This window comes from Episyrphus balteatus, chromosome 3, assembly GCF_945859705.1.
Source record: "Episyrphus balteatus chromosome 3, idEpiBalt1.1, whole genome shotgun sequence".
Lineage (NCBI taxonomy): Eukaryota > Metazoa > Arthropoda > Insecta > Diptera > Syrphidae > Episyrphus > Episyrphus balteatus.
The window spans coordinates 105,540,203-105,684,381 of record NC_079136.1 but is presented as its reverse complement, the minus strand read 5'-3'; the positions used below and the strand labels follow the sequence as shown (position 1 = coordinate 105,684,381).

At 33.3% G+C, this 144,179-nt stretch overlaps 4 protein-coding genes across 5 annotated transcripts; 2 read left to right on the top strand and 2 right to left on the bottom strand.

Annotated features, from left to right (window-relative positions):
• Positions 1 to 14,734: 14,734 nt before the first annotated feature.
• On the top strand, positions 14,735 to 15,384 carry LOC129915177 (putative nuclease HARBI1). Its single transcript, XM_055994649.1, has 3 exons — positions 14,735 to 14,765; positions 14,827 to 14,922; positions 14,981 to 15,384. The coding sequence occupies exons 1-3, from the start codon at positions 14,735 to 14,737 to the stop codon at positions 15,382 to 15,384; spliced, it is 531 nt and encodes a 176-aa protein (XP_055850624.1).
• On the bottom strand, positions 14,801 to 17,289 carry LOC129916482 (uncharacterized). Its single transcript, XM_055996474.1, has 3 exons — positions 16,574 to 17,289; positions 16,333 to 16,516; positions 14,801 to 16,275 (listed from the first exon to the last, which is right to left on the bottom strand). Coding segments are annotated over exons 1-3 (516 nt in total). The 5' UTR covers positions 16,576 to 17,289; the 3' UTR covers positions 14,801 to 15,945.
• An 8,267-nt stretch (positions 17,290 to 25,556) lies between these two features.
• Positions 25,557 to 90,846, bottom strand: LOC129916481 (Krueppel homolog 2). Of its 2 annotated transcripts, XM_055996473.1 has the most exons (6): positions 90,641 to 90,846; positions 62,603 to 62,666; positions 62,301 to 62,493; positions 61,985 to 62,234; positions 28,201 to 28,334; positions 25,557 to 28,139 (listed from the first exon to the last, which is right to left on the bottom strand). In XM_055996473.1, the coding sequence occupies exons 3-6, from the start codon at positions 62,483 to 62,485 to the stop codon at positions 27,911 to 27,913; spliced, it is 798 nt and encodes a 265-aa protein (XP_055852448.1). In that variant the 5' UTR covers positions 62,486 to 62,493; positions 62,603 to 62,666; positions 90,641 to 90,846; the 3' UTR covers positions 25,557 to 27,910. The 2 variants fall into 2 exon arrangements, with proteins under 2 accessions (XP_055852448.1, XP_055852447.1); XM_055996472.1 differs by lacking the exon at positions 62,603 to 62,666.
• A 9,057-nt stretch (positions 90,847 to 99,903) lies between these two features.
• On the top strand, positions 99,904 to 135,083 carry LOC129916478 (MAU2 chromatid cohesion factor homolog). The gene is made up of 3 exons (XM_055996468.1): positions 99,904 to 100,913; positions 113,708 to 114,198; positions 134,324 to 135,083. The coding sequence occupies exons 1-3, from the start codon at positions 100,011 to 100,013 to the stop codon at positions 134,787 to 134,789; spliced, it is 1,860 nt and encodes a 619-aa protein (XP_055852443.1). The 5' UTR covers positions 99,904 to 100,010; the 3' UTR covers positions 134,790 to 135,083.
• Positions 135,084 to 144,179: the final 9,096 nt, after the last annotated feature.

Below are 144,179 nucleotides of genomic sequence, written 5' to 3'. Positions count from 1 at the left end.
AGTCCAATCGCCATTTGAGTCTTTTAGAGAGCTCGGTATGGTTGGATTAGTTGAAAGGATTTTCCTTAGTCTAGAAGCCTCAGAGGAGTCTTCAATTTTACTACAGAAGTTCCTCCAGGAGGATCTTTTACTTTTCCGTAGTTGTTTCTTGTAACTTTTTAGAGAAACTTTATACAGGTCCCAGTCTGATGGGTGCATTGTTTGTTTAGCCCTATTGAGCGGTTCAAGCTCTTTGTTCCACCAGTGCGGTTTTTTCTTTCCTCTTATTGAGGTAAGAGGACAAGAGTTAACCATGGAGTTGTTGAGAGCTTTAGTGAGATCGTTGACTTCTATGTTGAGATCATTAGTATTTGAAGGGAAAATATTGTCCTGATTATTATAGCAGGTATTGAAAGTTTCCCTATATTTCACCCAATCGGGTTTCCTGTAGTTACGAAAACCAGTGGGTTTTGTACATTCATATATGAGGCTGAATTGAATATATACCTATGATCTGAAAATGAGTGATCATTAGATACAGTCCAATTTCTTATCTTGTGGTGAATTGTTTGTGATATAAGGGTAATGTCCAATACCTCTTGTCGGTTCATTACCAATATAACAAATTAGGAGACTAGTACTTAGAATAAAATCAAAAAGTGACTCACCTCTTTCATTTACGTCAATACTCCCCCAAACTGTGTGATGAGCATTAGCATCACTACCAATTAGGAGATCTACTTTTTGGCTCGCTGCTGCTGCGATCATTCGCCCAAGTGTCTCTCCCGGAGTCGGCCCACAATCATGGCCTAGATAAGCGGACGTAATCCAATACATTCCTTTGGTGGTCTGTAGTCTAGCGGTTGTGATATCACGATCGCTGTAATTAGGTAGTAAAAATACTGTTAGTGTTTTCTTTGCTAGTATGCAGGATCTAGGCTCACCTTTATCCTTTATGGATTTTACAATCCAAGGTTCCTGGATCAGGACTATATTTTCTCCGGACTTGCTTAGTCCGAGAAGAAGGGCGGCCGAGGACTTTATTTAGTGTTGGAGATTAATCTGTACTACCTGCAGCATGGCTTCAACCAGTACGATCAACCTCCACCACTGTGACATTAACGTCCTCGGTTTCTGAGGTAGAGTTTAGTAACTCATCCTCATTGAGAGGGGCCTCAAGCGCGTCATTGTCAGTTTCCATATCGGAAAAACTGTCAATCATCACTTCATCTTCCATTTCGGGAGATATTGTTTTTGCGTCCTTTTCGGACACTTTGTTTTTGTTCGCGTCCTCTTCGTACACTGGGGTTTGATTCGTTCCCTTTACGGGATCTTCTACCGAAGATGGCGACTGATCTGGAATGGACAAGCTGCGTGATGCATCAACCTTCATCGCTGAAAGTGCTTTGCATATGCCCAATTCATCCAACTCAGACTCAGACGTATGGCCTGCAAGCCTTGCCATTTCGTCATCTTTCTTATAAATTTTGAGCACTAGGCTGTCAAAACCATACTGGATGACCCCTCCGGTTGCAGCCAGAGGATCCAGTGACTCTTTGTTGATTATTACAAGAGCAGATCGATAACGTCCCACAGGCTCTTTTTCGATGATTGGGACTTTCCAATCGTGAGTGAGCAGAGAAGGATTACTGAATTGAATCAGTCGGAGAACCATCTCTGGTGACGTGTGTAAGGCCGGGACCAGAATGCGAGCTCTCGGTCTGCAGGGGATTTCCTCCCTTGCCACAACCTCCAGCTTGGCACCTGGCAAGATCTCACCCAAACCACCCACAGCAAGCTTATAGAGATGTAACGAATTCTGATCCTCGCAAACGATGAGTTTGACCCTATTTTGGTGCCATTCTCCGGCGCTTACTTTTGGAAGGGGTCCTGGGTTCTCCTCAAGAACAGGGATAAATCTGAACCCGAAGTGATCCCTGACGTCCTTCCAATGATCAGGTGAGATGTTGCCATCTAAATTGCTTCTGTCGATGACCGCAACAGTAACCTTTTCCCTGATCACATCACCAAAGGTTTCCCTAATTCGAAGTGCCGGTGGTACGCCATCCAGCACCCTTGTTTTTGGGGTTGAGGTTTTTCATCCTCGAAGGACCTTTCACGCTTAGAAGTAGAGTCTTCGCTGGTCCTCTCCAACACTTTGTGCGCCCACTTGAGCTTGCTGAGTTCAGAACGACTTCTCTCCCCCGTAGCTTTTTCAGCATCGAGTTCGATGATCTTCTTCGCTCGGCGACGCTCATTAGAGGGCCTGGATCTCGTTTTGCTCCCTTCCTTGGCCGATCTGGAGTTCTTGTTCAGAATTGCAGCTCCACCAAGGGAAGGATCAACTGGATTCGAGGATGACTTATCGTGTTTTTTGTTTTTTAAAGAATTTTTCATTAAGAGTCCCACGAGTAGAAACGGAAAGAAAAGGTCAGCCCCGGCAGAGCCGTGTACCGGGTTAAGGCTAGTCTATTTCGGAGGATTTTTGCCGGGCGAGCAACTTACTAGGTTGTCGTCGAATAACCGTAAATGTGGCCTCCTCATAAGGACGCTGGAATTCTTGAATAATTTTGAGCAATCGATTCTAACCTCTACGATAGTCATTATTTCGTTCATTTCTGCAGTGGACCTCAACCCTACTCAACAGTATAGGTATTCTTCTATTATGGGCAAGAGAAATTATGCCCATAAATCGGACACTTCGATAAAATAAAAATAGTTAAGTGTGACTTTCAGCGTGGCTCATTAATCTTTGACTTTTTTTCATCATCCTCTGCCTTTAAGGAACAGCAAGAAAGGATTCCATTCTTTAAATTGTTTCGTGTTTTGTGATTAGACTCTATCAAATTTCGAAAATGCATTTTTGTTTAATTTGGTTTGAAAATTCAATGCAAATAAATATTAATTTATGTACATGATTCGTGTTTAAATTGGAATGTGTAAATTCTTTTTCGCCAAATTTTATGGATAGCCCTGGAGTAGCGAATAAAAAGAAGGAAGCTTTCTGCCGCTTTCTGATGGCATGACGGCGAGTCTCACATGCCAGGCGTATCTGCATTTTGCAATAGGGTGAAGAAAATATGTACGTGAGGAGTCATGAACTCTTCGATCATGAAATACGTATAATGTAACCTCTAGGGGCTGGACTGGTACCCCAATCGTTGAAATTAACTCTCCGAAATATTTAACTCAAAAAAGATTTCATATTGAAAGTGTAGGTTTTCCTTCAACTACAGCTCACCTTTATTGAATGAATTGTACTTTTTAAGTTTTTAAATACAATCTAATAAAAAAATACATTTTTGTATTAAAATGAATCAAATCCACAGTAGGGTATAATGCCACAAATACCAAAAGCATCCAAGGTGCACTTTTGTGTTCCGATATCTGGTCTCTAGTTCCCTATCCCTTCAACAGTGAGATCGTTAATCCTCTGAATAAGGAAGAAAAAAAGGCTGGAAGTCAAAGTTATAAATATTGTTTATATGGTAGAAATATAGAAATTACAAACCTCAGAACTTCTTTGGGTTAATTCATTTGGACTAGGTATTAAAACGAAGTAAAAATAGAGGCATTTCATACCATAAGTCTTCTTTATTATTTTGAAGAATTTTCATTTTATTTTTAGTGTCAAACAAATTTCTTTACCTTATTTAAAGACGGTTGAAAGACAATCTCAGCCAGAATCCCGCGAAAGAAATAATAAAATATTTATTTTAAAAAATTTATTTATTTTTTTATTGTGTGTCAATTCAAATTTGAGTGTTGACACTTCTTGTCATTCCAAATGAGATAATTTGTAATGAAAACACTTTTTTGGTGATTTGCTAAATTACCTCATTTGGTGTGTAGTGAAAACAGGCAAAAATCGAGACAAACGTTCAGTCGTTTTTTGTTTTGGAAATTTGTTTTTTTCCCTATTCTTTTTTTTGAAAATTATTTTAATAGTTTTATTTTTGGTTTTATACTTTTTTGCTTTAGACCACTTTGTATATTTTCTCTTCTTTTAAATTATAACCTATATATGCATTACCCTACATTGATATTTAATTATAATGATAGTAACTTACTAGTTGATTAATGCATATCTGTATATAGAACTAAAACACACAATTTCTATCAAATATCGAGTCATTAGTCATAGTTCATATATGAAACCAAATAGGTATATAAATTAATATGTACTGATCATGCAAAAATTCGTATGTGCGATAAAAATAACAAACACGAAATACGATACAGAATGTGAACTGTGGCTTTCGCACAATTTCACTCGCTTTTGAAAAACGAAAGATCGCTTTCGTTTCGATTTTTACAGAATGTATTTCATAGTTAAACTTATGCTATATTCGAGGCATTCGTTTTAAATGGATAAGGGAATCTATTTATATCCTTAACCCTTTTTGCAAATTTAAAAATTACTCCTGCGGGCTAAAATTTACTTTTCGAGCCTGTGAATAAAAAATAATGTTTTATAATCAATTGAAAAAAAAAATCCTTTTTTTTTAATTTTTTATTTATTAAAAGATGTTGTCTTCAGCTATCAGAAACAAATATTTTCATGCGCATTTAACATCATTTTTTTGTATTCCTTAATTGTATATGTACGAACAAATATTCTCAATATAATTCGTAGGTATTTTGTATAAATATGTAATTAAATGATTTTTTTATGGAACTTTGATTTGGAATCAAACAGCACATAAATATTGAAATATTTTGTTTACATTGATTAATATTTAAACACTAGTTTCGCTTCAGCTGCGTACTAGCATTGAATAATTACAAATAGAAGTGACACCCCAGATTACTCTGCAACTACAAGAGTACCGGAAGATAGATGAACTACATGTTTGCGCCTCAACTATTATGTATTTTCGAGTTGAGTCTTAACTTATAATTTTTTTAAACCTTCATAAAAAAATTAATAATTATTATTAAACATTATCAAAGAGCTTATATGTATATAAGTTTTCGTATATTGAAAAGTCATATTGGTCTAGAGAACAAGGACGATGCCTTTTACTCCTACTGGCCTAGGTTCGAATACCGGTAAAATTTGAAAATGTTTTTTTTTTGTTTTTGCGGAGATTTTTTTTGAGAAATTTAATTAATTTTTATTTTAGTAAGTTAAAAAAAAAATCACAATTTCCCGTCAGATTCGAACCTGGACAGGTTAACTTAACAGACATTCACCTTTTTTTTTTTTTTTTTTTTTTTTTTCAATTTTAAATTCATTTTTATTTTTCATCATCTTAAAACTATCTTAAAGCTAGACAAAAATTCATAAAAACTAGCCTACTTATCAATTACTTACAACTAACTTACTGGCCCTATACGGGCACTCTAAGTTATTCTTCATTTTTCTTAATACTAATGCCTTTCGGCCTTAAAACTAATTTAATTCAAATAGTATTTCAAGGTTTTATTTTTTCCAAGAAATAATTTCTAAAAAAAACTTGGATTCTGATCATTTTTTTTTTTGTTTATTTTAAAACTTAAAAACTAATTAAAACTACTTAGAAACTAATTAAAACTACTTAAACTACTTAAAACTACTTAAAAACTAGAACAGCCACAGCAAGCAATTTTGTATTTTTTGTATTTTTTTGTTTTTTGTATTTTTTTTTTTTTTTTTTTTGTTTTTTTTTGTTTTTTTTTTGTATATTTTTGTTTTTTTTTTTTTATTTTTTTTTTTTATTTTTTTTTTTTTTGTATTTTTTTTTGTATTTTTTTGTATTTTTTTGTATTTTTTGTATTTTTTGTATTTTTTTTTGTGCCACCCCGACTGTCCCTACTTAAAACTAAACACCTAAAACTATGTAAGTCGGCCAAGGCATAAAAACAAAGACCACTTTAACTATTTACACTATTATGAAGCCACCAAAACTGGTTCTCCTGCCTTACCCTATCTCTTCGGTCCCGATCGGACACAGTCCTACTGAACCGAAGACGCCCTTCTCCACCTAGTGCGAGGATGTCCCCGTCATACAGCAGTCGCCTGTCCACGGTTCTTCGCCCGACGTGGTAGATTAGCGGAACTGCCAATCTATCCTGTACAAGCCCCCGACTATCTAAATAGAGGAATGCCTCAGGCGGAATATAGCCGCTTAAACACACACTCTTGAAGTATTCGTCGTTAGGGTAGTAAGCCCCAAAAATGTAGCTATTTGAAGAGGCCATCGCTCTTGAAACGTGGCCACGAACAAGCTTCAGCATAAAGTTATCAATTCTATTTATGTTGGCCCTATTGTATAAGACCTCATTGGAATAGTAATGCGTGTAATCAGATTCGGGTGTTCTGTGCAGACCAAGGCAACGTCTAAGACACTGCCTCTCAAACACCCGAAACTTTTCCATTTGAGATGGAGCAACGTTGAACCACACAGGGCATCCATAGACAATCATCGGCCGTATGAGGGCCATGTAGCAAATCACCTTAACCCTGGTGTCAAGCCGACTGCTATAAAACAGCCGTTTCGTCAGGGCAAAAGCTCCCCTAGCCCTGGCCAGAGCAGCATCCATATGTCTATTGAAATATAGATATTGATCTAGCCAGATGCCAAGGTACTTTACTACACTTTTACTCGGCAGTGGCTGTCCGTGTGGTCCAGCGATCGCCAGCTTCCGCCAGTTCCTTCGCGTATCCCCTGAGGCCCTAGTCAAGGGAGTCCTAAATAGAATCGTTTCTGATTTCTGAAAGTTAATTTTCAACTTCCAGTCATCACAATATCGCTGAATTTTGTCAAAGTCACGTTGCAAGAGAATTCTGATGACCTCAACTTTTGGAGCTGTTCTGTACGCAATTAGATCGTCGGCATACGCAATTGCCTGAGTTAGACTTCCTATCAGATCGCTGGTGTAAATACTAAAGAGAATCGGTGAGTTCACCGCTCCCTGTTGAAGACCATTTTTAATATTAAAAACTCCAGTAGAAGTTACATTGCCACTTTTGACAACAAACGTTCTACCATTGAGCATGTCATAAAGCATATATAAAAGTGGTTTGTTTATACCAAGTCTTGTTAATTTAAGATAGAGACCTTCTAACCAAACGGTGTCGAAAGCTTTTTCCAAATCAACAAGACAGGCACCCGTGCACTGTTTTTTAGATTTGTTCCACTGAATATCAGATACAAGTTTAGACGCGGCATGAATAGTGTCATGTCCTGCCTTAAACCCAAATTGATTATCCGGTATGATATTGTTGTCCTCAGCCCACTGAGACAGAGCCCTATTGATAACTTTTTCAAATACCTTGCTGATACTTGGAAGGAGACTTATCGACCGGAGGTTTGCCGGATTGGAGTTGTCCTTTCCCTTTTTCGGTAGAGGATGTACCACTGCTGTTTTCCAACGCTTTGGATAATATGCATTATTCAGAGCGTTGTTGAACAGAGTGGCCTCTAGGCTATCTCCACTTTTTGAAATAGGAAAACTTTTATCTATATGTATAATCTGTTTAGGATTTGATTTTGGGTTGCTGGATTTGCTTTTGGATTGTTGGCTTTGCTTTTGGATTATTGGATTTGCTTTTTTAATTCAACGCACAATATTAGCGACAGCAACTTTACAGCGGAAGTTTCCCTGGGTGTCCACTTCTATTTGTAATTATTCAATGGTACTAGGCTTTAATCGGTAGCTGGATCGATGTGACAAAAAAATGATATTCAAAGATAAACCATAGGAAGGATTGACTGAACACTACTGTTGTTTTCTAAGTTTTAAGCACTAGTTAACATGTTGTTTGAGATGTTGTCCAAGTGACTACGATATGATCACTTCTGCACTTTTCTTTGACGTTCATGAGAACGGTCATACCGGTCTGGATCATTCCATTCCATACATCGAATGGTTTCATGAGCTGAAGACGCCAGCTTTAGGGTCAACATTTACTTTAAGATAATCACCGCTCTAAGGCCGTGTGAATTGCGTTAAATAGTTAACCCCATGTAAAATTTTTGACACTATTGGGGTGAATAAAAAAATTGAAAATGTACGAATTGTTTTTTATTTATTATGTTTCTATTTTGTTGGCAGCTGGTGAACTATGAATTAGTGTTCGAAGACTGAATTATAGGTCGTTTCAAATAAAAAGTCCTGACTCTGAGTTTATTTTCTCCCTTCCAATAAGATTGAGTACAAATAAACAAAAAACTCAATTTTATTTGCTCATTGCGACAAATCAACTCAAAAATAACAACAAATCATGCTTGTTTGAATGAAAAAAATAAACAAACGAAAAATCTGAATTTGTTTATATAATAATTTCTTTTTCATCGTGGAAATTTGTCGATACAAATAAAAAAGTGTGAAATTGAGAATTTCTTACATTTTCATACTTGAATATTTAACTTTATATATTTTCAGCTGGGTTTTGTTAAAAATAAATTGCACGACTGGGGTCGCACGTACTTGCTCTCATGCTTAAAGTAACTTTAATGTTAAAGCTTTTTATTCAAGAAATTTAAAATTTGATATTTTGAAGAAATTTCATAAGTAGTATAAAAAAATTAAATCTGTTTTTATAATTAATTAAACTCCGTTTTAAATTATCTTAAAAAAAAAAAATATGCCATTTTATTTCTTGTATAAAAAGGTATTTTTAGAAAAAAAATTTCGAAAATTATAGGAGCCGTTTTTTAAAAAAATAATTTTTTTATATATAAAAATTTTTTAACATTTTTCAAAAAAAAAGTTGGTATGCCATTTTGAAGAAATAATTAATTTACACATAAAAAATAAATTTCAAAATTTTTCATTGATCCGTTTTCAAAAAATTGATTTTTCAAAAAAAAATTTTGAAATATTTTTAAAAAAACCAAAAATGAGTTTTTTGAAAATTTTCTTAAGTTTTAATATTATTTTTACTTACACACTCTTGTATAAAAATTTTCATTCAAATCGGGTTAATGTTGTACGAGATATTCAGAAACGAAAAAAACCGTTCTATGACAGGTACCGTTAATAACGGTACAAAAAATATTTTTTTTATTTCAAAAGTTGGCTCTTATGTGTAGTACTACACACAAAAATTTTAATCAAAATCGTTAGAGCCGTTTTTGAAAAAAATTAACTTTTCTATTTCCGTTATATGGCAGGTACCGTTAGTTTTGGTCATAAAAAAAATTTCAATTTCCCCTCTAGGGAATCACCAAAAACTGCTAACTACCAAGTTTGAAGAAAATCACTTCACTCGTTTAGGCTGCAGCTCCAGATAGAGACAGACACACAGACAGACAGACAGACAGACAGACAGAATTGCCGGACCCACTTTTTTGGCATTCTCCATCATCGTAATGTCATGTAAAATTGTTATCTCGAGTTCGAATTTTTTTACGAATCCTAAACTTGCCCTATAGTACCTATATCGCAAGTAAAAAATAATAATTAAATGAATATAAGAAAAACCATATTTGGGGGTGATTTTGTTTTATCTTGAGGGAATTTCAATCAAAGAAGTGCCAAAAAAAATCCCATTTAACGCATTTTAACCCAATTCGCACAGCAAAAAACTAAATTTGATCCCTTTTTTAACCAAACGTCAAATTGAATCGTGGTAGACAATTTAATCAACATTTTAACTTTTCGGCTCTACAAAAAGGTATAGCACTTTATTATGAATGTAACCGTTTGTTTTTAATACGCTTTTATTAGCTTCACTTGTAACTAACTAACTAACTAACTAACTAACTAACTAACTAATAATGTAATAAAATCTTGGAACTAAATTTTGACCTTCTTCCAACTAACGTACATAAAGTATCAAACTGAAACTTTGTACATATTCATCCCTAACGTAAATCGTCTGTTCTAAAACGACACAAAAACGACTCGCTCTGGACGACAAAATTGAAGCTTGAGAAAAATCATTTTTGTGTCATAGGGAAGAATGGAGAAATTGGTGATAGTACTAGATTAACCAAAACATCTACTCCATGCGAGTTCAGAAGCCAGTACACTACGCACTGCGCTACCTCACTCACATGATTAGCTTCACCCAATTGCAGGTTTTTTTAGTTTATCAACAAGCAAATGAATAGACTTATGTAGCATTTTTACTAGCTCCTTCAAGTATGATTATTGTTATTCGCATAGAGGAAGGAATACCTAGAGACGCGACTTCGGTTGGTTTTTCTCTTCCACCCTACAAGCTGCAATGAGAGAAAAAACTCCACAGTGCTTATATGTGGTAGTTTTCCCGTGCATTTTAAATGGCACCAACACATTCAACTGTGGAGTTGAGCTCAAAACAATTAAAAACAATTTAAGTGCTCAGTAGGAAATAAATTCATAAAAAAATAATATAATAAATTCAAAACACGAACTTTTTTTTTTATTTCTGTACATATTTATTGAAAGGTGGGTGTCTGGAGTGAGCTATTTGAGCTATTCAGATTAAGATTAAGATTAGGGTGAGAGGTGGGAATAATTCGCCTTATCACTGCGGCCTCTGATGGGCCTATTGTGATGTCCTCTTTTTAGAGTTCACGTAGAAATCCTGAGTTTAGAAAACTTAGTACCTATGTTTTTGGGTGAACTAGCGGCAATGTTTTCCGCTTCGAGATAATACCCTCCGAGGTGACGTCGACGTGTATTGATTAAGCAATTACAGTGACACAATATGTGTTCTGCTGTTTCTTCGTCTTCGTTACACATTCTGCAGGTATCGTCTTGTGTAATGCCCATGGCATTGTATATATATTCTTATAGTACTCTCATGAAGTAGAATTTTCTATTTTGCGTCGCCATCGCTGGAATCGCTAGTTTATTTTATGTTTGAACCTTATGCAGAAAATTGAAGTGCAGATCTACCAAAAGATGTTGCTAAAGTATTTTCATGGATTGATAGTACTATAGAAATATATATACAATGCCCATGGTCTTGAGATGTTTTTTTACTGAGCAGTTCATGTACAAACCAAAATCATGTTTAAATTCAAAATTTGTGAGGACATCTACTGGTGAAAGGAAGGTATTAAACGAATTGTACTTTTCACACGTATTCACAGATAGGAAAACAAGAGAAAAATAAGAGAGATTATCTGAAATTAAATTAGCGGGTGTTTTAGGTAAGGGGGGTACGAGTCGGCTCTCTAGGTATTCCTTCCTCTATGAACGTTGCCCTGATTATTTTACATTAAGTGTCAGTTTTTTCGTCACACACGTGTGACGAAAAAAGTTTTTCAAATCAAATGAAAAATTACTAGACTAAGCACCACATACAAAAATGGAATAAAGGAGTCTGATGCTCGGATTGGCATCCGTGAAACAGTACTGTAACTCTAGCCATAAACACTTGGTGGTAGCACCTTCAACATGTTATTGTTGTTCAAAGATTATAATGGAATTGACGGAATAAATAGCAGCCACTGCAAGTATGGAAATATACGGAAAAACCGACACAAAACATCTACTATTGGTAGACTTCCAATGGAAAAGGGCTAACATCTTAGTAGTTCGACTTGGGCTAATACAACCCAACACGCATTGAACATACTTTCAATCATGATAAGACTAAAAATTAAAAATAAAATATATATGTAGTTTAAAAAATTAAAAATACGCTTTTATCATGCACTAAAAACTATAAAATAATTTAATTGACTTATTGGAAATTGTTAGATACAAAATCGTAGAGCGCATTTTTGTGGCGTGTTTTTTTTTATAAAGTTTCAACTAAGCGCTACAAGCTTTTTGATGTAACCATTTCCAATGAGTCATGTCGTTTTCCTTTTAGTACTTATTTTTGCACTTTTGAAGGTTTTGTGTTCCTTCAAGCCACAAAAGTGTAGACAAAAATTACTCCGGAGTAATTTTAGTACTACGGACCCAGCAAACGCAGAACTACAGAAAAAACCGGTGAAATATGTACGTAAAAGAAGTACTTCTTTTCCACTGAAAAAAGATAGGAGCGCGGGAAAAAACTCAGTTATATACTTTCTGTATATAAGAATACGTGAAGCAGCTTTCTCTTTCTTGCAAGCAAGATGAAATAAATTTCCCCTCCATTAATAGTACAGACAAATGTACTTCAAAAGTGCATCAGCGAAGCACTTCTGGAAGTGGTTCTGATGTACATTTTCCAGTACTTTTTTACCAACAGAAAAAGCACTGAAACTTGTACTTTTAAAGTACTTATTTGGAGCACTTTCATGGGTTTTGTATCCGTATTTTAATTTCATATTTTAATTTCATCTGAAAATAAAAAAATTTTCAAGACAAACAATTCTTTTAAACAACTATTATTTAATATTTTATTGGAAAAACACAAAATAGTTTTTTTTTTTAAACAAAATACATAAAAAAAAGATCCTTAGGCACGCGACTGTGCCCTGGCCAGTTGAGAAAAATGAAAAAAAAATTCTCTGCAGTCTGCACTTTGGTGGTAGTTTTTGTATCTTGTTTTGACTTTTTTTTTCTAAATGCTCAAGGCAGTAGCTGCTGTAAACTCAGTCAATGATGTCTGGAATTGAATTGATTGGAATTGTTGTACAAAGTACAATCGAGGTTCAGGTCTTAACCCACTGCTGAACCACGATCAGAAGTTACCCACCGACACCGATATTGGTGGGTTAGCAGTGGTTCAGTCATGGATCAGATGATTTTTAGTGGAACAAATTTTGCTTTCTCACTTTAATCTGAATTTTTTGACAGTTCGGCTAATAGGTGGTGGAAATGAATGTGGTTCTCCCAAATGATTGAGGTGTTTTTTTTATTTGTTTTTCCATGTTTTTGTGATGCTAAATAATAAATAAAATAACAACACAGCTTTTACCAGCTTAATTTATTTTTTTAATACTTTATTAGTTTTTTTTCTTATAAATATTACAATTTTCTGCCAAAAAAAAAAAACAAAAATAAATAAACAATGGGCCCTATCGTGAATCTCCCTGGGAATTTTGTTTCCCACGGAATATTTTTTTCTCAAGGAATTTTTTTTCCTATCGTTGTGAAGGGATCGCACCAGCGATCACTTAATTAATTGCCTTAAACATAAAAACAATTAACAGAACATTCAACCTGCTTCGATATTTAATATCCATATTCCCATCGCATTACATTTCATAATCAGCTATAGCAAAGCCAATGCACAAACAACACAACATTTATATTTCCGTTGACACACTCAGTGCATTGTGCATATAGCTATAACATCATATAGCTCATATAGTTCAACTGGCACCTTCAGTGCACGAGCTATATAATATGACACCAAATTCATATACAACAACACTTTCAATGAATGAAGAAAAAACAAACATAATTAAGGGTCGCTGACTTATGGTAGTAAAATATGCATCATAAGCAAGCTAGCCCAAAACACTTGAAGTGCATGGCTATTATGCTGATGCTGCATTTTATGGGAATTCCTATTGAATATCGAAGTATTGTTGAATAGCAATACAGGCATTTTTATTGATAAAATTTTGTATAAAAGGAGAAGAACAAAATAAAAACTTACACTTCTTATTCTACACTAAACGATTGCGTTTCACTTTAACAAGCAACTCGCTGGAGTTAAACCAATCTTGTATAGTAATATAGACGCCCTAAAGAGCTACACGCTTTTGGGTCAAGGTTTACACGGCTACTCGCCGGACCCGTCTAATTTACTAAGGAGTAATTTCCATCTATACAGTTATCCAGCTACAGACTTTGCATCGTGATCTTCCCTAGGAAAAAAATTACCAACATTAAAAAAAAAAAAAAAAATCGGAAAACAGCTTCGAATTGTGGTCAGTGTTCGGATAGGGGTCTTATTAGAAAAGAAATCAATTTAAGTTGTGCGCAAATTTCACCTGAAAGTTTATTTTTTTCTATTAATGAGATCAATATGCACGGGAAAATGTCAGAATTTAATCTCAGATAAAAGAAACAAAATAAATTAATTCTTTCATGTTACTTACATGATTTCTCCTTTTGCAAATAGGTTTCACATTACAGAGTCATCTATATTTTATTTTATTTAAAGATCCGAACAAGAACAAAATTCCTCCGTCTGACAACACTGTTTTGACAATAATGTTTCTTGTTGTTTTGGAAGAATTTACTTTTGAAATTAATTGTTTTAAATTGAATTTTAAATAATTTATAATTTAAATACTTAAAATGCATAGTTTGGCATTTATTGCACTGGCGGAGGAGGCGGAAGAAATGAAAAAAAAACGAAATAAAATCAATAAGGAGGGGCTTAAGGGATAATTCAAACCCCTTGGAATTACCACAGGAATTGTAAGTAAATTTCAACAACTTACTGTAGTATCAATCTTTTCTACATAAATAATTCTTCTTTTTTCAGATTTATCAAGAATTACGGAATAAATAAACCTTTATTCAAGTATTTACTTGATACTCTTTCAAATTCTTTCCCCACGGCAAAAAAATCATTCGGTGTGCCAAATATCGTCCGATTAAGTGCATGCCTGCGTTTTTTTGCCGAAGGTGGCTACCAGAGAGGAGTCGGCAAAGACCACGACGTAGGTCTTGCCCAATCCACGTTCTCAGAAGTATTATCGAACTTCTTAAATATATTTGAGGAAAATCTCTGTCCAGAGTGGATAAAAAATCAAACAGAAGAAGAACAAAGAAAAACAACTTTGTATTTTTTTGAAAAATATAGGCTTCCTGGAGTGATTGGATGCATAGATGGGACGCATGTAAGAATAGTTGCACCAAAATCATCCAAGCATCTATATTTTAACAGATTCTACAGCCTAAATGTTTTACTGGTGAAGAAGTTTTTTTTAGTAATATGTATTTACTATGTACATATGTAGTTTATAGTATATTCATACTGTGTATGTATATATACTTGCAGATTTGTGATGAAGAAATGAGGAGCAGGAGCATGCCATGACTCATTGATATGGAAAGTATCTGAGTTTCGATCTCACTTGCTCCAAAGATATTTGGGTGGTGAACGAAATTTTTGGCTTTTGGGTAAAAAAATGATTGTGCATTTTGATATCTCGTTTCATCATTATTATTTTGCTTTTAGGTGACGCAGGATACGGATTGGCACCATGGCTACTGACTCCACACAGAACATGCGAGGAAGGAACGCCGGAGAGCAAGTTCAATAAAGCTCATAAAGCCGGTCGCAAAATTATAGAGCAAGTTAATGGGGTTCTAAAAGGTAGATGGAGGTGCATTCTAGGTGCCAGAGAACTTCATTACGAACCCCAAAAAGCGATCCAAATAATTAATACTTGCTGCGCTTTGCATAACATGTGTATACACTTCAAAAGCAATCTTCCAATCGAATACCATGCTGACTCAACGATTCTGAACGATGTTATCGGTGATTCTTTGAATACGGAAAATGACTTACCATCAGCAGATGATGCAGAATACTTGCAGGTTGCGAAGGCAATAAGAAGAGGCATTGGAAATAGTCTTTAATATTTTTTTTTATTTTGTTAAAATTAAATCACATTTGTGTAGGTACGTAATACAGTCATAGGAACTTAATTCAAAAACAAATACTTATGTATTACTTCAAAAAGAAAATAAAAAAAATATTTCACTTCAAAAAATAAATAGGAACTATAAAAAAAAAAAAATTTTACTTAAAATCAAATATGTATTAAAACTACATCTTTTGGAGTTTTTCTTGCTGAATTTTAATGAGATCCTGTTTATATTTTACCTTGATTTCAATTTCTCTAATTCTCCAGTTTTCCATTCTTTTGTTGTGGCGCAACATTTCTTCATGTTTTTCTCGATCTTGTTCTTCCAATTGGATGTTGTGTCGTTTAGTTTCTTGTAAGCAAGCTTTTGCTGATCGTGGAGTCTATCTATGGAGCGGTAATTTTTTTTGATGCATTGGGATGATTCTTGGTGGTGATTTTCCAGAAAATCGACGGCTTTCCCTATTTTACTACAAATGTCTTTCTGAACAGTAAGCTCCTCTTCTAGAAACTCTGGTGTCATCTTAACTTTTTGTTTTTTTGATGGTCTGCTTTAAGAACCCTGGGTATCCGTATCCGTTTGTCGACAGTGCACCGGAGACTTGGAAGGACTTTCAAGAATAGCGTCCAATGTTGTTTCAAGTGAGCGACAGTTTTCTTTTTCTTGGGTCACCATTCGTCGTTTTTTGATGAAAGAAGGTAATCCAAAAGTAGTTGCATTTTGGCAACCTTCTACTGAATCTCTCATAGCACATATCCTTATAATTGTTTCCTCCAATTGCGAAAATTTAAATTCTTTAAACTGACCGCCTCCGGTAGCTTTTTTATTTCGGGGATTGTCTGCAATTTTGTTTCGTATATATTTCTTCTTGTCGAACCATACCTATAAAACAAATTACATTTGAGAACCACTAGCGTTATAATTTTGTAAACAAATTACTTTTTTCCATTCTGATATTGCTTTTATAGGTGGTCCCAAGCTATTGAGCTCCTTCTCTGTTTTTTTCCAAAAATGTTGGAGGTCCTCTTTTTGTCGGTAAGTGGTAAACCCAGTTGCAATATCAGGATTTGTTTCCATGATACTGACCAGCAGCTCCAACTGATTATGATTTGTTGAATTTGACCTATAATAAAATTAAAATAATATTTTTATTTATAAAAAACAATTCAATTGCACTTACATTGAACCGTCTAGCACAAATTTCTCCAACAAAATAAAAGTGGAAAAATTCCAGAGAAATCACAACAAAATTCCCATGTAAAAATTATTCACGATAGCAATAAATTCCGAGGGTAATTTCGAACATCATTCACGATAACAATTTTTCGAACGTGGGAAATATTTCCTGGGAAATTTTGTTCACGATAGGGCCCAATATAAACAGGCACCCAAGAATCCTCATCCTCCTGATCAGTCCACTAATGAATGCATAATCCGGCCGCCATTAGATAAGAAGGGGCAAAACAACTAGTTAATATTATGCTTTATTTTTGTGTATTTTATTGCCAATTACAATTAATAGATGAGGTTTTAGTTAAATTAAGAAGACGAAACATTTTCACGCACTTGTGCTTTATAAAATAAGGACAACTGACAGTGACATAAGGTATATATATTAGACTGGGCCAAAAAAATAAAATTTTTTTTTTTTTGAAAGTTACTTCGAAAATCTTGTTCAGGATGATGAAAAAAAAATTTGGTGAAAATTTGAGCCGTTAAAAAAAATTTTAAGAGGTCTATCATCGGTGTTTTTTATTTTTATACATGATATGATGTTTTACAACAGAACTGCTAGACGATCAAAGTAAAAAAATTTCTGTTCATTTTTTCTTATATAAAATTAAATTTCCTACAAAAAAGATCTAATTGAAAATTTTCGTCAGACGAGCCGTATTCGAGTAATTAAGCTTTTAAAATCGAAGTGTTTTTTTTCAATTTGCCTGTTTCACTTTGGAATTTTGTGATGAGCAAATAAGTGAATAGAAAAATAAAACCACGACAGATTCTTATAGGAAATTTAATTCTTTACAAAAAAGGTCTTATAGTAATTTTCCCTAAATTGAGTTCTAAAGAAGTTATTCACGATTTAAATCGAGAAAAAAATTAAAAAATCAATTTTCAATTTCAAAATTTTCTAATTCACTGAAAATTCAATATTTTCAAATTAGCAAGATGTTTTCTTGTAGGGAATTAAACGTTCTATAAAAAGTTCCTTGGCAGCAAATTAATTGCTTTAACCGTTTAGAAGATAATCGTATTCAAATCGCAAATGCATACTTGTCATAAGAAAACTATTGAAATCAGTGGGCATTGGTTTTGATACGAATATCTTCTTAACGGTTAAAGCAATTAATTTGCTGCCAAGAAACTTTTTATAGAACGTTTAAATCCCTACAAGAAAACATCTTGCTAATTTGAAAATATTGAATTTTCAGTGAATTAGAAAATTTTGAAATTGAAAATTGAAACAGGCAAATTGAAAAAACACTTCGATTTTAAAAGCTTAATTACTCGAATACGGCTCGTCTGACGAAAATTTTCAATCAGATCTTTTTTGTAGGAAATTTAATTTTATATAGGTAAGAAAAAATGAACAGAAATTTTTTTACTTTGATCGTCTAGCAGTTCTGTTGTAAAACATCATATCATGTATAAAAATAAAAAACACCGATGATAGACCTCTTAAAATTTTTTTTAACGGCTCAAATTTTCACCAAATTTTTTTTTCATCATCCTGAACAAGATTTTCGAAGTAACTTTCAAAAAAAAAATATTTTATTTTTTTGGCCCAGTCTAATATATATACTAAAATTTTCTTGTATATAAACCTGAACTGGGGTTCAGCTGACTCTCACTTGATCCACAACTGTACAATCCACTCAAAGTTGAACCTGGTTCAAGAGTTAACTCGAGTTCAGCTGATCCGTGGGTTAACCCTCAATTTGTACAACTGGCCCTATGTGTTTTTAAAAACTTTTTTTAAGGACTGTTTATGCCAATACAAAATTGATTGATAAATCTAATGTCGTTTTCGATTGGACGTCCAGAAGCGTCCGGAATCATTTGGAAGTCTTCTGAAACCGTTTTATTGAATTTAAAATGACAGCAAGAACGCTTCTCAGAAGAGAAATTCTCTTCTCGATTTAAAATCAGAATCAAATCAAGAAGCACTAAAGGCTTGGCCACACTGGAGGGTATGCGGTAGCGGTACGGGTAGCGGTGAGGGTACTTGTATGAAAAAAATTCCAAACTGACACATCAACGTTCAGGTGTGGATTTTTTTTAGTACAAATATCGTTACCGCTATACCGCATACCCTCCGGTGTGGCCAAGCCTTAATACATGAATATTTAAAAGTCAAAATAATCACTCAATCTGAATTTTTTTCAGTTTTTCATTCAAAATGTTATTTGATTTCTGTAATTAAACAAATAAACGCATTATATTCTTACTTAAAATATTCTGCAAACCAACTGTCCCATTAATTTGTAGAAATACACCGTTTTTGAAAATTAATTTATAATATTTCGTTTGAAAGAAAAAAAAAATTAATTTATATTTGACATTCGAAATTTCACAGAATAACTAACACAAACACAAAAACAGAATTGAGTGGTAGCGATTCAAACTGTTTTATTGGATTTCAGAATGAGTGAATCCTTGAGTGATTCCAATCGAAAACGACATAACTGTCTCAATTGATTCATTATCAAACACTAAAAAACATATGCTCCTATGCCTTCTAGTTTTTGAGAAAGTTGAAACATGAGAAAACTACTTTTTTCTCAGATTTTTATTTTTTGGGTATTTTCGATAACTTTGACATTAACAGTGCCATTAACAAAAACGGTTTTTGAAATTTAACACATAGAGTTAGTTAGAAGCTTAAGGTGTCTGAAAACAAAAATTAGATGCCCCTGTAAGTATTATTTTAGCACTGGTGGTGCAGAGAATTTAATTTTAAATTTAGACACCCAAATATCAAAAATTTGTTTCTTAAAATATCGAAAATTATTACTAAAAAACAAGAATGAAGGCCATTTAATACACCTCCTGTTAATGGCAAAAAAATCAACACAAAAGACGCTTCAAATTAACATTACAATCCATATAATTTTGTCTTTGATTATCCATAGTAGTTATTTTTTTTGGTAGGCTAGATCGAAAATGGAAAAAAGATGTATGGGTGTCGCAGTTATGCGCAGCAACTTAAAACGCAAAATGAAAGCTAATATATCAAATATCAAGCTTTAAAGTACATATAGATTCTGAATGGAATAATGCGGAATAATTTAAAATTTTCTCCACTTAATGTAAAAATAAACACAAAAAACTCGATTTTTCAACTTCTAAGCACAATAGCAGAATATTGAACATCATATGAAATGAGATTTTACCTAAATTTATATGCTCCTATATTATATTTAATAAAAATCATATAAAATTTTCAATAACAAATTAAAAAAACACCATAACCAAAGCACCTTTAAACCTCAATTTTACCTCAAAAATTACAAATTCCAACTTTATGATCAGTTATTTTTGGTTTGCATTGGCCGGGTTTAACGCACCATCTGAACTTAAGTTCAGATTTTTTTTGACGCTGAACGCAAAAAATCATCTGAATTTCAGGTGACATTAACGAAGAATCTACTTTTTTTCTTTACTTGGATTGACTTTAAAAAAAGAACATTTATTTTTCTGGTATAATAAAAATAGTTCAAGTGATTGTAAAAAAAGAGTTATTTATTAATATTTTCAGTGAGATAACTTCAGTATTTGTAAAAATTATTTAGTTGGATTCATAAAATCCCTTTCTGCTATCCACTTATGTATGTTTAATTTTGCTTTGGTCCCCAACTTCACTGTGTTTTTTTATTTCCTCATTTATTTTCATTATTCTAATTCTGCACATAAACATGCGGAGGAAGAACACAAAATTATATTAATTACATATGCATTGTAATATCATATCAACAAATAACAATTACACCGCAACAAATGTCTAAACACAAAAGAAATATAAACAAATCCATTTATAACTTGTATCAAAATCATAAAGTTCAATTTTGGTGTGTAGCACATTTGGCCAACACACCCATCTGACTTTTCAGATAAAAAATTCCACCTGAAAATCGTAAATAAATGTCAAAAAAGGTAACTAAATGTCACCTAACTTTTTATGACATCTGACCAATCAGAGCCTCTGAAAATTCCGCTAGATGAGAGATTTGTCACACTTTTGGTCGTCGGGGTACAGTAGAACGTTAACATTCAGATTTCCTATTTTTGCACCACCTGGCAAGGTTCTAGAGACATCATCTATAAAAATAGCAAACAAGATCGGGCTCAGAACACAGCTTTGGGGAAAAAAAAAAGTCTGATTGGACAGTGCCGTTCCATACAGATGAACAGGTATTAGTAACGAGCTGCTTGTATAGCCTGAGAGTAAAGAGTTTCTGTTAACTGTGTCGTACGCAACCTTAAAATCAACGAAGAACGCAAAATGCTTTTAAAAAAAATCTCAGCGTGAAAGAAAAAGGGAAAATGACGCGTTGGATTCCAAAGGTTTTTCCATAAGCACCATTGCCAAAAAAATAGGATGACGTGACCATTTCGAGAAGAATTATTTTTAAGACTGTGCCTCCTACGGTAAAAACTCTATCCTATTTTTTAAAGACTATTTTTAAGTTTTATTTTAATCTATCATTCAAAAAAGTTCACCGAAAAGTTTATGTTTTTTCCGTTATCCCAGCTTTTTCTTTAATTTTGCTTGGGGATAGAGCTGTTTTCGACGCTTTTTTTATACATTTTATTTTTTTCCTGAGGTGTTAAAGCTTCTATTGTTCCTCCTTTGAAGGTTTTGAATGAAAATCATTAAAAAATAACTCTTTGATGCTTTATCTTCCAAATTCAATCAAATCAGCGCAATAAATCTCGCTAAACTAACTAATTTAAGGTGTGCGTCTAATCATGTGAACCAAAAAAAACGACCCTTTTTCTTACATCAGAGACAAGAATGAGTAAAAACTACCGTTAAACTCCACTCATCCATTATTTCCTTTTGTTTTTCTATTAAACACTAAATAACCATTCTAATACATACATTTTTTTTTGTTATTCTTGCACACACCTACTAAAAAATGAAATTTATGTAAACGAAAATTGGTGCGTCTAACCATGTGAACCGCACTGTATCTTTTCGCGATACTAGAAAGGGCAAATATCTGGTCGACAGTCGAAAACCCGGATCGAAACCCAGCTTGAAAAATACTAAGGTGCTTATTCGTTACATCCATTTGATTAATCTATAATAGAGTATATTCGTAAAAATTTTCCTCAAAGCAGGCAGTATGGATATATGTACCTCTATAATTTTCTGGAAGGCTACAATCACTCATTTTTTTTTTGTAGATTGGGCAAATTAGCGAATACAAAAAGGATGTGGGAATTATCTCTTCATTTAAGAGTTTATTGAAAAAAAATCAAAAGAACATTTAAAAAATTTGGGGTAGAATATTTGAAAAATTCCATGGGGACTCCCTCAACACCTGAGGCTTTATTGTTTTTCATTTTTTTCAAAGACTCTTGTAGCTCGAACATTGAAATTTCATCGTCGAGTTGGTCTATTTCTTTCTATGTATGTAGATTTCAAGCTGGGCATAATGGAAAGTAGAGAGAGTGGATGTGGGGCTGAGAAGCTGTTTAAATTGCAAGGCTAGAGAATTAACACTCACATTAATGGCGATGAGGTGGACTTACAACCTCCCAACATTCTAACTTTGCACCAGAATAGAATTCCTACATATCATCAAGCTTTTTGCCTCATTATGAAAAAAATCTTTTTGCTTGGTTTTGCAGACGTGCTTGAATTCCTTGTTTGCGGTTATATATAAAGACTTGAAGAAATTAGAATTAGTTTTTCTAAAAAGATTCAAGAATCTAAATGATTTTTTTTTGAGTTGTTGGCATTCCTAATCATACCACTTAGTTACAAAGGAAGTGCTTTGTGCATTATTTGTAACTGCAGATTGTTCAACGATTTGTCGTAATTTATTCCCCATTTGTTCGCAAGAAAGGTTCTCCAGCTCAGAAAAGTTTGTTGAGGAATCTAATCTAGTTTTATAGGTATCCAAACCACGCTCCGTCCATTTAAGTTTCTCTATAGTAATATTTTGAATCAATGGCTGTAATGGGATTTAATCCAGGACGATGGGGGTTTGATTTGCACAGAGCGCCCGAGCGCCCCTGTTCGCTTATATAGATCGCTTGATCTCTTTTCACGGAATGCAACGAGCTTGACGCGGCCTTGATGCTTCCCTGCGTCCTCAACAACTGCAGGCTCACCCGGGTTCTCCATCATGAGAGTCCAGTAGGAGATCTGCGGTTTGTTAGGTTTAACTATTCATTATTTCGATTTGGAATGTATGTTGAACGTGTTGATCAGTTTAGTGTGGACCCAGCTTAAGAAAGACTGGAGTTTATCCATAAACAAAAAATAACAAGACTGGAAACTTTCGTACGTCTTACCCCCCAAAACCCTTTTGTGTACAGTGTTGTCTGTGAATATATGTGAAAGCCACCACGTTGGTATATGACGTTAACAGGCACACACCCTTCAAATAGGGCCGACCTCGGTCCGAATCCGCTCCGCCTCAGGCGGACTTCGACTTCGTCCGACTTCGAGGCAGAAACTGGTCCGAAAGCGGCTCAAATTAGTATGGAAATTAGAATCACCGCGGAGCCGATTTTACATGTATTGTTTTTTTCACCACGATTTCTCCTTCGACTTTGTGTTCATATACAAAAAGTTGCAAGTGTGTAAGTGCAACTCCGTCTTTCGCGGTCGGAGGTCGGAGTGTCTTTTCTGAACTCCGTTTTCTTGCTTGAAGGGCATTTATAGATTCACGACATTCACCACACATCCAACACGAACACAACGATAGATTGACGACATTCACCATACCTCGCAGCTTGTAGGCAAACGTCATTAGACCGCTCAGTTTCCAGTCTTGGTATTTTTTGTTTATGAGTTTATCCTTTTCAAATAACATTTATGTCGTTTTCTATTGACTTTTGAGATTTTTGTGTAAAATTTTCAGATTTTCCACTGCAAATAGAATATGAGGCATTTCACGTGAAACCAGCAGCGAAAAATGTCGTGAGTCGTCAAATTTGTTCATATTTGGTATATGTATTCCTCAATCGATTTAAAAAATACATCTGGAAGGATTTTGAATTTTAAGCCCTGATAGCGGAGTTATGGGCTTCTAAAGTTTTGGAAAACTGTGGGAAGAGTTTATTTGAAAAATTTATATAAAATAAACGAAGGGGTAACAAAGTTATTTTAATAATGGATTATATGCAAAATTAGACGTGCTTTTCAAATATGAAATCTAAACCGGAAATAGATTTTTTTTTTCGATAGAAAACCGGAAGTTGGCACTTCAAATCCAAATTTAAGAAACTTCGACCATTTTGATATTTTTTTAAATAGTCTTAAAATAAAGCTTATACAATTTAAAAACTACATGCCAAATTTCAGAGTGGGATCTCAAGCCGTTTAGAAGATACATAGGTTTTAGTGAGGGGTCTTCGTGCATGTAAAACCGGAAGTACCCAGTAGAGTGGAGCGTTTTTGGACTTTTCTTTCAGATCACTGCGTGCAACTCATGGTTTATGCCTTGTGGTCTTTTGAACATATTCTGATACTTTTTTTTATTTGACAATGGAAAAATAAAAATTGGGAAGCCTCTGAAGATTGCTCATTTTTTACGAAGTAAAAGTCTCTAGAACCTGATCTGATCCCCTATTTTGAGTCATCAATGAAAAAAACGAAATCGGGAAGGCTCCGAAAAATGCACATTTTCACCAAAATTCAGATTTTTTAAATTGTGTAAAATCCCGCCCAGAACAAATTTCTTTTACAACTTGTTTGTATTTGTTAGAACCTATTTGAACCTTTAAAGCTATGGAGCACTCAAACTGAGAACTTTTCTGTAGTAATGACGTCGTTTATGGGGGATTTAAGAAAATGCTACTTTGACATCCCCTGACTCATTTCAATAGAAATTCAAATTTTAATACTACACTTAAAAACTTTGTAACTGCATTTAATTTATGTCGATATCTTATTTCAATCCTTAGATATTTGAAATTTAGGTGTTTCCATAATTCTTGCCCATGCTAAATTTTTATTTCGAAGTCAAAATGGCGTAATAATTATACCGTTTAACGATTTATTTTTATGAATTTAACAATATTAAAAACTCAAGTTCGTGGAAATCAAAAGATTGTAAGGTATTTAAGAAAACCATCTGCAAGTAAAGTTCTAACAAATATAACAAATACAAACAAGTTGTAAAAGACCACAGTTAAAATACTTAATTCAAGTACTAAATAAAAGCTTTTACCTTGTCGGTAAAGATAAACCGGAAAAATAATTTTTTCCGCGTAAAACTGGCAAATACCCCTATGTGGCGTCGTTGAGATTGAAAAATGGAATTCTTCCGCCAAGTCCGTTTGTGTATACAGGGTGTCCCAAAAGTAATGGATCAAACGAAATATGCTGATAGGCCAACTTTAGGGCTCTCAGAATAAATATGTTGAAATCAAGTGCTTGATAATGATGGCATTTTGCCCCGTTGAAAAGTTGATCAGCCGCAGCCCGTTGCCGGAGGTGCAGAATACGCTTTCTGGCGGTTGAACCAAAGATGCCCTCTTTTCCGATTTTGTTAAAATCGATGAGAATATTATTGACACGTACTTGTGGCAATTATCATACGTCTCTTCTAGAAGACCGGAAAAAGCTTCCTTGGATTGGAGGATAGGTACAATTCAGTGTAATGTTTGTAAACGTTGCTTGGATGCACATTGTGAAGTCTTCCATTAACCACAAAGCGGCAACCAAACAATCGCTATTTCTGCTCTTTCAAAGACTTATCGTAGTAGTAGTAGATAAGTATAGCAGTTTTTCATCTTGCTTAGATTTAGATCCCATTTCTCACCACACTTCCACCTGGCCTGTTTAACGTCCGGACATTCCAGGTGCAGTTCCGAAATTAATAATAATTATTCAATTTTCGTTTTCGGTGGCACTACAATTTGAAAATAATAAAAAGGTTTTTGACCCATTACTCCTCTAGTAATAATAACTACATCGGTATAAAAACGGATTTTTTATTATATAAACATCACCTTAGTGCCACAGAAATATATAAAATATAAACAAAACATTTGTTGTTATAATATAATAACTTCAAAAGACTATAGAAACTAATATTATGTCTCTTACGCCCAATTTCTTGAGAAAGTTCTTAGCCGTTATGACAGGATTACAAATTAAAAACGTGACTTTTACTTTTGCGATTATAACCGGCCCTAGCCAAGTTTCCGTCGGAGCGGAAAATTTTCCGATTTCAAACGAATCGGAGAGCTCCGACGGTTACCTCGCTAGTACCTTTTGGCATCGCTATTAGCCTATAAAATAGTATTGGTCGTTTCGCAATTATCTTGATACTAATGTAATTGCTTCTACATCAAGACAGTAGCTTTGTTTTAGACGATGGTATTGCAGAATAGTTTCGCCGAGAAAAGTCAGAATAAGAGTTGACAGATGATGCATTTTTCGTGCCAGCTGATTGACATTTGAAACAAAATGAAACAAATTGTTCCCCTGAAGTGCTTCAAATGTTTCATGTTCCACTGCATACGAAAATTTTTTCGTGTGTATTTCAATCAGGAATAGAAGAGAGTAGGTAGATTTTGTGTGACGTAAGTTTTCCTGATCGCTATAAACGGGCATCAGGAAAAAATATTCAATTTCATACTGTTTCTTTTTTCCTGATGCATTTTCCTGATCGCTATATAGTGGGATTAATTTTCTTTTTTCATTCAATTTGAGACGCTCAAAAAATTGAGCGTTGGAATGTGGGGGGGAGGACAGAACTTATTTTAAAAAAAAAAGTAAAAAATCCCTTTATGAAAAGTCATTTCTCATTTTGTTGTTGAGGGTTATACTTCTTCTTTTCCGGCGCGGTGCGGCCGGCGTTTGTACAGTGAAAATTTAAGGAAGTTCTTATAATTGTAAAATAGTTTATTGTGGTGTGAACAAAGTTAGTGCATTTTTTGTCCAGTTTAGCCAAGGCGTAATAAAAAACATAATAATTGTAGAAAATCGTTTAACGATAATACTATAGAATATAATAAATTATGGAGTTATCGTAACACGATAACAAAGATGATCGCCACTTAGGTTTTTACAAGCGTGTTTGAAATCTTCCCTCAATATAAAGCTTGATTTTAAATTATTTGCAGGAGTACCTAATATTTTTAAATTCATAAATCCACAACGACATTTGAAGGGTCCAGGCACAGGTCCGCTTTTTGTCAAAAATAAACTAATCATGAGGACTTGTATTATTTACTGAGCACTATGTGATGGCATCCTTACTTTTATAAAACAAATTTAAGCCTTGCTGAAAAAATAAATAAATTGTGTGCTTTTAGTACTAAGTTGTATGGAGAAGAAAATTTAAAAATGCGTTTTTTTTTCTCGAAATGAGTTGGAATGGACTAGTGCTGTTTTTCCTCTGGACTCTTCAATTCTATACTAACTTTTACTGTTGTTTTGGATTATGATTTTTCTTTAATATCCCTGTTCCATTGGAGGTGGTAGTCCACTAATAGTAGATGTTTTGGTTAATCTAGTACTATCATCTACTCATGCTTTTCTTCCCGAGTAGATACGATTTGTATTGAATTTGTTGAAAGTGCGTTCCATTGAAAACCTCCCAAAGGAACAGAGCTAATTTTTAGTTCAGAACAGAGCCTGAACTGTCAAACAAAAAATTGAGTTGCTTTTTTACTTCTTAAGGCGACTCCTCCCTTGTTCTTATGTGCATCTTGTGCGTCTACGTCTTCGTGTAGAAGCAGACTAACATTCAGAGTTTCAAATTTGTGTTTATTACATCTTTACATCTGTGTAAAGGTAACGTATCAATTGGTTTTCAAATGTATTTCACAAACAAATTTGAGTGCTCAGAACACGTTCAGTTCAGAGCATATTCTGAGCCTGTTCGACATGTTCAAACTCTGTTCAGAGCTTTGTTCTGAACGAAAAAAAGAAAAACCCCTTATGTGATGCAATAATAATTTTGTGACTTGTTGCTATATATGCCAGCACAAGACCTATAAACATTTATCTTTGCCAGTCATGCAAAAATTACAACGATATTTTTGTTCGTCTCCATGTTATGTGAACATTGAATTTCAATTATGAACAAATAATAGAAAATGTGTTAAAATGGGTTTTCAAAATGGTTACCAGTCATAATCGGTTTGACAAAAGTGCAAGTATTATGGTCAAAATTCATCGGAATGAAAAAGGTCCCAAGTTTTCTATGTTCGTAAAACTTATTCTAGAACTAAATCAAGAAATTGGGTGTTTTTATGTTTTTATTTTGATCTACTATATAGAAAATTAAATAAAAACTATCTCCCCCATTATAATACGTTTTTATTGTGTTGGGGGTGGTGTAGGCTGAGGTTGTGGACTCAGGCGATTAACAAATGCAATACCACCACGTAAAACCTTTCCCACAATTGGCGGTGATAGACTGGCAAGTGACTCCACTGCCATTCGCAACTCAGCAAATGCGTTCCTTGTGTAAGGATTACGGCGTGAGTTATATCTCATCTGTAAGAAATGATAGTAGACAAAAGGTGTCATAAGACCAGCTTTACCCCTGAAAAATATATTTTCTATTTATTCTCTTGTTTGCCTAATTATGTGTTCGTTATACTTACATAAATGTTAAAATAATAGCCAACGGCATTATGAAAATCTCCGAAAATGCAACTGCCTTAAGGATGTTAGTTGCTTGAAACTCCACCAGAGATATAAGAAATCTAGCTCCCCACCATGAGTTTTGTCCAATTAACTAAAATAAAAAAGTACATTAGAAAAATAAAAAATTATAAACAAACAGTGTTTTCCAAAAGTATAACCCAAAACAATTAATTCAGATAATATTTTAAACGGATAAGTGTAACGTAAATTTTTAAATTTATGGTATCATAACGAGAGTAGTTCTTCAGTTTCGAGGTCAAAGTAACATTTATTCTTGTTTTAGGCGTTATTTTTAAAATACTCAAAAATTTAGAAATATAGAAGTATGAAAACGAACTGAAAGTTTACTTCTAAACTCTCAGGTCCATTTGCTCATTCGATACTCAAATATTAACGGTTTTTTAATCTTCATCAGGAAAATGCATCAGGAAAAAAGAAACATTATGAAATTGAATTGATACAGTCAAATAAGGTGAAAAAAGGGGTAAATCTCGGAATGAATGCTAATAGAATTTTTTTTTGCTAAATACCTTCGTTTTGGCATTCTATAACATACCTCAAAAGTCTAAAAAAAAAACTTCCCGATTTTGAAGGTCAAAGCGCGAAATGGAGATTTTCAAAATTAGCAGAAATAGACGATGGTGGGTCAAAAAAATGGAAATTCGTTTTTTTGATTTGGTACCTCAAAAAATCGATTGCTAGACACCTCTAGAATATACTCACCAAATATGAGCTCTTTATCTTAATGGAAAGGTCCTCCACTTTTCAATTTTCCATTTTTAAATCAAGCTTCTACCAAAAAAAAAATAATTTTTTTATTTATTGACTTTTCTTGTAGAAAATTGAACGCTCTACAAAAAAGGTTAAATACACTTTTTTGAATTATCTAACCGTTTAGTAGATATTTGAGGTCCAAAAATCGAGAAAATCATTAAAAATTCGTTTTTTGTTCTTAATTTTGTAACAAAATGAAAAATTATAATAATCAAACGCGCATGACATATTTTTGTAGGAAACAGATTGCTCCACAAAAAAAAAAACTTTTTTTACTTTTCAAAATTTTCTACTTCACTGAAAAGTCATTATTATTAAATTAGTAAGATGGATTATTGTAAGGGCTTAAATGTTCTACAAAGTCCTTGGCCTCAAATTGGTTGCTTTAACCGTTTAGAAGATATTCGCATCCAAGTCGCAATGCATAGGGACCATAAGAAAACTATTGAAATCAGTGGGCACTGGTTTGGATCCGAATATCTTCTAAACGGTTAAAGCAACCAATTTGATGCCAAGGACTTTTTTGTAGAACATTTAAGCCCTTACAATAATCCATCTCACTAATTTAATAATAATAACTTTTCAGTGAAGTAGAAAATTTTGAAAAGTAAAAAAGTTTTTATATTTTTGTTTAACTTTGACCTCGAATATCTTTCAAATGGTTAGATAAATAAAAAAAGTTAATAAGACCTTTTTTCTGGAAGCAGATTCTTCCTACAAAAATATGTGATGCGCGTTTGATTGTTATAATTTTTCAATTTGTTACAAAATTAAGAACAAAAAACGAATTTTAAAAGATTTTCTCGATTTTTGGACCTCAAATATCTACTAAACGGTTAGATAACTCAAAAAAGTGTATTTAACCTTTTTTGTAGAGCGTTCAATTTTCTACAAGAATATGTAAAAAAATTGGCTTAAAATTCAATTAATAAAACAAATATTTTTTTTTAGTAGAAGCTTGATGTAAAAATGGAAAATTGAAAAGCGGAGGACCTTCCCATTAAGATAAAGAGCTCATATTTGGTGAGTATATTCTAGAGGTGTCTAGCAATCCAGTTTTCGAGGTACCAAATCAAAAAAACGAATTTCGATTTTTTTGACCCACCCTAATATACACATGTGATACATGATACATGATACAAAAAATCTAAAATCCAGGCAATCTGACGTCTCTGAAAAAAGTTATATCTGTTTTTCATGTGTCAAATCGTATTATTATAACAGTTGCTAACTTACTACCGAAAAACCCTTAAAAGTTATGGTAGAGGAACCAAATTTTGCATGAGGGTTTTCATATCCATTATCATTAAGATCAAAACAATGCAATAAAAAAACATATAAATCTATGAACAAATGGTTTCCTCTTTTTTTCTAAAAATTTTTCTTTGTCGTTACGTTACAGATGGCGACCAACGTGGGGCACGATATTTATATCCATCTGGTAATGCTTCCTTTTTTTTTCTTTTCTTTTTCTATAAAATCTTTATCTTTTACGTTACAGATGGCGCCCAACGTGGAGCCTGATGTACACATTAGAGTGGAGTGAAAAAATCGTTTTTTTCGATTTTTGCGTGTCCTGTATTATCACTCGTTAGTCCATGATCTAAAATGTACACAACCAAAATTTAAGTCAGTTATGTCAACATCTTGACATTACTAGTGGCGCACTAGACTTGAATGAAAAAAAAAATAGGCAATATATTGTACTTTAAGAAGTTTTTTTTGACAAACCCAGTATGTAAAAAGACTATATTAAGCCTGTTAATGAAGCTGCAATTTCTATTTGTAAGCCCAAGGCAAGAGATGGTTACATAAAACTAAGATCAAATTCGGGCAAAATTTCCAATTTTTTTGAAACCGAATCTGAATATTTTGGCAAAAAAGAGTACCCAAAGACTGCTAATAGATACATTTATAATTTTAGCTAATTTGATTTATAGCTTCTATGTCTATTTATGCATTTAATTAAAAAATAAAATTAAAACAAAATTAATATCAGTGTTGTTTTTACGTTTTTGAGATTTGCCTCTTTTTCAAGTCAAGTCAAGTGCGCCACCTATAGATGTTGTAATAAATGGCTAAAATTTTGGTTGTACACTTTTTAGGCAAGGATCAACGATGGATAACACAGGTCGACAAAAATAAAAAAAATTTTTGTGCTTGGGTTTAATTTGCACTTTTTGGGTTCATGGTAAACCAAAACAATAGATAATCACCCTTTCCCATCCTAAGATTTGCTTTTGTAGTGTTGGGAGCAAAAATACAATTTTCGTACCCAGTGATCCAAACTCCAGTTTTATGAGCTATAGTGCAAGAACCGTGCATTGTACAAAAAAAACTGTTAAGGTATAAAATGTAGATAATTAAAAGCTCTACATTTTTCCTGAAGCACTTTATTCGATTTAAATTATGTATAAGAAAAAAGTTATAATGAATACAAGGGTTTTTTGCTCTAATATTTTTTGATCTAACTTCAACCTTGGAAACTTTTATACTTTTTTGATAACTGCAATGCCAAGTTTTTAAAACAATAAACCAGAGTCACACAATACAAATTTTTTTCTTCTTGTTGTTCTGAAATAAAAGTAAGAAATTGAGTTCTTACGAAACTTGGAACTGTGAATTAATTTGCAGAAAAATGGTGTATGAAATAAAAAATATTTTTATTAAATAATTGTTTCTTTTTTTTTAATTATGGGCAGAGGAAGCAAAATACTGTTGCATATTTAATTGAAAACCGTAAGGATTTGGGATGAACAAGTTACCAATTTCTGAGAGATCTAAAGTTGGCCAATCAGCATATTCCTCTTGATCCATTACTTTGAAGAAACCCTGCATATGCAACAAAATAATAAAAATAATATGCAAACAAATTAATTATAATGTCAGGATATTTATCCAAACAATTATTTTATCATGTTGATTTTATTAAACACAACAATATTGTTTGAAATTCTATATCAGAATAAATATATTTTTCAATATTTTATAAACATTATTTTCAAAAACTATTTCTATTTAAGTTTGATAAAGTATATTCTAAATATATAATACAGTAAATAACTAATCTAATATATATACAGTTGTGTTCAAAATAATAGTAGTGGCTGCATCAAAAAAACATTTATTATAATTACGGTGGCTAAAAATTTAGTTTCTTTGATGTCAAAGTTTGTAACGGTCAATTACTGATAAATGTATCATAGTTTCAAAATGAAAAAGAAGGTTCCAAATAATTTTTCATTGACTTTTGGTTGTTCTTTCTAATTTGACCTGTTCAAAATAATAGTAGTTAAAGTTATTTTTGAAGAATTTAAAAGCGGTTTATAACATAGAATATTTATTTTTGGTTTAAAAGTAAGTACTCATATAATATGAACAATTTTTCAACAAAAAACGATTTGTTTCGGTTTTAATCTATTTAAAGTTCGAAGAGCAAAACACTGCAGTTCGGATAACGGAAACTTATACGAAAGCTGCTTGAAGAAGGGAAAACCTACTTGGAAATTCAAGGTTATATAAGGATGCTCCCCTACAATGGTAGCCAATGCAATAAACTCAACGAAAAACCCGAAACGTGCGGTAGAAAAAGAAAAAAGACCGTCGTAGATGACAGGCGTATTGTCCAGATGAGCAAAGTTGAGCCTTCTGCATCGTCGTTTCAAATCCAGAAGGCTTTAAGCCTGGATTGCAGTGCAGTGAACATTCGGAGGCGACTGTTAGAGACTAATTTGTACGCTTGAAGTTCACATAAAGTACCGTTGTTAACAAAGAAATATGTTAAAATACTAAAATTTTCGACCCTCCATGTTTGACTTTTTCCGTCGTATACTTTGGAACATCGGACGTATTCTGGAGATCCAGTACCACCAAAGAGGACAAATTTGCTCGCATCAGTAAACAATATGTTACGCTATTACTTCGCTGGCCAGTTTATGTAATCTTTTACAAACTGGATACGCTTTTTAACATGTTTCACAGAACTTTTCGTGGACTTCAAGCGTACAAATTAATCTCTAACAGTCGCCTCCGAATGTTCACTGCACTGCAATCCAGGCTTAAAGCCTTCTGGATTCGAAACGACGATGCTGAAGAATCAACTTTGCTCATCTGGACAGTACGCCTGTCATCTACGACGGTCTTTTTTCTTTTTCTACCGCGCGTTTGGGGTTTTTCGTTGAGTTTATTGCATTGGCTTCCATTGCAGGGGAGCATCCTCATAAAACCTTGAATTTCCAAGTAGGTTTTCCCTTCTTCAAGCAGCTTTCGTAAAAGTTTCCGCTATCCGAACTGCAGTGTTTTGCTCTTCGAACTTTAAATAGATTAAAACCGAAACAAATCGTTTTTTGTTGAAAAATTGTTCATATTATATGAGTACTTACTTTTAAACCAAAAATAAATATTCTGTTATAAACCGCTTTTAAATTCTTCAAAAATAACTTTAACTACTATTATTTTGAACAGGTCAAATTAGAAAGAACAACCAAAAGTCAATGAAAAATTATTTGGAACCTTCTTTTTCATTTTAAAACTATGATACATTTATTAGTAATTGACCGTTACAAACTTTGACATCAAAGAAACTAAATTTTTAACCGTAGAAGCACCGTAATTATAAAAAATGTTATTTTGATGCAGGCACTACTATTATTTTGAACACAGCTGTACATATTGGCTATGGCTATTACATAATTTAATTTTTCAATAAATAAAGAATATCAACAAAAACTAGTTGGGCTACTGTTTGGATACAGTTATTTTTGTAAGCAGTTATTTTTGTATAATAAAAATACCCTCGGAATGAATTACTTTTACCATAAATATTGAAATAGAAATTTATATGAGCCTCAAGCTCCCATCTGACAAAAATTCGAACAAAACGAAAATTTCGATCTAATTTTTCTATTTTCTTCTTAAGTTTCCTGTTTTTTTTTTATTTTTTCTGAATATGAATATGAAAACAGCATTAAAATGAAGAAAACAAAACAAAAATCAGCCAAATCGGTTAAGACGTTCTCGAGTTTTTGGAAAAAATTACGCAAGACAATTTTTGTAAAAGACCGATTTACTTGACCACTGGAAATTGCTCTGCTGACTTCAAAAGCAAAAACAAAAAAATATTTTCCAGATAAGAATCAATATATCTTTCATAATTTCATAGTCACAACCCAAGCACAAATTTCGTGTTGACCTGTGTAATACAGGACACACGAAAATGGAAAAACATGTTTTTTCACACCACCCTAGTACACAAATGAAGGGTCCAGGGGAAAAACGGCATACATATGTCCACTTTTTGTCAAAAATAAACTAATGATGAGGTCTTGTAGTATTTACTGGGCTTTAATAAAAAGGACAAAAAATTATTACTCATTAACGTGTTTTTTTGACTTAAATGATATGAAAGTGTAAAAAACAACTTAAAAAACGAAGAACATTGTCTTTGATGTAAAATTGTGGAAAAACGGTTGTCCGCAGAAAAAAAAGTTTTGAGACAAACTTAAACTGTAATAAATTCTTGATTGATTGTAAAAAAAATCTTTCAAATGAAACTTAGTTTGGCAAAAATAAGGCCAGTTAAAGGACAGGAGAGCAAATATCATAAAAACTGTGGTAACTCGAAAACGGGACGAAAACGAGAAAATTACCTCTTAAGTTTTTCGACTTAAAATGACCTCAGGAATCCATGGTTTTCATTTGGGGCGGTGACTGTGGGACACCCTGTATATATTGATATATAGGTTCTTCTTTTTCTGGATGGAATCTTTGTCGTTACGTTACAGATGGCGCCCAATGTGGGGCCTGATGTACACACATGGATAAATACAGTAGGGCGTTTGTTATTTTTGAATCAAGTTTCTAAGTGTAAAAACTGTTTCTAAATAATAAAAAAAAATCCCCTAATTTTTTCATTTTGACGCTAGATGGCGCACGGTTGTCCAAAACGACTTATCTCGTTGCAAAAATCATTACTTTTGAACGGATTGAGGTAGCGGTACAAAATTGTTTCCCAGGGTGTTAAGGAATCATCGGCCGAAAACAAATTTTCTTAAAAAAAATGTTTAAAATAAAATTGGTATGCCATTTTGTAGAAATCACTAATCCACATCTAAAAACAAAAAATTTCAAAATTTTTTTAAAAATCTAAAAATTATTTTTTTTTTGAAATTTTATTTTTATATACATAAGTGCTTCTTCACAAAAAGTTTCGTTGAATAAGCCGTTTCGGAGAATATCGGATTTAAAAAAAAAAACGGTTTTATTACCGTTAATAATGATTTTCAAAAAAATTTTGTTCTCATTAAGAGATAGACCTTGTCTTAAAACTTACATCTGAATTTTTTAAACAAAATCGTTGGAGTCGTTTCTGAGCAATTACAACTTTACTGAAATTGGTATATGACAAGTACCGTTAATTTTGGTCCAAAAAAAATAATTCCAAAAACCCCTCTGGAGAGTCTCCAAAAAATGCTACATACCTAATTTGAAGTCAATCGGTTCATCCGTTTAGGCTGTAGCTCCTTATACAGACAGACAGACAGACGGACTTCCGGGACCCACTTTTTGGCATTCTCTACCATCGTAATATCATGGAAAAATCTTATCTCAACTTTTTTTGTTGTACGAATGCATAACTTGATATATAGTACCTATATCGCAAGTAAAAATATACATAAAATATCTTAAACAATGAATATAAATTTTTAGTAAAAAGGACACTGCCATCATCATCACCTTTAATATTTAATAGACTAATCAGCTCTGGACAGTAGATTTTTTAAGCTCTTTTTGGGATATAACGTGTCTTAAAGATGAAACAAGTGGATCTGATGATATGGAGGATAGCATATTAAATAAATCTTTATTTTGTCGTCAAATTTGTCAAAAATTATCAGGGACATGAACAACGGAACATCCTTCAAAAAATAATATCTGACCAATAAGAAAAGATAAAAAAAAATTGTAAACGCAGTTACAATGGATAATATTTCTTCTAAAAATTAAAACCTTAAAATCGTTGCTAGCATTACTACTAACAGAGAACTAAGCGTTTACGTGGGTCAAGGTATGCCAAAGTAAACGTTTTCTCAATCCTTTATTTTTTTTCAAAGTACAAAATCTCGGCAGTGCGCAAGCATGCGCGCTAAATATTTTTCTTTTGGCTCAACAATTGGTTGGTACACATACCCTATTTAGCTCTTTTCTAACTCGATAAACTGTAAAAAAAAATGCTGTTTTTTTGTTTCATTTATTAAAACCTTAAAAATTATTATTATTTTTTTTTTATTTAAAATTTAAATTTACTTAGGTATAAATAATAAAACCAGGAACTATTAACAAAAAATAAGATTTTTCATTCAATATGCCATAATTTCAAAAATGAAAATAAAGAATTTTGTTTTTTTTTCTTTTTTTTTTCTCTAGAAAAAAATTAACTAACTTTGAGAGCTCTATAAATTAAACTAGTAATCAAAAAATTATTTTGTTTGCTGTTTTTGAAGCTCTGTCTATATTTTTCTTAGAAATAAAATACAAAACAATAAAAATAAAACATCAGATTTTGTATTATTGCCACGATTTTTCCCTTTTTGGACAACCGTGTGGCGCCCCAAGAGGGTTAAAGTTTGTTCGCATTTGAAATAGCCAAATACGTTGACTTATTTGGCCATTTTTTTAGATATAGCATAAATGTAAAATTGAGTATTATTTCATTGTTTTTCATTAAAATAATATAATTTTATTGCCTTAAGGCCCTTACAGCTAGAATCATTGGGCGGCGGGCACCCCAGACATAGTTAAAATATTCTCAGGTAAGTTTTCAGGTGTTATCAATGGAAAAAGTTGATCAATCCAATACTGTGTCACTTTGTTGTATCCTCATTTAAAACTGAATGTTTAAAAAATAACACTGGTTAACAAAATTAAACTTTTTTTTGTTGCCGAAACAAAAATATACTTTTCTGAATGTTTTCGGTGTTTTCAACACGAATAAAAAAAAATTAATCAGCTCTCGTTTTTGAAATATTACCGTTTCTGACTTCGGATTCGAGTTCAGCACACCGAAAACCTTCAGAAATGTATATTTTTGTTTCGGCAACAAAACCCTTGTAAACCAGTGTAATAGACGAATGGTTAATGATTTATAAATTAATTTATCTACAAGTCAAGCCATGTAAAAAAACAAAAAAAAAAGACGTTTCTTAGAAAAAAGTAGTTTTGGTTTTTTGTTAACCCTTAACCACCTACCTGCGGTCTCACAGACCGCAACGGAAAAATTGTAAATTTTGGTGCCTTGTAATTTTGTTGAAGATTTTTTTTATATTACATTTTTTATTTTTATTTAATTCTTTGATATGTTAGTTTATAAGAATGAATACGAAGAATTCGAAATTTTAGGATCCTACTGTAACAGAGCTCAATATATAAGCACAGTCAGTGGCCCATATAGAGGGTAGGTGGTTAAGGGTTAATTTCTCGAAAACGACTAGAATTTTTGGATCCAGTTTTCTGTTTTTATTTAAAAACAAATAAGAGCATCGAATTTTAAAAACTAAATTAGTAAATAATCACATAAAATTTTGAAAAAAATTAGTTTGATTTTTTTTTTCGATTTTTTTTTCATAATTTTAACTTTGAAAATTAATTTTTCAAAAACCATGCAATAAAATGGCTTGATTTAAAATGTTTGTAAAAGACTAGGTTTTTGGCTTTACAAAAAGGTATAACACAATATTGTAGGTATAACCGTTGATAATTTTTTTTCCAAATTAAGTCATTTTTACTTGCGATATAGGTACTATATATCAAGTTATGCATTCGTACAAAAAAAAAAGTTGAGATAACATTTTTCCGTGACATTACGATGGTAGACAATGCCAAAAAAGTGGGTCCCGGAAGTCCGTCTGTCTGTCTGTCTGTCTGTCTGTCTGTCTGTCTGTCTGTCTGTCTGTCAGTCTGTCTGTCAGTCAGTCTGTCTGTCTGTCTGTCTGTCTGTATAAGGAGCTACAGCCTAAACGGATGGACCGATTAATGTCAAACTTGGTATGTAGCATTATTTGGCGACTCTCCAGAGGGGTTTTCGGAATTAATTTTTTTGGACCAAAAATAACGGTACTTGTCATATACCGATTTTAGTAAAATTGAAATATCTCGAAAACGGCTCTAACGATTTTGTTTAAAAAATTCAAATGTTAGTTTTAAGCTAAGGTCTATCTTTCAATGAAAAATTTTTTTTTGAGAATCATTATTAACGGTACCTGCCATAGAACCGTTTTTTTTCAAATCCGATTGTCTCCGAAACTGCTTATTCGATTTCAACGAAAGCATTTATATAATTTAAATATAAGCCAAAAATTGGATTTTGAAAAAATAATTTTTGGATTTTAAAAAAAATTTTGAAAATTTTTTTTTGAAAAATCAAATTTTCGAAAACGGGACATTGAATTTTTTTAAAATTTTGTTTTTAGATGTTGATTAGTAATTTCTAATGAATGGCATACCAATTTTATTTTAAAACTTTTTTTCCAAAAATTTTTTTATAAAAAATTAGTTTTTTAAAAAACGGCTCTAACGATTTTGAAAATTTTTTTTCTAAAAATGCATGTTAATATATCAATCAAAACTGCATACTTGTTTTGGAGGGCAATTTAATTTCAGATTCGTTCGTGCGACCAAGTCGTGCATTTTATTTTTTTTAAATTGCCCCTCCCCGCTAAACGATTTTTTCTTGTCTCAACCCAACCTACACGCTCTGGCTTTTTGACACATTACTCCTCAATCACCCTGTATATATATATATGTATATCTACTGCTTTTTTTTCTCGCAAATTTTTTTCATTTTTCTTTGTCGTTACGTTACAGATGGCGCCCAACGTGGGGCACGATATTTATAACCATCTGGTAAAGTTTCCTTTTTTTTCTTATTCTATAAAATCATTATCTTTTACGTTGCAATGACGCCCGATAGTAACCGATCAATTGTCATAATCAGAACATGTTTGGATTTTCGGGTTGATTTATAATATTAAAGTTTACGAAAAAAAATATGGATAGCGAAAAATTAATTAATAGTATTCACAATATTGACGAAATGTCATAAAATTTGGTAAACTGAAGGATATTTGTATTCAAAATAAGCTAGAAATTTGGCTCAATTCAGGTCAAAAAGGTATTAGATCTTAAATATAGAATTCATAGTTTCCATAAAAAAAAAATCGGAAAATTTAAAAACAAAGTCCAAAAAGTGCCAAATTAGTAAAACACACTTTTCGACCTCTTATTACGCTATTTCTTGGATATTTTTGTAAATTAGCACCATTTTGACATCTTTTCCATTTACGTCTCGCAAATTGAGAATTTTGGGGTTCTAATTATGTTGCTAACTATGTTTTTAAATAAATATTAGAAAACATGATATATTGAAAAATGAAATGAATATTGAAATGAGAGATAGAGTGAAGTGCAACACATATGTATAGTTAATAAGTGCTCTAGTTTTTTCTCAATAAATATATATTAAATCGTATCTATAAAAGTCAAAATTACTTTTGGTGTATTTATAAGCTTGTTGTGCATCCAAAAATTGAAAAAAAAATATACAAACAAACAAAGGTAGGATTAATTTAAGTCTTTTTAAATCCAACCCAGAAGACCGGCACTTTTTTTTTAACTGGCCCGCTATATGCAACCAAAGAGAAAATCAAAGGAAATATCTCCGATAAAAACACCTAATAGCAAGAAAACCGTAACCTACCTAAAGATGATAAATGCTGAAGAACTAAAATCTATTGTGAAACAATGTTTGGCCGAACATCTTAAAAACATTGGGACGAAAGATGACGTCTCAGCTGTCTCAAAAGACATACAACTTCTTCGTGTACAAAACACTCTTTTAACATAAAGGTTTTCTGTCCTTGAAAGCTTTTGCGAGACCCTGGAGAGACAGCTCGAAATGGTGGCACAAAGAACAAATGAAAACACTGTTGTCATGCACTTTCCTTCAGTCAAGACGGCAAACAAGCTTAAATGCAACACAAACTTGTCTAGGCCTTCTTGGTCTCAACGAAAATACGGATTTGAATATACAAAATTCACAAGAATTCACTAACCGCGAAATAAAAAAAAACTACAATGGTTCTGAAGTTTGATAACACCGACACTGTCAACAAAATCATGGTTGCAGCCCCCAAACTTAAAAACACCGGAATTTTTGTTCATCGAGAACAATCATTAATGTATCGCAACAAAAGAAGACGTCTATATGATGTAAAAAGCAAGCTTAATGCGAAGAACTCGAACATCAAAATCTTATAACCAGGGATAGGATGTTGTGGAATTTGCCTTTTTTTCTTGCTTAATCGTACGACATTATAGATTAAAAACAAACAAGTTTCACGTCCCCCTCGTGCCAAATATATGTATTTTATTTTGCCTTTATTTTTCCTTTTCTTTCGTTATTGCCTTTTTTTGCCTTTTCTCTTGTTATTGCCTTTTTTTGCCTTTTCCTATGTTTATCTTTTTAGCGTCTTTAAAGTAATGCCTACACACAAAACACTCAAATAAACAAACAAATAGGAAACCTACTCAATATATTACAAACTCAATAATATTGAGCCCCTATGGGGCATAAGAGGCATTCCAAATGCCCCTTACGGAAATTCCCCGCGTGGGGCAGTTGAAATGTGACCCGCAGTATAAAATATAGACTGTTAAGTATGGTGGGGTTAAATAATAAGGGTTACCCTACCAAATACTAGTTATTTTCTTTTAACTGTGTTGAAATTTTTGTTAATTTGTTTTTGTTTTTAGGAAGTGTGCTATTTATTTTGTCCTAAAAAACTTGAGCTGTATTAATGATTTTGTTGTTATTTTTTGTTTAAAGAATTCAATGTACTTAATTTCTTTTTTAATAAATCAAATATATCTGTGTTCTTACTTCCTCATTAATAAAACAGCTCTTTTAAGACAAAAAAGTGCGAAAAACTTTCATTTTAGAAATTTTAGGGTACATGTGCTATTTATTTTGTCGCCACTGTACATATATATAAAATTGGTATCTCGGAAACGGCTCTAACGATTTCGATGAAATTTTCAGGGTTTGTTCTTCTAAGCAAGGGAACAACTTTTAGACAAATCCGCTCACTGCCACGCCTACTTTTCTCATATACAAGTTTTTTAGGTAGCTTCTCTAAAGATTTAGATGAAATTTTCAGGATTTGTTTCTTTAGGCGAGTAAAATGTTTTGGAAGAACTTTTAACAAAATTCGCTCACTGCCACGCCCACTTTTCTCATACATAAGTTTTTTCGGAAACTACTTCAAAGTACTGAGCTAGGTCTTATTGAAAATTGTGTAACCATATTAACGAAAATTTGAATGCAATTCTGGAACCCCTCGAAAACGAAGTGCCTTGTCATCTCTTAGAAGATGCTTGATTTAACATACTTTCCTACAGTGCTTTTAAATAATATTCCCGTGGAGTTTGTTCCTAAGGCGAAAAACTTAGGAGTTTGTTTTAATCGGACTTTAACTTGGAATGACCATATAAATGCTGCAGTAGGGAAGGCGTATGGTGCTTTAAAAACATTATTCGTCACAAAAAAGTTTACGCCCATAGAAACCAGAAAGATGCTAGCCAAAACATTAGTAGTTCTAATCCTAACTTATGGATGTGAAGTTTATTGCAGTTTGGACTCCGTGTCTCTAAGTAAACTCAACGTTGTGTTCAACAATATTGCTCGTTACGTCTTTGGACTGCAAAGATATGACCATGTTTCCAACTACAGTAAAAGCTTGTATGGCATGAATTTCACCGACCTGTTGAAATTTAAAACACTGACCATGTTGTTTAAAATCATTCATTACAAGTAGCCACCTGGGCTCTTCGACAATATTCAGTTTTTGTCATCAAATAGAACCAACCTTATCTCTATTCCTCGATTTACTTGTCTTACATCTGAGCGACAGTTCTTTATTGGCGCGGCTCGCGTCTCTCTCTTTCTATTTTCTCTTTTTATTATTGCTTTTTGATTTTGATTTTTTTTTTAATAATAATGTTAATTTAATTGTAAAATTTTCCAATTCACAAGGCTTAATTAACTAAAAGATGTATAATCTTAATATTAAGTTATATTTTAATTCAATAAATACAAATGGGTCAAAATCATGGAGGTGGAAAATTTGATGTCCAGGCATTTTTTTAAATCAAAATAACATTTATTTAAAGTTTTTTTCTCATTTACCAATTAAAATAGTAGGCACGCATCTACGAATGTATTTGTTTCGGTTAGAAAAGTTTAAATTTCTTTTTTATTTCATCTTATATACCCAAAAACAGCGTTCCCGGACATGTCCATAATTCAAAAACTGATATTCAAATGACTTGAAAACACATTAAAGTCAATTATTTTTAAGTATTTCTTTTCTAAATAATACATATACACAATACTTTTTATAAATTGGTGCATCTCTTACAAAAAAATTAAGTTTTGTTATTTTTTATATATTAATAAAAGTTGTCCCAAGAAAAATGACGCATAAAACCAACATTTCTTAATGTATCAATATTTTAATCATCTAACGTACAAATTGTGCTGCAAGCAGTTTTTAAATTTGATTTTATATAGACTTATCATTCCACGCTTATTTTTATGGATAAATATACAGGGTGTCCCAAAAGTAATGGATCAAACTAAATATGCTGATAGGCCAACTTTGGGGCTCTCAGAATTTGATAACTTGTTCATCCCAAATCCTTACGGTTTTCGATTTAATGCAGTTTTTGTGAAATTTCGAAAAATCCCGACTTTGCAACAGTATGTTGCTTCCTCCGCTCATAATTGATTTTTGTTTTTTACAATTCTTTCACTAAAACATTGCCAAATAATAAGAAATAATTAATTAATCAAAATATTTTTTATTTCGTACACAATTTTGCTGCAAATTAATTAACAGTTCCATGTTTTATAAAAACTCAATTTCTTAATTTTTTTTCAGAGCAACACCCTGAAAAAAATTTGTATGGTGTGACACAGGTTAATTATTTTAAAAACTTGCCGTGTTATTGCACTTTTCAAAAATGTATAAAAGTTTCCAAACTTGAAGTTAGAACAGAAGATATTACAATTTAAATGCAACAAAATAGGATTTTTCAGAGAAAAATAACAAAGAAAAATAAACACATTTCCTCGACTGTTGTTTGTTTATTTTTTTTTGAATAAAAGCCTCAATTTTTGTTTGTTATTTAGCTCTGAAAACCCCTGCTTTTTTGCATTAAAATTGAAATATCTTTCGATCTAATTTTAACTTTGGAAATTTGAATACATTTTTGAAAACTGCAATAACACGGCAAGTTTTTAAAATAATAAACCAGTATCACACCGTACAATTTTTTTTCGGGATGTTCCTCTCAAATAAAAGTAAGAAATTGAGTTTTTATAAAACATGGAACTGTTACATAATTTGCAGCAAAATGGCGTATGAAATAAAAAATATTTTGATTAAATAATTATTGCTTATTATTAGGCGATATTTTAGTGAAAGAATTGTAAAAAACAAAAATGAATTATGGGCGGAGGAAGCAAAATACTGTTGCAAAGTCGGGATTTTTCGAAATTTCACAAAAACTGCATTAAATCGAAAACCGTAAGGATTTGGGATGAACAAGTTACCAAATTCTGAGAGCCCCAAAGTTGGCCTATCAGGATATTTCGTTTGATCCATTACTTTTGGGACACCCTGTATAAAATGTATGTAAGAAGCTAGTTTTAGTTTCATTGTTAAGTAGCGTACATCAATTAACCGTCATGCCGGGAACGCTTGTTTTGGGGTATAGTTAGATTGAAATTTTAATTTTTTGGTGATATTTGGATCAAAAATCGAGGCCACGGCAATATAATCTCAAAAACATTTCGTTTAACTTTGTGACATAAAAAATAAAAATAAATTAAGGTCACAACGTCATTTCCGGGAACGCTTTTAGAATCTGAATAAATAATGCAGTCTAACACTCATAATTTTGCATTTATTGGGTATTTTAACTCAGTAATCTATCTAAGTATGGCTGTAATATACACTTTTATCAAAAAAGTTACAAGAAAACAAAAGAAAAAATTACTTATGGCCTAAGTGTTTCGGAGGTGCATAAAAGCATTTTTTTTGTAGAAATCGGTCTCTGTCTTAAGAAATAGAGTTATATTCAATTAATTTAGGACCTACTACCTTAATATAATAGTGTATCATTCACATTGATACTATTTCTAGACCCCTAAAGTCGTTTTGAAGAGATTACCACCATTTCGAGGAACGTTTTTCTAGTACTAATTTTTGGGGTTTTGCGGTAAAGTGAAAAATATACATTTTTGTGCTTGCCCGTTCATGAACCGACAAATTATGGCTAAAGCGAAATGCATGAAATTTTTATTATAAAACAAAGTTGATTTTTTAAGAATTCGGTCATCGAAATTTCCCACTACCATGATTTTGACCCAAATACAAAAAAAATACTTTAAGGATTTCGATGAAATTTTGGGGTTTTGTTTCTCTATTATTTTAGTGTAGGTAGGTATATTAGTTTTTTCGGCGGAAACGCATTTAACGACTTCAATAAACTTTTAAGGGTTTGTTCTTCTTAGGTCCAAGCGGTTCAAAAATGGAAGTAATTTTTTAAAATCTGCGAATTTTTTTTTTACACATTGTGAAGTGAAAATTTATTCCATTAAAATACGTTAGTACGCTTTGCATGAGCCTAAATTAGAAACCAAAAAAGAAAGAACACATTTTTTTTATAAATAAATTTGTTAAAAACAAACTTTATTGTAAAAATTATATTAAACTTTTAGGTTAATGCAATGGCCAACGAGTTGACGCGTAGTTTCCACTTAATATGTCAAGTCAATAGGTGTATTACTCTTTTTAAACAAAAAAAAAAAAATAAAATAAACATAATAATACAAAACTCCACAGGGATTTCCCCCTTCATTTGTTATTCTTCGTAAATCAAGAAAGGAGATCACATTATTTTTGTTAAATGTGTTTGATTTTTCTACTCCAAAATTAATTATGTAATGAATTAAAATAGTTAATGATGGTAGCTTATATCTTGAGTTTTACTAATCGGATGGTCAGCGTTGATGTTTTCAGACTTAGGAATATTAACAGATATATTTTGTATTCAAAACGTAAAAAAAACTGGATAGTAAATTTAAAATGTCGCTTTTTGTAACCCACGTTAACTTAGAATGCCGCGAAAAAAAATTTGTCAGGCATTCGAATCTGGAAACAGTAAGAATACTTATAAAATTGAAAACTCAAATCCACTCCAAGTATACCTATTTGCATTGAATTTTTATACTTTTGTCACTTAGGCGCAATTCATATTTAACGTCCCCATTAAAAATTAGTAATCTGTCAAATTGCATACAAATTTTAAAATTTCCTTTTTTAAATGGCGACTTTAAATTTATGGAGTGTGAGTAAATTGGGCCTCAAAGTTATAAAATTTAAAGATTCCGACCAAAGCTCGGTCACCCAGGTACTTTTCATAAAAGGAGCAAAAATGCAAATAGATAATTACACTTTTGCATACCATACTTTCCGCGGCTTAAAGACAAAAACAAACAGAGAACTCGAATATATTAAAACAAATTTTGGAGATGATGCAGCATGTTTCTTTGACATAAACGACATAAACAACGTAAACGTCAACTCGAGACAGCAATTTAGCAACTTTGCGACACATGGGACACCTGGATGTCAGAACGTTTATAATGAAGGAGGTGCTGGTACCAGCTATAGTTAGGATAGTGTCAGTGCCGGTTTAAGCACTACCGGCGCCCCTGGGCAAGATTGCAAGTGGCGCCTCTAAAAAAAAATTCATCTAAAAACAATTTTTTAAAATCACGAAAAAAAGCAATAGCAGATTATGTCTTACCCCTCATATACTTGTTAATGCATTTATTAAAAATGTGCAGTGTATTAACTTAAAAAGGTTAACTTAAAAAAAAATATAATTATTCATGTCATTTAGGCTCAATTGACAAGACTACCTTTATCTCTGACTTTTTTGTTTAAACACATTTAAAGATTAGGTACAGTTGGTTTTATTTGAACAATATTTTTTCAAAAACTTTTTCAACTAGGTACATTAATGTCGTTTTCGATTGGAATCACTCAATGATTCACTCATTCTGAAATCCAATAAAAAACTTTGAATCGCTTCCACCCAATTCTAAAATTTAATATCTGTATTGGTGAAAAATCAAATATTTTGTTTTTGTTTTTTCACTAGGAGAATAAAAAACTTGCAGCACGCTTCTTAATGATTCCAGGCGCTTCCGGACGGCCAATCGAAAACAACATACCTTTATAAGTATAAGGTTTGTTCGTTGTGAGCTCTAGGGCACTCTGGGTCGCTCCGAATTCGTTGTCAAGCGTTTTTTGTAGCTCCTTTTTCAACCAGAGTTATTTCCTCTGTGTTCGATGTTCGCTGATGAAACTAAAGCTCTGAGGTGTTCGATGTAAAATGAAAACCCGAGAAACTCTGATTTTTTTCACAGTTAATTGAAATGACTTAAGAGTAGGTACCCTGGAGGGGGGAACAACGAATAGACCTATTTTTTTATTCTCACACACAAACGTAGTTTTTATGAGAAATGGAGAAGCTGTCAATTTTTGGCATTTCTGGATTTTGGGTTTTCGGGATTTTGGGATTGTGGGTTTTCGGGATTTTGTGTTTTTGGGTTTTCGGAATTTAGGGTTTTCTGGATTTTGGGCTTTCTGGATTTTTAATTTCGGGATTCTGTCCGTCTCCCTTCTCTTTCCTTATTCATTATTATAGGGGCACCTTTGCAAAAATTAAATTGGTAGGAGGAATATTAGGATTGCTTTAGTCTTTCAAAAGAAATTGGGGCGCCTTGTTCTTCAAAGATGAACGAAGATTTTGCACACCATTGTCCTTCCGGAAGCCAAATAAACTAACTCAAAATTGGGGGGCGCCTTCATTCTTCAAAAAGTTTAGGATAAACAATACGAGCGCCGTTGAAAATGTAAAATAGAAACAAATTGGGGCGCCTTTGTGAATGTAAAAAAAAAATAAAACATCGATTGGAAAGACTTCGTTATTTATATAACTTTTGTAAAAGTTCGGGGCGCCTGCGGCGCCCATCAATTCTTGCGCCCCTGGGCGACGGCCCAGGCTGCCCGCCCCCCCTTAAACCGGCTCTGGATAGTGTTGCCGTCTGCCAAACTAATAGCATTGTATATATATTCCTATAGTACTCTCATGAAGCAGAATTTTCTGTTTTGCGTCGCCACCGCTGGGATCGCTAGTTTATTTTATATTTGAACCTTATGCAGAAAATTGAAATGCAGATCTACCAAAAGATGTCGCTTAAGTATTTTCTTCGATTGATAGTACTATAGAAATATATATACAATGCTAATAGTTTTTTCTCTAATAATTTTAAATTAAAAATTTTTTGCTACAACATTACTGGTTTTTTGGAGGTCGGCTCTATGAATTCTGGGGAGAGCCAATTATTCCAATTGGAACGCTTAATATATCCCTTTTCAACAAAAAACTTGATAGCTCGATCACCACCACCAAAATCGAGTGCAACCGGGCAAAAGAGTCTGCCTAAACTGCCAGAGCGAAAAAAGAAAGTCTTGAAAAAGACAATAACAATCTTCGTCAAAGACTCGACGAAACATTGAAACTCTATCAAGAGTTGAAAGAAGAAATCAATTTTCTAAGAAATGAAAATGAGGCCTTAAAGAAAGCCCATCAAGAAATCGATCTTCTCCGCAAGGAAAATGATATGTTAAAAAAAGCTCAAACACATAAAGAAACAAAAACAACTCCACAGCAAGTGGTTATTCACGAATATAAAACAGACGAAGAAGAGCTAGAACGTGAAATGGAAAGATCCTCCAATAAACCAAAAAGACGTACCAAAAACCGTAAAGTTCTCTCCTCACCAGAGGGTGCTTCTTCTTCCGAGACAGAAGAAGCAAATGCACCAAAAGATACCAATATCAAAGAAAAACCAACTAAAATAAGGCCACCGCCACCGATTAATGTTGTCGCGGAGTTCAATAAATTACAAACCATTTTAAAGGCGTTACCGCCGCGGCGGTGAACAACCATACATTTTTAAAATTGATGTATCCGTGACAAAAGCAACGGCAAAAAATCAATTTTAATTTTTTCTGGTAATATTAATAAAATACTTTAATTTGCTATTTGAAGTTTTGTGAAAAATATTATAACGTTGAAAATATTAGCCTTTTTGTTTTATTTGGGGACCACTGATAATATTATGAACACAACTGTAGGTGTGTGAAATGCGCGGGAAAACATTTAACCACAGATTGCACCGGAAATAGCAAGAGTCCAGCAAAGTACATTAATTGCAACGGAAGTCACCCGGCAAGCTATAGAGGCTGTGAAGTAGCTAAAGAGCCGAGAAAAAATTCATGCCCAAAGAAAACCCACAAAGCAAATAGGGAACCAAACTTCTAAGACTCCTAAAAAGGTAAATACAATAAAACCCGTCAATGGCAAAGAAAATCAAACGCCAACAACACCAAATACGTCTCCAAAGAAACGTAATGGAAACTCATACGCTGAAATTTCGGCTGCACCCGTCATCAAAAATAATTCCGAACCTTTCGCATTTTCTCAATGCTTGGCTATAATTTTGTCAAAATTTGAGGATCACCAAAGCTTCCAGCACCTCCGATAATGAAAGACCAAAATGAATGGGCAAGAAGCGACAAAGAGAAAGCAAACATTTTTGCTGATTACCTAGAGGAAACATTCAAACCATTCAAAGGGCAAGCATTGAATGACAGTATAAATATGAATACATCGTCAAGTGAAAGCTTCATCACAAGAAATTTTACGCTCGCCGAATTAAACAAAGAAATTAAGAAGCTACTACTGTCTTATTAAAGGTGAAAGGCTAAGTATAATTGATGACTTTGAGACCTATCCAGCTAATTATTCGTCTCATCTCCCTATAACTGTCTTTTGCAAATTCGAAAATCTATTAGTAAATCTACAAACAACCGGTAATGATAAATTAAAATGGAATGAAAGACATGCAAATAGATATAAAATTAAACTTAATCATCAGCTAGTTACGATGCCAAGTGTGACATCTGACTCTATAGATTCTATAACTAACATAGTTTCTTCAGTGATTAGACAGTCTGCAGAACTTTCTTCCCAACGTAGAAATACCTTTCAGTCTGTATGGTACGACGAAGAATGCAAAAAAGTAGGAGAAAATCTTTTGCTTTCTTAAAACTATATAGAAAAACAAATATGTAGCGCAGTTTTTAAATCACTGTATTTACAATCAAACCAAGAATAAAAAAAGGTTATGCAATCTCAAAAAAGAACTTTATTTAAAAAACACGGCTTCTAAGCTCGTTGAATGCAACGATTCGAAATCTTTTTGGAAGACAGTACAAGTGTTGAGTGGGCGAAATAGGAGGGTATTGTTCAAAATTGATGAAAATTTACTTGCAAATTATTTTGAAACTCTGCTTCTCCCTGACCCAAATCTAAACACAATGAGCTTTGCATTCCCCAATGTCATTATTCCTGAACTTGATTCCAATCTCACAATGGTTGAACTAGTAGCAGTTTAAAAAAAATTAAATATAACAAAGCATCTGGATCTGATGGGATCCCAGAAGAGTTTTATAAACATGCTACCCCTGAGTTTTTGGAATATTTGTTAGAACTTTTAAATAGAATATTCAGTGAAGAGATAGTGCCTGAAGATTTTCGTCTATCTCGAATTACAGACATTTTTCAAAAAGGTAACCGTGATTTGCCAGAGAACTATAGAGGAATTGCTGTGCTAGACTTACGACCTGGGTAGAAGATAATAATATGATTAGTTGCTTTCAAGCTGGTTTTCGAGCCAACCTTTTAGCTGTTGATCAAATTTTTGTACTCAGCACCACTGCTAGGCGTTTTATTGATAAAAAAGAACTTATATGCCTTTTTCGTTGATTTAAAAGCGGCTTTTGACACTATTAACAGGAGGTCCTTACTTTATAAGCTCTCAGCAATCGGCCTATCTACTAAATTTATCAGTCTACGAAAAAATTTGAAATGAGGCAATGGGAGCGGAGAAGATAGGACGGTTTAGGTAGGGTAGGACTTGGGTTATGGGCTAGTGGATAGTTCCCGAAATAAATTCCGGAACGCTGTTAGGGGGAAGGGAAGAATGTCCACTACGGAGGCGTCGGCATGCTCGTTCTGCGCTGCTCAGCTCGTCGGAAGTAGGGGGGATCTTACCCCGCAGTCGGACCTCACCTATTTCAAAACATATAACATGCCGGAGTAAAAAAAACAACAACTCTAAGTTCACCACCACTTTCGTTCACACCGTGGACGCTGCAGATGTTGGCACAGCGGATGGCCTATGCCTTCCCATCCTGGAATCCGGCGCCACCTGAAAGTTCGAATTCCCCGGACTCGCAGTCCAAGAAGATTATTGTTACCACATGCCGGCTTTTCGCCTAGACTTTAACCGGTCTTACCGCACTCCCTGAAAAATTCTTCTACCAAGCCATTAAGCCTCTTTGAAGCTCAATAAAACGAAAAATTGTATATTCTAATTTTGACGTGATTTACACATTGATTTATTAATAAATTATAAAAAAAACTAAACATCTATACAATATCATTTTCAGTAATTGACATTCCACTTCTTAACGATTGGCTACTGCCTTTTACCCAACGACTTCTCAAATTCATACATATATTTTCGATAACAAATTTCGTTGAAACCCAAACAATAAAAATTAAACTGATCAAAATCAGGTTTCCTTCTTTTACTTTCTTCGACAAAAACTTTAAATTTTAAGAATGATATTTAGTTATTGCGAATGACAAAAAAAAAATACCGAGAGCGTGAAAAATTTTCTTACTTCAACTTAAGACTTATAGGAGCCCCATGGGTGTAGGTTCATTAAATCCCTGTTTTCTGCTATGGCACCTTCCTTTCCAATCGCGAAGGTGATTCCCGACCCGTATCTCCTACCTATAGAGAGCTCTTTACAGGTATCTAACGGATTCGCAAAATGTTGCCGCAATAACGGGTCGTTCGCAGAACCTAAAACCACTTCAGGCAAGCGGTAACAATATATGAAAAAGTAATAATCACACCCTCTTTCCTTTTTTCTTATGCCACTGTCTTAAAAGTCGTTATAGGAATGTAATTAATTTTATCCAAAATTAACACTAAAAATATAAAATAAATAGAACTATCACGCCAAATGATTCCCTTTTTTTTTTATAAATATAACCACAGTCTAATGCTGAACTCGCCGCCTCTGGCGCTGGCTGTGATCTCTGACCCAGATCCGTCGGAGCCTGTGACACCGCAAAATTTGGGGTCGCTTTAATACTAAGCGTTTTGATCTGTTTGTTAAGTGAGGGTGACTTTGTTTTGTTTTTTTGGTCTTCTACGTAGCTACTGACTAGCGCAGTCGCACAAATGTTCGTCGGCCGCTTTTTTTTTTAACAATAAATGATGATAATTCTTTTTACTTGTGTGGTCCGGGTTTTACACGGACTTAAATTTTCCACCCACAGTGCACTTAACCGAACGCTGGAACTTGGGCACTCAGAATATATATATATCCGATTTTCCATCCACGGAAGTTATGGAATGCTTGTTATTTTACTGGTCTTGAATTCGGCCACGACCTCAAAGGCTGCCGCTACACGCCAAAATTTCACAATCACTATAATTTATTACACTACTTAACATCTTATCACTTAATTTATTTCGTTCTTTTAAACTACTCACCCTTTTCCAACAGATTTAAATAAATACTTTATTTTCTTTTTTTTTTTCAAAGCAAACACAATATTGAATCTAGTCTATGATTTTAGATAATATCTTATGATACTCGCAGGGATATACTTCTGCACTTCGCAATATATACGGGGAATCTCCCTTTTGGGCGAAGTGATCACTCGGCGAGACAAATTCGAAATGACTTGTACATCAGATGACGTATTCCGTTGAATATGACATCATTTCTTCATCTGAAAAAAATTCGCGCCATCTTTTATTTAACCTGTTATGGGAATTCCCAAGATCAATGACCTGCATGCAGCAGATGGTACGTCGTTTGCATGTATAAGTAACCACCCACTTGGCAGCAAAAAGTATTATCCCTACTATTTCGTACTCTTCAAGCCGTTCAGTTTGAGAGTCTGTGGAACGAAAGCTCCCTCAAGTCTCAATATGCTCATCTCCCTCACTCTCCATATACCTGTCTCAGTTATAAATAAATAATACCTTTTCATTGATGGCGTCTAGTTTTACCCAAACAACCCACGCGCTCTGACTTCAAAATCAGTTTTTTTCTAAAATTATTTTAATTTTCATCGATTTTTGAATAACATACCAAAAAAAAATGTGATAAAACATTCCCCACAACAAATCCAATGGAAAATATTGTGAATCCCCTACCAGGAAGCAACGACATATCCCCGAGTTTTTTCCGGTTTTTAATTTAGGTACTTAGCATTGTTTTTTTTTATTTTCCCCCAATTACCCTTTCTCCGTCTATTTCATCCAATTACTTTAGTAGCCCATCCTAGAAATCCAGAAAAGGAGGACTGGCCTTGGAGCAATGCACCCACGGCCGAAATGAACCCGTTGGTCTATTTGCTTCAGGTTTAGGTTCCGATAAGGAACTATAAGTAAGGATAAGTGTGAGGATAAGGAACTATAGCTCGTCCTCATCTAAATGGAGTTTCTTCGGCCTATAGGTAGCCGTAACAAATTCTCGAAAACATGATGGCATCTGTTCAGAATGGTAGAAAAGTATCTAGAGAATTTAGTTGTGAAGCAGGTGTCCCTCAAGGATGTGTTCTAAGCCATGTTTGCACTGTATATGAACAAAAATGTCGAAAACAGTATACCTGGGGGAGTTCAGTTCGGGGATATTACTTTTAAAGTCTTGCTTTATGCCTACGATCTAGTAATTTTATCAGACAGTCCGCTTACTCTACAGCTCCAGATTAACAAGCTAAAACAGTTTTGTGATCTATGGGATCTTAGAATAAATACCACCAAATCCAAAATAATGGTTTTTAGATCTCGAAATAGATCAATTGGCTATGGACGGAATTAGACTTTAGATGGTGAGATAATTGTGTTCGTAAATGAATTTAATGTCGTTTTCTTTCACTCCAATGAGAGTACACTTTTAGTACTTATTTTTGCACTTTTGAAGGTTTTGTGTTCTTTGACGCCACAAAAGTGTAAAAAAAAATTACTCCGGAGTAATTTTAGTACTACGGAGTACCCCGGAAACAGAATAAAAAAAATTTTACGCCAGTGTTCTTCATCAATATAAAAAAAAACTGTGCCATATAACAAAAAAATCCCATTTTTTTTTGCGTTGATGGGATATTTTTATTTTACAATTATGAAATCAAACTAAGGGTGTGTGTCAATTAGGCTGAAAAAACCGATCAACCGCGAGACGCACATAAGAGCAAAGGAGAAATAAAGTTCGAAAGAAAGGGAAGATTTTCGTTGCACATAGACCCCGCACGGGAGTTGTTTTCTTTTTTTGGAATTAAAATATATAGTCTGCTTCTACACGAAGACGTAGACGCACAAGATGCACATAAGAGCAAAGGAAAAATCGATCTTTCTCTCTCTCTTGTTCTTATGTGCATCTCGTGCGTCTACGTCTTCCTGTAGAAGTCGTCATACGAAAACAAGAACAAAATAAAACCAAAGAAAATAACTGTCAAATTTGCGTCTTCAAAAAAATAATACGTGTAGAGCGCGTGACGCACCGAAACGAAAATCAAAAGGAAATTAGAAGATGATTTCTGCGCCTTCCGTCTTCATAATATGTTATTAATATTAATTTTTCTTTTCAATTCATAAAATGTTTTCCCTAGGCCTGTTATCACTATTTTTTTCAAGGAAATTATCCATTTTTGCCTTGTCACACACACAATTACATAAAAAAAAATACTCTCATTATGTTCTTTCACTCCAGAAAAAGGAGTAAAAATTTAGAGTACTCCTTAATAGAGTGAAAGAAAACGACATAAGTATCTCGGGTATACAATGACATATAATCTTAACATTCAAACCTGTTAAACAAAATTGAATTAAGATTTAAATAATTTATCTAACTTGGCAACTCTCTACTAAAAGCTTTACTAAATTATAACACTTTTGTAAATCTATACTATGTACTCTATATTCTATATTACTTCTTGGATTTATGGCTTAATATATGAGGAGTTTTCTCGTTTACTTTAAAGAGGTCGGTTGTCTTTTTATTTATTAAAGTTAACAGGTTATTGGCCCAGATAACGCGACTGTATGGAAGACAAGTGAAAGTCACGCGATTGTATAAAGGACAAATGAATGTCATTTACAATATCGTTTACAATCGTTTAGATAATTTAATATTTTAAAGCCCTCCCCTTTTTTGTCCCTTTTGTCTTCGAATACCCTTCTCCAATTTCGTGCAATTATAAATTATATTGAATATGGAAAATGAAATTTTCAAAGTTGATAAACTGCATAACTAACTATGCTATATGGAAATTCCAAGTGAAGATTTTATTAAGTGCCTCAGAATTATTTGATTTTGTCAATGGTGCTAATAATAAGCCAGTTAAATTAGAAACTGAAAATCAGGTGGGATATGATATCCGTTTGTCAGTATGGGCAAAAACTGATTGCAAAGCGCAGCGCATTATTGCAATGAGTGTTGGTCCGACTCCGCTTCGACATATTGTGAATTGTGCTACTGCCAGAGAAATGTGGGTAAAGCTTCAGTCGGTATATGAGCAAACATCAAGGGCAAATGTGCATATGTTGTTGCAAAGGTTTTATGCGTTTGTGATGGAACCTGATGATGACGTAGCAACACATATATCGAAACTCGAGAATATAACTAGGCAATTGCGCGATATAGGGAAAGAAATTACAGAAAGCATGGTAATCACAAAAATTTTGATGACTCTACCAGAAAGTTTTAAGCATTTTTTTTCTGCATGGGAATCAACGACGAAAGACCAACAAACCTTAGATAATTTGACATCACGTTTAGTCATGGAAGAAACAAGAATGTCTAGCTCTTCGGTTACAGGTACAAGTACGTCAGCATTGATTGCAAAGCGAAGAAATAGGAAGCAGCAGAAATCGAAAAATTCCAAGCCTGGAATGTGTTATAGATGTAATGAAATGGGGCATTGGAAAAGAGATTGTCCCAAAAAGCTCTCCGATTTTAAGAAGACTGGAAGCAGAGGTGGGGCAAAAGTAGGTGATGCGCTCATGTGTAATGCTGAGAATGATGATGATTACGTTCAAGTGGCGACTGGAACTGAAGGTGAGGCAGCTGGTAGGAGGAAATCAACTTTAGCAATTGGTGATCGTGTATGGACTGGAAGTGAAGGTGAGACGGCTGACAGGAAGAAAATAACTTTATCTAATGGTGAAAGTATGAGGACTGGAAGTAAAAGTGAAGAGGTAAACGGGAGGAAAACTACAAAAGACTTTGATTGAGTGAAGACTGGAAGTAAAGATGAGGAACAAGAAATGAGGAAAATTACTCTAGGAAATGTTGATAGTTCGGGGACTGGAAATGGAAGTGAGGCTGTAAGGGGTGAATCCAGTGTGGGAAATGCGTTGTTAGCAAAAAATGATGTGGTTAATGACAATTGGTACCTTGATTCTGGAGCCAGCGACCATATGACCTATCGGAAGGAATGGTTCGCAAATTATGAATCTTTTTCTGTCCCTGTAGACATTAGAGTTGGAAGTGGTGACAAGATACTAGCTTTAGGCATGGGTGATATTAACATTTTGTCATTTAATGGCAAAAAGTGGAATGAAAAATATTTATCTAAGGTTTTGTATGTACCAAAAATTTCGGTTCATCTTTTTTCGCAAAGTCGTGCCCTGGATAAAGGCCTTAAATTTGTGTCTGACAAGATGAGGTGCGAATTTATAAAGGAGAATGGAGAGGTGGTGGCAGTAGGAGAACGTGAGACACAGCTTTTCAAGATGTGTTTTCGTGTCCAAATACAAGAGCCGACGGCTAATTTGGCTACTGCAAAGCCGTTGTCATTGAAGGTATGGCATGAAAGGATGGCACACCAGAATATAAAAAAGGTACGTTTTCATCTCAAAGAACATAACATAAGTTTTGTTGATGACAAAGATTTTTCCTGACAACCGCACAGTGGTCGAGGCAGCTCGAACAATGTTGAATGCGAAGGGTTTGGGCAAGCAGTTTTGGGCTGAGGCTGTTAACACGGCTGTCTATATCTTAAACCGCACTGCGGATATGTCTTTGGGGGATAAAACCCCTTATGAAATGTGGTGTGGAGGTAAGGTCAGTAACGTAGAGTTAAAAACTTTTGGAATTGCGGCTTTTATGCATGTCCCTAAGCAAAAGCGTCGAAAGTGGGACAGGAAAGCCGAGAAAGGGATTTTCATGGGGTATTCTGAAACATCAAAGGGTTATCGCATTTGGATACCATCAAGACGAAAAGTGGAGATCGTCAGAGATGTTACTTTTAGGGAAATCGAGCATAAAAGTCAACATCAAAAATCATTGAACAGTGGCGTCAAGAAATCTCCAACCACATGTGTTTTTCATAAAATTGAAAACGATGGCTCTACAATAGAAGATGTGTCTGTGTCATCAGAAGTACCTACAAATTGTGCCATTAGAAGAGCAAATAGATGACCCATCTATAGAAACAGAAACTGTGACAGATGGTGCAGGGAGACCAGAGGACGATGATGAAGATCAAGCAACAGGAGGAGTAGAAGACGAAGAATACCAATCTCTTGCTGAATCAGAGGACGATTTAGAAGAGCTTCATGATATTTCCATTCCACTCAGACATAGACTTCGCACTGTACACATTGACAGACCACCAGAACCACCGAAACCACCAAGGAGTTGCAATTTTATGGAAAAACATGCATTTTTCATGCAGGAAGAACCACAAAGCTACAAGGATGCTATTTCTTGTTCAGAAAAGGTGCAATGGAAAGAAGCGATGGAAGAGGAAATGAAAAGTCTTCAAGAAAACCTTACATGGTGTAAAGTAGCTCGCCCTGCTAACAGGAAAATTATTGGGAACAAATGGGTCTACAAAATAAAAGATCTAGGCGGTTAAAAACGAAGATTTAAGGCAAGATTAGTTGCACAGGGCTACACGCAGGAATATGGAATCGATTATGGAGAGACGTTTAGTCCAGTGGCGAAGTTTACATCGATTCGATCGATTCTTGCTATAGCAGCTAACGAAAGGCTTGTATTAACTCAGTTTGATGTTAAAACTGCGTTTTTACACGGCGATCTAAATGAAGAGATTTTCATGCACCAGCCAGAGGGTTACAGTGATGGAACAAACCAAGTTTGTAAGCTGCAAAAGAGCCTATACGGGTTAAAGCAGGCGTCTCGCTGTTGGAATAAGAAGCTGACCGGAGTTCTCAAGGAATTCAATCTGAAGCCGAGCAAGATGGATCCTTGCATTTTCTTATCAGCTGACAGTAAACGCAGAATTATCCTTGCTGTATACATTAGGGTGGGTCAAAAAATCGAAATTTTTTTTTTTGATTTGGTACTTCGAAAAATCGATTGCTAGACCCCTCTAGAATATACACACCAAATATGAGCTCTTTATATTAATGGGAAGGTCCTCCGCTTTGCAATTTTCCATTTTTACATCAAGCTTCTACTAAAAAAAAATAATTTTTTTATTAATTGACTTTTTAGCTAATTTCTTTTCATATTCTTGTAGGAAATTGAACGCTCTACAAAAAATGCCTTATACACTTTTTTCGTTTATCTAACCGTTGAATAGATATTTGAGGTCCAAAAATCGAGAAAATCTTTAAAAATTCGTTTTTTGTTCTTAATTTTGTAACAAATTGAAAAATTATAATGATCAAACGCGCAAGACATATTCTTGTTGAAAATTGATTGCTCCACAAAAAAGGTCTAATTAACTTTTTTCATTAATCTAACCATTCTAAAGATATTCGAGGTCAAAGTTAAAAAAAAATATAAAAACATTTTATATTTTTAAAAAATTTCTAATTCACTGAAACTTCATTATTTTCAAATTAGCAAGATATATTCTTGTAGGGGCTTAAACGTTCTACAAAAAATTCCTTGGAATGAAGTTGATTGCTTTAACCGTTTAGAAGATATTCGTATCCAAACCAATGCTCAATGATTTCAATAGTTTTCTTATGACTTGTATGCATTGCGATTTGGATACGAATATTTTCTAAACGGTTAAAGCAATCAATTTGATTCCAAGGAATTTTTTGTAGAACGTTTAAGCCCCTACAAGAATATATCTTGCTAATTTGAAAATAATGAAGTTTCAGTGAATTAGAAATTTTTTAAAAATATAAAATGTTTTTATATTTTTTTTTAACTTTGACCTCGAATATCTTTAGAATGGTTAGATTAATGAAAAAAGTTAATTAGACCTTTTTTGTGGAGCAATCAATTTTCAACAAGAATATGTCTTGCGCGTTTGATCATTATAATTTTTCAATTTGTTACAAAATTAAGAACAAAAAACGAATTTTTAAAGATTTTCTCGATTTTTGGACCTCAAATATCTATTCAACGGTTAGATAAACGAAAAAAGTGTATAAGGCATTTTTTGTAGAGCGTTCAATTTCCTACAAGAATATGAAAAGAAATTTGCTAAAAAGTCAATTAATAAAAAAATTATTTTTTTTTAGTAGAAGCTTGATGTAAAAATGGAAAATTGCAAAGCGGAGGACCTTCCCATTAATATAAAGAGCTCATATTTGGTGTGTATATTCTAGAGGGGTCTAGCAATCGATTTTTCGAAGTACCAAATCAAAAAAAAAATTTTCGATTTTTTTGACCCACCCTAGTATACATAGATGATGGGCTGGTGGCTACAAAAAGTAAAAAAGATGCAATTGAGTTGGTGGAATTTCTGCAAAAGAAGTTTGAGGTAACAGTTTTGGAAGCTGGTTGTTTTCTTGGGATGGAAATTTTGAGAAAATCCGATGGTGAAATTCATGTGGGACAATCAATTTATATCGACCGAATTTTGAACCGTTTCAACATGAGTTGCTGTAAACCAGTTTCTACTCCAGCTGAATCCTATCAATCAGTGGAAGTCGTTCCTTCGGAGGCAGTTAAATTTCCCTACAGAGAAGCAGTGGGTTCTCTCATGTACTTAGCAGTGGCGACGCGTCCAGACATTGCGTTCGCAGTGGGAGTTGTGTCTCGATATCTAGATGCACCAAATAATGATCACGTCAATGCTGTGAAGAGAATTTTGAAGTACATCAGCGGAACGCGCAAAATGGGTATTGTTTTTAAAAAAGCTCAATATTATTCTTTAGTTTGTTTCAGTGACGCTGACTATGCAGGAGATCCTGGAACAAGACGATCTACCACAGGGTTTATCTTTTTGCTTGGAGATGGCCCGTTGTCTTGGTCATCTCAGAGGCAAAAATGTGTTTCGCTTTCCACCACAGAGTCAGAATATGTGGCAGCCTCTCAAGCGGTGAAGGACATGATTTGGCTACGTCAGCTTCTATTTGAAATGATCCCTCATGATCTTTGCGAATCTGTTTTAAACATGGACAACCAAGGAGCAATTCGCCTCGTCAAGAATCCAGAGTTTCATAAACGAACGATACATATAGACGTCCGATATCACTTCATCCGTGAACGCTATGAAAAGGGTGAAATTTCGATAAATTTCGTTCCTTCTGAACAACAAAAAGCTGATATTCTAACGAAAGCACTCGCTAAAGAAAAATTTAAAAACTTAAGATTGTTAATTGGAGTTGAATTAAATTAAAGTTAATATTTAAATTATTATTGAATTGTACAAATTTGAATTGAAACTACTGAAAAGAAATCTATTTTTGATTAATGGGATAAATTATCTAAAAGTGGGAGTGTTAAACAAAATTGAATTAAGATTTAAATAATTTATCTAACTTGGCAACTCTCTACTAAAAGCTTTACTAAATTATAACACTTTTGTAAATCTATACTATGTACTCTATATTCTATATTACTTCTTGGATTTATGGCTTAATATATGAGGAGTTTTCTCGTTTACTTTAAAGAGGTCGGTTGTCTTTTTATTTATTAAAGTTAACAAAACCTTTATAAAAGAAAAAATAACCACTGCAAAAATTGCAATAAATAAAATGTGGTCCCAGTTCTTCGCTAATAAACTCGTAGATCCAGTTTCAAAATTCAAAGTTTTCAATGCCACCGTGAACACTTGTTTTTGCTATGGTAATGAAGTATATGGTTTTGAACAGTTGGAGGAAATGGAAGCGAATTTTTATGCTCCTAATTATGCTATCCACCTTATCTCAAATTTTCTTGAAAAACTTAAAGGCTAACGCCGATTTTATAATCAAAGTTATGAAGCGGTCCGACCAAAACTTGCAAAAAAGACTCCTTAAAATTTGTTTTACTTGTGAATATAGTTCGGTCAAATACTGGTATGATCTTGCTGTAGCACATAACCTTTCAATATCATTGCCAGTGGACAATGTGGAAGCATTAAAAAATTCATTATATGAATGTATCACTGTTATAGATGACTCGATGTATAGGCTTTGTGTTGCGCGGGGGACTGCATCAACATCCAGGAATATATACAGACAACTTAATCTGAAACTTGGTGAAGGAAACTATTTTAGAAAAGAGTTTACAGTTTCTGAAATGAGCTTGATCTTCAAGATCAGAACGGAAATGCTCGATTTGAATTATAGACCACATAGAACAGACTTAAACCCTGTGTGTTCCCTTTGCAACCTTGATCAAAACGAAGATGTTTTGCATTTTTTAGCACTTTGTCCAATATTACAGGAAATCCGAAGACTCTACTTTTATGTACTAAACGGAGATCGTGGCTGGAAGCCTTTTACACGCTATGTCTCACACGGAAGAAACTATCGAAACGACTGTTTGAATTTGTTTTGAGTTGTAACAAGATGTTAAAGTGATTGTATCTTCTCCTGTTCTTCGTTTTAACCAAAGCTGAAAGCCCTTAAAAAAAAAAAAACTTGAGAATTATGCAGTTCTTCTTCCTATTTTTTCCTTTTTTTCTCACTTATAAATTATTATCTGTTTTAGCTAAACTAAAAGCCCACTACCAATATATTTCTTTTTTCTTTAATTCTTTTTTGTTTTGACTAAACTAAAAGTCACACTACCTGTTATTGCTCTTTTATACTACATAATATATATATTAAAATGTACTTTAATGATGAACATTATTCCATATGGCTCAAAGATTCTTTTTTTTTTGTTTTGACTAAACTATAAGACATTATCAAAATAATAATTAAAAAAAATTTTTTTCTTTAATATTTATATTTACATATTTTTAACTATGAAACTTATTTTGTGAAATATTCTCTCTTATTACTCAAATATTGTATTTTTTTTATTTAAAAAGTTTTTTTTTCGGCAGACGGCTTATAAAGCCATGCTTTGTATATCTTTTATTATGAAATATTGTACTTACAAGAAAATTGAAAAAATAAAGAACTTATCTATCTATTTATATTGAAAAATTTCAATGTTCAATAAAACTGAGAATTTATTTTTTCGATAAACCAAAATATACTTTCCTAATAGATTTAAATATTCTTAATTCAAATCCGAAGTCGAAAAAAATCTATGACATCACGTTTTTGATATATAAGAAGTTCAAAATTAATTTTTATCTACGAAATAGCAAATTATATAGCAATACATGGTAAAATCGATTCTTCAAAACTTTGGTTTTGCACCCATAACTTTTGTAACATTTACAAGATTTTATTTATTTAAATATGGAACTATTCAGTTATCTAAATATTTAAATTTATGAGTTTTAAAAAATAAAATATTTTTTACTTACGTCAACAATTTTAAGTGAGTAACTTGCAGCATGTAACACTGCGAAAAGAACAATTGGAACTAATATAAACAATGTTGGTTGCACATTGAAGAATATTAAAGAAAACATAAGGTAATGACAGGAATCCTCCGTAAATAGTCTAGCGAGGAACTCTTTAGACAAAGCAAACCTTGGTAGTCGTTGATGCAAGCGCAATGCATTTGTTGCAGCGTTCGCTAGAAGAACTTTGTTAAATGAACTCTGGGCAGTTCTGAAATCAATTAATATATATACATATTTTTATTTTTTCAAAACATCACATAGGATATAAGTTTACCCAAAAATTGGAAGAACGTAACCAGCTGTGAAGAAAATAGCTAATATTCGGGTTGCCCACATTGCAACGTCGATTTTATTCTCTTTAATATGCTCAACAATTTTACCAGAAACGTTTTCTTGAGGAGGCGGGGAAGAGGGCCTTTCATTTTCTGGTCTTGGCGGATCTCCTGCGTCGTCAGCCATTTTATGAGCTAAAAATAAAATACAAATTAGAAGAAATTATAGAACTTATAAAAAATAATCAATTATGTATAATAATAGAGTCAAATAGCTTTTGACATCAAAATTCACAATAATTACATTGTGCGGCAGTCTAATGTCGTCTTCAATTGGTAATCCGGAAGAGCTCTCCGATCCCGAACACCAAAAAAAAAAAAACACCCAAACACAGTTCTTTACAGTTTGAAGTTATCTTTGTATATGTGTTTTTTTTTACAAAAGGTGTGTTTTTTATTACGACCGGGCTAAACTGGACAAAAAAACGCAGTCCAGGCAAAGTAATTTACAACAACACTTTAGCCTCCGGGCTTAGCTAAGCCCGATGGACTAAGGCGTTATTGCATTTAACTTAGACCGTACTGCCATTTTTTTGTCCAGTTTAGTCCGGTGGTTATAAAAAACAAACCTAATATCTCTTAGTCCGGTATTAGATTGCGCATGAAGAAGCAATGGACCATGACTTAAGACCCAACTATAATAGGCATATGCGCGCATGGGCGTATGTCAAAATGGCTATCCCATTCTTATGGGATAGCCATAATGCGCATATGCGCATGTTAACCGAACTCAGAAAATTACTATTTAAATATTATTCTCGCAAGAAATTCGATTTCGAACTAATATTATATTTCATTCACTTTCCCTTTTAGTACAGGTAAAATAGTACATACAATCAAGAAATAAAAAAAAAAATTGTTACACTTATGAAATTTGGCAAAAAGTTTGCTTTTGGGATAGGAACCAAGTACAAAAAAGTCTACACAAAAAAGTTGGGTGGAAAGGTGTTTTTTTCGCGGACAAGAGGGAAGGGGTGAAGCTAAAAAAAATTGTTTGTGAAATATCATCATAACACTAATCTAAGGTATTTTTTGATGCTGAGTCTAATGAAATTAAAAAAAAGTCAATACGATTGCTCTAAGAAAAGTTATAGCCGATTAAAAACAAGGGTGCTTGTTTTTTTACTTCAACAGGTAAAATATAACCGAAACCCATGTGAAAAACATGCTACACTGATGAAATTCGAGATGAAGGTTTTAGTAAAGCAGAGACAAAGGATTAATAAATTTCTTAAAATTATTTTTGGTGAAAGGGTGTTTTTTTGATGGGTTAAGTTGTGTGTGAGAAAGGTATCATAACTGCTGACTTACATTTTATTAATTTTTAAAACTAGGTGTAAAAGTTTTGGTTGGTATAAGAATTAAGACCAATCGGAAACAACATTAGATAAAAACTGTCAAAATTTTAGCCAGAACTGTCATTCTACTTGTGTATGTGCATATTTGTATTTGTATACACATACCGTGTGCATATGTATGTGTAATTAGAACTAGAGCTGTCTAATTAGAAACCCCACAAACAAGAGCTTATTTATTTTTCTTTTAAGGTAAGGTGCTGTAACTTGTAGGCGCTCTTGTGTGTGGTTATTTTTTTTAACTTGTTAAGAATGATTTTGCACAAAATATTCTTTGGTATTCAATTCGCATTTGAAAAAGTCAGTCGTGTCAAAAAGAGAATTTTTTGTAAAAGCGTGGGGATAAAAAATGGAAAAAACTTGTAAGTTCACCGATAAGAGAAAGTTTAATTTGGATGGCCTAGATGGTGTACACAGCGGTTTTTCCTTTTTTCATCCCATTTGAAAATTTAAGAAAAAAGCCTTAGAATGTTTTTTTTTTATAATTATCGCACACATCAAGGGGTTATGATATGAATACACTTAAAATGTTATAAAAACACAGTTCGAGCTTTTACCCATTTTCGATTTTTTTACAGTTTCTGATAGAACAATGTATAAAACATGTAACTCGGTTAAACCACTTAGAATTTATAAGCTATCAAAGTTCAAAAATTCCATTTTTTCGTTATTTGCCCAACTTCGGCATCAATTTAAAGTATATGTTTTCAAAACAACATGCTATTTAAAAAATATATTCTAAAACTATATCTATTTCTCAATCAATCGAGGTATTTTTTATGAAAATCACTTCAAAATTTGCTTAAAAAAAAAATGTTTTCGATTTCAACCCAGATACAGAAATTCGAACTTTTAGGTATAGAACAAAAATGTTGTTTTGGCACGTAGTAGGATAACTTGGGCGCCAGGATTTGATAACGAGTTTTTGTAGAGGAGCTCAATACAAACATTTTTTTGTTTGGGAGGGGGGTCTATCTCTCCCTGTTTAGGTGGGAGGGGCATTTTTCTAAAAAAAAAATTATCAAAATAAAAAAAAACTATTAAAAAACAACGGCAACACTTCTAGTAATAAATGATACCATTTCCGAAAGGAAAAATTGTACATTTGATTCATATTTTTAAATCAATATAATATAACCAATAGTTTTTGAAACAATCGATTTCAAAGTTAAAAATAGGCGAAAAAAAATTTTTTAAAACTCATTTTATACTATTTTTGTCCAGACTGTGAATTTTAGTAAAAAAAATTACTCACACAGAAACTGCCTCAATTGATTCCTTAAAGAACAGAGAAAACTATATGTTTCTATGTCTTCTAGTTTTTGAGAAAATTGAAAAATTATTTTATCAGATTTTTCTTTTTTCAAAATATTTTTTGTTTTTATTTGTTTTTATTTTTCAATTTTCTCATAAACTAGAAGAGACAGAAACATATAGTTTTCTCTGTTCTTTAAGGAATCAATTGAGGCAGTTTTCTGTGTGAGTATTTTTTTTTACTAAAATTCACAGTCTGGACAAAAATAGTATAAAATGAGTTTAAAAAAATTTTTTTTTCCTATTTTTAACTTTGAAATCGATTATTTCAAAAACTATTGGTTATATTATATTGATTTAAAAATATGAATCAAATGTACAATATTTCCTTTCGGAAATGGTATCATTTATTACTAGAAGTGTTGCCGTTGTTTTTTAATAGTTTTTTTTTATTTTGATAATTTTTTTTTTAGAAAAATGCCCCTCCCACCTAAACGGGGAGAGATAGACCCCCCTCCCAAAGAAAAAAACGTTTGTATTGAGCTCCTCTACAAAAACTCGTTATCAAATCCTGGCGCCCAAGTTATCCAACTACGTGCCAAAACAACATTTTTGTTCTATACCTAAAAGTTCGAATTTCTGTATCTGGGTTGAAATCGAAAATTTTTTTTTTCTAAGCCAATTTTGAAGTGATTTTCATAAAAAATACCTGGATTGATTGAGAAATAGATATAGTTTTAGAATATATTTTTTAAATAGCATGTTGTTTTGAAAACATATACTTTAAATTGATGCCGAAGTTGGGCAAATGACGAAAAAAATGGAATTTTTGAACTTTGATAGCTTATAAATTCTAAGTGGTTTAACCGAGTTACATGTTTTATACATTGTTCTATCAGAAACTGTAAAAAAATCGAAAATGGGTAAAAAGTTGTCGAAGCTAGGATTTTTTCAATGGGTGAAGGTCCAAAAAACCGTTTTTTGCCCGTAACTCCAGATTTTGGGGGTGTTAGGGGATGTTCAAATACCGTTTCGTAATCAGTGCGACTAGCTCTACAAAACCTGATAGGTCTCCGCCCGCGTATATTTTGAAACCTCATTTTTATAACACCGTGTAATCTATTTATATGAATCACAACAAAAACATTACTGTTAAAAAAAGAGCCAAGTTCTCCTATGTTGAAATTATGCTGGCACAAAAAGTACTGAGATGTAAAAGTGTACTAAGTTCTAAAGTTTGGGTTCAAATTCGTATCAATAAAATTTTTATTGTTCTCTTGACAATTTTTCTTTTAATTTCCGATTTTTAAAGTTATTTCAAAAATTGCCAAGTAAACAATAAAAATTTTATTGATACGAATTTGAACCCAAACTTTAGAACTTGGTACACTTTTACATCTCAGTACTTTTTGTGCCAGCATAATTTCAACATAGGAGAACTTGGCTCTTTTTTTAACAGTAATGTTTTTGTTGTGATTTCACTACTTTTTGCAAGGTAAGGCTGTAGAATTGAAAATCTCTATATTTGATGAAAATTCAGTGAAAATAGGCGGTTGCCACGCCCCCTGGCTGAAATTCTCAAATTTTAAATTTTTTCCTTTGTATAACAATTAAACAATTAAATTAAGTGCTCTGTAATATTTGATGAAAATTCAGCGGAAATGGGCGGATGCCACGCCCCCTGGTTAAAATTCTCAAATTTTAAATTTATTCCTTTGTATAAACTACCAGTTCTACCATTCTACCAAATTTCAAGATTCTAAGATAATCAGAAGTGCTCTATAATATTTGATGAAAATTCAGCGGAAATGGGCGGATGCCACGCCCCCTGGCTAAAATTCTCAAATTTTAAATTTATTCCTTTGTATAAACTACCAGTTCTACCATTCTACCAAATTTCAAGATTCTAAGATAATCAGAAGTGCTCTATAATATTTGATGAAAATTCAGCGGAAATGGGCGGATGCCACGCCCCCTGAATTGAAAATCTCAAATTTTCGATTTTTTCCTTTGTATACACCACAAGTCCTATCACCGTTCAAAATTTCAAGTTTCTACGATAACGGGAAGTTCTCCATAATTTTGATGATCTGTCAGTGAGTGAATCAGTCAGTCAGTCAGTTACGGTTTTTGAGATTTTCGAAGCCCTATATCTCAGAAACTACTCATCGTAGCAAGCTGAAATTTTGTGAGGAGTTTTTTTTTGACCAGCTTAACAAATGAAGCTTGAAATTTTTAGCATCTTTGGTGTGGAAGTTAGAGGGGGGTCGAAAATGGCCTGAGTTGTTTCCTGTAAATAAGGGTGTAGTGCCAAAGTTGCTAGAGAACTTGGCTGGGCACTACCGTGCCCCTTGATAAATTCACTTTACATACATTTATGTTATACCTCCACTCTTAAATTTGCTCTGGGCTCTTAGACTATACCTACCTATTGTTATTGTGCAAAACCAACCAAAGATCACATTCACTTTCCCAGTTGACACTAAAGAATTCCAATCAACAAAACTGATCAAATTGCCCTCACACCTTATTTTTCCTATTCTTTACTCTCCTTAACAATCTAAAACACACTCCAACCAATAACCAATTACAAAATCCGTCATAATTAACCCCAAAAAAATACACGGAATGAGTGGGACTTTCTTGAGTCGGGCTATCTTGAGTCGGGCTATCTTGAGTCGGACTATCTTGAGTCTAGCTATGTATTGAGTAATTCTGCCGAGGTATTCGATATGGATATCGTGTTGTCTTGAGTTGGGATATACCCTTCCCATAATATTGCATTTGTTTGCATTTTATTTGGCTTACATTCTATAATAATAAAACATTTATACATATTTATTAAACATGAATACGTTTTCCACAAAATGTGATTTATATGACTTCACAATGATTTATATTTTTCGACAGAAAAAAACAAGAAAAAATGTATCAAAACAATAAAACACTTTATTTTTCGTTATATTTATTGATGTTTGGGCTTAAATGATCCGTTTTGTAGATGCAATTAATTAAATAAAAAAATTAATTCATATTTTACCCAACGTTTCGCTAGTAATTTCCAGCTTCTTCAGGGGTTAATATTTATTATCTTTAAAAACAAATTATAAAAATTGTGGTTTTAGTCTATTATTATGAAATCAGTTGAAAATATTTTAATTATTTAAATGGTTAATTATTTTGTCTATAGCACTTACTTTTTTTAATGAATTTTGAAATTTACATTATTTTAAATAAATTAACATTTAATAAACAACACATTAATAATTTAACATTCATTGGACAACAAAACTTAAGCCTAATATCACTTCTTATCACAGATCAATTGTTGTTACTTATGGCAACACTATATATCGAGCTGATATTGTCTAGGTCTTCTTTATGATTCATTGTTGTTGTTGATTTTTGTTGTATTCGCAGACTTTCCAATGTATAGCGAGTGGTGGTGCGGTTTTCTTTATCTAATATTGTTACATTGTCAAAGTCTGCGAGATGATCATTCTCTATCATATGCTGCGAGAGTGCTGTAGCTGATCTCTTCTTTCTTATGTCAGCTTCATGTTCTGATAGTCTTACTGCAAGCTTACGTTTTGTTGTACCTATGTATACCATGTTGCACATGCTGTTGTTGTTGCCTTTGCATGGTATTTGATATACTACATTATGCTGATCTGTTTTTTGTGTGGGTGGTTTTGTTTTTGTAAATATTGAATTTAACGTGTAATTAGCTCTGTGTGCGAAACTGCATTTATCTCTATCAATTGGCATTGTTTTGTTAAGAGAGCTGTTATCAGTTAGACGTGGAATATATGTTAAAGAGTAATATCTAGGGTTGCCAGATTTTACTTTTTGTGTTATTATTTGGTTATTTTTGTTTTGTATTAGGTGAAGTTTATTGTTAATTAGTTCATTGATTATTGTGTTCGGAAAATTGTTCATTTGTAAAATTGTTTTTATTTTTATGATGTTTTCTTTATGGTAGATGTTGTCACTTATATCTAACACTTTGTTGATGAAATTGGTTGCTGTATTTATTTTGTATTTTATTGGTTGGTACGACGTATAGTTAATCATTCTTCCTGATGAGATTGGCTTGGTATACCAGTCAAAAAAGATGTTGTTATTATTTCTTATGAGTTTCATCTCAAGGAACGGAAGTTGGTTGTTCATTTCTGTTTCTATGGTGAAGTTTAATTTCGTATGGTATTGGTTTAGGGTTTCCATTATTATTTCACTGTCTTTCTTTTTGATGATTGCAACCATATCGTCAACATATTTGGCTATGAATTTTATTTTTATGTTTGATTTTTTCAATTTATCTATTGTTTCGTCTAGTAGGTGGTCAAGTACAATGTCGGCAATTGTAGGGGATAGTGGGTTTCCCATAGGCATACCGAAAGTTTGGCTATAGAGTTTTTGATCGTATTTGAAGTAATTGTTATCTGTTAAGCAGAATTGTAGGATTTTTAGAAAATTATTTTTAGGTATTTTAGTGTGGGTTTTAAGAGTTTCCCAGTTTTTCATTATTATTTTTATGGCTGTGTATGTCGGTATATTGGTGAATAGTGATACTACGTCGAATGATACTAAGATATCTTCTTCATCCAATGTTACTTGTTTGATTTTGTTTTTTAGTATAAATGAGTTTTTGACATTGTAATCTTCAGATACCAAAGTTTTCAGGATCTGACCAATGTGTTTAGATATAATTTATCTAAACACATTGGTCAGATCCTGAAAACTTTGGTATCTGAAGATTACAATGTCAAAAACTCATTTATACTAAAAAACAAAATCAAACAAGTAACATTGGATGAAGAAGATATCTTAGTATCATTCGACGTAGTATCACTATTCACCAATATACCGACATACACAGCCATAAAAATAATAATGAAAAACTGGGAAACTCTTAAAACCCACACTAAAATACCTAAAAATAATTTTCTAAAAATCCTACAATTCTGCTTAACAGATAACAATTACTTCAAATACGATCAAAAACTCTATAGCCAAACTTTCGGTATGCCTATGGGAAACCCACTATCCCCTACAATTGCCGACATTGTACTTGACCACCTACTAGACGAAACAATAGATAAATTGAAAAAATCAAACATAAAAATAAAATTCATAGCCAAATATGTTGACGATATGGTTGCAATCATCAAAAAGAAAGACAGTGAAATAATAATGGAAACCCTAAACCAATACCATACGAAATTAAACTTCACCATAGAAACAGAAATGAACAACCAACTTCCGTTCCTTGAGATGAAACTCATAAGAAATAATAACAACATCTTTTTTGACTGGTATACCAAGCCAATCTCATCAGGAAGAATGATTAACTATACGTCGTACCAACCAATAAAATACAAAATAAATACAGCAACCAATTTCATCAACAAAGTGTTAGATATAAGTGACAACATCTACCATAAAGAAAACATCATAAAAATAAAAACAATTTTACAAATGAACAATTTTCCGAACACAATAATCAATGAACTAATTAACAATAAACTTCACCTAATACAAAACAAAAATAACCAAATAATAACACAAAAAGTAAAATCTGGCAACCCTAGATATTACTCTTTAACATATATTCCACGTCTAACTGATAACAGCTCTCTTAACAAAACAATGCCAATTGATAGAGATAAATGCAGTTTCGCACACAGAGCTAATTACACGTTAAATTCAATATTTACAAAAACAAAACCACCCACACAAAAAACAGATCAGCATAATGTAGTATATCAAATACCATGCAAAGGCAACAACAACAGCATGTGCAACATGGTATACATAGGTACAACAAAACGTAAGCTTGCAGTAAGACTATCAGAACATGAAGCTGACATAAGAAAGAAGAGATCAGCTACAGCACTCTCGCAGCATATGATAGAGAATGATCATCTCGCAGACTTTGACAATGTAACAATATTAGATAAAGAAAACCGCACCACCACTCGCTATACATTGGAAAGTCTGCGAATACAACAAAAATCAACAACAACAATGAATCATAAAGAAGACCTAGACAATATCAGCTCGATATATAGTGTTGCCATAAGTAACAACAATTGATCTGTGATAAGAAGTGATATTAGGCTTAAGTTTTGTTGTCCAATGAATGTTAAATTATTAATGTGTTGTTTATTAAATGTTAATTTATTTAAAATAATGTAAATTTCAAAATTCATTAAAAAAAGTAAGTGCTATAGACAAAATAATTAACCATTTAAATAATTAAAATATTTTCAACTGATTTCATAATAATAGACTAAAACCACAATTTTTATAATTTGTTTTTAAAGATAATAAATATTAACCCCTGAAGAAGCTGGAAATTACTAGCGAAACGTTGGGTAAAATATGAATTAATTTTTTTATTTAATTAATTGCATCTACAAAACGGATCATTTAAGCCCAAACATCAATAAATATAACGTAAAATATATGATCAAATAAATAAACTAACTTTATTTTTCAACAAAAATTGAGGTAAAAACACATTTGGTGATCTTAAATTGCTTAAATTTTGAAGTTATATGTTTTTTCAAAAATTTGAAAAAAAAAAAAAATTAATAAACCATTTACGTGTATTAAAAAAAGATGTTGGCCGATTCTCAGACCTACTCAATATGTGTACAAAATTTCATTAAAATCGGTCCAGCCGTTTCGGAGGAGTTTGGTAACAAACACTGCGACACGAGAATTTTATATATTAGAAGATGAATAGTTATTTATATTATTGAAGTATTTATAATTTTGTATAAATATTTAAAAAAAAATAATATAAACGAAATTTATGGGAGTTGCTTAGTTCCAAAAAGTGGTGTTCGGGGAAAGGAAAGTCATAAGATTTGGTTTCCTATTACCGAACAGTTTAAAATAGAAATATAATCCAGTCAAATAAGGGTTTAACCTCGGAATGAATGCTAATAGAAATTTTTTTTGCTCAATACCTTCGTTTTGGCATTCTATAACATACCTCAAAAGTCTAGAAAAATCTCATGTCCGCAAGTCACGATTTTCAAGGTCAAAGCGCGAAATGGGGTTTTCAAAATTAGCAAAAATAGACCATGGTATTATATACACATATGATACATGAAAAAAGTTATACCTGTTTTTCATCTGTCAACCCATATTATTATAACACTTGCTAACTTACAACCAAAAAACCCTTAAAAGTTATGGTAGCGGAACCAAATTTTGCATGAAGGTTTTTATGTCCATTATCATTATGAATCAAAACAATGCAGTGCAAAAAACATTCATATCTATGAAAAAATTGTAATTTTTGAAAAAAGGGGATATTTTGGGATATGCACTAAAAAACATCCTAGAACAAGCTTGGAATTAGTGCTAATAGGCTAATTTTTTGGTTTCTATGTTTGTTTGGATATTCTATAACTTATGTCAAAAATCTAAAAAAAATCTCATGTCCGCAAGTCCTAATTTTCCAGGTTAAACTAAAGTTAGGTGCAGATTTAAAAAAATCATAAGAACACTTTAGATTTTTTAACGCTGATTTCAAAACAAATCAATCTCACCATCCCTGAAAAGTAAAGTACCATATTTATGTTGAACTGACACAAATATCTGAAGTATAGTTTTTCAATTTTTCAAAATATTCACCTTATCTTCAAACCAGGAAAATCAGGACTTGCGGAAATGAATTTTTTTAGATTTTTGTTGTAAGTTATAGAATATCCAAACAAACATAGAAACCAAAAAATTAGCCTATTATCACTAATTCCAGAAACGTCAGATTGCCTTGATTTTAGATGAGATTTTTCTAGACTTGTGAGGTATGTTATAGAATGCCAAAACGAAGGTATTCAGCAAAAAAAAATTCTATTAGCATTCATTCCGAGATTTACCCCTTTTTTCACCTTATTTGACTGTATTAATAAATGAAAACAATTTTTAGCAAAATTCAATAAAAATTAATAACTTAACCAGTGTTTTTCAAAGTGTGGATCGTGACCCCCGAGGGGTTCGCAGCTAAGTCTATAAGGTTTTCTTTCAGTATTACAGACGGTGGATTAGCAGGTTCAACCGAATTATTCAAAAAAGGATTTGAATTCCCTCTCAGTTCCATTTTTACTTTCAGAGTCATTTCTTGAAAGTAGCTCAACAGTTTCATCTGCAAATTTAATAAACTCTGTACTATGAGAGGAATGCGGGAGCTAACGAAAATTGATTCTTTCGATGAATTTTCTTTAAGATTCTTTTTAACGCACGGAAAAGAATTAGATTTGTTTGCTTGTAGAGATAAAGACCAACCGAAGTTTTCCGTGAAATTCTGTGATTTTTTTCTTTTGCAGTTATTATGTTTTCCTCTCTTCCTTGGAGGCTCTTATTTAGAATGTTTAAGTGGGTCACTTCTATGATCACATCTTTAAGCACATTATTTAATTCTGCATGCAGTAACTTCGATGCAAGAACTTGGCGATGAAGAAAGCAGTGTGTTCATGAAGAGTTTGGCATTATGAGTTTCAACTTTGTTGGCACCATTGCTACAAACAGCAAAACATTTTGTCCAATCCATTTCGTAGTCGTGTCCGCGACAGCTTTCTAAAAACATATAGTACTAACACTGGCCATTAGTATACAAAATAAAATGTGCAACAAGGGAAAAAGTTTCTTCGCGAATAAGTAAAATCTTATGTAGTTGAATCGAGATTTGAACGGGTATAGTGTATACCTACAGCTTTTTAAAAATACTTACACATTATTGTGATTTGTGAACGAGTAAAGCGTTGCGTTGCGATTGTAGAGAAAAGAGAAAAAGTATTCTTGTGTTTTCTTATTTTTTGGTCTGGAGAAGTTTATGACATGAGATTGTGTGTATGCATGTTTTCAAATGTGACCTTGTTGTTGCAGGTGTATGAATTGATAGGTAGATACAAAATCAGATCATTGGTTTTGTGTAGGGTAGGTTAACAAATTATAATTGCATAAGTTGACAAAAAATGCAAAGCAAAATGCAAACCGCGGCAGTCCTCGAGTGCCACAAGTCTTTTTTTTTAATATGATCATTTTACGAATCTAACCTTCCACCAAACCGAAAGCTCTTTGAGCAAAATATGAAAAGATGGATTTATGAGCGAGATATCACAAGCAGAGATCGAATATCATCATTCATCAAATATATTATAACCGTTGTCGAGAACCCTTTTCCGAGGCTCCCACTCAACAGATTTTAAGAATATATACGTTAGACTGGGCCAAAAAAATAAAATATTTTTTTTTTTGAAAGTTACTTCGAAAATCTTGTTCAGGATGATGAAAAAAAAATTTGGTGAAAATTTGAGCCGTTAAAAAAAATTTTAAGAGGTCTATCATCGGTGTTTTTTATTTTTAAACATGATATGATGTTTTACAACAGAACTGCTAGACGATCAAAGTTAAAAAAAATTTCTGTTCATTTTTTCTTATATAAAATTAAATTTCCTACAAAAAAGATCAAATTGAAAATTTTCGTCAGACGAGCCGTATTCGAGTAATTAAGCTTTTTAAATCGAAGTGTTTTTTCAATTTGACTGTTTCACTTTGGAATTTTGTGATGAGCAAATAAGTGAATAGAAAAATAAAACAACGACAGATTCTTATAGGAAATTTAATTCTCTACAAAAAAGGTCTCATAGTAATTTTCCCTAAATTGAGTTTTGAAGAAGTTATTAAAAAATCAATTTTCAATTTCAAAATTTTCTAATTCACTGAAAATTCAATATTTTCAAATTAGCAAGATGTTTTCTTGTAGGGACTTAAACGTTCTATAAAAAGTTCCTTGGCAGCAAATTAATTGCTTTAACCGTTAAGAAGATATTCGTATCAAAACCAATGCCCACTGATTTCAATAGTTTTCTTATGACAAGTATGCATTGCGATTTGAATACGATTATCTTCTAAACGGTTAAAGCAATTAATTTGCTGCCAAGGAACTTTTTATAGAACGTTTGAGTCCCTACAAGAAAACATCTTGCTAATTTGAAAATATTGAATTTTCAGTGAATTAGAAAATTTTGAAATTGAAAATTGATTTTTTAATTTTTTCGTTGTTTTATTTTTCTATTCACTTATTTGCTCATCACAAAATTCCAAAGTGAAACAGTCAAATTGAAAAAACACTTCGATTTAAAAAGCTTAATTACTCGAATACGGCTCGTCTGACGAAAATTTTCAATTTGATCTTTTTTGTAGGAAATTTAATTTTATATAAGAAAATATGAACAGACATTTTTTTTACTTTGATCGTCTAGCAGTTCTGTTGTAAAACATCATTTCATGTAAAAAAATAAAAAACACCGATGATAGACCTCTTAAAATTTTTTTTAACGGCTCAAATTTTCACCAAATTTTTTTTTCATCATCCTGAACAAGATTTTCGAAGTAACTTTCAAAAAAAAAAATATTTTATTTTTTTGACCCAGTCTAATATACGTCCACGAACGCGGAATTTCTGTGGCACTTAACTGTATAAACTTAAATTTATAAATATTTATAACTTTTAAGAAATTTTAATTTAATTAAAAAATACTATTCCAGTCAAAATGGAAATGAAATTTAAAATGACTACCACTTTCCAGTAAACCTGAAAATGTTTAATATGGCGTGTTCCTGTTCACATTAGGGGTGTTCGTTTATCATTAGTTCGTATTATCAGGGTTGTTCATATAGAGGCGAGTACATTCTCCGATTTGCTTAAAAATTCTGATGGTTAACATTTTACATTTAACCCTCTGTCGGCACACGGGTGCCAATTTGGCAGGACAAAAACAAAAAGTGGTCTCAAAAAAGTGTCTTTATAAGTGTGAAAATATATTTTTCTGGGATTGTGAATACAATATTCGAATTCCTCGGAAAATTCTACACCAATTATATATATGATTCTCTCTAAAATAGTTAGACCAAAAAAAGTTCTAGCAACATGAAAAAGTATGAACCAAATTCGCAAAAAAGAGGTGTGGGTACAGAGGGTTAATGCTAAAATGTAAAAATTCCTAAAACTAATCATATATGAGATAGAATTTGTTAAAATGATACATAAAGTGGTATACATTGTGCAGACAGGAACCTGTCAAATTTTAAGGAGTGGGGATGAAATCCTCTCAGAGAAAGAAAAATTGTGCAAAAGTACCCAAACGGTTTTAGGACAAAATGTTCTGTTACTTTTTTAACATAAAGCATAAATTTATTTTTACACCACTAAAACGCAATAAATAAAAATAAAAACACAAGACAAAGCCGCACCGCATTTTTGAAGTTTGTTTTGTTTATGCGTCAAGAAAATGTAAAGAAAAGGAGAGAAAGCCCGAAGAAAACTTTTGGGCAGAAATTCGCAAGAAGGGGAAATAGTTTTCTTACCCGGGGCTCTCTTTTTTGTACAAAACTACACAGTTTCAGTCTACTCAAACAGGAATTAGGTTAAAAATGTTGTTGAGAATCATTTCTGTTTTAGGCAGTACCTACCCAAACAGACCTGTTATGTGTAACATTAATTATACATTTTTATTTCATTTTTGGCACACAAATTGAAAATGTCAAAAAGTTTGATTTTGGATTTAAGTGCCTTATAGCCTTATAGAGACCGTTAGTGGTGAATTGCTAATTCTCATCTAGATAAAATGGATCGAAAGATTAATTTGAAATTCGAACTGACCTAACTTGCGAAATTATCTAATTTAGAATGTAGTGAACACAGGCTGTTTTTGTCATCATTTTCCTTCGAAGTCAAAACATAATATGAACAAAAGTAATTTAACATAAAAATGTTGAAATTAGTGTCCAATCTCGACGTGCGTCGTGTGAGAAATTTGTGCCCACTGATATTGCGGTGTCATGAAATGTCCAAATTTATTTCTTCTTAGAAAACAAGAAATAAATACAGACATTTATGTCTGAATGTAACAAAAATTTAGACATGATGATGATGGAACTCCACAGGAAATATTGACTACATGACATGGATGTCCATGGTTATGGATCGAATGCACAAGAGTAAATTTCTCAGAATATATTGAAAATAACTTGAATGCAAGGGAGATGGAAGAATTAAATTAAATACAAAAATGGAATAAGGATGATCCGATTGACATCCGTGAAACAGTACTTTAACTCTAGCCATAAAACACTTGGTGGTAGCACCTTCAAAATGTTGTTGTTCAAAGATTATAATGGAATTGACGGAATAAATAGCAGCCTCTGCAAGTATGGAAACATACGAAACTGAAACTTAAATGTAAAATAATCAAGGGCCTGCGCCTAACATCTTTATAATCACTTTCCTACTTTCGTATATGCAACGAATTGTTGCTATGCCTAAGAGTATGAAAAAAAAACATGAAAGAGCCGAATAACAATAATCATACTTGAAGGAGCTAGTAAAAATGCAAAGTCTATTCATTTGAATGTTGATAAACTAACAAACCTACAATTGGGTGAAGCTAATCATGTGGGTGAGTTAGCGCAGTGCGTTCAAAGATTATAAATTAATTTTCACTTAATAAAAATGATAAACGAAGTGTGGATTAAATAATCCACATGTTATTGAACGTATTTTTACACAAATTATGGAAAACAAAAATATAATTTGTGACAGAAATCTATGCGCGTATGTACTCATTATGGTTAATCCTCATATTTTCAAAAACAGAAAAAGCAATCCGTTCGATTTTGACATATTTATAAACCTATGCGAGCTCATGCCTATTATAGTTGGGCCTTAAGGCATTACCCAAAAAGAATTGATGACAAATAATTGATTTATTTTATTCAGTTAGCACATAATGCGATTTTTTGATAGGAATAATTTAATCCGCATCGTGTAGTTCCGGTAACCAATGAAAGATACAAAATATTTTACTATTTTTAACTTTGGTATACTTAGCGTTGTTCCTTCAACATCAAGTGCGGTCCTACCTTTATTTTCATCATTCTTTCAGATCATTGAACACGTCTACATAAGAAGTTTCCAAAATGATTGGAAAGTCGAAGTGTTCATCGCTTTTGACAGGATCTTTTGAATAAGTTCAGTTGTGATATTCTATATGAAAAAAAAAACACTGCCAGAAACAAACAATAACAAACGTTAAAATAAATGTAAGATTCGAGAGTGCGAGTTCATAGCTGTGTTCACTGACGCTGTGCTGGACTGTTCAAGGCAGAAAAGTACAGCTTTTTGCTGTTCATTGAGTTTTTTTCTGTGCTGAACTGTTCTAGTTTTTTTTTTTTTCATTGACAAATCTAGAACAGTTTTGTTCTTGCTTTTGAGTCAGATCAGGTTAGAACAGATTCGTGAGAAGTGTCAAAAGCAAAGCTGTCATTTTTAGTTTTTGTTTTGATTTAACTGTGCGAATATTTCTCGAGTGCTCGTGGTTTTTATAACTAAAAACAATTTTTAATTATATTTTTCGCAGTAAAAACACAAAAAATAGAAAAAATAAACGAGAAACGATAAACAAAAAATTCGTTTAATTTACAATTTGTTTGTTTTTTTATTTTTTTATTTTGACAACTGACGTTTAAATGACTGTTCTAACTTGTTTTGACGTTTCTCACGAAACTGCGCTCTTCTGTCCTGTTCTGATCTAGAAAAATCCTCTATGAACATACTTCATATATGTGTGCAAACATGTGTAGAATCTTACTTCAAATCTGCAGTAATGTAATCAAAAGTGATTTTTCATGGCGTATTCAATTTGCCAATTCGGAGTCTAATGAATTTAGAGGTGAAAAGAAAATAGGAAAGTCTTAGATTTCATGTGCCATTTGTGACATGTGACACCAGTGCAATGTCGTTTTGTATTAACTTTTGAGATTTTTGTGTAAAAATTTGAGATTTTCTACTGCAAATAGAATATGAAATCTAGTTTTGCAATTGTGTACGAAATCTGTGCATATGAAAAAAATAAAACAACAACAAATGTTCAGACAAATGTCAAACATAGGAGTGTGTGTGAAAGTGCGTGTTTGTATGCGTGAATCTTGATAAAAATCCAGATTCAGAGTTTTGAATCTCATTTTTTTGAATCTCAAATAGATCATGAAATCTAAGACTTTTCCACTATTTCCTCTCTTCACCCCCTCCCCCCCCCCCCCCCCCCCCTTTCAGCTGTCAGATTTACAAATCTCATAGAAAAAGACATAAAATAAAATGCACGACTGAGGTCGCACGTACTTGCTCTTATGATAAAAGTACCTTTTATGTCAAAGCTTTTTTGGAAAGATATTTTGAATTATAGTTATAACTTGATTTTTTAAGGAATTTTATAAGACATTCAAAAATATGTAAATTCGTTTATAATTTCATATTTCCGTTACTCGTATTTATTGAGAAAAACAAAAAACGCATATTAAAATCAATTACAGCATTACGTGTGTTAAATTTAATCAAAATCGTTAGTCATTTTCGAGAAAATTGTAATAACTCATTAACCCTTAACCACCTACCCTCTATATGGGCACTGACTGTGCTTATATATTGAGCTCTGTTGCAGTAGGAGCCTAAAATTTCGAATTCTTCGTATTCATTCTTATAAACTAACATATCAAAGAATTAAATAAAAATAAAAAGGCACCAAAATTCACAATTTTTCCGTTGCGGTCTGTGAGACCGCAGGTAGGTAGTTAAGGGTTAACAATGTACGGGAAGAGCCGACACCAGCGATTTAAAAAAAATTTAATATCATATTTTCAATATCCGTATTTTTTGAAAAAAACTAAAAATGCAGCTTTGTTAGATTTACGTACAGAATAACGTGGGTCAAATTTAATCAAAATCGTTAGAGCCGTTTTCGAGAAAATCGGAATACCTCGAGCACTTTGTATGGGAGGTATATGTTCTAAGCGAGATATTAAAAAACAAAAAAAAAAAAACAACCTTGGAAATTACGAAAAAATCATCTGTACCAAATTTCAAGAAAATCTTTTTGTGACGACGCACAGTGGAACGAGTGTATGGGAAAAAAGGCAAAATTTATATCTTGGGAATAAAATAAGAAATTCAGCCAAATGTGCTTGAAATAGTATTTTATCTTTTATATCTATGATTGCAACCTTAAAACAAAGAAATTGATACACTAAAGCATATAAATCTAGGATATTTTATTTAAAAGAGCTGAGCAGCGAACTTGTTTTAATTTTAATTTTTATTTATAATTGTTTGCTTATGTTTTGCTATCTTTATTACGTTATTTTAATAGCTAAATAAATAGTTAAACAAATTTATACTTCTATACATAAAGTAATCACCATCACTTTCGGAAGAATTATGTTCTCAAGCTTTCTTCAATTAAGTACACCTATTATCTTAACAGGAGATGTTAACTCATAGAGTACTCTTTGGGGTTCGCCGAAAACAAATAGGAGAGGTGTCATTATTGAAAATTTTCTGTCTTACTCTAATATTATATTATTAAATGATTGTTCACCCACCCACTTTTCCACACACAACACCCTAACACACATCGACATTACATGCTCGACATTACATGCAGCGATCACTTTCCAATTATCTGTGAATTGGCTCTTGGATCGCCTCACGTTCCTACTGTAGTCAACCGCAAATTTAAAACTGACTATGCTGACTGGGCTTGTTTTAACAAGCACATATCAGAATATCTAGCAGTCCAAAATTATTGTTCTAAATAAATAAATAGGAAATGGGGAATAGGCCCTAAAATATTTAATTATATTAAAGGCTTTCTCCTTAATAGAAAATTTTGCGTAAAAACAAACAATTGCTTTTCACATACCTTTGAGCTTCCAAATGGAATTCCGCAAGGATCTCCTTTATCGGTGGTTCTTTTTATTATAGCGTTTGACGACTTAAGTGCTATCATAGGAAATCACAAACAATTAGACCACACTGCATATGCCGATGATTTCTATATTCTATGTAAACATAATGACATTTCAACCACAAATATACTTTTAAAAAACGTCTTAAATGATATCCTTGCCTATTCCTCCCGGTCTGGAGCAAGGTTGTCATTAGATAAATGCAAAACATTGCATATCTGTCGTAAAACTTCATGTAATAATACAACTTTTTCATTTAACAATATTAGTATTAAAAATGTTGATAGTCTAAGTATCTTAGGTCTTACATTTAATAATAGATATAATTGGAAAACACATTGTGTATAGTTAAAAAACAAACTTTATAAAAGAACAAATATTGTTAACTATCTAGCAAGTAAAAAATGTAATGCACATGTTAATTCTCTTTGCAATGTTACAAGATCTTTAATTTTAAGTAAGATTGACTATGGGCTCATCATTTACGGCAACTCACCAAAATCAACTTTAAACATAATCAAGGCACCATACCATCAAAGTGTTCGCAGAAGCTTAAATGCATATCCAACAAGTCCAATTAAAAATATGCTTGTGGAAGCTGGACTTCCCAGCTTGGAAGAAAGAATAACATCATTTAGAGCAAAACCTTATGTTAAACTTGCTTTCTCAAACGGCTCCGTTATCGATAAAGATGTTATCAGTGCTATGAAACTAAAAAATCAAAAGCGTATACCATCAGCTATATTTAACTCAATTGAAGCGGCTACCGAAATCGGCCACCGAAATTGACATCACCCGCTTCCCTCCCTGGAACATAAAACCTAAGTCAGTTAACACTTATTTATGTGAATTCAATAAGAATAACACGACTAAACAACTGTACTGCCAAGAATTTTTAAATCTGGCATCAGATTTAAAAAATGAAGGTTGGAATTTTGTCTTTACTGACGGATCTAAAAACACAACAAGCACATCTTTTGCTTCTGTTCACGAAAACGGATCTATCTTATGTGTAGGCTTACTAGAAAGCACTGACTCAATATTCACCGCAGAAGCCCTTGCCATCCTCAAATCCATAACAACATGTGCGTACCTACCAGGAAAATTTGTAATATGCTCAGATAGCTTATCAGCTATAAATGCAATCAAAAATCCGAATCACAACACATAATCAATTAATAGGATTCGTGATTATCTAATAAGCAAATCAAACAAGTTGCGACTTATGTGGGTACCCAGCCATGTAGGTATAAAAGGAAATGAGCTTGCTGATCAAGAAGCCTCAAAGGCCCATGCATATTACTAAGATCTAATTCCATGGGTATAATTCTGCAATTTAACTATTGTTAACCCAGTAAAATTCATATTTGGGTCACTTTTTGAGAATTGAAAAGCACTAGTTTTGATGCTTCAAATTTAAAGATCTGACGTTATAAGTAAATGATTAATCAAGTCGGTAATTGAATTCAACGTCGAACTCTCTTGAGTATGATCCAAACTAGCTTTCCTTATTTTTTTTGTACCTTGCTTACAACGCTTCTATCGAAAGATCACCTAGGTAAATGAATAACCTTATTATGTTTTTTGCATAGTAAAAGTTTATATTCACTGCTAGACATACAGTACCAGCTGTACTTCGAAAGATAAAGATTTTTTGTTCCAAAAATTAGCTATTCAAACGTGTTCATATTTATTTCTCGACCAGCAGCAATTGTTGTCAAAATTAATGCAAATTTAAAGATGATAGTCTTATCTATACGGGTTATTTCGGAACTCAGTTTTGGATTCGGAAAAGAAAGTCTACTAGTATTGACATCATGTGTTGTGCCATAACCAGCTTATGTCCAGGGTATGTCCTCCAGAAGTCCTCGAAATTTCTTTAAATTTCGTATTTTCTCCTTCATTAAGCTATTCCAATCCAATTAACTGCTTAATTTTGTTCGAAAAGTTTGAAATTTTCACAATCGAGCCATATTTTGAATAAGTCACCATTTTTGATGAACGCAGTTGATCCCATAAAATGTCAATTTCATAAGGGCAATTCCATGGCAACTCACGTTACATTCACAAAAATTTCCAATACATAAATAATTTTTTTTTGTTAATTTTAATATAAATTGATACGAAATTACTATCCATGAATGGAGCATAACTATTACTTTCATAATTAACAACAAAATTTTTCTTAATTTTTAGCATTTGCTTGGGACAAATAAAAGTATGATGGTAACTCACGTTACAAAAATCGGACACGATTTTTAAGAGTCCGACAGTATGAACTTTTTCTGCGAAATTAAGAATCTTGATTTGTTTTTAATGAAGATTCCATACATAAAAAATTACAAGCTTTTAATATAAGTGAGAAAACCAAACATTTGTTTAATATTTCGAGGAAAAATTTTAAAATATTTAGGTAACTCACGCTACATTATTTTGGTAACTCATGTTACCTGCGATTTGTGGTTCCAAAAGTAAAGAAAAGATGCATTTTCACTCAAGTTTTTTTTAAATCGAATATTGTGTAACGAAGTTTGCTTAAATGTTAATTTATTTTAGCAATCACGAGGGGATATTGTCATCGTCACTATTAGATTCATCTAATTTTATGTGGGCTTGTTTTTCCGTCATCTCCATGTGAAATTCTTCTGTAGTTGGCAGCTTATGCTTTAAAAATGCTTTAAGATTATTTATACTCCCTGAATTTAATTTCTATCCATAAGGGAATACAACAAATAATCTTTTCTTGCAACTTGCATAAAGAGTTACCATTACAAAAAGTAAAAAAAACTGCATAATTTGTTCAAAATTCGTGTCCACTTTTTCATGGAATTACCCATAAAGAATTGCAAGTTGGAGCAAGATTTTTTTCGTGATTTAGTTTAAGAACACATTGCTGATTATAAAACAAAAAGACCATTTTTAGAAAATATGTATTAAAGTAAAGAACGATGTTTTTTTAGCATTTAGAGCTTTCATATATCTAGGAAGACTAAACAATTAATAAAAAGTACCGCTAACATTTTACTTTTTATTTATTGCTATGGGTCGTCCCACTGTGCGACGCACCGACGGACGTCATGACGAAAACCACTTTTTCGGACTTCTCCATCATCGTAATGTTAGTTTTGATTAAAACCTTGAATTTTTATTTTTGACAAGAAATCAATACTTGCCCTATAGAGCAAGTAAAAAAGGGAATCAAATATCTGACTAGATTTTTCTCAAGATTCATACACACTTCTGATATTTCTCTGAACATTTATTGTTGTTTTTTTTTTTGGTTGGCAAGGTTTTTTGTTATTATGAAGAGATGATTCCATAAAATTTTGATGTGATTTTTCACGGTGATTTTTCAATACGTTAGACAATTTTTTTTATTGACGATTTAAGGTGGTGAATGCATTATTCAATATCGGTTCAAGTTCTTCAAGTTTACCGATTTTGGGGTATTAGTTGCGGCAACCTGTTTGAACCAGTTAATTATGAAATACAGCTATGGACAAAGAAATAGCACACTTTTGATTTTTCTTACAAAAATTGGATTTATTTCGGACCTTTTAACTTATATATTAAAATTTTTATATCAGGGCATGCATTAGCTTATGAAGATTCATAAAATTAATAATTATAAATTATTTCATTACAATTCAATTTTTAAAAATTATGATTTGTAGAAAATACCTTTTTTCTTGTGGACAAGGAAATAGCACACATTGCGAAAATCATAAAAATAATCATTTCTAAGCAAAAATTCATACAATTTCCAATAAATTCAATACTACTCAGTTAGTAACTTGTAAGTAGACTACGGTTTTCCAAAGTTCCTTGGCACCTCTTTGGTAAACTTTCAACTAACGTCTGGTATCCACTTTGTGGAGTACGGTGCCACGCTTCTTTGATTCTGGCCCAAAAATCGTTTGAATTTTCGAATTTTGTTTCCCCAAGCTTAACCTTGATATCAATTTATACATTTTCTATGGGGTTAAGATCGTGAATTTGAGATGGCTGGGTGCAAAAATCGATTTTTTCGTCCGAAAACCTATCTTGTACTATTTTTGATGCACGTTTGGGTCATTGTCATGTATGAATATCTTATTAACTGGCGAGAAATATAGTTCTTTGGTATTCTAATGTAATATTAAGAGAAAAGAATTTATCAATTCTGCCATCCACCTAAGAAATGGGTCCTTACCATACCAGGAAAATACGCCCCAGACCATCAAATCCTATCCTCCTAGTTTTATCGTCTTGAGATAATACTTTGGCTTGTCCTTTTAACATTTAGGGCGATGAAAAAATGTTTTGTCATCGGTTCCAATGCGGTTAACCTTAATTTCATCACTCCAAAAGACTCTCATTTAAAACTGCATGTTTTTATTCAGATGTTTTTTAGCTAATGTTAGGCGATCTTTGATGTGTCTTTTTATATCCTTTGATTTTTCTTGCTTACCCGTCCATACAACTCAGCATCATAAAGTATCCTTCTTAAAAGTCTGCTTGGCACTTTTTTCACCGAATTCTATATTTAATTCGGGCAAAATCGTGCGAGATGACTTAAAAGGGCCACATTTGCGTTTCTTTGTGATCGCTCTATCCACTCGTATGGAAGTTTTGAGAGGAAGAAGTTAACGAAATTTAATTTCTGAGTTTAAATTTCTATTTGCTCTTTCTAAATAAATGGCTTTATCCATCATTTATGCAATAAATTTAGAGTTTAAGCTAATTGAGAAGGATTTTTCCTTTGACTATGAAGATCGAAAGTAACTCTCCATTTTTTCGCAGTTTAATGATTTTTTCTGCCTATTTTTTTTTTCAAAAATACTTGTTAATTAAATAGTAGCAATAAAATAAATGCATTTTTGTTTACAACTTTTGAACGCGGAAGAAAAATTTAACGGTTAAACAAATGTGTGCTATTTCTGTGTCTACTAGCGAAAACGACAGGAAAAGCATTATGTATATTGCTAGTGCAAATAAATATAGAAAATAACTGTACTTTTAAGATATTTTTGTCTCCATCACTTTAATTCGACAATATACCAAAAGAAAAAAAAAATTAAAAAAGCATTCCTAATATCTAAAATTCGATTCGAATGATTTTTCTCAATAGTGTACTATTTCTCTGTCCATGGCTGTATATGTACAATTTACGAAACTTAGAATTGCTAAATTTAATATGTCATATTCATTAGACTGGGCCAAAAAAATAAAATATTTTTTTTTTTGAAAGTTACTTCGAAAATCTTGTTCAGGATGATGAAAAAAAAATTTGGTGAAAATTTGAGCCGTTAAAAAAAATTTTAAGAGGTCTATCATCGGTGTTTTTTATTTTTATACATGATATGATGTTTTACAACAGAACTGCTAGACGATCAAAGTAAAAAAAATTTCTGTTCATTTTTTCTTATATAAAATTAAATTTCCTACAAAAAAGATCTAATTGAAAATTTTCGTCAGACGAGCCGTATTCGAGTAATTAACCTTTTAAAATCGAAGTGTTTTTTCAATTTGCCTGTTTCACTTTAGAATTTTGTGATGAGCAAATAAGTGAATAGAAAAATAAAACCTTGACAGATTCTTATAGGAAATTTAATTCTCTACCAAAAAGTTCTTTTAGTAATTTTCCCTAAATTGAGTTTTGAAGAAGTTATTCACGATTTAAATCGAGAAAAAAATTAAAAAATCAATTTTCAATTTCAAAATTTTCTAATTCACTGAAAATTCAATATTTTCAAATTAGCAAGATGTTTTCTTGTAGGGAATTAAACGTTCTATAAAAAGTTCCCTGGCAGCAAATTAATTGCTTTAACCGTTTAGAAGATAATCGTATTCAAATCGCAAATGCATACTTGTCATAAGAAAACTATTGAAATCAGTGGGCATTGGTTTTGATACGAATATCTTCTTAACGGTTAAAGCAATTAATTTGCTGCCAAGGAACTTTTTATAGAACGTTTAAGTCCCTACAAGAAAACATCTTGCTAATTTGAAAATATTGAATTTTCAGTGAATTAGAAAATTTTGAAATTGAAAATTGATTTTTTAATTTTTTTCTCGATTTAAATCGTGAATAACTTCTTCAAAACTCAATTTAGGGAAAATTACTATGAGACCTTTTTTGTAGAGAATTAAATTTCCTATAAGAATCTGTCGAGGTTTTATTTTTCTATTCACTTATTTGCTCATCACAAAATTCCAAAGTGAAACAGGCAAATTGAAAAAACACTTCGATTTTAAAAGCTTAATTACTCGAATACGGCTCGTCTGACGAAAATTTTCAATTAGATCTTTTTTGTAGGAAATTTAATTTTATATAAGAAAAAATGAACAGAAATTTTTTTTACTTTGATCGTCTAGCAGTTCTGTTGTAAAACATCATATCATGTATAAAAATAAAAAACACCGATGATAGACCTCTTAAAATTTTTTTTAACGGCTCAAATTTTCACCAAATTTTTTTTTCATCATCCTGAACAAGATTTTCGAAGTAACTTTCAAAAAAAAATATATTTTATTTTTTTGGCCCAGTCTAATATTCATAGCTGTTTAACTTAAACTGGGGCTTATCCAATGTAACTCAAAAGGATAAACTGGAGTTCTTCTTAAAAGCATCCTAAACAGTGTCTATGAATACGCCCCAATTAATTAGCTCTAATCCTCGACTTTTCAAAAGACACAGTCGTATTTATCTAAGTGCCTACCTATGTATACTTTCTTTTTATCTAAGCATGCGAGAATTCTCGCACTGTTCATAAATAGATACATATACCCTAATATGTACTATGTATGGCAAAATAAACAAAGTCACTCTCCACTGGGTACCTGGGCACGTTGGTGTCCAGGTGAACGAGGAGGCGGACTCTTTAGCAAAAACGAGAGCAAATTCCCCTTTTAATGGGACCCGAACCGTATTGCGGAATAGGAGAAAATATTACTAAAAATTAAAAAAAAACTATACGAGGAGACCAAGAGCACAAAAAACTGAGACAAGCGAAAATGCTTCTCAGGAACTACAACCAAGAGCGTTTCAAATCTTGTATCAGTCTAAGGTCCAATTTATTCACCCTCCATTAAATACTGGATTTCATCGTTTTAGTTAACAACGCCATTAAACTATTGGCGCAATTAAATACACGCCATCAAATATTTTCTTTATTCACTCTCCTTTATGTTTTTAATGGAAACTTCAATTTTAAAACTCCGTTAAAAAAATCCCAGGGAATTTTAATTTATTTTGAAAAAAATTCAGTCAAAAGCTAAATTCTGTCAAGTCAAACAGATATAATTGTTTTTTTTTTTTTTACATTTTAAAAAAGATGAAGAAGCACATATATGTAAGTATGATATTTTAAAGTGTATGCATCAGTATAAAATAACCGTCGAATGTATCTTAGAAGAAAAGACAACGGGGTTTGGTATATGTATGTATAAGCGATTTTCATCAGAAAATTAAATTCAAGAATCAACTGGCTAGCAATGGCCTCCTTGATTTTGGCAATAGATTGGACAAAAAATTGACACACAGAAAACATCGGCAATAGATTGAACACAATTTGATCTTTATCTCGTCACAATATTTACACAAATGTTAGGCCTATCTTTGAAGAATGTAATCCATACCCAACCCATATTTTAATAGCAAATTTTGTTGAAGACATTTGTATCGGCCTGTTTTTCTTTTCCAGTTAATCAATGGTCTCCTCACGGGCACTGTAAATTAAGAAGGCACCTTAACCCTCTACTGCATGAATTATGAACGAAATGAAATAAAAATTTTTTAAACAATTTTTTAGCTTTATTAGGGGTTGAAAAAAGGTATTACATAAATTTTTTTATTTTTTTACATATATAAAAATTTTTAGAAACATAAACCATATATGGGTTAGTATGCAGCAAGTCAATTTCCAGCAAACAATTGATAACCCATATATGGTTTAGTATGCATTCAAGGTATGTTTTGTAAAATATGTTTTTATTACATTGGACTTTCCTTATTCATGGAATTTATTCAAACTCTTTCTTTTATCATTGTTGCAGAAGAACCCCTTCATTTTCTACATGTACACAATATGTTTTCAGTCCCGAAATTTGATATATTGGTGTTTTTGTTTGCCATTCAGGGATATGGTCGATGTTTTCAGTTAGTACTGAATTCAACGGCTTTTGCCCTTGGTTGTTATGGGTGAATTGGAGTTTCGGGATTAGATGGGGCTTTGATCACATGCTTTGATCACATGCCAAAGCTGAAGGGCATCATCTTTTTCGTGACATTTTAGGTGTTACAGATTTGCAAAAGTGCTCGGAGATGGCTTGTTTGATGTTAAAAAGGGCCAGAATCTGAAGCTAGATCGTCATCACTTCGAAAGCCATCACCAGTTTTAGCATTAACAAACTTATTTTTTCCATAGAAAGTCTTCCAATTCATTTTACAAAAAAAAACAAAAAAAATTCCCACAAAAATCAGTAATGTAAGTCGCCAACTCATGATAACCCATATATGGTGTTTTGGAAAAAACGCAAAAAAAAGACAAAAATTATTAAAAAAAAACAAACTTCGTAAACAAATAAAAGTGTGAACTTTTCAAGTGTTTTTTTATAAGAAATAAGTAAGTTGCATCCAATTAAAAATAAGTTTCGTATGAATTTATTATACTTTTATAGTATAATAAATTCATACGAAACTTATTTTTAATTGGATGCAACTTACTTATTTCTTATAAAAAAACACTTGAAAAGTTCACACTTTTATTCACTGATTTGCACTTTAGACATGCGAAACAATGAGTTTATTTCAGAATCACGACTCTCTTACTGATAATAAAAACCGGTTAATTATAAAAAAATAGACATAGTTTTATTAAAGTTTTTTCTTTTTGAAATTTGGTGCAATATAACAAGAATAAATCGATATGAAATCGATAAACCATATATGGGTTAGTATGCGGTAGAGGGTTAATATTTTGGGCCTAGTAAATAGTGCAACATGTAGGTTCTGTAGCGAAAAAGAAGAAACACCAGATCACATTCCGGGTAGTTGCAATGCATTAATACACCAAAGATTCGAACACCTGGGTTGCTACCAGGTAGAAGAGGATAAATTACACTCTATGAAAATACCCCAAATACTCAATTTTCTGAAAGGAATTAGGTTAGCGGAGGAGCCAACTCATACAGCTTAAAAGGGGGGTACAATAGATGTTATAGAATGAGTGAATCTTACACCCCAAATATCAATCAATTAACCCTGCTATGTTTAAAAAGTGAACTACGAGTGAGATTATCCAAGTAATAATAGTTTGTTTTTTACTGTAACCATGCGGCAACAAAGGATTAGTAATAGGGGAAGACGCCTGGACCTAACCTAGTTTTAAAGGTTGAACTATAATTGTTCGAATTGTCGGATGAAACGGAGGGGAACAGCGCTCGCAACCGCAAACGAATGAAAACTTATCAAGTCAAAAAAAAAAAAAACAACAACAACAAAAACGTAGGATTTGATATTAGCTTCTGATTGCTTCCTTTAATTATAGTTCTGGTTCTGGCTAAAAGGTTAGCTACGCAACTGGTATGGATTTAACAAATATCAGCTATCACATATGACTTTTTATTCATAATTCAACCATTTGACTTCTCCGTTCTGACTGAAATTTTAATTTTAATATTTTTACTTCATAGCAAATAAACCAATTCTACAGATTTTTCATGTGGGAAACTCGAGTTTCGTTATCAGTTTTTTTTTTTAGTTAAGATAAATGCGATATGAAAAAAAAAATAGAGAAAGTGAACTTTTCACTCATTAAATTTTACACGTCATTCTTAACTTTTTTCCGAAAAAAATCAATTAATAAACTTACTTGTTGAATGCAGTGAGCAAAATTATAACAATATTATAAAAAGACTTTGTTTAAAATTAAGTTGGAAAGTAACTTAATTAAACTTCTAAGGAAAACGAAACACCAAATATATTGCACTTATGGTTTTTTACTATGAAAGAAGAAAAAACTATTAAAATTTTTCACAACATGCCCGTTGACTATTGGCTTAGTTACTGGGTTTTTACTTTTCACAATTGACAGCGACAGCGATAAGAAATTACAGAGTCTCAGAGGTACCCCTCAAGCAAGAAAACGGAGCTCAGAAAAGACACTCCGACCTCAAAACGCGCAAAACGAGGTTGCACTCACACATTTACAACTTTGTGTATGAACACAAAGTCGAACGAGAATCGTGATGAAAAGCGAGAAAGAAAAAAAAAGTAAAGACAGGAATAGCCCACAGCAGTGGCGTAGATAGGGAGGGGGGATCAGGGGGATATATCCCCCCCCATTGGGATCGATATAAACAGTCATGAATAAATAAATTGAAGAAGTGCACTTTGAAAAAAAAACGCTATGGATTTCGAGTTCTTGATTAGCTTAAAGGTTATAAAGGCTTGGCCACACCGGAGGGTATGCGGTAGCGGTACGGGTAGAGGTAACGGTACTTGTATGAAAAAAATTCCAAACTGACATATCAACGTTCAGATGTGGAATTTTTTTCATACAAATATCGTTACCGCTACCCGTACCTCTACCGCATACCCTCCGGTGTGGCCAAGCCTTAAATATGGTTTACCAACTTTCGTTGCCATTAAGTCGGTGTTTCAAAGAGTGAATTTAGACTTGGTCCAAGCAATGGAGCTCGCTAAAGATTTAAGGGATCAACTAAAAATTAAACGAGCAGACTCATTTTCGAAAGTTTTTTGTATATGGGAAAAATTAGCTGAAATCCTTGACGTAGGCGTTAAACATAAGAGAATAGTGAAGCGACAAAAGAATCGTTCGAACCCTTCGGTTCAAAGTACAGTAAAGAATATTTTCGTGTTACTGTTTTCAATCTTTTTCTCGATTTCTATGTAATGGGCCTTGGAGAAAAATGTACAAACCATGAAAACACACTAGAAGGGTTTTCGGTTCCTTCTAAGGATTCTTCGTCTGAAATAGACAAAGCAGCTAAAAAATTTAATGAAACTGTTGAGTTTTACCAAAAACTAGACCACATAAAATTGAACAAAAACAATAAGATTTCCTTATAGTTTTCATCCAAGAAGGAAATATTATTTAAACAATCGGGATTTCCTAACTGTTTTACCGACTTCCAAAAAGGAGGAGTTATTCAATTCGTCTGTACTTTTTTTTGTGTTTGTCACCTCATAACTTTGGACCGAGTGAACCAGTTTTGATAATTCTTTTTGTAGGTATTGAAAAGCTGGTGCCTGTTCAGTACTATTAGAAAAACCATAAAACCCAGTTTTGATCCATGGAAGTCGGTTTTGTTTTTTTAATAAAAAAATACGATCATGTACGGGATCACCTATTCCAACTTACTATAGAAATATTAGTCACAATTTTTGTTCTAGTGCCAAGTTGGAAAAAATATGAAATTTTTACAAAAAAATTTTGAAAGAAAAATACTTCCTCTATGAACTCATTGAAAGCGCTCGAAAGCTGCACCGAAAAAAGTTGTTATGGTATTTATATTTTATTAAAGATATTAGCTACACTGCTGGTTTCTACGTCAACTACCGAAAGAACTTTCTCCAATTTAAAGAGAATAAAAACAATACAAAGAAGCATTATTAAAACATAAACAAAAATTTGCGAACTAGATCTATCCCCCCCCCTTAGCAAAAAGCTATCTACGCCACTGGCCCACAGTACACATAAAAAGGTAATATATTCCGAACTGACGTTGGTCGCCAAATTGTCAAAACATGACAATTTGGCGACCAACGTCAGCTATCGAATTCTTAATTGTTTTAAAATACCGACGAAAAACGCACAAAAACCGAAAAACCACGCACAACACTAATTTTTTAACAATTATCGACCATTTTCCGCGAAGAAACACCAAGAAAATTTGTTATTTTAAAATTTATAATTATCTTAAATGACATTTTATAAATTAATACAAAAACAAATTTCCTGTTTACTGCGATTAAAATATAAAAATCAAAGGCCGATTTGACAGATTGGTGCCCATTTTTGACAAACAAATTTTGACAACGTTCGGAATATATTACCTTATTATAGCTGCGTTCCTTTGGAAATATTTATCTACTTTTTAGTACTTAAAGCTGCTTTGAACTACTTTTTCAGTATAGCAAAGTAGATCAAAGTAGTTTTAAGTACTAAAAAGTAGATAAATATTTCCAAAGGAACGCAGCTTATGTGTACTGTGGGAATAGCCAACAACCCTTCAAACAAACAGGTCCGACCTCGGTCCGAATCTGCTCCGCCTGAGGCGGAGCTGAGTCCGCCTTCGGATCAGAAACTGGTCCGAAAGCGGCTCAAATTAGTATGGAAATTATAATCACCGCGAAGTCGATTGCATATGTATTAGTGTGGTGAAAATCTCCGAGAAAACGGAGGCGAAGTCGGAACGAATGACGTCCGGCATTTAGACATCGATCGATACTCGAGTATCGAATTTATTTGACATTTCTAACCTAAAAACAATCCTGTATTAATTTTTTTCACTGAAATTGTTTTTTTTTTTATTTTAATGTTTTTGTAGCAAAAGAAATTACAATAAATACAATATTAAATATTAAAATAAATATTAAAATAAATATTAAATAACATAAATCTTTTAATTTGTTGTTGCTGCTGTTGTTGGTGAACCTATGGATGTCCAGTATTCCCTCCACTTAGTGAGTGGTGGCCGGGTGGTTTTTGAGAATGTGCCTATGAACAGAAAAATTGTTATTTGATTGTTATTATATTTAAGAATCAGTAGGAAAATATATTGATAGTAATAAAACTCTAGAACAAAATTTATAACACTGCCGATATTTTGATTTACCTTTCGCTTGCTCCACTCGCTCACTTACCCTTCAAGCAAGAAAACTGAGTTCAACAAAGAAACTCCGACCTCAGACCGCGAAAATCGGGGTTGCACTCACACACTTGCAACTTTTTGTGTATCAACACAAAAGTCGAACGAAAATCGTGGTGAAAAATTGCGAAAAGGAAAACACTATATGATATAGACAAGTGTAACCCCATTTTACAAAAGAACAAAACGTCAAAATTAATAAAACAATAAAAAAAAGTAAGTAAGCGAGTGGAAGCGAAAGTAATAATTTAAAAAAAATTTTATATAAAAAAAAAAAATACTATCATCTCATCTCTAAAAAAAGAGCAGCTGTCGAGGGTGGCCGAGGTTTGGAACCAGATTTTGAAAAATGAAGATGTTTCGCGAATAAAGGTAAAGGCTTGGTCACACCGGAGGGTACGCGGTAGCGGTACGGGTAGCGGCAACGATATTTGGATTAAAAAAATTCCACACCCGAACGTTGATGTGTCAGTTTGGAATTTTTTCCATACAAATACCCGTACCGTTACCTGTACCTCTACCGCGTACCCTCCGGTGTGGCCAAGCCTTAAAGTCCTTTGAAATGGTCAAGCTGACCATAAATAAATAATTTTCAAAACTTTTCAGACGCTAAGTAGATGTTGAAACTCTGGCCTGTCAGTCGGAAGGAATAAGAAGCGCCTGAACGTTGGTGGACACATTCCTGGATTCGGGAGTTAGTCTGCTTTTACATGAAGACGCAAGAGTCAAGATTCAATGAAGAGTAAGGGAGAAAGAAAGTTCGAAAAAGAGGGATGGAAGATTTTTTACCCTGTGAGTCCCCGGTCGAAAATTTTGAGACTCATTTTGACGTCTCTCTTTGATCTTGTTCTTTTTTTTGCTGTTTTGCTTTAATTGATTTCGTCAGTGGCAGAGTTCGCTTTGTCGGATGTATATTATTTGGGTGTATACTAACTTTTGTAAATATATTTAAATGTTTTCGTTGCACATAGAGCCCCCTGATGTTGTTTTTTGTATATTTTGGTGCTTTTTTTTAAATAAAAATAGATACGAAAAGAAGAACAAGATAAAATAAAAAAAAAATAGCTGTCAAATTTGCGTCTTATAAAAATTACTACGTGTAGAAGCGCGCGACGCACCGAAGGGAAAATCAAAAGGAAATTCGAAGATAATTTCTGCGCCTTGCGTCTTCATGTAAAAGCAGACTTACGATGTAAGCTGCGATTTTATTTATTTTCTCAATACCTTTAAAGGCTTGGCCACACTGGAGGGTATGCGGTAGCGGTACGGGTAGCGGTGAGGGTACTTGTATGAAAAAAATTCCAAACTGACACATCAACGTTCAGGTGTGGAATTTTTTTAGTACAAATATCGTTACCGCTATACCGCATACCCTCCGGTGTGGCCAAGCCTTAATACAAATATCGTTGCCGCTACCCGTACCGCTACCGCGTACCCTCCGGTGTGGCCAAACCTTAAAGTCCTTTGAAATGGTCAAGCTGACCATAAATAAATAATTTTCAAAACTTTTCAGACGCTAAGTAGATGTTGAAACTCTGGCCTGTCAGTCGGAAGGAATAAGAAGCGCCTGAACGTTGGTGGACACATTCCTGGATTCGGGAGTTACGATGTAAGCTGCGATTTTATTTATTTTCTCAATACCTTTCCAAAATAAGATTACTAAACAAATATTTAGCAGGATATCGCATTTGAAAATGACGAATAGGGTCTTATGTACGCAGAGCTAGCAACTCGTATGGAAGGATTCTTAAATATTACGGTCAATGCATCTACTCTCCAAGTTCATGCTAGAAAGCTCCGAGAGAATTTGGACATCCATAGCAACTCAAACATTAAAATAAATAAAAATAAATTGCACGACTGGGGTCGCACGTACTTGCTCTTATGCTTAAAGTGACTTTAATGCTACAGCTTTTTATTCAAGAAAATTAGGGAAAATTAAAAAAAAAATAAAATCTATTTTTATAATTAATTAAACACCGTTTTAAATGATCTTTTACAAAAAAAGCAAGTATGCCAGTTTATTTCTTGTATAGAAAGGAATTTTAAGAAAAAAAATTTCAAAATCGTTAGAGCCATTTTTTTAAAAAATGATTTTTTATATATAAAAATTTTCTAACATTTTTCAAAAAAAAATTTGGTATGCCATTTTGAAGAAAAAATTAATTTACACATAAAAACGAAATTTAAAAATTTTTCACAAACACGTTTTCAAAATATTGATTTTTCAAAAAAAAATTTTCAAATATTTTTCAAAAATCCAAAAATAAGTTTTTTGAAAATTTTCTCAAATTTTAATAATACCTTTACTTGAACGCTTTTGTATAAAAATTTTCATTGAAATCGGGTTAGTCTTGTACGAGATATTCATAAATCAAAAAACCGTTCTATGACAGGTACCGTTAATAACGGTACAAAAAATATTTTTTTTATATTAAAAGTTGTATCTTATGTGTTGTACTATACACAAAAATTTTAATCAAAATCGTTAGAGCCGTTTTCGAAAAAAATTAACTTTTCTATTTCCGTTATATGGCGGGTACCGTAAGTTTTGGTCATAAAAAAAAAATTTCAATTTCTCCTCTAGGGAATCACCAAAAACTGCTAACTACCAAGTTTGAAGAAAATCGCTCCATTATTTTAGGCTGCAGCTCCAGGTACTTACAGACGGACAGACAGACAGAATTGCCGGACCCACTTTTTTGGCATTCTCCATCATCGTAATGTCATGTAAAATTTTTATCTCGAGTTCGATTATTTTTACGAATCCTAAACTTGCCCTATACTACCTATATCGCAAGTAAAACAATTTCAGTGAAGAAAATTAATAAACAGGGATTTTTTAGGTTAGAAATGTCAAATATATTCGATACTCGAGTATCGATCGATGTCTCAATGCCGGACGTCATACGTTCCGACTTCGCCTCCGTTTTCTCGGAATGGAGATTTTCACCACACTAATACATATGCAATCGACTTCGCGGTGATTATAATTTCCATACTAATTTGAGCCTCCTTCGGACCAGTTTCTGATCCGAAGTCGGACTCAGCTCCGCCTCAGGCGGAGCAGATTCGGACCGAGGTCGGACCTGTTTGCTTGAAGGGTACTTACTTTTTTTTTTATTGTTTCATTAATTTTGACGTTTAAACAAATTTGCAAAATGGGGTTGCTTTTGTCTCTATCATATGGTGTTTTCCTTTTCGCACTTTTTCACCACGATTCTCGTTCGACTTTTGTGTTCATACACAAAAAGTTGCAAGTGCGTGAGTGCAACTCCACTTTTCTCGGTCGAAGAACGGAGTTTTTTTTTCTGAACTCCGCCCTTCAAGCAAACAGGTCCGACCTCGGTCCGAATCCGCTCCGCCTGAGGCGGAGCTGAGTCCGACTTCGGATCAGAAACTGGTCCGAAGGCGGCTCAAATTAGTATGGAAATTATAATCACCGCGAAGTCGATTGCATATGTATTGGTGTGGTGAAAATCTCCATTCCGAGAAAAGGGAGCCGAAGGCGGACCTGAGTCGGTGCAGCGAAAACCTACCAGAAAGAGGAATTAAAAAGGGATGACGTATCGCATTTGCGACCAAAAAAAGAACAAGATTTATTTTTTTTTTCACTGAAACTGTTTTTTTTTATTTAATTTTGGCAAACGAAATTTTCACAATATATACAATATAAAATACAATACGTTTTTTCCATTTTATTTTATTTGTTGTTGCTGCTGTTGTTGGTGTTTCTTTAGATGCCCAATCGCAGGTTTCACCTTCTGCCTTTTTCTTCATCATTAGAGATTACATCTACAACACAAACAGAAACACATCACTTTAATCCAAACACTTTGAGCGATATATACAACATACCTTTTTTTGTTTCCATATTGTTAATAGTTTGACATAATTGTTTATAATTATACTTATATTTTATTAGCAACGACACGAGACACGACGCGACTAAACACTTCAACAAAAAATAACAAAATGACGCTTTTGCTCTTGTTGGCTATGTCTACTTTTTTTTCCTTTTCTCAGTTTTCACCACGATTGTCTTAGACTTTGTGTTCATACACAAAAAGTTGCAAGTGTATGAGTGCAACCCCGCTTTTCTCGGTCGGAGGTCGGACTGTCTTTTCTGGACTCCGTTTTCTTGCTTGAAGGGCGTTTTCTTGCTTGAAGGGTCATTATAGTTTCCCTTCAAGCAAGAAAACTGAGTTCAACAAAGACACTCCCCTTCAAGCAAGAAAACTGAGTTCAACAAAGAAACTCCGACCTCAGACCGCGAACATCGGGCTTGCACTCACACACTTGCAACTTTTTGTGTATGAACACAAAGTCGAACGAGAATCGTGGTGAAAAATGAGAAAAGGAAAAGAAAGACAAGGCCAACAAGAGCCAAAGCGTCATTTTGTTATTTTTTGTTGAAGTGTTTGGTCGCGTCGTGTCTCGTGTCGTTATTTGTATAATGTTAGTTTATTAATTATAAACAATTTTATTAAATTATAAACAATATGGAAAACAAAAAAGGTATGTTTTATATATCGCTCAAAGTGTTTGGGTTAAAATGTTGTTTCTTCTTGTGTTGTAGATGTAATCTCTAATGATGAAGAAAAATCTAGAAGGTGAAACATGCGATTGGGTATCTAAAAATACACCAACAACAGCAGCAGCATCAAATGAAATAAAATGAAAAAAAAATGTATTGTATTTTATATTGTATTTATTGTGAAAATTTCGTTTGCCAAAATAAAATAAAAAATAAAACAGTTTCAGTGAAAAAAAAAAATAAATCTTGTTCTTTTTTTGGTCGCAAATGCGAAATGTCATCCCTTTCTTATTCCTCTTTCTGGTAGGTTTTCGCTGCTCCGGCTCAGGTCCGCCTTCGGCTCCGTTTTCTCGGAATGGAGATTTTCACGACACCAATACATATGCAATCGACTTCGCGGTGATTATAATTTCCATACTAATTTGAGCCGCCTTCGGACCAGATTCTGATCCGAAGTCGGACTCAGCTCCGCCTGAGGCGGAGCGGATTCAGACCGAGGTCGGACCTGTTTGCTTGAAGGGTCCGACCTCAGAACGCGAAAATCGGGGTTGCACTCACACACTTGCAACTTTTTGTGTATGAACACAAAGTCGAACGAGAATCGTGGTGAAAAGTGAGAAAAGAAAAAAAAATAAAGACAGACATAGCCAACAAGAGCAAAACCCTGCAAACCAAACCTCAGTAGTTTCCCTTCAAGCAAACAAGTCCGAATCCGCTCCGCATCAGGCGGAGTTGAGTCCGACTTCGGCTCAGAAACTGGTCCGAAGGCGGCTCAAATTAGTATGGAAATTATAATCACCGCGAAGTCGATTGCATATGTATTGGTGTGGTGAAAATCTCCATTCCGCGAAAACGGAGCCGAAGTCGGACCCGAGTCAGAGCAGCGAAAACCTACCAGAAAGAGGAACAAAAAAGGGATTACGTTTCGCATTTGCGACCAAAAAATCTTTTTTCAGTGGAAAAGAAGTACTTCTTTTACGTACATATTTCACCGGTTTTTTCTGTAGTTCTGCGTTTGCTGGGAAAGCGTCATTTTGTTTTTTTTTGTTGAAGTGTATAGTCGCGTCGTGTCGTTGTTAGCATAATACATATTAGTATAATTATAAATAATTATATCAAATTATAAACAATATGGAAACAAAAAAAGTATGTTGTATATATCGCTCAAAATGTTTGGATTAAAGTGATGTGTTTCTGCTTGTGTTGTAGATGTAATCTCTAATGATGAAGGAAAAGGCAGAAGGTGAAACATGCGATTGGGCATCTAAAGAAACACCAACAACAGCAGCAGCAACAACAAATAAAATAAAATGAAAAAAATGTATTGTATCTTATATTGTATTTATTGTGAAAATTTCGTTTGCCAAAATAAAATAAAAAATAAAACAGTTTCAGTGAAAAAAAAAAATAAATCTTGTTTTTTTTTTGGTCACGTCATCCCTTTTTTATTCCTCTTTCTGGTAGGTTTTCGCTGCTCCGCCTCGGGTCCGACTTCAGCTCCATTTTCTCGGAATGGAGATTTTCACCACAACAATACATATGCAATCGACTTCGCGGTGATTATAATTTCCATACTAATTTGAGCCGCTTTCGGACCTGTTTCTGAGCCGAAGTCGGAATCAGGTCCGCCTGAGGCGGAGCGGATTCGGACCGAGGTCGGACTTGTTTGCTTGAAGGGTTGTCGATTTTCTTGGTGTAGTTTGTCGATGGGTTTTAAGTTTACCTTTACCGGAGTAGAGTGAAGTTGTTTGGCCGGCTACACTTTTGATTAAACATTAAACCTTTATTTTTGGCGATAAAGTACTTTTTTGATGGCTGCTGGACAGGATGCTTGTTACATCTCACTGCTAGGATTAGCTGAATACTTTCGCACTTCCAATCCACCAAACGTTAAAAAATGCATTCAGTGTCTTCAAGCTTTATTTACCTTTCAACCTCCATCCAAAGTAGAGGCTCGTACTCACTTGCAAATGGGTCAAATCCTTATGGCCTACACCAAAAACATAGATTTGGCCCGTAGTCATTTGGAAAAGGCTTGGAAACTCTCGGAAAATCTCTTGAATTTCGATGATGTCAAATTTGATACAGCAAGTTTATTAGCTCAATTATACTTGCAAATGGAGCTGGGATCACTAGCCAAAGGAATTCTCAGAAAAGCTGTTGAGTTATCACAGAACAATGTCTATTGGCACTGTAAATTGCTATTGCAGCTTTCTCAAATCCACGCTACTGACAAGGAGTACTCTTTAGCATCCGAACTTTTGGCGGTGGGCGCCGAATCTGCGGAAGAAGCAAATGCCATCTACTTAAAAGTTCTCTTCCTCCTCAGTCGAGCGATGATATTAATGATTGAACGAAAGACCAATGACGTGTTAACCTTGCTCAATCAGGCTGGCTCTATTATTGATAACAACATAATGAACCCACACCAAAAAGAGTACCTCAAAGTGTTTTTCTTGGTTTTGCAGGTTTGTTATTATCTTGCGCTAGGCCAAGTGAAAACAGTGAAACCGAGTTTAAAGCAATTACAAATGAGTATTCAAACGATCATGGCTCCCAATTGGCCGACGGATGATGTTATCTTTGGGCAGAATCCACTCGAAATGTTCGTGTGGCTACCAAAAGAGCAACTCTACGTATTAGTGTATCTGGTTACCGTTTCGCATTCAATGATGGCTGGATACATGGACAAAGCGCAAAAATACACAGAAAAGGTAAGTATCGATACTGTTCATTAGGCCAGTTTTTAATACGAAGTAAAAGCTTGGTATTAACGAGTCAAAAGATGATTTTCTAAATTGAATCGTTTATTTTCAAAACATGATAAGTCCACTTTTTTTCAAAATTCGTTTTTTTTTTAACTGAATATCTTCTTGGGGGATACCCACACCTGCCTTCAAAATATGGAGCATCTACTCAGTCTATATTCGATTTTACAGCTAAGCGAACAAAAATTTAATTGTCAAAACATGATAAAAGTCCCGGACTTATCATCTTTTGAAAATAAACAGCAACTTTTTTATGAGTAATTGACTACACATATAGAAGCTGACTACTGACTCAAAATCTTAAGTTGAAAGCGTCTTTCAAGTTAAATAACTACTCGAAACACTATATTCTATTCCCAAATGCAATTTTTTGAAAGACTGAGGCTTTAAAAAAAATTGTATATTCATTTTAAAACTAATTTCACATTCGTTTATTTTCAAAGTATGATAAGTCCAAAACCGTTTTCATTTTTATCTTTTGAACAATCGGTCCAAAAAGTAAATACCAAACGATATTCTGTAGCTAGGTAAAAGTTCTACAAAATATATTTTGTATACATTTTGCTACCCCTTAACAAAAGAAAATGGAACGTTTTTTTTTAAAAGATACATAAAAAGAAAAGACAGGGATGTGTCATAAACTGTGTTGCCAATAGGTATTTTATTAATACTAACGACACCCCCTCTCAACACAGGTTACTCTTCTTCTTGGATATCAAAACCTTGGATGCATTTGCGATGTGATGGTCCAAATAAGCTCTTGGTAAGGACGTCAGCGATCATTTCAGTAGTTGGTATATATTCGACTTCTATTTCACCTCGCTGGAAAACTTTTCTGATGAAATGGTGTCGAATGTCTATGTATTTTGTTCTAGAATGGAATATCGGATTTTTCGCCAGCTTTTGAGCACCCTGGCTGTCGCAATAGATGGTTGTAGGTTTAGAATCTTCACAAAAAAAACCAAAGTCAGTTCGAAGGCCTCGACCCCGACTCACGACAGCCCGATTCAACCCATAGCCCGACTCAAGACAGCCCGACTCATCGCAACTCGACTCAGGTGGAGTTCTTACCAGCCGCATTGGCCAGTTTGAAAACGTATCCGGTATATGACTTGTGGTCGTCGATGTCACCACCCCAATCTGAATCTACGTATCCGATTAGTTGTGATGGTCCATCGGATTTTTGATATACAAGAGTATAGTTTTGGGTTCCTTTAAGGTATCTAAGCACTCGCTTAGCAGCTTGACCCGGATTGGAATTGTATTGGCTGAGTACACTGACAGTATGTGCGATATCTGGGCGTGTGGAAACAGCTAGGTACATGAGTGAGCCAATTAATGAGGAATATGGTTTATTTTCCATTTCAGACTTCTTGGTAAGTCTTTGGTCCCATCTCTTTACTAAGCTTCACGTTTCCATCCAGTAGAGTTGTCATAGCTTTCGATACGCTCATGTCAAAATTGATTAATACATTTTGAATGTATTTGGATTGGTTCATAGTCACAATATTTTTTGCTAAATCTTGATTAAATTCAATGCCAAGACAAAATTCATCTTGAAATCAGACGATATATGATTTTTAAGTTCTTCATAGGCCGTTAAGTTGCTTGTTGCAATGATGGGGTCGTCCACATAGATAACCACGACCATATAAGTTTCTTCAGTCTCAAGTAGGAATATACATTTTTCGGTGTTCATCGGTTTCAGCCCAAGATCTAGAAGTTTTTGCTCGATCTTGACGTACCACCTTCTGCCAGATTGCTTTAACCCATACAAAGCTTTCTTTAGGGAGCAAACAAGATGTTCTTCGCCTGGCTTCATAAATCCCTCAGCTTGTTCCATGAATATTTCTTCTTCGATGTCACCGTTGATGTAGGCCATCTCAACATCTAGTTGAAAAAGTTGAAGATCGAACTCAGCTGCGAGTGCCATTATGATACAAATTGAGCTTTGTCTAGCTACCGGTGCGAAAGTTTCTTGGAAGTCAACCCCAGGCTGTTGGGAACAACCTTTAGCAACAAATCGCGCTTTGTGTCTCTCAACACTACCATCAGAATTAAATTTAGTTCTTAACACACACCTGCATCCAATTACCTTTTTGTTCTTCGGACATTCAACGAGTTTCCAAGCCTCAATGTTTCGAAGGGCATTGAACTCTAACTCCATTGCAGCTCTCCATTCGATGGCGCTTGAACTATCCATGGCTTCTTTTACAGTTGGGTTGATCTGGATGTTGACTATATTTGCTTCTTCTGCGACTTCAGCTTCATTTTAAGTTTACTTTGCAGCATGCTGAATAACTTTCGCGGTCTGCCTCTTCTGCCAGTTCTTTCAATTGTTGGTCTTCCAGGCCCCCTCTTAAAAGGAGTGCCTTCAGGATCATTACTTAAATTTTCATCCTCTCGGCGCAGCCTTTTTGCTGTGTATACGCTACTGTATGCTCCCTTCTGATACCTACTTGCACAATTAACATGGTGAAATCTTGTCCACAAAACTCCAAGCCGTTGTCAGTTCGTAATGTTTTTATTTTAAAGTCGGTTTGGTTTTCGATTAAATTTTTGTAATTTATAAAAGAGTCTTTAACATCTCTTTTTGCTTTCAGAAAATATACATCTACATATCTGGATTTGTTATCAATAAATGTTGCGAAGAAAGAAGCACCGCCAATTGTTTTCGATCTCATTGGCCCACACACGTCGGAATGGACTATCTCGAGTAAATTTGTTGTTTTTGTTAACGACTCTTTGGGAAATGGTTCCGCACTCTGCTTACCTCGTATGCACACTTCGCGTATTGATAAATGCTGAGAAGCCAAATTCGGGATTCCATTAACCATTCTTTCTGAGACAACGTTCTTGAGATCAATTTCGTTGAGATGTCCATAACGCTGATACCATTCTTGCAGTTGATTTGGTTTTTCGCATACAGCTGATGTTGATTCTGTACTGGTTTCGAGAAAGTAAAGATCTCCTTTCCTGGATGCGATTAAACTCAGTTCGTTCTTATTATTTTTGAAAATCACATTGTTTTCATTAAATTGGATCTTGTATCCATTCGAGACTGCTTTGGAAATAGACAAAAGATTTGTCTTTAGTTCTGGAACGTATAGGACGTTATTCAACCGTATGGTTTTTATGTCCTTCCCAAGATTAACGTCTAAAAGAACTTCGCCCTTTCCAAGAACATCAGTAGTCTTGTCAACAGCAAGTGTAACGCTTTGATTTGCAACTTTAGTTAGATTTATGAATTTTGTTTTGTCATTGCACATATGGGATGTCGCCCCAGTATCTATACACCAGTCAACGATAGAATTGAGACTAGCCTGAAGAGCGATGCCACAAGCATCTGAATCTGGAAAACTATTTCTGTAGGCAACAGCTGCAAATGCATCTTCAGCGTTTGACACACTCTGCTTGGAAATTTTGTTTTTGCCCCCATTCTTCAACAATCTGCTGCTTTATGTCCAGCCTTTTTGCAAAAATTGCATTTATACAACTGCTTATTTGTTTGTTGTTCGTTTTTACGTTAGAAAAATTTATTTTGCTTTCCAGACTTCGCATAAAAAGCATCTGCTTCTTGCTTTTGCTGTCTCGCTTCGGTATTTTTTTCTTTTCGTGCATTCGATTCTTCTAGCAGTTTAATTTTCAATGCTTCAGGTGTTGGCAAATCATCTCTTGCCTCTATTGCACATCTGAAGTTTTCGTACGTCTCTGGTATGCTATAAAGCAATAAAATCGTCAGCAAATCTTCAGCAATACTAATGTCCATTTCTGCTAGCTTGTCTATAGCGCCGAAAAAATTGTTTAAACGGTCCATCATGCTCTCACCATCTCGCATTTTTGTGAAAAGCAATTGCTTTAGCAAGGTGGCTTTTCGAGCAGAACCTTTTGAGTGGTAAACTTGCTCTAGTTTCGTCCATACATCATTTGATGTGCAGCAATGCTTGATGTGGCACAACTCATACGGCGACATAGACAAAATAATGTATGCTCTTGCTTTCTGGTCCGCCACCACCCATGCATTTATTTTATTTGCATTGCTTACTACGCCTGCAGCTATTAAGACCTCGGCTGGTTTTTGGTTTGAGCCGTTTACGTAATCCCAATGGTCATTTTTAATCAAAATCGCACACATTTGGAGTTTCCATGTGTCGAAATTATCCTTTTGCAACTTTTCAATGTGAGCAATGGCTCCTGCCATTTTGATGAATTTTTTTTAGATTTACATACGTAGAAGCAAACAACAAACAAATGCGTATCTACTGATCTTAAATCAAACTCACTCTACAAATATATAACTTTAAACCAGCTAAAATTGTTTATATATATATGTACATCTTTTGCAGACTTTTAAAAATTCCAAAAAGAAATAAAAGACTACTCAAAAATGTCCCTAAAAATTAGGTTGTTTTTTTTTTAAATTTTATTTCAAAATACAGGGCCTATGAAAAAAATCCGTTTTAGACCCCTAATTTTTTTTTTAATATCTTTCTCATAGTGTAACTCAAATTTCTGTGCAAAATTTTGCGTACATTTAATTAGTCTTTTGTCGAACGTCTATGACTGCAAAAAAACCTTCACAATTTGGTTTTGAAATTTTTTTGAATTTTTTCAATACCTTTTTTAACTATTGAATAAATTTGACTATCATTAAAAAAAAGTCAACTCTTTACGACTTACCATTTAGAAAATAGCCTCTTTTTTCAATGTCGTGTACCACTATTTACCCTATAAAATCTTAAATTTTTTTTACCTTAAACCTTCTCCTCTTATGCCTCTTTGATTTAAAAAAAAAATTAAGAAAATAAGTCAGTCGGTGTGGCCGGTTAGCGAACGTACACAAAACCAAACTTTAATATACAGGGTGTCCCAAAAGTAATGGATCAAACGAAATATGCTGATAGGCCAACTTTGGGGCTCTCAGAATTTGGTAACTTGTTCATCCCAAATCCTTACGGTTTTCGATTTAATGCAGTTTTTGTGAAATTTCGAAAAATCCCGACATTGCAACAGTATTTTGCTTCCTCCGCTCATAATTGATTTTTGTTTTTTACAATTCTTTCACTAAAACATTGCCAAATAATAAGAAATAATTATTTAATAAAAATATTTTTTATTTCATACTCCATTTGGCTGCAAATTAATTAACAGTTCCATGATTTATAAAAACTCAATTTCTTAATTTTTTTTCAGAGCAACACCCTGAAAAAAATTAGTATGGTGTGACACAGGTTATTTATTTGAAAAACTTGCCGTGTTATTGCACTTTTCAAAAATTTATAAAAATTTCCAAACTTCAAGTTATAACAAAAGATATTACAATTTAAATGCAACAAAACAGGTCTTTTCAGAGAAAAATAAGAAAGAAAATACACACATTTCCTCGACTGTTGTTTGTTTATTTCTTTTTGAATAAAAGCCTCGATTTTTGTTTGTTATTTTGCTCTGAAAACCCCTGTTTTTTTGCATTAAAATTGTAATATCTTTCGTTCTAATTTTAACTTTGAAAATTTTTATACATTTTTGAAAACTGCAATAACACGGCAAGTTTTTAAAATAATAAACCAGTTTCACTTCATACAATTTTTTTTCAGGGTGTTGCTCTGAAAAAAAACTTAAGAAATTGAGTTTTTATAAAACATGGAACTGTTAATTAATTTGCAGCAAAATGGAGTATGAAATAAAAAATATTTTGATTAAATAATTATTTCTTATTATTTGGCAATGTTTTAGTGAAAGAATTGTAAAAAACAAAAATCAATTATGAGCGGAGGAAGCAAAATACTGTTGCAAAGTCGGGATTTTTCGAAATTTCACAGAAACTGCATTAAATCAAAAACCGTAAGGATTTGGGATGAACAAGTTACCAAATTCTGAGAGCCCCAAAGTTGGCCTATCAGCATATTTCGTTTGATCCATTACTTTTGGGACACCCTGTATGTATATAATAGTAGATTATATTATATAAGTTTTTTAGGTAACTAACTTTAAAGATTTCGATGAAATTTTCAGGATTTGTTTCCTAGGCGAGTAAAATATGTTGGAAGAACTTTCTGAAAAATACGCCCACTGCCACGCCCACTTTCCTCATATATAAGTTTTTTCGGGAACTGCTTAAAGGATTTCGATGAAATTTTGAGGGTTTTTTCCTCTATTACACTGGTCGTCAACGAAATTAGAGCTTGAACCAAACTCCTTCTTTTCTAAAGGATTTGTGTGTGCTGAGTTGAAATCCTAAGTCAAAATATCACTGGCACGTCACGTTTTTGAAATATTTGAATACCAATTAACAGGTCAAAAACGCGTTTTTTGGGTAGGTACTTTTGAAGTTGAATCACATCACAGTTAATTTTTTTTTGCAAAACTTATTCCATCTCAAAATGCCATATTAAGTCATCCTTAAGGTATTTTTTTTTTTTTTTATTAATTTCTTTCTCAAAGATATTGAAAAAAAGAATTTATGTTACATACATATCTCACAGTCTTGATTGTTTTTTTTTCAAAGTAAAGAATGTTTTTTTGAATCAATTTATAGTTTGCGACTTCTGTTTTGGACTTAAAAAAAAAACAACAAATTACGAGAAAATATAAATTTCTGACTAAGGGCCAATTTTCAATAGTCAGTTAAACAGTCAGTTTGTACTTATTCCTAAGAATAGAGAAAAAATCCATTTTTCAACAAGCAGATATAGCTCATTCCTAAGAATAAAACTATCTGATTCTTTCAGAGACGAATAAAAATTATTCTAAGGAATAATCTCAACAAAAATATTGGGCAGGTTCAGAGACGTTAGGCACTAAATATTTAGTTAATTTCTCGGTCTCTGATTGGTCAGCTGTCAGAAAAAATCCTTCCAATTTAGGTAATTTTATTGGAAAGCTGACTGGAAAGTTAGGCAAGAAAATTTTCCCTATAAATTTAGGAAAGTTTTTTTTGTCAACATGAAATCAGATTGTTTTTATTTAAAGAATTAATTTAGCAAAATTTAATTTATTTGTGTGAAAAACAACTAAAAAGTGCATTATCGGCTATAATTAATTTTATTTATTCATTACAGTTAAGTGAAATTTGGTGTCTTACCCATGCGACCGGTAAAATTCTTAAATAAATTTCGAAATTTGACAATAGCATCACACCCAAACTAATTTAGTCAATTTACTCAAATTTCCGTTCGGAAAATGACGTTGCCTAAATATCTAGTCCCTAATATTTCCTGAACGTGCCCATTGTGTCAGTTGTCAAAGCTGTTTTGAAAGAATTTTGAAAAAAATACAGTGGGCACGTTCAGGAAATATTAGGGACTAGATATTTAGGCAACGTCACTTTCCGAACGGAAATTTGAGCAAATTGACTAAATTAGTTTGGATACGCCATTATTGTCAAATTTCGAAATTTACTTGAAAATTGTACAGAGCGCATGGGGCAGACACCAAATTTCAATTCACTTTAATATTAGTTACAACCGATAATGCACTTTTCACTCGTTTTTCACACAAATAAATTTAATTCTGTTACCGAAATTCAATAATTAAAAATAATCAGTTGTCATGTTGACAAAAAAAACTTTCCTAAATATTTAGGTAAAATTTTCTTGCCTAACTTTCCAGTCAGCTTTCCAATAAAATTACCTAAATTGGAAGGATTTTTTTTGACAGCTGACCAATCAGAGACCGAGAAATTACCTAAATATTTAGTCCCTAACGTTTCTGAACCTGCCCAGTGGAATACAAGAAAACAAAAACAATCATGAATAAAAATGACGTTTAATTTTAAATATTTTTGAATATGACAATTTTTTTTTTGTTATTCTATAGAATAAATTATTCTTGATTGAAAAATTCAATGTTTTTATCTGATTTCTGAGGCTTTATTCGTCGAACAGTTAACTGACTGTTTATTAGAAGATTGAAAAATTGGCTCTAAACATAAAAAAACACTTAAGGGCCTGGCTACACAGTGTTGTGCCCAATCACGTTCCGATTCACATTTTCTAAGAACAAATATCAAAAAGAGGAAAATCCTCACCCCTCTTGCCTACAACTTGACTGGATAGGCGATTGAAAAATCACCGTGTAGACCGGCACTAATTGAAAATTAGTTTTTGAGACTTTAACGAAACTAGTGATGAGTATAGCTTAAAAATTAGACGTGAATCTGTTAAATTTGCATTCAGCACAATAAAGTCAATTAAAATCACCTAACAAAGTTCTTGGTCCCGAAAAATTCGTCTGGACGATTGCTTTTTCAATATTTTTGTTTGGGATTCGGAAAACTACATGATACTATAGAAATTATGAACTTTTGATACGGTATTTTTTAAGTAAAAATCAAACAAAATGGTGGCTGTGCACCCTTTAAAGTAGACGCCTCGAGTTTTCGCCGTGCAATGCTCAGGTTCAGGAAATTATTTACAATCAAAAGTAAAAATTGTTTCCATTCAAATACGTTAGTACACGTTGCATGAACCTAAATTTGGTAAAAAAAGATAATCATCAATTAGAACCAAAAAACACAACAACAATTTGTTAAAAACAATATTTATTGTAAAAATTATATTAAGCTTTTAGGTTCATGCCGTGGCCAACGAATTGACGCGTAGTTTCCACTTAATATGTCAAGTCGATAGCTTCATTAGTTTTTGAGTTACTTTGCAGGCGCGTAAAAAAGCGATTGATTTGTTTTCATACTGCTGTAGGTTTGATGCGCATTGGTTTTAGAGACTATCTACGGCCTTTTGAGGCTCCATATAGGGTTTAAACCACAGGAAATTACTCAATAATGCATTGAAAATTATTTTTAACATGTGATTATTAGGCCGTGTGTGAATTGCGTTAAATAGTTAACCCCGTGTAAAATTGTTGACGCTATTGCGGTGAATAAAAGCTGTATGGCTTATTGTTTAATATTTTTCTCTGCCTCTTTTCTGCCATGATACTCCTTTTTAATAAAAAAAAAAAAAAAAAACAAACAAAACTATCTGCAAAAAAAATTTAACCTAAATTTAACCAGGTCCCAAAGCCCATTAAATTTTTAACATTTTTTATTCACCTCAATAGTGTCAATAGTGTTTGTGTAGTTCGCGAACGAACTAGTTCTATGAACTTATTCATCTTGGTGAACTAGTGAACTTAGTTCAATTTAGTTCGCGAATAGCGAAAAAGATTTTTTTTTCAACAAACTAAACAGCAACCTGGAGCAGTCGTAATATTACATTACAAATTTCGACAGACGTTTAAAGAAATTGCATCCAATTCTTGTGGAGCGGAATCAGTTCTTCTGCTCTACCTCATGATTTAGATGTAAAACAAAAGGCATAAGGTCGCTTGTGCCAGTATCAGCGTTTCTTCTTCAACCACCACTTATTCTTATTTCTGAGCAAGAATAAAAAACAAGTAGCATCTTGGTCCTTGCATTACTATGATTTTGATTTAATGAAAGCAAAACGAACTTCTTCAAGACTTTCGTCAGGAACCAGAAAGCTCGACAAGTATATTAACGAAATTAAAAATAAAATATGGGTCAATGTGGGTAAATGTAAACAATTTCATGTCTTTTTTTTTCTTTTGACTTAAGATTTTAATATGTTTTCACGGAACAGCTTGAAAGGTGTCTTCAAATGCAAAAATGAAATGATGGCAATTCTTTTTTATAAATATAAACAAATGTTTCCCAAATTGTTTAAATTACTGTCAAATATGGCATGTTTACAAATACCCCACCATGTTTATGTTTTTTTTACAAATTCGGGGTAAATGTAAACAGTGGTTTAAAATTTAGAATTTCCTCTTTATCATATGGATAAGCTCTGCAGGTCTGAACGTCATGTTTTTTTTTACGTCAAAGACCAATTTTGCATCATCATCCACTGAAAATGATGGTGTTGGCTACTTTAAAAGTGACTCCGTGGCACTTTAGCCATAGTAATTGACTAAAAATACTTTGTTTTTATTGAAACCAATAATTTCAGGGAAAATATATGTTTACATTTACCCCCAGAATACGTTGTTTACATTTTCCCATTATAAAAAATATTCTGGGGTAAATGTAAACACATGCAAATCGACATAAATGTCCTGTATTTTAAAATTTGTTTGTTTCACATAGAATCTACATCAAAATTCAAAACTAAAAAATATTTGCAAATTATACTGACTTAATTGAATCTGCAAAAATATTAAATTTTTCTGAAAGACTTGTTTGGCACTTTAAAAAATTATCTTTCACGGAAGAATGAATTTTCTCTTGATAGGAATGAGTTTGACGTATAAGTTAAAAGATACATGCGTCCGCGATTTGTACTTATGTATGCGTCAAAGAGATTTAACTGAAGCTTGTTATGAGCCATGTTCTCATTTACCCTTGTTTACATTTACCCACATTGACCCTATCTGCTATTTTAAGGTTGTATTTGTTTTATTATGTAGAATGCGTCAATTTTACATAAATTTGTATACAGTTTGTACAAACTAATTTTGTTTTTTAATTCTAACAAAACCGGGATTAAAATAAATTGAACTAAAATGAACTAGTTCAGAACTACATAGTTCAGTATCGTGATTTGAACTAAAGTGATCGATCACTCAAATGAACTAAAGTGCCCAACTCTAGTTTTTATTGTCCCCGTTGGTAATTAAAAAAACACACCTAATGTTGTCATCATTGTTTGGTTGATAACGGTTGATGTGGGGTGTAGGTGTTTGATATCTATTATCTATTTTAAGAATTTTCTAAAATATAATTTTAAAAATCAGAGTTTTGAATGGCGGAATTCTGAAAATCTAATTTTTTTTAACCAATCACTGATGACATCTTTTTTTTTTGCATGAGGTATGTAAGCCCTTCTCCACAACGCGGAAAGATGTTTCCGATTTGTTTAGAAAGGTGTACCAGTCTACATTTTCTTCGTTTAGTTTTCGCGAAAGAAGAAGATAATATTCCGTGTCTTTTACACAAACTTCACACTTGTTCTTATTAAGCGATTAACGCCTTTAAATAATTTTAAATTTACTGTACTCCGCAACTCTAATAATTGAGAGTTATATTTTTAGTGCTCCGTGGCCGATTCTCAGTCTCCACCACCAAAAACTTAAAATTGACAAAGCTTCCAAGAGTCTTGAAAAAGTGCATCTCTGCTTAGGCCTCAGTTATAGCTATCAGTAAAATTCATCAGCAAAAATTGAAACATCAGGAATCTGAAATCTTGTACTGATGAGCGTTTATAGCAATCAGTAAATTTACGTCATTAAATTAAATGTTTATTTGACATTCGCGCCTCAAGCAATTTTTTTACTTATGATTTCATCAGTAATTGGGCACGTTCAGGAAATATTAGGGACTAGATATTTAGGCTATGTCATTTTCTGAACGAAAATAAATGTAAATTGACTAAATTTGTTTGGATGTCAAATATCCAAACTTACCTAAGATTTTTAAAGATCGCATTCGGCAGACACCAAATTCCTTAATAAATAAATAATATAAATTATAACCAATAAATCACTTTTTACTCGTTTTTCAAACAAATAGATTTAATTTTGCTATTATCATTAATTAAAACCAATCATCTGTCATGTTGAGAAAAAAAACTTTCCTAAATGTTTAGGTAAAATTTTCTTGCCTAACTTTCCAGTCAGCTTTCCAATAAAATTACCTAAATTGGAAGGATTTTTTTTGACAGTTGACCAATCAGAGAGCGAGAAATTGGGCACGTTCAGGAAATATTAGGGACTAAATATTTAGGCAACGTCATTTTCTGAACGGAAATTTAAGGAAATTGACTAAATTAGTTTGGATACACCATAATTGTCAAACTTCGAAATTTACTTGAACATTTTACAGATTGTATGGAGCAAATACCAACTTTCACTTCATTTTAATAAAAAAATAATATAAATTATAACTGATAATGCACTTTTTACTCTATTTTCACACAAATAGATTTAATTCTGTTGTAACTAAAAACAATCATCTGTCAACTTGACAAAAAAAACTTTCCTAAAAGTTTAGGGAAAATTTTCTTGCCTAACTTTCCAGTCAGCTTTCCAATAAAATTACCTAAATTGGAATGATTTTTTTTGACAGCTGACCAATCAGAGACCGAGAATTTACCTAAATATTTAGTCCCTAAGGTTTCTGAACCTGCCCATTACCTAAATATTTAGGCCCTAACGTTTCTGAACCTGCCCATTTTTTTAATGATGGCACCGGAACAGTAAAAAAATGGAACGTCATCAGTAAAACGAAATGATTTTTTTTTTGGCATTTGGCAGTCAGCTGTTCAGTAAAATGAAATTTCATCAGTAAAATTTATAAAATTTAAAACAACATGCATGATTATTTTTGAAAAAATTAGTGGAAATATGTTTTCAATTTATTTCATCAAAATTTTCCACAAAATATAAGATTAAAGTATTCAAAATAGCAAAACAAAATTTTTACTGATGGATTTTACTGATAACTGAGCCCTTAGCCGTTCGGATTCGGCGGTAAACTGTAGGTTGAAAATTAACTACACGCACACAAGGATAGTTGAGAGTTGTAAGTCACTAGGCATCTCCTTTAAGGGGTGTCGCATGTATGATATTTAGTGCCGCAATATTTATTTTTAAAAATTGTATTTATATATTTTACATAAAATGCGCAAGATCACCTATTTTTCCTTTCCTAACGATTAATACCTTTTGTAAATAAATAAAATAATTGCAATAATATATTTTCTCATGTATTTCTATCTTATAAGGCTCTCACCCAAATCGAGAAACTCAAATCCCAGGACGACAAACCAATCCTTTCGGTGTTCAAAATCATTCTATTAGAACATATTGTGATGTGCCGTATGGTGATGGGTAATCGTGAGCTGGCGATTACAGAAATAGCCGCAGCTAGAGATGTTTGTCTTGCAACATTGAACAGAAATCTTTTAAAACGCCATTCAGCGCAGCTGCATTGCTTACTTGGGCTGTATGCCATGTCGACGAGCTTGTTTGATTATGCCGAGCGACAATTTTTAGCATGTGTGAATGAAACAGCCGAAAGGGACTTAAAATTATTTGCGAATTTGAATTTGGCTATCATATACCTCAGGACAAAGCGTGACCAGGACTTGAAGCAGATTTTGGATTCAGTATCTACCGAAAACACACATTCATATAGTTCGCAAGCTCTAATGGGAGGCTTCTATTACGTGCAGGGCCTTCATGCGTTCCATAAAAGCAGTTTTCATGAAGCCAAGTGAGTAAACTATTTTTTCTTACAACTTGTTATAAAAATATTTTGCTGGATTACCCTTTTGAAGTTGAGTTAGGATAGAGAGATGTTTGGTGGTCTCTATTTGTCATTGGGTAGTGGGTAAGGAGACCAAATTTCCAGTAGTTTCTTTTGAGTTTGAGAGAAGATTTCACTGCTAGATTCGCTTCAAGATCTGCGAGTTCGTTGCCTTGAATCCCAATGTGTCTTCATTGAGTGCTCTTGTTTAATAAGCAAATCCCTTTATTTATGACATAAAATATGCGATTGGGGTTGGTGACGGCGAACCCCACATGCGAGCCGTAGTGTGAAGCAGTAAAGTGGGAGAGCTGTGATCCCATTCGAGATCATGACTGTCGTCGACAATGGAGAAGAAGAAGAAGAAGGGGTTGATGACGGCATTAAAGGCGATTTTGTTCACTATTGCTCAACTTCAAGCAAACTCTCAAGTTGACAAACTTGCGAGTTGACTTTAACTCGAGAGTTGAAACAAAAGTTGAGAATTTATTTTGTTCACTATTTTTTTTTTAACTCTGGAGTTTAAAAAACAAAAGTTGGCCAACTTTTAGCTTGTAAAATATCCCTGGGATATTTGTGACAATAAACACAAAAACTGTCAGTTTATAATCATAATTGAATGTTTCACGTCAATCAGTTGGAATTTTATTAATATTAGTGTTCAAAAGTTCGAATAATCATTTATTTATCAGTTTGATTCCTTTCTTCAAATTAAATTATCTGTTTGTGGCTTTAAAAATGATAAATATGACGTGAAATACACGTAAAATTATTCTAGTGTCCGTGTCGTTCTGGCAGTGCAGTGTTCTTAAACAAACGTTCTGGGCGGAAAATACATGAGAAGGAAACCCAAATAAATAAATAACTAATTCCAGTAGAAAAAAGGTTTTTTTTACATATTGTTTTAATTTAAAGGTTTTAATAAGACACATACACAACATATGTACATAAGTACACAGGTAAGGCAATAAAATGCTTTTCGCTCTTTTTTTAAAAAGTTTTTTATAGTAATTTTTTATCAATTTGTTGTCCTTGACATTTGCGGAGCAACAAAAAAAATATCCTATTTTCGGATTTTTTTATCTTTTGGAACATTATTTTTGTTTTCACAATAGTCTACGAACAAAATTTTGACAGAAAAATATAAAAAACAATCATTTAAAATTAAACTCTCAAGTTTGGTCGGCAAATTTCTACCTTTTCCGGAAGTTGAGAAAACTGGAAGTTTTTCAACTCTATAAGAATTGAAACTTGAAAACATCAACTTTGAGTGAACAAAAGCAAATTCGAAAGTTGAAAATAAAAATCCTCAAGTTATGTTCAACTTTGAGTGAACTAAGTACCGAGACACTACCCGAACCTGCGTTCAACGCTAGCCACTTGAACTTAAGATTTTGATTTTGAGAAGCTCTGACGCTTGAACTATTTTTATTTTTCTAGTTCTTTTTTAAAGTCCGTCCAAGTAAATAAAAAAAGTAGATTGTTCGTTAATTATGTTATGAAACGGGGTTCAGGTCAAATGAAACAAATGTATTATTGTCATGACGTTTCGTTCATGTCTATGACCATCATCAGGTGATGGCAAAGGAATCTTTATTAACATTAATAAATAGGTTATAAATTTGTTTACATACATCAAACACAATAGTAAACTTACACTTGTTTCATTTATATTGCACTTAAGTAAAAAACAACAAAATCAATAATTAAAAAATGAGCTGCATAGAGCATAGAGTCTCCACTTAACAAAGTTAAATTAACATGTAACATGTCTAAGGAAATGCAAAATTAAAACAATTACAACAGATAGTACATATATTAAAAGTTTTTTGTTCCCTTCCCCTCCAATAGGTGTTTGTATTGAGGGCTGACATCTTCCATATCAGTTCGACGGTTCATGGTGTTGTCGGAATTGATGATATGCATATGCAAAGTTTCGATGATCATTCTTTTGTTATGGTGCTCTTCTCGTTGCAATACTTGTACACTCTCAAAGTTGGGAGAGTGATTATGTTGTATGCAAAGTGATGCCAGTGCTGTCTTTTGCGGTGCGCTACTTTTTATATCGGACTTGTGTCCTGCCAGTCTAATTTTAATTTTTGTTTTGTGGTTCCAATATAAATCTGGTTACATTCTTCGTCAGCGTTGCCGTTACAATTGATTTTGTAAATTAAATCCGAATGTTCCATTTTATCGATTTTTGTTTTTAAATTAGTATACAATTGTGCAGTTGTGTAGTTGGATTTCATTGCTATATTACATTTCTCTTTATCAAAAAGCTTTTTATGTAGGAGAAGGATTTGTATATCTGTTTTTCTTTTTCTTCTTTTGGTGTGTGTTGTTTTTGGTTTTCGTGTTGGTTTGTTAAAGTGTTTATAATTTTTAGAGGGAATGCGTTATTTTGTAATATGTTTCGAATTTTATTTTTGTTATTTTTATGGTATTCCAAATCACTTATTGAGAGAACTCTTTTTATGAGATTTCTGGCTGTGTTAAAAATAATTTGTTTTGGATGTTTAGAGTGGAAATTTATAATTCTTCCAGACGAGGTGGATTTTTGAAACCAATCCATTTTTATATCACTTTTTTCTCTGATGACAACTGTATCGAGGTAGGGCAGTTTTCTCTCCTAATTCTCTTTTCAAAATTATTGCTGATGGTGAGGATTGCATCCAAACCATACAAAATAACGATGAAAGGGAAAACGCGCTTAATGCTTAACAAGAGAAGAGATAATTTTCAGATTTCGACAAATATATTTCTTTTATTTTTAACGAAACAAAACAGTTTGTCCAAAACAACAGAGACTTAATTATTGTTTCAGCCGGCAAGGGTAATGTCACAGTGGCGATGTATAAAAATGACTATGATGTCAAAATGAAAACCATGATGGAAGACCGGAATGTATATTGGCCATTGCGCACCGACCCAACAAATAAACTGCAAGAAACGAATAACACCTTCGTAAAATACCAGTTTGAAACCGGAATAATTGACCAACGTCAAAAATATATGATGACAACATATAATTCAGTGGCCCCTAGGCTTTATGGTCTCCCAAAAATTCACAAGGAAGGGCTTCCTCTTCGTCCAATATGTTCATCCACAAAAGTCCCATGCTACAACTTGGCAAAATATTTAATATTATTTGTTAAATTTGACCAATTTTTTAATGTAATTATTCCACTGTTGTTAGGCTGTTTTGGTCCACATAAAGAAAATGCGAATAAAAACAAGTTTTATCCCATTATTTTCCTAACGTTTCGTAAGTGCTTCCTTACTTCATCAGGGGTATTAATTCAATCTATTAGTAGGTATAATGTTGTTTAAGTTTAATTTTATACAATCAAATATTTTTTTATTCTTACTTAATTACTCTAAAACATAATATATAATTTGTTTCCCTTCTGCTCCTATTGCATAATTCCCGGAGACGGCACTGACACAAAATTGAACATAAAAAAAAACCAATGTAAACATAAATGCAAGAACAATCAAGTAAAAAATAAATAAATAAAACTAACAAATTCAAATATGACACTTATATCACAGCTGGGTGTCAGGTACTTTAATTAAATTGCTACAGCATAGCTTTGTTTAATGCTATCGGTGTCTTCTTTTGTGTTCATTGTTCTCTTTATTTGTTGTTGGGTTCTAAGACTCTCCAGAGTTAATCTTGTGTTTAGTTTGCGCTCTCTATCCAGTATTGTTACATTTTTGAAGTCCACCGTGTCCCGTGTGTCCGCTTGTTGTTATGTGCTGTGAAAGCCCTGTTGTCTCTTTATGTTTTCTTATATCAGCTTCGTGTTCCGCTAATATCGTTGCTAAATTTCTCTTAGTTTGCATAAGCATTTTAAAAAATCTCACTTCAGACTCCAAATACAATGTTAAAGATTCCCACCAGTTTAAATCAAAAATACGCGGAATAAAACTCGACAGCGATAAAATTTTAGTGTCTTTCGATGTCATCTCATTATTTACTAAAATTCCATTAAAAACAGCACTAGAATTGCCGCAAAATGGGACATAATAAAAGAACATACAAATATTAAAAAAGGTAAATTTCTAGAATTAGTGCGTTTCTGCATCATCGATAACAATTACCTAGTTTACGGTAAAAAAACATACCAACAAAAAGATGGAATGCCGGTGGAAATCCCGCCTCACCTATAATCGCAGACATCATCCTTGAAGATCTTTTAGATAATTGCTTGGAAAAATTGACAACCAAGACCAAAGTAATAACAAAATATGTAGATGACATTTTCGTCATCGTAAAATTGGGAAAACTAGAAGAAACTCTAACGTGCCTCAACAGTTTTCATAGAAAACTACCGTTTACAGAGAGAGAAAACAACAACAAACTGCCTTACCTCGATACAACTGTCATCAGAGAAAAAATTGATATAAAAATGGATTGGTTTCAAAAATCCACCTCGTCTGGAAGAATTATAAATTTCCACTCTAAACATCCAAAACAAATTATTTTTAACACAGCCAGAAATCTCATAAAAAGAGTTCTCTCAATAAGTGATTTGGAATACCATAAAAATAACAAAAGTAAAATTCGAAACATATTATAAAATAACGCATTCCCGCTAAAAATTATAAACACTTTAATAAACCAACACGAAAACCAAAAACAACACACACCAAAAGAAGAAAAAGAAAACAGATATATAAATCTTTCACCTACATAAAAGAAATAACAGAGAGGTTTAAGAACGCACAGCTTTTTGATAAAGAGAAATATAAAATAGCAATGAAATCCAATTACACAACTGCACAATTGTATACTAATTTAAAAACAAAAATCGATAAAATGGAACATTCGGATTTAATTTACAAAATCAATTGTAACGGCAACGCTGACGAAGAATGTAACCAGATTTATATTGGAACCACAAAACAAAAATTTTAAAATAGACTGGCAGGACACAAGTCCGATATAAAAAGTAGCGCACCGCAAAAGACAGCACTGGCATCACATTGCATACAACATAATCACTCTCCAAACTTTGAGAGTGTACAAGTATTGCAACGAGAAGAACACCATAACAAAAGAAGATGTCAGCCCTCAATACAAACACCTATTGGAGGGGAAGGGAACAAAAAGCTTTTAATATATGTACTATCTGTTGTAATTCTACATTTCCTTAGACATGTTACCTGTTAATTTAACTTTGTTAAGTGGAGACTTGCTCTATGCAGCTCATTTTTTAATTATTGCTTTTGTTGTTTTTTTACTTAAGTGCAATATAAATGTAACAAGTGTAAATTTACTATTGTGTTTGATGTATGTAAACAAACTTATAGGTAGGTAGGTAGAGATGGCGGTCAAGGCAAACCACGTTTGATTGACCCAATTAGCGCAGGATGCGCCGTTTTGATACCAAAACTTATGAAACCTGTGAGTGATAATTGGATTTATTTGAAATACATTTTTTAATTGGTTTTAAAAAAGGGAAAAACAAGTGTTAGGCAGTCCTAAATCCACTTTGTTGCATTTAGGAACGACATCAAGTCTTTGATCTTTGATTCTGAGATGTTATCTATGACATTAAAGAATTCGCTCCCCAGAGAGAGTGCTCCATTCCTAGCAAGGGCGGGACATTGACATAGGAAATGGAAGACCGTTTCTTTTTCTTGCTGGTCCAAGCAGCTGCGACAGTAGGTATTGTGCGGTATACCCAACTTTGCTGCATGTTCCCCTATCGGCCAATGTCCTGTGCACACCGCAACGATTCTGCTAATATCTTTTCTGGGTCTAGAGATTAGGTCATATGTTTTGGATTTATTATAGGTGGGCCAGATTTTTCTGGATATGACGCAGCTAGTCAAGTTGTGCCACCTATTGTTAGCTTTTGTTAGGTATTTTAAGAAGATATCGCCCTTCATGACTCCTATGGGAATGTTAACTATTTCTGCTAGTGACTCATGAAGGGCTGATCCTTGCCTGGCCAGTTCATCCGCCTTTTCATTGCCTTCAAAACCACTGTGACCTGGGATCCAGATGAGAGTGATTGTGAGGCTTCCACTCAGCAATGAGAGTTCCTCTCTGCACTGCTGAACCAATTTGGAGGATGTCGTGACCGAAGCAATTGCTTTTATAGCTGCCTGACTATCTGTTAGTATAGCTATATTTTGGTTTTGATTTGGATATACTGTAAGTAATTTGCAAGCTTCTTTAATTGCCAGCAATTCCGCTTGGAATACACTGGCAAAGTTTGGTAGTCGAAAGGATTTTGAGATATTGAGGGATTCATAGTAGACACCCGAACCGACCCCACAGTCCATTTTTGAGCCATCAGTGAAAATGCAGGTGTCGAAGCCTCTCGTCACAATGCCCTCTTCCCAGTCTGATCTCGACGGGAAGCTGACCTTGCAATTCATTACAGTATTCAAAATAGGTGTGCAGTAGTCCGTGGGTGTCAGAAGCATATCCGATGGTATTAAATTTGTTGTGTCACTGTGACCAAAAGATTTTGCCTTCCAGCTACCTGTTTCTTTAAGCCTTAAAACGCTACAAGAGACCTGGTATTTGATATGAAGGTCTATGGGTAAGAGGTGCAAGAGAACGTTTAGAGCCTCCGTGGGGCACGACCGGAGGGCTCCAGTCGTCCCTACGCTTGCTGTTCTCTGGATTTTCTTAAGTTTGTTGATGTTATAAGCTTTACTGAGTGCAGGCCACCAAACAATGGCGCCGTAGGTAAGAATGGGTCGTACAACCGCTGTGTAAGTCCATAGAATCATTTTTGATTTAAGACCCCATTTTTTCCCAAAGGTTTTACTGCAGGCATAGAAAGCAATGCTCGCCTTTCTAACCCGCTCTTCTATATTAAGCTTCCAGCTCAGTTTAGTGTCCAAAATTACACCTAAATATTTGGCGCTAGAAGAAAGTGATAAGATTTGGCCGTTGAGCTGAGGTAGAGGGAAGACAGGGATTTTGGTTTTAGTTGTAAAAAGCATCAGTTCCGTTTTACTTTGATTAACTCCTAGGCCACAGCTTGTAGCCCAGTTGCTAACTTTTCTCAAAGCCGTGTCAGTCATTTCACTGATCACAGGTAAAAACTTTCCTGATACAAGTACAACCAGATCATCCGCATATGCCACTGCCTTCACTCCACTTCTCTCAAGCTTCACGAGGATGTTGTTCATGACAAGGAGCCATAAAAGTGGGGAAAGAACGCCACCCTGAGGCGTACCCCTATTAACGCATTTAAAACAGTTTGAATTTCCTAAGCTTGCTTGAATTCTTCTCTCTTTTAGCATTGAAATAATCCAACTTCTGATATAGTCTTCTACTTCAAAAGTCACTAGGGCTTCGAGAATAGATTCGGTTAGGACATTGTTAAAAGCTCCCTCTACATCCAAGAAGGTAGCTAGGGTATATTCTTTAAAGTGTATCGAGTTCTCAATTGTTCGAACGACTTCATGGAGGGCTGTTTCCGTAGATTTGCTCTCATATAAGAGTGCTGCGAACTGGCTAGAGGACATCTTTTAAAAATGTCTCTAATATGAGTTTCTAAGATTCGTTCTAAGGATTTAAGTAAGAAAGATGTTAAACTTATTGGCCGGAAATCATTCGCGGATTCATGTCCTCTTTTGCCCACTTTGGGTATGAAAACCACGCTAACTTGTCTCCAAGACTTGGGCACATGATTAAGAAGAAGGCAGCCTTTAAATATTTTTTTCAAGCCATGGAACTGCTATCTCTTGCTGATTTTGCAGCATAATGGGCAGAATACCATCAGGGCCTGGGGATTTGTATAGCCCAAGCTATATTTTCTTTTGTTATCAGGGGGTTTACTTGCTCAGTCGTAACTGATAGCAAAGTGGGATTTATGTTCACTTCAGAGGTGCTATCAACGCACCCCGGAAAATGAGTAGTCATTAATAATTCTAAGGATTCAGCTGGAGATATTGTCCAGGATCCGTCAGACTTTTTAAGAAACGAGGGATTTGAGTGTTCCCTCGATAAAACCTTGCTAAGTCTGGCAGAATCCTTAATATCTTCTATGGAGTGACAGTATTCCTCCCAGCTTTCTTTTTTGGCTGATGCTATGCTACGCTTGTAGACTCTTAAGCAATCTTTATAGGGTTCATAGAATTTGTGTTTATGGCAGATGTTGAAGATTGTTCTAGTCATTTTCCTCAGATTAGACAGGTCTTCGTTCCACCAAGGGGGAAATATTTTGCTACTATGTCTCACCGGACAAGAGACTTTAAAGGCAGTGATCATTGCTCGTTCAAAGGTCATTACCTTTGATTCGAGCTCATCCACCGAATCTGTATTTATATTGGGTATATTGCGTAACTTTGCACTAAAAACTTGACCGAAATTCCTCCAGTCAGTTCTTTTTGAATTTCTATAAGGGGGTGGGGTTTTGGTTTCAAACTTAAGTTGGAACAGAATCCAACTATGGTCTGAAAAGGATTTTAAAGGGGATACTCTCCAATTTTCAACCTGCAAATTGAAGTTGCTATTTGTAATAGTGATGTCTAGTACATCCTCCCATCCTTCATAGTTCCTTGAACTAGGAAACGTGAATGTTGGAGTAGTACCTCTATTGCAAAGAGTGAGGTTATTTTCAATGATATATAATATAATAAAGACTCACCTCGTTCATTGATTTCAGAACTACCCCAAAGAGTATGACGTGCATTTGCGTCACACCCGATGAGTAGGCTTGTCTTCATTGTACTGGCTTGAGTTGTCAGCCTACGTACTTCCTCTGGCGGTGACTGCTGGTCATGTGCCATGTACGCAGATGCCAAAAGTAGTCCATCAGTATTTGAACCCTCTGATTTGACAACGGTCAAATCAGAGGTGCTAAGATTGGGACACAAAAAAGCTTTTAAGTGTTTTTTAGCTAAAATACATGTTCTTGGCTTACCTTGGCTCGAACTGACGGGCTTGTAAAAAAGGTCATATTGGCTGTCTTGGAGACCTCTCACTCGGAGGCCATTAATCCAGGGCTCTTGTATGATGCCCACATTAAAGTTTTCCTCCCTTAGGAAAACTCTCAGGTTATCTGAAGCACATTTAGAGTGCTTCAGATTAACCTGAACGACGTGCAGCATGTTTTTAATTTATATCGGATTCTGCATCGTCAGTTACCAGCCTCTCGCCGGAGAACCCTGCCTCTTTGGGGGTATCGTCATCCTCGACGATATCCTCAACTAGGTTAGGGTCCGCTTCCTGACTTTGCAGAATCTTTATTTTGGCATTCCTAATGCCAAAGCGGAGTTTAAAGTCGGCTTTTTCGAGAGCCCCACGACTAACCTCGCAGATCCTCAGAAGGTAAGACGCGCTGTTCTTTTGCGGCTCTTCAGTCTTAATGACTGCCCAGTCATGCATCGGAATCAGCGGGTTTAACCTCTGGAGACTGCGGATCAGCTCCGTTCCACTTGGCTTGATACTCATGAGGGGCAGCCAAATGCGAGCCAGTGGTTGTTTAGGAATCTCCTTAGCTGGGATAAGCTTGAGCTTCAAACCATCCCATTTAGTGCTGATCTCATCAACACTTTTATTAAGGAAATCCCTAGAAAACCCATCCTCGCACTTAATTACCCTGTATCCCCTGAGCATCTCACCAGAGTCGGGACCCTCATTTGCCGATAGGGTGTAGAGGAAGACCATCTCAGAGAGTTTGGCCTCGATGGAGTTCCACACTGACATCAGACCTTTGTTGTCAGTGGAGAGCTCATCTACAATCGCCACTTGAAGATCGTCCCTGACGATCTCACTTAAAGTGCGCGATTGCGCCGCTCCCTGAGGTGGCCCTTTCTTTTTGGTGCCGCCGGTTTTAGCTTTCTTTTCGAGGAGGGTTACCCTCCTCAAGAGATCTATTTCTCTTGGCGGTCTTTTCGGGATGAACAAAAAGATTTGTTGTACTCTTCAACAATTTTTTCGTACCTGATTTTATCAGCGGCATCTTTTTCGTGTGGAGTTCCAGCTTCCTTATTTTTAGCAATCTTTCTAAGAAAGAAGGTAGCCCTCTTGAAGTCCACTCTACGATGCAAACTCGCTGTTTTGAGGTTTTTGTCGGTAGCACTGCTACCCGACGGATTTGTTTGGGCTTTATATGGTCGAGGCACAGAGGTACTACTTGAACCAGCTGTGCTTCCGGGGTGTGGAGGTTGCTTAGGAGCGCTAGCACTTCTAGCCGTCTCCGAGCTATCCACAATGGTCTCTTGGCTTGATGCCAAGAGTTCATCCTCCAATTCGGATGTTGTTGCGTCTGTCTTGTCTCTGTCCATTTTAAAAAGATTTGAAAATAAATTAAGGTCCCACGAGTAGGTCGGAAAGAAAAGGTCAACCCCGGCAGAGCCGATTACCGGGGCAAGGCAAAAATTATGACGGATCCTGCCAAGGCATCCGAAAGAGCTCGTTCACGACTGGTTTATCCCCCAGCCTTCCATTTCTTCGGCACGGATTATGTGCACGCTCACCCCACCACTGAAAATTAGGAACCTTGTATCGATGGTAAAATTGCATTTCTGATTATTTAACTATTGAGGAGTTAAGAACAATACAGCTATGCAACCTGACCTTAGCTGATCACCATCTTGCCAAAAACGTACAAGATAAAACTGTGGTGATCATTACCGCCCGGCACCCACTAGGAGGGTTTGATACACGGATTTTTGCCGGGCAAATTTATAACCTATTTATTAATGTTAATAAAGATTCCTTTGCCATCACCTGATGATGTTCATAGACATGAACGAAACGTCGTGACAATAATACATTTGTTTCATTTGACCTGAAGCCCAATTCATAACATAATATCATATACTAAAAGGTCATCACCACCAACATAATTGTTCGTTAATGTCACCTGAAGTTCAGATGATTTCTTGCGTTAAACGTCAAAAAAAAACCAGAACTTAAGTTCAGATAGTTCGTTGAACCTGGCCAATGTATGGCAAGCGCTTTCCATGAGTTAAAATTTTATTCCATGCCTAAGTTTTAAATATTTGAATTGCTATGCGACCATTTTTTTTTAGTTTTCTACAATATTCTTTAGTTTTATAGTTTAAAATGATTTCCAGATTTTCAAAATCCAAATGGAGAAATTTGTTTATCTTGTTGTATACACTAAAACAGAATGTTCATTTGCCTTGCTTAAATCATTCTCGAGATAATTGAAATGTATTTGTTTTATTTTCTTGGATTATGGTGCTGAAGCGATAGGTCTCGTTTCTTATTCGTTTCGTTTTTTGATCGATTTAACCCAAGTTTGAAATAAATTCAATCACCGATAACATTGCAAACGACACATCGTATGGCTAAAATCTCTGCTAAGTATTAATTCGAAAACAAATAACGAAATGAAAGGCAAACACCCTTCTTTTATTTTAAATTCGTTTTTATTTTTCATCAACTTAAAATTAAAATTCATAAAAACTAACCTACTTATCAATTACTTACTGGCCCTATATGGTCGATTTAAGTTATACTTCATTTTTCTTTATATTAATGCCATTCGGCCTTAAAACTGTTTTTATACTAATATTTAAATTTTAATTAATTTTAATTTTCTTTTTTTTTTAAACTTACAAACTAATTAAAACTACTTAGGGCCAATTTTTCAATAGTCAGATAAACCTCTGTTAGAGCTTATTCCTAGGAATAAAAGTTTTTTTTTATATTGACATTTATTCTACTGATAGTCTAACTGACGATTGAAAAATCAGGGCTTAAAGTACATATAACTACTTAAAAACTAGAACAGCCACAGCAAGCAATTTTTAGTTTTGTTTTTTATTTTTTTTGGATTTTTTTTTATTTTGTATTTTTCTTAAAATTTGTTTGTTTTTTTTTTTTTGTGCCGTCGACTGTCCCTACTTAAAATTAACATAAAGTTATCAATTCTATTTATGTTGGCCCATTGCATGATCTATACAATGGTTGGAATAGTTATGCTTGTAATCAGATTCTGGTGTTCTGTACAGACCAAGGCAACGTTTAAGACACTGCCTCCCAAACTCCCGAATCTTTTCCAACGTTGAACCCATAGACAATCATCGATCGAATGAGGACCATGTAGCAAATCATCTTAACCCTCTTGTCAAGCCGACTGCTACGACTGCAAAGGCTCCCCTATCGCTGGCTAGAGCAGCATCCATATGTCTATTGAAATTCAGGGTGTCCGCCAGTTATCGCCCCAAATGAAAACCATGGATCCCTAAGGTCATTTTAAGTCGAAAAACTTAAAAGGTAATTTTCCCGTTTTCGTCCCGTTTTGGAGTTATGACAGTTTTTATGATTTTTGCTCCTTTTTCCTTTAACTGGCTTTATCTTCTCCAAACTACGTCTGACTCGAAAGATTTTTCGAAAACCAATCAAGAATTTATTACAGTTTTGGTTTGTTCGGACGGCAACCGTTTCTCCGCAATTTTGCATCAAACCCAATTTTCTTCGTTTTTTAGCCCCTTCGGGTAGGGGTTCAAGTTTATACCCGAGGTAGGCATGCCTGTCGAAGAGGCGACTGAAATCCACCCTCCGTATACTGAGAATGACGTATACAAAAATATGGAATGATTAAAACAGAAAGATATAATACCCCAGTTGGCAATTCAGATTTTCTGGAAAATCCACCCTCTTCGGATGTCAGCTCTAAGGATTCTGGGGAGAGCCAATTATTCCAATTTGAACGCTTGATAAATCCTTTTTCAAGAAAAAGCTTGATAGCTCAAGAAGACTCAGATAAATTAGAAAGTCTTGAAAAAGACAATAACTCGACGAAACATTGAAACTCTATCAAGAGTTGAAAGAAAAAATCAATTTTCTGAAAAATGAAAATAAGGCCTTAAAGAAAGCAGAGAAAGAAATCGATCTTCTCCACAACGAAAATGATAGGTTGAAAAAAGCTCATCAAAAACAAATCCACAGCAAGTTGATATTTACGAATATAGAACAGACGAAGAAGAGCTAGAACGTGAAACGGTAAGACCCTCGAAAAGACGTACCAAAAGCGCAAATCCTTTTCCTCACGAGAAGGTGCATCCGCTTCCAAAAAAGTAGAAGTAAATGCACAAAAAGATACAAATGACAAAGAAAAACCTGTTAAAATAAGGCCACCGCCATCGATTAATGTTGTCGGGTTAGCAGAGTTCAAAAAATTACAAACAAATTTAAAGGCGTCTCCTTTCGCGAAGATTGAACGAAGAAAAAGTAGAGTGGTACACATACGAAAACAAATCGAAAAGACCTCTACGCGTCGTGGCGAGTTGTTTACACTCTTCATGTCATAAAAATGATATCAATAATGATCTTAAAGAAAAGAATTACAAGATCTTAGATGCTGAAAATATAGTCAAGAAAGAAAGACAACATAAAGATAAAGAAACTGTCGTGGTACAACGTGGTCTCCCACTATTTATACTCACCTTTGATAAAATAGAAACACTAGAGGAAATCTACAAAATCAAAACAATACTTAGCCTCGTAGTTAAGATCGAACCTCTAAAAAAATGTAAAAAAGAAGTCCCCCAGTGTAAACGCTGTCGAGGTTACAACCACACGATTTCGTATTTCGTCTCTCCACCTCTTGAGTTGTCTTCCTACACTTTTTTTCTTGTCGCTCGGGGTCCACTCTGTTGTTAATTTGGTCCATCGATCATCCGAGGTTCGGAATATATGCCCAGCCCAATCCCATTTAAGTTTTCTTGTTTTTTGAAGAAAATCTTCAAATTTCGTTTGGGTTCTTAAATTTCTGTGGTTAATCCGTTGAGATAACCTCACCTTCAGAATAGACCTTTCCATCGCTCTTTGACAGGATTGGAGCTTGTTTTCGAGGGTTCTTGTAGATTGCCATGTTTGACAGCCATAAGTTTAGACCGGAAGACCTGTTGAGTCAAAAAAACATTTTCTTGTATTTATAGAGATGTTTAGGTCCATAACCATAGACTGCTCCGGAAATAGCAAAAGTCCAGCGAAGTGCATTAAGGGGTTATATCTAGTTGTAAGTGCGAAAAAATGTTCATTTTCATGGATTTTTTGTGAAGAGACATTTAATTATATAAACATAATATATAAACATATAGCAAATTTAATTTATTTAAAAAAATATTGGGTTCCGTTATATAAAAAAAAAATTAATTTCCAGGATAGACAAATGCACGAAGGAATAGTCAAAATTTTGATTTTTGACAAAATGGCGGCTTCCCAAAGAAAAAAATGGTTTTTTACACGAAAATTTACACTTTAAAGTAGCTTAAAAATCGAATTATTGTCAAAAACCTTATTCTTTCATTCATTACTTGACAAAAGTATTTAAGAAAATTGTGTAAAAATTTCCAGACGACCACTCCAGCCGTTTCGGTGAAATTTTGCTCACCGACTTTGAAAGCAAAGTTTCCATGTAAACTTAGTTACAAAGTCTTCACAAATACGTATCAATGTGAAATTTGCGAACAACATTCTTATATATGTACATATTCAGCCTTATTTATTAGATTTCACTAAACTGCTCTAAACGGCTGCATAGTTATACAATACATAAAGTTTTACGTAGCCTTTATGCAACGTTACATAAATTTCTATTTATAAAACATTTTCTTAGCCATTATAAGCCGCGTTTTTTTGGTAACTCAGTACTTAGCTCAGTAAAATTTTACACGGGAAACAACAACAAAAGATTGCTAAGGATAAACAAAAGTTTTTTATTTGTTGGTTTATTGAGAAATTTTTTTTTCTAAACTTATACACTTTTGATCCTTCAACAATAAGGATCATTAATAAATGAATAAAAGTAATAAATTGTTGATGATCACAGCTTAGTACTCAGTAAAATACTGAGTACCAATAAAACACGGCTATAGTTATGCTAGGTTTGTGTCCAAATAAGTACTAAAAATGGAAAATTAGTATTTTAGTCTAAGAGCCCAGAGCAGATTTTGGGAGTTTTTGGATAACCGAAAATGGGTCATATGTATGTGTAGGTAATAGCGTCCTGATGAAGAATTCGAAAGTCTGGCAGGTTTATTTCACGGCATTCTATGGTTTATGGGGAGTTGAAAAATGCATTTTTTCCGATTTTTGTGTCGAGTATATAACCACTTTAATTCATATAGAGCCGATAGAGGGCGATACCTTGATTGCAAAAAGTTCGGTCCCAGACGTTTTATTCGCGGCATTACCCTTGCCAGACGTCCTTGAAGGTTCGCGAAATAGCGATTTTCATACAAAAGTCAGAAAATTATTTTTTGCAAGATGTATAACCGTCTGGTGGTACCTTTTAAAAAATCACCACTACCCCCTGATAGAAAATAAATTAGTGCCAGACGTTTTAACCACGGCATTACCCCCGCCAGACGTCCTTGAAGATTCGCGAAATGGCGATTTTCATACAAAAGTCAGAAAATTATTTTTTGCAAGATGTATAACCGTCTGGTGGTACCTTTTAAAAAATCACCACTACCCCCTGATAGAAAATAAATTAGTGCCAGACGTTTTAACCACGGCATTACCCCCGCCAGACGTCCTTGAAGATTCGCGAAATGGCGATTTTCATACAAAAGTCAGAATATTATTTTTTGCAAGATGTATAACCGTCTGGTGGTACCTTTTAAAAAATCACCACTACCCCCTGATAGAAAATAAATTAGTGCCAGACGTTTTAACCACGGCATTATCCCCGCCAGACGTCCTTGAAGAGTCGCGAAATGGCGATTTTCATACAAAAGTCAGAATATTATTTTTTGCAAGATGTATAACCGTCTGGTGGTACCTTTTAAAAAATCACCACTACCCCCTGATAGAAAATAAATTAGTGCCAGACGTTTTAACCACGGCATTACCCCCGCCAGACGTCCTTGAAGAGTCGCGAAATGGCGATTTTCATACAAAAGTCAGAATATTATTTTTTGCAAGATGTATAACCGTCTGGTGGTACCTTTTAAAAAATCACCACTACCCCCTGATAGAAAATAAATTAGTGCCAGACGTTTTAACCACAGCATTACCCCCACCAGACATCTTTGAACAATCCCGAAATAGCGATTTTCACACAAAAGTCGCTATTTCGGGACTGTTCAAGGATGTCTGGTGGGGGTAGTGCCGTGATTTAAACGTCTGGCACTAATTTATTTTCTATCAGGGGGTAGTGGTGATTTTTTAAAAGGTACCACCAGACGGTTATACATCTTGCAAAAAATAATATTCTGACTTTTGTATGAAAATCGCCATTTCGCGAATCTTCAAGGACGTCTGGCGGGGGTAATGCCGTGGTTAAAACGTCTGGCACTAATTTATTTTCTATCAGGGGGTAGTGGTGATTTTTTAAAAGGTACCACCAGACGGTTATACATCTTGCAAAAAATAATATTCTGACTTTTGTATGAAAATCGCCATTTCGCGACTCTTCAAGGACGTCTGGCGGGGATAATGCCGTGGTTAAAACGTCTGGCACTAATTTATTTTCTATCAGGGGGTAGTGGTGATTTTTTAAAAGGTACCACCAGACGGTTATACATCTTGCAAAAAATAATTTTCTGACTTTTGTATGAAAATCGCTATTTCGCGAATCTTCAAGGACGTCTGGCAAGGGTAATGCCGCGAATAAAACGTCTGGGACCGAACTTTTTGCAATCAAGGTATCGCCCTCTATCGGCTCTGTATGAATTAAAGTGGTTATATACTCGACACAAAAATCGGAAAAAATGCATTTTTCAACTCCCCATAAACCATAGAATGCCGTGAAATAAACCTGCCAGACTTTCGAATTCTTCATCAGGACGCTATTACCTACACATACATATGACCCATTTTCGGTTATCCAAAAACTCCCAAAATCTGCTCTGGGCTCTCGGTCTATTTTTAATCACGACAAACAACTCCATCTGTCGAAAATAAACAAAAACGTGAGCGAAAGTTCTCGATATCATATATATACAGTTGTGTTCATAAAAATAGCAGTGCTCCCCAAATAAAACAAAAAGGCTAATATTATCAACTTAATAATATATTTCACAAAACTTTAAATAACAAATGAAAGTATTTTATTAATATTACCAGAAAAATTAAGATTGATTTTTTACCGTTGCTTTGGTCACAGATACATCAATTTTAAAAATTTGTGGTTGTTCACAAAAATAGCAGTGCATAGCATTGTACTACTTGGGATCCAAGGGTCGTCGGGAGTGTGTGAGAAGAAGAAGAATGCATCAAACGATCCACGATACACAGTGAAAACGGTGAAGCATGGCGGTGCGAAACTGATGCTTTTCATACAACAGGGATAATCCTATTTATCCCATCAACGCCCACCAGGGGTATAATAGAGTACGTTAAAATTCTCGAGGAGGTTATGTTACCCTATGCTAAAGAGGAAATGTCTTTGGTTTGGGTATACCGACAACATTATGGCCCAAAGAATACTTCGAAAGGGGCAAAATTATGGTTTCAGGAGAAAATGGTATGCGTAATGGAGTTGCCCGCACAATCACCCGACCTTAACACATTTGAAAACTTGTGGGGCAATGTAAAGAATGAGGTCCATGAGGTGAAACCGAAGAATTCGAAATTGTGGGAGCTAGAGCGAGATTCGTGGATTTCAATACCAGTCGAGAGGTGTCAAAATTAAATGTACTCTATGGCACGAAGATGCATTCCAGTAAGTAAAATAACGGTTGTTCCACAAAGAATTAAAGGTTATCTTAAATAATTAATACACTTTCATACAACTTTCAATAGTTTTTCTTACTTTTTGCCTTATAGATGCAGTACAATGCTAATTTTTAAAATTGATGTATCTGTGACAAAAGCAACGGTAAAAAATCAATCTAAATTTGTTCTGGTAATATTAATAAAATACTTTCATTTGTTATTTAAAGTTTTGTGAAATATATTATTAAGTTGATAATATTAGTCTTTTTGTTTTATTTGGGGAGCACTGCTATTTTTATGAACACAACTCTAAATCAGGAAATTATAACAGGAAAAAATCTCCAAATTTCTTATTTTTTGTTTTAGTTGTTTTCAAATTGTTCACTTAATTTTAATTGCAAATAAGGAGTACATAATGCTATGTACTGTCTATGATGAGTTTATAAATAGGGCTGATTACACTGGTCTACAAAATTTAATTTTTTTTTTGGTGCCGAGACTATGATATACTTTTCTATAAGTTTTTGATGTGCTGAACTCGAATCTGAAGTCAAAAATATCCTATCAGCTCCCGTTTTGAAAATATTACCGTTAGAAAATGCAAAAAAAAAGTTTTTTTTACCACTTTTGATGTTATGCCTTAATTTGAAGAATTTTTTTTAAATATTCATCATAACGGTTTCTATAAAAACTATTTTCATTCTTTCAAGACCTGTTTAAATCTTTGCAATATCTTTTTTACTGCCGGAGATATCTTAAAATGAAGCAAGTGTGTTTTCATCAAGAAAGAGATGAAAACGTGATATCTGTTTGATACATTACAATAAGCCAAAAAACTGACGATATCTCGAACAATAAAAAAAATATCGAAAAGATTTAAAAAGATCTTGAAAGAAGGAATATAGTTCTTATAGAAACCGTTATAATTTATATTTAAAAAAAATGTCTTCACATAAAAGCATGACCTTAAAAGTAGTTTTTTTTTACATCTTCTAACGGTAATATTTCAGAAACGGGAGCTGATAGGATATTTCTGACTTCAGATTAGAATTCAGCACACCGAAAACATATAGAAAAGTATATCATAGTCTCAGCACCAAAAACCTTGTAGACCTGTGTTATGTACATTCAAAATATGCAAAAAAAAATATTTGATTTTTTTCATCATTACAACTAGGTATAACCCCTTAATTGCAATGGAAGTCACCCGGCAAGCTATAGAAGCTGTGAAGTAGCAAAAGAGCTTCATAAACGCCGAGAAAAAATTCTTACCTAAAGAAAACCCACAAAGCAAATAGAAAACCAAACTTCTAAGACTCCGCCACTGGCAAAGAAAATCAAAAGAAAAGTAGTGGGAACTCTGAAATGGCGGCTACACCCGTAATAAAAAATAATTCTGAACCTGACACATTTTCTCAATGCTTGGATATAATTTTGTCAAAATTTGAGGATCAGTTAAAACTTAATAAAAAAATATTTATTTTATCCAACACTATACAAAACATAAATGATGGAAAAGCTTGAAATTATAACATGGAAAGCCAACGGATTTCCTTATAGTCAGGGGAATACCGTTAAATCCAATTAAAATATTTAATAAATTAATAAATAATATTCTCAATATGTGCGAAAGTCTTGTTAAAATTGAAATACCACCTGGGCTTAAAAAAGGTAAAACTAACTGGGAAGGCTTTAAGAGAGATATTGTGGATAATGTTGGATTAAGGGTACGACTACAAACACCTCTTGAGCTTGAGAAAGCCGCAGATAATTTTGTTCATATTGATCAGAAAGCCGCATGGAACAATACCCCTTACCAAAGAGAAATTTAAGGGTATAAAGAAGCTAAACATTCCTAAAAATAAGACGTATTTAAAGAAAAGTCTAAAGCGCACAAGAAATGGCAACAAAATCGTGCTCCTCGACACAAAGCTAATTTTAATCACTCCAGTAATTTGCTTATAAAGATGATATCTGATTTCAAGAACCGCGCAGCTAAAAATTACTTTATTTGACGGCAGGTAAAGAATCTAACTACTCTCTCGGTTTGACCTTGAAAATCACGACTTGCGGCTACGAGTTTTTTCTAGACTTTTGAGGTAGGTTATAGAATGTCAAAATGAAGATATTGAGCAAAAAAATTGTATCAGATTTCAATACGAGGTTAACCTTTTTTTCGCAATATTTGACAGTACTATACGAGTACCAAAAAATTAATCACATAATCCTTTCGTAATGAAAAATTGCATACAATTTGTCACTACGATTAGATTCTGTGATCGCAGAATACAATTTTTTTGTCAGATGGATTTATTCCGTATTTACAACTATAAGACAAATTTCGTGTGTTCGAATGTATCTTCTTATTCTACAATGTCTTTCAACCACTGATCTCTATTATAATCTTTGAACAATTATAAATCAGTGCTCTTAACTAGTGATCCAATTATTAATAATAAAATTATATTCTTTTAGACGCTTTCTTCGTGAAACTCTCAAAATGGCGAACGCAGAGGATCTTAACCGTTTAACATCGTGTTCATTAGTTCTTCTTAGCCATGTCTTCCTCAGTATAGGGAATTCTAAGGAGAGCATGAACATGGTAACCCCAGCAATGCAACTGGCTTCGAAAATTCCTGATATTCACGTTCAGCTGTGGGGCAGCGCTATTCTTAAAGATCTTCATCGTATGTCAAAAGATATGCAACACGAAAAAGAAGCATACGCGAATCATGTCAAGTATTCAGAAAATCTTATCGCTGATCAAAGGAAATGTGTAACCATGCCACAACATGCCCTTATTAATTGGTTTAGCGGAGAACCCATTGTCACATCGGAAACCATCACCGCAGTCACAGGAATGGCAGCACATAGTCCCGGACAAATAGTTATTGTTTCGCAGAAGGCGGGAACTCAGCAACAGACTTTTGGGCAGTTTTAGGAATAATAACTTGGTCCCAACTTATTCCGTTCTATCAGCTGAGTTCCTTTGTGCTCCAGTATCTACTGCAAATTACTTTTTAGTACTTCAGAATGCATTCGCCGACATTTTTTCAATAAACGAAAATGAGTTGAATCAGAAGTACTAAGCAGTAAATACTAGAGCCCCAATGAACACAGCTATTAAAAATTAGAAAACTGTCAAATGGCATACAAAAGTTTGAATTTTCCTGTTTAAAATAGCTATATTTAACTAATTGAAGTGCGAATAAATTTGGCTTAAGTCCGTATGATACTTGTTTTTTTCTCATTTTTAAAACTTTAAAAAAGCTCACAGAATAGTACGAAATTGTGAAAACAATATTAGCACAAAGCCATAAATGTCAGAAAAAAGGCTAAAAATGTTCTAAAAATAAAAGTAACAGCCCTATTCTGCTATCCATCGGGGGGAATAATCTCTAAATAGTCACCAATTGCCATTCTACTTTTCATCGGGGGGAATCCAAAAACACGTCGGTAATATCGGTAATGTTGTTCGGTATTCCACTATTCACGTGAATGAACTTGCTCCATACATTTGCAATCCGCATAAAAAATGTTGCGGATCTGTCACTTTTGGTTGTAAAAATTAGGCCGTGTGTGAATTGCGTTAAATAGCTAAATTCGTGTAAAATTTTTGACACTATTGAGGTGAATAAAAAATTTTCAGCTGTTAAAAATTTATTGGGCTCCGGGACCTGGTTAAATTTGAGTTAAATTTTTTTTGCAAAATTTTAAACAACAAATTCTTTTTTTGAAATTATTTTGTTCACCTCAATAGTGTCAAAAATTTAACACGGATTTAACTATTTCACGCAATTCACACACGGCCTTAATTCACCATCGTTAAAATTAAGCAAAATGCCACTTTTCATAAATTTTTAATTATTTCTTAACAGGTAATCGGTTGTTTTTATTTTTTCTATGCAAATAAACAGAAACAAATTTTTTTTCTTTCAATTTACTTCGTAGCCATTATTTTTTTAAGTTGACTTCACGTCGTTGACGTTGACGTCAAATAGATGGATAGCAGAATAGCAAGGTAGAGTTAAAATGAATCGAATGTGTGAATCGGATCTGAGATTGACACCTACATCAGAATAGGGCTGTAAGTTTACTTTTTCAGCAAATTTTCAACCTTTTCCGCCATTTCTAGCTGGAAAGTTAGCATATCAATTGAAGTTTGTTTAAGGGCCCGACCCATAGAATCCGTTGCGTGGAAGTTTTTGACTGACAGCTCGATAAAATGCACACGTTCTTATGGGAAGCGACCCATAAGCGACGGATCGGACGGATGCGTTTTATGGGTCGGTTCTCATAAGAACGTGTTAGCCCAGTAGAATTAAACATTTCAAATGGAAAAAATTAGATCGTGCAATTTTTTTTCATAGGATGATAGAGGGGATCACTGGGAGCTTAAAACCAGTTTTTCGGGAAAATCGACCTTGTGCTTAAGCCGCCATCTTGGATTAAAGGTAAAACACGTTTTAGTGAATAACTCGGCCATTTTTGATTTTTGACAAAAATTATATACGTAAAACTTGTAGAAAATTTTATTTTCTATAACTTTTAACTTAATAAATTTTTCTATATGACCTATATTTTTCGAGTTAATTTGAAAAAACTATACCCCTACTCAGCTTAAACTTTATACCCGCTTTGATTATAGATTTTAAGATCAACGCAATATGGGAGTGTTTTTATATGTTTTTGGGGATGATAAATCTAGCTGCAATGTTAGTTTTTGCAAATTCATGAAATTTTATAAACAAAAGGAACTATCTCAAAATCGGAAAGTGTCGTTTTAAACAAGATTAGTAAATATTATAATTGATGTCTAGCAAGACAAGCAAGTTTTTGAATTTTTCAAATCGGTTCATTAATGCCTGAGATATGACCAATTGTTTATAATAAAAGCTTAAAAGAGAGAGTGAGTTATAAACAATTGGTCATATCTCAGGCATTAATGAACCGATTTGAAAAATTCAAAAACTTGCTTGTCTTGCTAGACATCAATTATAATATTTACTAATCTTGTTTAAAACGACACTTTCCGATTTTGAGATAGTTCCTTTTGTTTATAAAATTTCATGAATTTGCAAAAACTAACATTGCAGCTAGATTTATCATCCCCAAAAACATATAAAAACACTCCCATATTGCGTTGATCTTAAAATCTATATTCAACCGGGTATAAAGTTTAAGCTGAGTAGGGGTATAGTTTTTTCAAATTAACTCGAAAAATATAGGTCATATAGAAAAATTTATTAAGTTAAAAGTTATAAAAAATAAAATTTTCTACAAGTTTTACGTATATAATTTTTGTCAAAAATCAAAAATGGCCGAGTTATTCACTAAAACGTGTTTTACCTTTAATCCAAGATGGCGGCTTAAGCACAAGATCGATTTTCCCGAAAAACTGGTTTTAAGCTCCCAGTGATCCCCTCTATCATCCTATGAAAAAAAATTGCACGATCTAATTATTTCCATTTCAGCTTAATTTTTTGTACATCCCGACTGGGCTATGTGTATTTTATCGAGCTGTCAGTCAAAAACTTGGTCGCAACGGATTGTATGGGTCGGGCCCTTTATTTTTAATTTGAATAGTAGCCTAATTTATAAACGCATTTTAGACAGTGCCTAGCACTATGCACTCTTTATAATGTCTTTTAACAGAAAATTACTATTTATAAAATTTATGCAACGTTGCATAGAGGTTGCAGAAGCTAAAGGCGTTTTCAGGTTGAGCCTGAGTAAGAATATTTTTTTCTTAAATGTCATTTGAACATCCCTAGCTGTGTTTTTTTGGCATTGCTATCCGTATCCGCAGTTGGCGTTTACATGCAGTACAAAAACAACACGCAGCTTCCGATAAGAATAGAAACTAAACCAAGCTGCCCATAGAATTTTGATGAAATGTTTCAGTTTACGTTTTCCTATCTCTTGGTACATGCATATACATTTTTTCAATGTTGATTTTGTTCAATGTTGATATTTGGGAAATCCTACTGCGGATAGCTTTGCCAAAAAAACACGCCAACTGTTACAAAAAGTGAACACAGCAATAATTTGTATATTTTTTTATTGACGAAATTCTTTTGCATCTTTCTTTTTTCTTTTTTATTTTATACGAGGGCGGTTTGAAAAGTTCTCGGTCTGACCAATAAAACGCAATAAATTTTAGAACTTTTTTTTAATCCCTTTCTACAAATTCTCTTCTTATGCCAATACACTCATTTCATGTGTTTTCTGGTGCTTCTATTCCCTTTTTATATTTTATTTTATTCCTCCAACTCTTCAAAAAACAGCTCCGACTCAGCAATCACCTGCTCGTTGGTGAAGAATTTGCGTCCAGCCAATTTTTTTTTTAGTTTGAAAAGAGGTAGTTGTTTGATGGTGCCAAATCAGCTGAATAAGGGGGTGGTTCAGTCAAGGGGATCATCTTCGACTCTGGGTCTGCCATGTTTAAATAAGACTGCCAACTTTTTGACCGTAGAATATGAAGGTGCAGATTCCCCCAATGTCTAATAGAAGTCTTCTATAATTTTATTTGGCGTCATATTCTTTTTGGCCAAATTTTAATAACGGCTTTGATTTAATTTTTTTAGCATAACTATAGGGTGGTTCAGGAGTAATGTGCCAAAAAGCTAGAGCGTGTAGGTTAGGTCGAGACAAGACAAAAATCGTATGGGAGGGGGGTCTATTCCCCTCGTGTAGCGAGGAGGGGCAATTTAAAAAAAATTGACTTATTTCGGAAAAAAATTATTAAAAATGAACGATTATACTTACAATAACGTGCTATACCTTTTTGTAAAGCCAAAACCCTAGCCTTTTACAAAAATTTTAAACAAAGCCATTTTATGGCACAGTTTTTGAAAAATTAATTTTTAATATCAAAATTTTGAAAAAAAAAATTGGAAAATAAAATTTCAAACTATTTTTTTTTTTCAAAAGAAAACCAGATTAAATAAAATGCACGACTGGGTCGCACGAACTTGCTCTTGGAGTTAAAGTTGCTTAAATTTTTAAGACTTTTTATATAGAAATTTGGAAAAAAAAAATAAATTGGTTTAAAAAAAAAAAAATAAAATAAAATAAAATCTGAAATTAAATTGCCCTCCAAAACAAGTATGCAGTTTTGATTAATATATTAACGTGCATTTTTAGAAAAAAAAAATTCAAAATCGTTAGAGCCGTTTTTTAAAAAAAACAATTTTTTATAAATAATTTTTTGGAAAAAAAGTTTTAAAATAAAATTGTAATGCCATTTTGTAGAAATCACTAATCAACATCTAAAAACAAAATTTCAAAAAAATTCAATGTCCCGTTTTCGAAAATTTGATTTTCAACAAAAAAAAATTCAAAATTTTTTTTAAAAATCCAAAAATTATTTTTTTGGAAATTTTATTTTTGGTTTATATTTAAATTATATAAATGCTTCTTCACAAAAAGTTTCGTTGAAATCGAATAAGAAATTTCGGAGATATTCGAATTTGAAAAAAAAACGGTTCTATGGCAGGTACCGTTAATAATGATTTTCAAAAAAAAAAATTTTCATTGAAATATAGACCTTAGCTTAAAACTAACATTAAAGTTTTTTAAACAAAATCGTTGGAGCCGTTTTCGAGATATTTCAATTTTACTAAAATCGGTATATGACAAGTACCGTTATTTTTGGTCCAAAAATATTAATTCCAAAAACCCCTCTGGAGAGTCGCCAAATAACGCTACATACCAAGTTTGACATTAATCGGTCCATCCGTTTAGGCTGTAGCTCGTTACACAGACAGACTGACAGACTGACAGACTGACAGACTGACAGACTGACAGACTGACAGACTGACAGACTGACAGACAGACAGACGGACTTCCGGGACCCACTTTTTTGGCATTGTCTACCATCGTAATGTCATGGAAACATGTTATCTCAACTTTTTTTTTGTACGAATGCATAACTTGATATATAGTACCTATATCGCAAGTAAAAATATATTGTCATTTTCGAGAAATTGACAAAAAACCAAAACCTAAAAAAGCTCTTTATTTTCTGTTTTTACTTGGCTGGACTAGTTGATAAATTAATTTATGAAACATTAACCATCCGTCAATTATTTTTTAAACATTCAGACTTAAATAAGGATACAATAAATTGATACAGTATTGGATTAACCTGAATTGATCAACTTTTTTCATTGATAAACTGAAAACTTACCTGAGAATTATTCTTTTTTTTTATTTATTGGGAATATTAATTTATTCTATCTATTGTCCCTTTTTAATGATGGTTCAGAGAATACAATCTTCTTGTTCCACAAGAAGTGCTATTGATGTCAAATGAGTAACGCTTTCCACTCCCATTCATAAAAAAAGCCAATATTTTGCAGTTTGGAGAACTTGGTAATCATTGAACAGGTCCATTTCTTCCCATCCAATGATAACCGTAATCTTCATCAGCCAATCTTAAAATTCGGGTCCCAAGTGGGCTGGAGTGTCATCTTGTTCGTAATATGAAGTTAATTGAATCAGTGAAATATCCTGGATTGTATACGGTAAATCATATTGGAGAACCTCCATCAATTAATATTAGCAATAAAATCCAAAAAAACGGGCTCTATCAAGCACACAAAATCAGGAAGAACTTTTTAAATAATTGTTGTTACTAGGTCTTAAACAGAAATGAACTTAAACTATAAAAATAAATTTTTAATTCTTACCAATTTTTGACTAAAGCAGAAAAACACATTTCCCAAATATCATAAAATCTATAAGTTTTCTGGCAAACTTGTGAACAATGTTTTTGTTCATTATTGTTTTCTTCATAAGAATAAATTTATGAAACACTATCAGCATTTTTTATTAGATTTCACTAAACAGCTCTAAACGGTTGCATAGTTATACAAAACATAAAGTTTTATGTAGCCTTTATGCAACGTTACATAAATTTCTATTTATAAAACATTTTCTAAGCCATTATAGTTATGCTAGGTTCGTTTCCAAATAAGTACTAAAAATGGAAAATTAGTACTTTTAATCACAACAAACAACTCCATCTGTCGATAAAATAACTCCATTTGATTCGAAAATAAACAAAAACAAAAAAAAAAAAAAACAAAAAATCAGGAAATTATATCAGGAACAAATCTCAAAATTTCTTGTTTTTTGTTTTAGTTGATTTCAAATTGTCCACTCAATTGCAAATGTAATCCAAAAAATAAATTCTTCAATGAAAAAAAAATATATATGTACATATACAAATCATTGCTATGTTTTCTTTTTCTGAAAACTATGTGAAGTTCAAATGACATTTAAGCAAAATATTTTCTTATTCAGGCTCTAAACAACCTAAAAACGCGTTTAGCTTATACAACCTCTATTAAACGTTGCATAAAGTTTATAAATAACAATTTTCTGTTTAAAGACATTATAAAGAGTACATAATGCCATGTACTGTCTATGATGAGTTTATAAATAGGGCTGTAATTATTTTTATAGTTTTTTTTTTTTATTAAAAAAAATGCTAGTTCAATTGATTTTTACTTTATCTCCGATCACGCTTACAAAATTCTCGATTACTTTGACAAGTTGTGGGTTTCATCGAGAAAAATATGGGAATTCCGTTACACCCTTGTATATAAAAACTATAGTACTATCATGAATTCAATCGACTGAAGCGCCGTCTGGTTCAAGAGAGCGGACCTATTCCTGGAATGATTTAGGCAGGAGTGGGGGACTAAGAATAATCAGATAATGAAGGAGTCACCAAAATATTGGAATATTATTTAAATATTGAAATATTATATAAATTTCAATTTGGGGGGAATGTCACTATTTAGCTTTGTAGATAGCAGAAATGGAAGTTGTTTATTAAAAATAATACAAAAAAAAAACAAAAACGTACAACCAAGGTTACCCATAAGTTAAAATTATTTTTTTTTTGTAATTAAAAAATTTAGATTTCTAAGAACTTATTTTGTTTTAAAATAAAATAAAAAATGAGGAATTAAATAGACATTTAAAAAAAAAAAACACGGAAAATTTAAAAAAAATTATAAAATTCTCCCATCGGAACATGATGTCGAGAAACATTTAATATTTTTTTAATTTAATTCAGATTTGCATGCATTATTGAAAACGAAAATTACATAACCGTCAGAATCAAAGTAAACAAGTTCTAAAATGTGTAAAATATTTATTCGCATCTTCTCAAGTAATTGCGTTGTAAACTAAACACATAGGTACAAAATAATGAAACATCAAATTTAAAAAGTGATTTCGAAACATTTCATCAATACTTCCAGTGAATGTGACATATATGGATGACTGTATTTAAATGTATGTATTTCGCTAAACAGTGGCGTAGATAGCTTTTTGCTAAGGGGGGGGATAGATCTAGTTCGCAAATTTTTGTTTATGTTTTAATAATGCTTCTTTGTATTGTTTTTATTCTCTTTAAATTGGAGAAAGTTCTTTCGGTAGTTGACGTAGAAACCAGCAGTGTAGCTAATATCTTTAATAAAATATAAATACCATAACAACTTTTTTCGGTGCAGCTTTCGAGCGCTTTCAATGAGTTCATAGAGGAAGTATTTTTCTTTCAAAATTTTTTTGTAAAAATTTCATATTTTTTCCAACTTGGCACTAGAACAAAAATTGTGACTAATATTTCTATAGTAAGTTGGAAAAGGTGATCCCGTACATGATCGTATTTTTTTTATTAAAAAAACAAAACCGACTTCCATGGATCAAAACTGGGTTTTATGGTTTTTCTAATAGTACTGAACAGGCACCAGCTTTTCAATACCTACAAAAAGAATTATCAAAACTGGTTCACTCGGTCCAAAGTTATGAGGTGACAAACACAAAAAAAAGTACAGACGAATTGAATAACTCCTCCTTTTTGGAAGTCGGTAAAACAGTTAGGAAATCCCGATTGTTTAAATAATATTTCCTTCTTGGATGAAAACTATAAGGAAATCTTATTGTTTTTGTTCAATTTTATGTGGTCTAGTTTTTGGTAAAACTCAACAGTTTCATTAAATTTTTTAGCTGCTTTGTCTATTTCAGACGAAGAATCCTTAGAAGGAACCGAAAACCCTTCTAGTGTGTTTTCATGGTTTGTACATTTTTCTCCAAGGCCCATTACATAGAAATCGAGAAAAAGATTGAAAACAGTAACACGAAAATATTCTTTACTGTACTTTGAACCGAAGGGTTCGAACGATTCTTTTGTCGCTTCACTATTCTCTTATGTTTAACGCCTATGTCAAGGATTTCAGCTAATTTTTCCCATATACAAAAAACTTTCGAAAATGAGTCTGCCCGTTTAATTTTTAGTTGATCCCTTAAATCTTTAGCGAGCTCCATTGCTTGGACCAAGTCTAAATTCACTCTTTGAAACACCGACTTAATGGCAACGAAAGTTGGTAAACCATATTTATAACCTTTAAGCTAATCAAGAACTCGAAATCCATAGCGTTTTTTTTCAAAGTGCACTTCTACAACTTATTTATTCATGACTGTTTATATCGATCCCAATGGGGGGGGATATATCCCCCTGATCCCCCCCCTATCTACGCCACTGTCGCTAAATGATAATAATCTACTTAAATATTTTAGTTAAATTTGACGAATGTGGCAATCACGTGTGAATTAAAATTTAAAATTGTATTCTTCTTTGGAAATGTTTTTTTTTTTTTTTTTGTATTCTTCTTTTTCAAATATTTTTTTCTTGTTTCCTAGGTGATTGCGTCGAATAGAATATTTTGTTTTGAAAACTTGAATACATTTTTGTTTTGGAATTTTCGTTTGATATTTATTCTTACGGAATGTTGCAACATTTAACTTAACTCTAATTTATTTTATTAATATAATGATAGAGCAATTTATGCTATATCATTATAACCTTTGTTTCTAACAAAAGATTTTGTTTTCTTAATTACAGGGTACTCTACAATTGATTCTAGAAATGTTAATTTTTATAATAAAAAATTTGTAATTATGTTGTTTTGAACTTTTTTTATATTTTAAGATTTTTGTTCAATGTTTGAGCTTTTTATTAATAAGTTGGTAGGTATTGTGGTTCATATATAGTCTTTAACAGTTTTCTTATAGTAAAAGGTTTAAAACTTGACAAAAATAATACAATTTTAGAAAACATTTAACATTTTCTTATATAAAAAACTAACAACCTTCCTTTGAATTTCATCTGCCTACCCTTTATTATTTAGTTTTTAGGTTTATTTACTTTCTAGCTCAGAATGATCCAGTTTAAAACTTGTTTTAACATGTATTATAAATTTAAATTATAAAGTTAAAACTGTAATTAATAATAAGCAATACAAGATAAATTAAA

Excerpts from the sequence above, each read along its gene's own strand:
- LOC129916482 (XM_055996474.1), bottom strand. Across the intron at positions 16,276-16,332 it reads CAATATCAGAATGGAAAAAA|GTATGGTTCGACAAGAAGAA; the intron begins GTAATTTGTTTA and ends TTTGTTTTATAG.
- LOC129916478 (XM_055996468.1), top strand. The coding sequence starts at position 100,011 with ATGGCTGCTGGACAGGATGCTTGTTACATCTCACTGCTAGGATTAGCT. Across the intron at positions 100,914-113,707 it reads CGCAAAAATACACAGAAAAG|GCTCTCACCCAAATCGAGAA; the intron begins GTAAGTATCGAT and ends CTATCTTATAAG. Across the intron at positions 114,199-134,323 it reads AGCAGTTTTCATGAAGCCAA|ACGCTTTCTTCGTGAAACTC; the intron begins GTGAGTAAACTA and ends ATATTCTTTTAG.
- LOC129916481 (XM_055996473.1), bottom strand. The coding sequence starts at position 62,485 with ATGGCTGACGACGCAGGAGATCCGCCAAGACCAGAAAATGAAAGGCCC. Across the intron at positions 62,235-62,300 it reads TACGTTCTTCCAATTTTTGG|AACTGCCCAGAGTTCATTTA; the intron begins GTAAACTTATAT and ends AATTGATTTCAG. Across the intron at positions 28,140-28,200 it reads GCTATTATTTTAACATTTAT|GGGTAAAGCTGGTCTTATGA; the intron begins GTAAGTATAACG and ends TATATTTTTCAG.
- LOC129915177 (XM_055994649.1), top strand. The coding sequence starts at position 14,735 with ATGTATTTACTATGTACATATGTAGTTTATA. Across the intron at positions 14,766-14,826 it reads ATGTACATATGTAGTTTATA|GAGCATGCCATGACTCATTG; the intron begins GTATATTCATAC and ends AATGAGGAGCAG. Across the intron at positions 14,923-14,980 it reads ACGAAATTTTTGGCTTTTGG|GTGACGCAGGATACGGATTG; the intron begins GTAAAAAAATGA and ends TTTTGCTTTTAG.